Source organism: Stenella coeruleoalba, assembly GCF_951394435.1.
Source record: "Stenella coeruleoalba genome assembly, chromosome: 15".
Lineage (NCBI taxonomy): Eukaryota > Metazoa > Chordata > Mammalia > Artiodactyla > Delphinidae > Stenella > Stenella coeruleoalba.
In genome coordinates this window covers 24,597,363-24,741,541 of record NC_137161.1, presented here as the reverse complement: position 1 = coordinate 24,741,541, position 144,179 = coordinate 24,597,363, and the positions used below count along the sequence as shown (strand labels likewise).

Below are 144,179 nucleotides of genomic sequence, written 5' to 3'. Positions count from 1 at the left end.
CCACATGCCGCGGGACAACTAAGCTAGCGTGCTGCAACTACTGAGCTCACGCGCCTCAACTAGAGAGCCTGCATGCCACAAACTACAGAGCCCACACCCTCTGGAGCCTGCACACCACAACTAGAGAGAGAAAACCCGCCACAACTAGAGAGAAGCCCGTGCACCACAATGGAAGATCCCATGTACCACAACAAAGACCTGCAGCCAAAAATAATAAATAAATTAATTAATTTTAAAAAGGACATCTTTAAAAGAACAGAATTTTCTCCCTCTGGTGACAGAAGGAATCAGTGAGATTTGAAATGTGAGGGGGATTCTGCAGCTGGACTTGAAGGATTCTGTTGCTTACTACAGTGTGAGAGGTCCACAAGAGACGTAATACATGTGATCTCCAGGAGGTGAGAGGTGCCACCAGCTAAGAGCCAGCAAGGAAGTGGGAAACTCACTCCTATATTTGTAAGAAACTAAATTCTGCTAATAACCTGAATGAGCTTGGAAGCATACTTCCTTCAACAAGCCTCCAGATGAGAATGCAAGCAGCCAAAACCTTAATTTCAACCCTGTGAAACCTTTACAGTGAATCCAGTTATGCTGTGCCAGACTTCTAATGTAAGAACTGTGAGCTGCTAAATTTGTGGTAATTTATTATATAACAGTAGAAAACTAATACAAATGGACTAAACATTCCAATGTCAGATTGGATGAAAAAGCAAAACCAAACTATATGTTGTTTACAAGAGATACACATATATAGGAACACAGAGTAAAAAAGAGGCACAATACTAACAGGGAAGCCCAGTACTAATACATTTTAAAAGTTCAAAATAATAACAGAATAGGCTGTCTTATCTATTATATAGTCACAACAGAATTACATTAAAAATCAATAATGAGGGCTTCCCTGGTGGCGCAGTGGTTGAGAGTCCGCCTGCCGATGCAGGGGACACGGGTTCGTGCCCCAGTCCGGGAAGATCCCACATGCCAGTGGAGCGGCTGGGCCCGTGAGCCATGGCCGCTGAGCTGTGCATCCGGAGCCTGTGCTCCGCAACGGGAGAGGCCACAACAGTGAGAGGCCTGCATACCACAAAAAAAAAATAAAAATGAAAAGTTATCTGGGAAAATCTCCAAATATTTTGATATTAAGCAAACATGCCACTTCCTAATCTATGAGGCAAAGAGAAAATCTAATGAAATCAAAATATTTTGAAGGGAACGATAGTTAAAAGCACATATCAAAAGTTACGGGATACAGTTATGCAGTCTTCAGAGAGAAATTTATACCTCTAAGTGCTTATATTAAAAACGAAGAAAGATTTAAAATCAAATGATCTAAACTTCCACATTTAGAAGCTAGGAAAAAGGAGAGAAAATTAAACCCAGAATAAGCAAAAGGAAGGACATTATGAATGTAAGAATGGAAATCAGTGCAATAGAATATAGACAAAAATTTGAGAAACTTAGTGATATGACATTGGTTCTTTGAAAAGATTAACAAAATTGACAACCTCTAGCAAAACTGATTAAGAAACAAAGAAGAAACTCAAATTACTAATATTATGAATGAAAGAGAGGATATTCAGACCCGACTGAAAAATATAATAACCAAAATAAAAAATTCATTTTTGGGCTCAATAGTAGAATAAAGATAACAGAGGAGGGAGCCTGCTGAGCTCCCAGGCCGACCCACTGCCCTTCAAATCCCCCTCCAGGCCATGTGGGTCCTTGAGGGCATAGGAGGGAGGCCGGGGAGATCAGGAGAGGCAGATGGGAGGGGCCCACTCAGACCCCAGACTGGAGGAATAGCAGAGGAGAGGAGGGTGTTTGCCCCACCCACTCGAGCCCAGGAAGCCTGCTGGGCTCCCAGGTGAGGTACCCTGCCCTCTGAGACCAGAGGTTGGAGGCAACCTGGGCCCCTTCTGTTCCTTGAGCCTAAGCCCCACCCCCCACAGCCCCCAGGGCCTTTTCCGGCCCTGTGGGTCCTGAGCATTGGCCCTGCCCACTGTCCAAACCTCACCCTTGCTTAGGCACCACTCTCCACAGCCAAGGTCTGCCCCCCTTTTTTTCCCCCCTCCTCCTCTTTTTTACTATTGTGGTACTGAAGTACCTTCCAGTTGTTGATTCATCTATATTTTTATTTTTACATTCTTTCTAACATATCTGTTTCCTAGTCTAATTTTATTTTTTCCTTTGTTATTGTTCTCTCTCTCTCTTTTTTTTTTTTTTTTTTTTTTTGCCACCCACGTGGCTTGCACGATCTTGGTTTGCAAGCCCGGGGTCAGGCGGCAGCTCCTGCGGTGGGAGCTCTGAGTCTGCACCACTGAACTAACAGAGAACCTTAGACCCCAGGGAATAGTCATCAGAGTGAGGTCTCACAGAGGTCCTCATCTCAGCACCAAGACCCAGCCCTACCCAATAGCCTACAAACTCCAGTGTTGGAAGCCTCAGGCCAAACAACCAGTAAAATAGAAACACAATCCCACTCATAAGAAAAAAAATGAGACGGCAAAAAAATATGTCACAGATGAAGGAGCAAGGTAAAAACCTACAAGACCAAATAAATGAAGAGGAAATAGGCCATCTACCTGAGAAAGAATTCAGAGTAATGATAGTAAAGATGATCCAAAATCTCAGAAATAGGATGGAATCACAGATTGAGAAAATATAAGAAATATTTAACAAAGATCTAGAAGAACTAAAGAACAAACAAACAGAGATGATCAACACAATAACTGAAATGAAAAACACACTAGGAGGAATCAATAAAAGAAAAACTGAGGCAGAAGAACTAATAATTGAGTTAGAAGACAAAATGGTGGAAATAACTGCCAAGGAGCAGAATAAAGAAAAAAGAATGAAAAGAATTGAAGACAATTTCAGAGACCTCTGGGACAACACTAAGCTCACCAACATTCGAATTATAGGGGTCCCAGAAAAAGAAGAGAAAAAGAAAAGGTCTGAGAAAATATTTGAAGAGATTATAGTTGAAAACTTCCCTAACATGGGAAAGGAAATAGTCACCCAAGTCCACGAAGCACAGAGAGTCCCATACAGGATAAACCCTAGGAAAAACACACCAAGACACATATTGATCAAACTAACAAAAATTAAATTCAAAGAAAAAATATTAAAAGCAGCAAGGGAAAAACAAAAAATAACATACAAAGGAATCCCCATAAGTTTATCAACTGAATTTTCAGTGGAAACTCTGCAGGCCAGAGGGAGTGGCAGAGTATACTTAAAGTGATGAAAGAGAAAAACTTTCAAGCAAGATTACTGTACCCAGCAAGGATCTCATTCAGATTCGATGGAGAAGTCAAAAGCTTTTCAGACAAGCAAAAGTTAAGAGAATTCAGCACCACCAAACCAGCTTTACAACAAATGTTAAAGAAACTTCTCTAAGCAGGAAACACAAGAGAAGAAAAAGACCCACAAAAACAAACCCAAAACAATTAAGAAAATAGTAATAGGAACATACGTATTGATAATAACCTTGAAGGTAAATGGATTAAATGCCCCAACCAAAAGACACAGACTGGCTGAATGGATGCAAAAACAAGACCCATATATATGCTGTCTACAAGAGACCCATTTCAGACCTAGGGACACATACAGACTGAAAGTGAAGGGATGGAAAAAGATATTCCATGCAAATGGAAACCAAAAGAAAGCTGGAGTAGCAATACTTGTATAAGATAAAATAGACTTTAAAATAAAGACAGTTACAAGAGTTAAGGAGGAACACTACATAATAATCAAAGGATCAATCCAAGAAGAAGATATAACAATTATAAATGTTTATGCACCCAACATAGGAGCACCTCAGTACATAGAGCAAATGCTAACAACCATGAAAGGAGAAATCGAGAGTAACACAATAATTGTAGGGGATTTTAACACCCCACTTACACCAATGGACAGATCATCCAACAGAAAATAAATAAGGAAACACAAGCTTTAAATGACACAATAGACCAGATAGATTTAATTGATATTTATAGAACATTCCACCCAAAAGTGGCAGAATACACTTTCTTCTCAAGGGGACATGGAACATTCTCCAGGTTAGATCACATCTTGGGTCACAAATCAAGCCTCGGAAAATTTAAGAAAATTGAAATCATATCAAGCATCTTTTCTGACCACAATGCTATGATATTGGAAATCAATTACAGGAAAAAAAAACTGTAAAAAACACAAATACTAGGAGGCTAAACAGTGTGCTACTAAATAACAAAGAGATCACTGAAGAAATTAAAAAATACATGGAAACAAATGACAATGAAAACACGACGACCCAAAACCTATGGGATACAGCAAAAGCAGTTCTAAGAGGAAAGTTTATAGCAATTCAATCTCACCTCAAGAAACAAGAAAAATCTCAAATAAACAATCTAACCCTACACTTGAAACAACTAGAGAAAGAAGAACAAAGAAAAGCCAAAGTCAGTAGAAGGAAAGAAATCATAAAGATCAGAGCAGAAATAAATGAAATAGAAACAAACAAAACAATAACAAAGATCAATAAAGCTAAAAGCTGGTTCTTTGAGAAGATAAACAAAATTGATAAACCCTTAACCAGACTCATCAAGAAAAAAGGGGAGAGGATGCAAATCAATAAAATTAGAAATGCAAAAGGATAAATCACAAATGACACTGCAGAAATACAAAGGATTATAAGAGACTACTACAAACATCTATATGCCAACAATATGTCCACGAAGAAATGAAAAATTCTTGGAAAGGTACAATTTTCCAAGACTGAACCAGGAAGAATTAGAAAATATAAACAGACCTATCACAAGAAATGAAATTGAAACTGTAATTAAAAATCTTCCAACAAGCAAAAGTCCAGGACCAGGTGGTTTCATAGGCAAATTCTATCAAACATTTAGAGAAGAACTAACACCGATCCTTCTAAAACTCTTCCAAAAATTGCAGAGGAAGAAACACTCCCAAATTCGTTCTATGAAGCCACCATCACCCTGATACCAAAACCAGAAAAATATATCACAAAAAAAGAAAATTTAGACCAATATCACTGATGAACGTAGATGCAAAAACCCTGAACAAAATACTAGTAAACAGAATCCAACAGCACATTAAAAGGATCATACACCACGATCAAGTGCGATTTACCCCAGGGATGCAAGGATTCTTCAATATACGTACATCAATCAATGCGATACACCACATTAACAAATTAAGGAATAAAAACCATATGATCAAATCAATAGATGCAGAAAAAGCTTTTGACAAAATTCAACACACACACACAAAAAAAGCTTTTGACAAAATTAATCTATTTATGATAAAATCTCTCCAGAAAATGGGCATAGAGGGAACCTACCTCAACATAATAAAGGCCATATATGACAAACCCACAGCAAACATCATTCTCAATAGTGAAAAACTGACACCATTTCCTCTAAGATCAGGAACAAGACAAGGTTGCCCACTCTCACCACTGTTATTCAACATAGTTTTGGAAGTTTTAGCCCTGGCAATCAGAGAAGAAAAAGAAATAAAGGAATCCAAATCAGAAAAGAAGAAGTAAAGCTGTCACTCTTTGCAGATGACTTGATACTATACATAGAGAATCCTAAAGATACTACCAGAAAACTACTAGAGCTAATCAACGAATTTAGTAAAGTAGGAGGATATAAAATTAATGCACAGAACTCTCTTGCATTCCTATACACTAATGATGAACAATCTGAAAGAGAAATTAAGGAAACACTCCCATTTACCATTGCAACAAAAAGAATAAAATACCTAGGAATAAACCTACTCAGGAAGTAAAAAACCTGTACTGAGAAAACTATATGACACTGATGAAAGAAATCAAAGATGACACAAACAGATGGAGAGATATACCATGTTCGTGGATTGGAAGAATCAATATTTGAAAATGACTATACTACCCAAAGCAATCTACAGATTCAGTGAAATCCCTATCAAATTACCAGTGGCATTTTTTACAGATCTAGAACAAAATATCTTAAAATTTGTATCGAGACACAAAAGACCCCGAATAGCCAAAGCAATCTTGAGGGAAAAAAATAGAGCTGGAGGAATGAGACTCCCTGACTTCAGACTATACTACAAAGCTGCAGTAATCAAGACAATATGGTACTGGCACAAAAACAGAAATACAGATCAATGGAACAGGATAGAAAGACCAGAGATAATCGTACACACCTATGGTCAACTAATCTATGACAAAGGAGGCAAGGATATATGATGGAGAAAAGACAGTCTCTTGAATAAGTGGTGCTGGGAAAACTGGACAGCTACATGTAAAAGAATGAAATTAGAACACTCCCTAACACCATACACAAAAATAAACTCAAAATGGATTAACAACTTAAATGTAAGACCAGACACTATAAAACTCTTAGAGGAAAACATAGGCAGAACACTCTTTGACATAAACCACAGCAAAATGTTTTTTGACCCACCTCCTAGAGTAATGGAAATAAAAATAAACAAATGGGACTTACTTAAACTTGAAAGCTTTTGCACAGCAAAGGAAACTATAAACAAGACAAAAAGACAACCCTCAGAATGGGAGGAGATATTTGCAAATGAAACAACAGACAAAGGATTGGTCTCCAAAATATACAAACAGCTCATGGAGCTCAATATCAAACCAAAAAACAATCCAGTTAAAAAAAGGGTGGAAGACCTAAATAGACATTTCACCAAGGAAGACATAAGATGGCCAAGTGGCACAAGAAAAGATGCTCAACATCCCTATTAGAGAAATGCAAATCAAAACTACAATGAGGTATCACCTCACGCTGGTCAGAATGGCCTTTATCAAAAAAGCTACAAACAACAAATGCTGGAAAGGGTGTGCTGAAAAGAGAACTCTCCTACACTGTTGGTGGGAATATAAATTGATACAACCACTATGGAAAACAGTATGGAGTTTCCTTAAAAAACTAAAAATAGAACTACCATATGACCCAGCAATCCCACTACTGGGCATATAACCTGAGAAAACCGTAATTCAAAAAGAGACATGTTGGGACTTCCCTGGTGGCACAGTGGTTGAGGGTCTGCCTGCCAATGCAGGGGACGTAGGTTCGTGCCCCAGTCTGGGAGGATCCCACATGCCGCGGAGCAGCTGGGCCCGTGAGCCATGGCCACTGAGCCTGCACGTCCGGAGCCTGTGCTCTGCAATGGGAGAGGCCACAACAGTGAGAGGCCCATGTACCACAAAAAAAAAAAAGAGACGTGCACCGTAATGTTCATTGCAGCACTAATTACAATAGCCAGGACATGGAACCAACCTAAATGTCCACTGACAGATGAATGGATAAAGAAGATGTGGCACATATTTACAATGGAATATTACTCAGCCATAAAAAGAAACAAAATTGAGTTATTTGTAGTGAGGTGGATGGACCTAGACTCTGTCATACAGAGTGAAGTAAGTCAGAAAGAGAAAACAAATACTGTATGCTAACACATATATATGGAATCTAAAAAGAAAAAAAAGGTACTGATGAACCTAGTTGCAGAGCAGGAATAAAGAGGTAGACATAGAGAATGGACTTGATGACATGGGGTGGGAAGGCAAAGCTGGGGCAAAGTGAGAGTAGCATCGACATATATACACTACCAAATGTAAAATAGTTGGCTGGTGGGAAGCAGCAGCATAGCACAGGGAGATCGGCTTGGTGCTTGCGATGACCTAGAGGGGTGGGATAGGGAGGATGGGAGGGAGGCTCAAGAGGAAGGGTATATGGAGACGTGTATGCATAGGACTGATTTGTTTTGTCGTGGAACAGAAATTAACATGGTATTGTGAAGCAATTGTACTCCAATAAAGATCTGTTAAAAAAAAAAAAAGATAACAAAGAAGGGACTTCCCTCATGGCACAGTGGATAAGACTCTGCGCTCCCCATGCAGGGGGCCTGGGTTCAATCCCTGGTCAGGGAAATAGATCCCATATGCACACTGCAACTAAGAGTTTGCATGCCACAACTAAGGAGCCCACGTGCTGCAACTAAGGAGCTGGTGAGCCACAACATAGGAGCCCACAAGCCATAACTAAGAAGCCGGTGAGCCACAACTAAAGAGCCCTGGATCCACAACAAAGAAACCTGCCTGCCGCAACTAAGGAGCCCACGTGCTGCAACTAAGACCCAGCACAACCAAATAAATAAATAAATATTTTTAAAAAATAACAATCTACAAACAATAAATGATGGAGAGGGTGTGGAGAAAAGGGAACCCTCTTGCACTATTGGTGGGAATGTAAATTGATACAGCCACTATGGAGAACAGTATGGAGGTTCCTTAAAAATCGAAAAATAGAACTACCATATGACCCAGCAATCCCACTACTGGCCATATACTCTGAGAAAACCATAATTCAAAAAGAGTCATGTACCACAACATTCATTGCAGCACTATTTACAATAGCCAGGACATGGAAGCAACCTAAGTGTCCATCAACAGAAGAATGGATAAAGAAGATGTGGCACATATATACAATGGAATATTACTCAGCCATAAAAAGAAACAAAATTGAGTTATTTGTAGTGAGGTGGATGGACCTAGAGTCATACAGAGTGAAGTAAGTCAGAAAGAGAAAAACAAATACCGTATGCTAACACATATATACGGAATCTTAAAAAAAAAATGGCTCTGAAGAACCTAGGGGCTGGACAATAATAAAGATGGAGACATACAAAATGGACTTGAGGACACAGGGAGGGGGAAGGGTAATCTGGGATGAAGTGAGAGAGTGGCACTGACATATATACGCTATCAAATGTAAAATAGATAGCTAGTGGGAAGCAGCCTCATAGAACAGGGAGATCAGCTGGGTGCTTTGTGACCACCTAGAGGGGTGGGATAGGGAGGGTGGGAGAGAGATGCAAGAGGGAGGAGATATGGGGATGTCAGTATATGTATATCTCATTCATTTTGTTGTAAAGCAGAAATTAACACACCATTGTAAAGCAATTATACTCCAATAAAGATGTTAAAAAATAAAATACATCTGGAATAAAAAAACAACAACCAACATAAGCAAACTCTTAGAAAAAGAGATTAGATTTGTGGTTGGTTATCAGAGGTGGGGGGAAGAAATGAGAATTGGATGAAGACAGTCAAAATGTACAACTTCCAGTTGTAAGATACATAAGTACTAGGGATGTAATATACAATGTGATTAAATATAATCAACACTGCTGTATATTATATATGAAAGTTTGTTAAGAGAGTAAATCCTAAGAGTTTTCATCACAAGAAAAAAAATTAAACAGACAGCAAGTAAGAATAAAAATAAATGAAATGACTAAGTGTTGACTTAAATAAGGTTTTTGGCATAAACTCATCTTTGATATATTTTTAAAATTGACTAGGGTAATAGTTTGTTCAAACACTACCATTGTTTTCATGGGCCAGGGACAGATAGTTTGTAATGTCTATTATTGATAATTTTTGGATTCTTGGCATGATGTAAATAAAATGCACTTGGATAAAAGATTTTTGATGTTGGTAAACAGTGCTAGAATATGACATCCTAATGTGTACACACCTAGATAAATCTGTAATGGTTTCTCCTCAAATTGAGTTCAACATAATGTAATATAAAACCAGTTGTGATAAATTCTCCAGTAGCAATGAAGTAAGGAATAAAGCTTAACCATGTGCCCCAAACCTTGAAAAGCAACACCAAAGTAAAGAAAGAAATGATATGTGGAATTTTCGTGTAGCACAGCTTCCGACCCCCACCCCACCCCAAAGAGAGAATACTGAGAAAAAAAAATAAATTATTTGCTTTTAAATCCTGAGTATTCCTACTAATAGCCTTCAATGCTGAGCTATGCTAGCTGATACATAAGTTGAGCAGGCCTGGAAACTACAAATGTAAAACCACTGTGAGTAGAAGTTCTTGGGGTTCAACTTGAGACCGCAGCTTAGATAGAAAGATCATACACAGCTCTTCATCTTTCAGGGCATGAAGCTGAGTGGATGATGAAATTTTGCTATCATAAGAATAGAAAATATCTCTAACTGTGATAGCTCAGACTGGTAAAATTTGGGGATGGTATGTATTTCGTTATTTATACTTTTCTTTCAATGTTTATATTTTTGAATAATGAGTTTGTATTATTTTTATTATAGCAATACTTACTTTTTTTTTTACTTTTTTTTTTTTTTTTTTTTTTTGCGGTACGCGGGCCTCTCACTGCTGTGGCCTCTCCCATTGCGGAGCACAGGCTCCGGATGCGCAGGCTCAGCGGCCATGGCTCACGAGCCTAGCCACTCCGCGGCATGTGGGATCTTCCCGGACCGGGGCACGAACCCGTGTCCCCTGCATCGGCAGGCGGACTCTCAACCACTGTGCCACCAGGGAAGCCCCTGTTTCTCCTTTTTAAATACAATTTAAATATCTAGTAGCATTGCCTTCATGTTTAAAATAGTATTTTTGACATTTCTTATGGTTTTCATTTTCAAGTAATAACTCTTTGTCTTCTGAGAAAATGTAATATATGGGCATAGGAATTGTCTTTGTGATGGTAATTTTCAAAATCATGTTGATTTAATGTTGTAATTATGAGATATCCTCACAAGTAGGCTTCAAACTTGGTTTTTACTTTCAATTACCTTTTCAATTAACTAAGAAGTGCTTCACAGCTAAAAATTAGTCCAAATAAGACCTTTGAGAATGAAGGGGTCATTTTGAGAGAATGACCAGCCAAGCACTTTCAAAGGATTATTTTCATAAGCAGAAACATTAAAGAGATGAGGTGCTTTATGATTTTGACAGCCTGTAAGAACATGCCAAGAACTATATTTTAAAATAGATAACCAACAAGGACCTACAGTATAGCACAGGGAACTTGGCTCAATATTCTGTAATAACCTAAATGGGAAAAGAATTTGAAAATGAATGGATTCTTGTATGGGTATAACTGAATCACTTTGCTGTATACCTGTAACTAACACATCATGGTTAATCAACCACACTCCAATATAAAATAAAAATTAAAAAAAAAGAACATGCCAAGATAGTAATGACCACATGAGTCGATAACTGCTAATATTATGATAAACCTTCTTGTGTATGTATTTTGTGAATATCTTTGATTATCCCATTATACTTCTTATATTTCTGCCATGGCCTCTGAGCCTGTGCATCTGGAGCCTGTGCTCCGCAACGGGAGAGACCGCAACAGTGAGAGGCCCGCCTACCGCAAAAAAAAAAAGGAGAAACAGGTATTCCTTCTTCTAAATTGATAGCAAATAAGTTTATGACTTGAAATAAAATGTGATACTTGAAGTATATTTAAAAATATTTGAAATATAAAGACATTTACCAACTCTACAGGGAAATCCAACATAGCACCATAAGATATTTTACATCAATATTACCCAAGTCAGAAAAAATTTATAAATAATTTTATATGCAAATACTATCATTGAGCCTGAATCATTAGCATTTAGTAACACAATAGGGAATAAAGCTCAACTTTTGGGCAGTTAAAAAAAAAAAGATGCCGACATAGAGAATGGACTTGAGGACACAGGGAGGGGGAAGGGTAAAGTGGGATGAAGTGAAAGAGTGGCACTGACATATATACACTACCAAATGTAAAATAGATAGCTAGTGGGAAGCAGCCGCATAGCACAGGGATATCAGCTTGGTGCTTTGTGACCACCTAGAGAGGTGGGATAGCGTGGGTGGGAGGGAGACGCAAGAAGGAGGGGATATGGGGATATATGTATATGTATAGCTGATTCACTTTTTTATACAGTAGAAACTAACACAACAATGTAAAGCAATTACACTCCAATAAAGATGTTTAAAAAAATGTTTGATGGTTGAAAGCAAAAATTATGATATTGTCTGATAGGTTTTTTTCTGTATGTATATGTAATATAGAAGACAAACACATCATAAAGGGGGGAGAGTAAAGGGACTAATATAGTGGTGAGGTTTCTATGCTGAACTGGTAAAACTCCAGTTGTAAATGCACTGTGAAAGTTAAATACTTATACTGTAATCCCTATAACAACCATGCACATACACAAAAACTATAGAGTTAAAGAAAAAATAAGCCCACAATAGATAAAATGGATACTAGAAAAAAATTACCCAAAAGAAGGCAGGGAAGGGGAAAGAGAGGGACAAAAAGAGAGGAAACAAGCAGTAAACAAATATTAAATGGTAGATCTAAGTCCGAACATATTCATTATTACATTAAATGTATAAAGTTCAAATGTATCGATTAAAACGGAGCTTCTCAGAATGTATTTTTTAAATGGCCCAGCTATATGCTGTCTACAAAAAAAGCTCATTTCAAATATAATGATTAAAAGTAAAAGGATAGAAAAAAGATATAACAAACACTACTCAAAAGAAAGCCCAGTGGCTTATATAAATATCAGACAAATTATTTTTTTGAATTTTATTTAATTTATTTTTTTATACAGCAGGTTCTTATTAGTTATCCATTTTATACACATCAGTGTATACATATCAATCCCAATATTCCAGTTTATCCCACCCCCCCCCACTGACTTACCCCCTTGGTGTCCATACATTTGTTTTCTACATCTGTGTCTCTATTTCTGCCTTGCAAACTGGTTCTTCTGTACCATTTTTCTAGATTCCACATATATGTGTTAATATACGATATTTGTTTTTCTCTTTCTGACTTACTTCACTCTGTATGACAGTCTCTAGGTCCATCCATATCTCAACAAATGACCCAATTTCATTCCTTTTTATGGCTGAGTAATATTCCATTGTATATATGTACCACATCTTCTTTATCCACTCCTCTGTTGATGGGCATTTAGGTTGTTTCCATGTCCTGGCTTTTGTAAATAGTGCTGCAATGAACATTGGGGTGCAGGTGTCTTTTTGAATTATGGTTTTCTCTGGGTATGTGCACAGTAGTGGGATTGCTGGGTCATATGGTAATTCTATTTTTAGTTTTTTAAGGGAACATCCATACTGTTTTCCATAGTGGCTGTATCAATTTACAATCCCACCAACAGTGCAAGAGTGTTCCCATTTCTCCACACCCTCTCCAGCATTTGTTGTTTGTAGATTTTCTGATGATGCCCATTCTAACCAGTGTGAGAAAATACCTCATTGTAGTTTTGATTTGCATTTCTCTAATAAGTAGTGATGTTGAAAAGTTTTCATGTGCCTCTTGGCCATCTGTATGTCTTCTTTGGAGAAATGTCTATTCAGGGCTTCTGCCCATTTCTTGATTGGGTTGTTTGGTTTTTTGATATTGAGCTGCATGAGCTGTTTATATATTTTGGAGATTAATCCTTTGTCCGTTGCTTCATTTGCAAATACTTTCTCCCATTCTGAGGATTGTCTTTTTATCTTGTTTATAGTTTCCTTTGCTGTGCAAAAGCATTTAAGTTTCATTAGGTCCCATTTGTTTATTTTTGTTTTTATTTCCATTACTCTAGGAGGTGGGTCAAAAGGATCTTGCTGTGATTTATGTCAAAGAGTGTTCTCCCTATGTTTTCCTCTAAGAGTTTTATAGTGTCTGGTCTTACATTTAGGTCTTTAATCCATTTTGAGTTTATTTTGTGTGTGATGTTAGGGAGTGTTCCAATTTCATTCTTTTACATGTAGCTGTCCAGTTTTCCCAGCACCACTTATTCAAGAGACTGTCTTTTCTCCATCGTATATCCTTGCCTCCTGTGTCATAGATTAGTTGAACATAGATGTGTACGTTTATCTCTGGTCTTTCTATCCTGTTCCATTGATCTGTATTTCTGTTTTTGTGCCAGTACCATATTGTCTTGATTACTGTAGCTTTGTAGTATAGTCTGAAGTCAGGGAGTCTCATTCCTCCAGCTTTGTTTTTTTCCCTCAAGATTGCTTTGGCTAGTCGGGGTCTTTTGTGTCTCCATACAAATTTTAAGATTTTTTTGTTCTAGATCTGTAAAAAAATGCCACTGGTAATTTGATAGGGATTTCACTGAATCTGTAGATTGCTTTGGGTAGTATAGTCACTTTCAAATATTGATTCTTCCAATCCAAGACATGGTATATCTCTCCATCTGTTTGTATCATCTTTGATTTCTTTCATCAGTGTCATATAGTTTTCTCAGTACAGGTTTTTTACTTCCTGAGGTAGGTTTATTCCCAGGTCTTTTATTCTTTTTGTTGCAGTGGTGAATGGGATTGTTTCCTTAATTTTTCTCTCAGATTTTTCATCATTAGTGTATAGGAATGCAAGGGATTTCTGTGCATTAATTTTGTATCCTGCAACTTTACCAGATTCATTGATTAGCTCTAGTAGTTTTCTGGTAGCATCTTTAGGATTGTCTATGTATAGTATCATGTCATCTGCAAACAGTGACGTGTTACTTCTTCTTTTCAAATTTGTATTCCTTTTATTTCTTTTTCTCCTCTGACTGCCATGGCGAGGACTTCCAAAACTATGTTGAATAATAGTGGTGAGAGTGGACATCCTTGTCTTGTTCCTGATCTTAGTGGAAATGCTTTCAGTTTTTCACCGTTGAGAATGATGTTTGCTGTGGGTTTGTCATATATGGCCTTTATTATGTTGAGGTAGGTTCCCTCTATGCCCACTTCTGGAGAGTTTTTATCATAAATGGATGCCGAATTTTGTCATAAACTTTTTCTGCATCTATTGAGATGATCATATGGTTTTTATTCTTCAATTTGTTAATATGGTGTATCACATTGATTGATTTGCATATATTGAAGAATCTTGCATCCCTGGGATAAATCCCACTTGATCATAGTGTATGATCCTTTTAATGTATTGTTGGATTCTGTTTGCTAGTATTTTGTTGAGACTTTTTGCAACTATATTTATCAGTGATATTGGCCTATAATTTTCTTTTTTTGTAGTATCTTTGTCTGGTTTTGGTATCAGGCTGATGGTGGCCTCATAGAATGAGTTTGGGAGTGTTCGTTCCTCTGCAATTTTTTGGAAGAGTTGAGAAGGATGGTGTTCACTCGTCTCTAAATGTTTGGTAGACTACAACTGTGAAGCCATCTGGTCCTGGACTTCTGTTTGTTGGAAGATTTTTTATTACAGTTTCAATTTCATTACTTGTGATTGTTCTGTTCATATTTTCTATTTCTTCCTGGTTCAGTCTTGGAACGTTACACCTTCCTATGAATTTTTCCATTTCTTCCAGGTTGTCCCTTTTATTGGCATAGAGTTGCTTGTAGTAGTCTCTTATGATGCTTTGTATTTCTGCAGTGTCCATTGGCACTTCTCATTTTTCATTTCTAATTTTATTGATTTGAGTCTTCTCCCTCATTTTCTTGATAAGTCTGGCTAATGGTTTATCAATTTTGTTTATCTTCTCAAAGAATCAGCTTTTAGTTTTATTGATCTTTTTTATTGTTTTCTTTGTTTTTATTTCAATTATTACTGCTCTGATCTTTATGATTTCTTTTCTTCTACTAACTTTGGGTTTTGTTTGTTCTTCTTTCTCTAGTTCCTTTTGGTGTAAGGTTAGACTGTTTATTTGAGATTTGTCTTGTTTCTTGAGGTGAGATTGAATTGCTATAAACTTCCCTCTTAGAACTGCTTTTGCTGCATCCCATAGGTTTTGGATTGTCATGTTTTCATTGTCATTTGTCTCTAAGTATGTTTTGATTTCCTCTTTTATTTCTTCAGTGATCTCCTGGTTATTTAGTAATGTATTGTTTAGCCTCCATGTATTTGTGTTTTTCATGTTTTTTTCCCCTGTAATTGACTTCTAATTTCATAGCATTGTGGTCTGAAAAGGTGCTTGATATGATTTCAATTTTCTTAAATTTTCTGAGGCTTTATTTCTGACCCAAGATGTGACCTATCCTGGAGAATGTTCCGTGTGCACTTCAGAAGAAAGTGTAATCTACTGTTTTCGGATGGAATGTCCTATAAATAACAATTAAATCTATCTGGTCTATTGTATCATTTAAAGCTTGTGTTTCCTTATTAATTTTCTGTTTGGATGATCTGTCCATCAGTGTAAGTGAGGTGTTAAAATCCCCCACTATTATTGAGTTACTGTCAATTTCCTCTTTTATAGTTGTTAGCAGTTGCCTTATGTATTGAGGTGCTCCTATGTTGGGTGCATATATATTTATAATTGTTATATCTTCTTCTTGGATTGATCCCTTGATCATTATGTAGTGTCCTTCCTTGTCTCTTGTAACATTCTTTATTTTAAAGTCTATTTTATCTGAGTATTGCTACTCCAGCTTTCTTTTGGTTTCCATTTGCATGGAATATCTTTTTCCATCCCCTCACTTTCAGTCTGTATGTGTCCTTAGGTCTGAAGTGGGTCTCTTGTAGACAGCATATATATGGATCTTGTTTTTGTATCCATTCAGCGAGCCTGTGTCTTTTGGTTGGACCATTTAATCCATTCACGTTTAAAGTAATTATCAATATGTATGTTCCTATTCCCATTTTCTTAATTGTTATGGGTTTGTTTTTGTAGGTCCTTTTCTTTTGTTGTGTTTCCCACTTAGAGAAGTTCCTTTAGCATTTATTGTAGAGCTGGTTTGGTGGTGCTGAATTCTCTTAGCTTTTGCTTGTCTGTAAAGCTTTTTATTTCTCTATCGAATCTGAATGAGATCCTTGCCGGGTATAATAATCTTGGTTGTATGTTCTTCCCTTTCATCACTTTCAGTATATGGTGCCACTCCCTTCTGGCTTATAGAGTTTCTACTGAGAAATCAGCTGTTAACCTTATGGGAGTTCCCTTGTATGTTATTTGTCATTTTTCCCTTGTTGCTTTTAATAATTTTTGTCAATTTGATTACTGTGTGTCTCGCCTTGTTTCTCCTTGGGTTTATCCTGCATGGGACTTTCTGAGCTCTCTGGACTTGGGTGGGTATTTCCTTTCCCATGTTAGGGAAGTTTTTGCCTATAGTCTCTTCAAATATTCTCTTGGGTCCTTTCTCTCTCTCTTCTCCTTCTGAGAGACCTATAATGCAAATGTTGGTGTGTTTAATGTTGTCTCAGAGGTCTCGTTGGTTGTCTTTATTTCTTTTCATTCTTTTTTCTTTTCCACAGCAGTGAACTCCACCCTTCTGTCTTCCAGGTCACGTATCCGTTCTTCTGCCTCAAGTGTTCTGCTATTGATTCCTTCTAGTGCATTTTTCATTTCAGTTTTTGTATTGTTCATCTCTGTTTGTTCTTTAATTCTTCTAGGTCTTTTTTAAACATTTCTTGCATCTTATTGATCTTTGCCTCCATTCTTTTTCCAATGGCCTGGATCATCTTCACTATCATTATTCTGAACTCTTTTTCTGGAAGGTTGCCTATCTCTAATTCATTTCATTGTTTTTCTGGGGTTTTATCTTGTTCCTTCATCTGGTACATAGTCCTCTGCCTTTTCATTTTGTCTATCTTTCTGTGAATGTGGTTTTTGTTCAACAGACTGCATAATTATATTTCTTCTTGCTTCTGCTGTCTGCCTTCTGGTGGATGAGGCTATCTAAGAGGCTTGTGCAAGCTTCCTGATGGGGGGTACTGGTGGTGGGTAGAGCTGGGTGTTGCTCTGGTGGGCAGAGCTCAGTAAAACTTTAATCTGCTTGTCTGCTGATGGGTGGGGCTGGGTTCCCTCCCTATTGGTTGTTTGACCTGAGGTGACCCAGCACAGGAGCCTACCTGGCTCTTTGGTGGGGCTAATGGCGGACTCTGGGAGGATTAACGCCAAAGAGTACTTCTCAGAACTTCTGCTGCCTGTGTCCTTGTCCCCACAGTGGACCACAGCCACCCCCTGCCTCTACAGGAGACCCTGCAACCCTATCAGGTAGGTCTGGTTCAGTCTTGTATGGGGTCACTGCTCCTTCCCCTGGGTCCTGATGCACATGCTACTTTGTGTGTTCCCTCCAAGAGTGGAGTCCATGTTTCCCCGAGTCCTGTTGAAGTCCTGCAATCAAATCCCGCTAGCCTTCAGAGTCAACTCTGGGAATTCTTCCTCCCATTGTCGGACCCCCAGGTTGGGAAGCCTGATGTGGGGCTCAGAACCTTCACTCCAGTGGGTGGACTTCTGTGGTATAATTGTTCTCCAGTTTGTGAGTCATCCATCCAGTGGTTATGGAATTTGATTTTATTGTGATTGTGCCCCTCCTACCATCTCATTGCATCTTCTCCTTTGTCTTTGGATGTGGGATATCTTTTTCGGTGAGTTCCAGTGCATTCCTGTCGATGATTGTTCAGCAGTTAGTTGTGATTCAGTGCTCTTGCAAGAGGGAGTGAGACAAATTATTATTTGAAGAAATAATAACTAAGAACTACAAAGTCTCAGGACAAAGAAAATTACCAGGGATTAAGAGGGTCAGTACATAATGATAAAGGGTAAATTCACCAAGAATATATAATAATCCTAAATGTGTATATATCTAACAGAAGAGTTTCAAAATACATGAAGCAAAACTGATAGAATTGAAAGGAAAAATGGGGGACTCCACAATTATAGTTGAAGTATCAGCACTCCTTTCTCAGTAATTGATAGAACTACTAGACAAAAATTAGTAAGCATATAGAAGAACTCAACCAAATGGATCTAACTGACATTTATAGACTACTCCATCTAACAACAGCAAAATAAATATTTTTTTCAAGTGTACATGGAAAAATTAATCAGGTATACATGGAAAGTATAATCAAGATAGGCCATATGCTGGGCTATAAAATTAACCTTAACAAATTTAAAAGAGTTTATATCATGCAAAGTATGTTTTTGGACCATAATGGAATTAGACTAGAAATCAAAACCAGAAAGATAACAGGAAAATCTCCGAATATTTGGATAGTAAACAACATGTTTCTAAATAATCAAAAAGTCAAAGTATAAAAATTAATAAAAACAACAGCAAAAAAAATCAAAGAGTCTCAGGTGAAATTATAAAAAATTTTTACTGAACAAAAATAATACAACAAATCAAAAATTTTAGAATGCAATGCTTAGAGGGAAATTTAGCACCAAATGCTTATATTAGAAAAGGAGAAAAATCTCAAATGAATAAACTAAGCTTTCACTTTAAGAAATCAGAGATGAACAAACTAAATCCAAGGCAAGTAGAGGAAGGAAATAATAAAGGTAAGAGAGGAATCAATGAAACTGAAAACAGAAAAAAAAAAAAAAGAAGGAAAAGAAAGCACTTCTTTGAAAAGATGAGTAAAATTGATATACTTCTAGCAAGACCGACAAAGACAAAAGATACAAATTACCATTAGCAGTAATGAAAGTGATTATACACTCTTAATAAGAGAGAGAGGGGCTTCCCTGGTGGCGCAGTGGTTGAGAGTCTGCCTGCCGATGCAGGGGACACGGGTTCGTGCCCCGGTCTGGGAAGATCCCACATACCACGGAGCGGCTGGGCCCGTGAGCCATGGCCGCTGAGCCCGCGCATCCGGAGCCTGTGCTCCGCAACGGGAGAGGCCACAACAGTGAGAGGCCCGTGAACCACAAAAAAAAAAAAAAAAAAAGGATAATAAGAGGGACTTCCCTGGTGGCACAGTGGTTAAGAATCTGCCTGCCAATGCAGGGGACACAGGTTCGTTCCCTGGTCCAGGAAGATCCCACATACCGCAGAGCAACTAGGCCCATGCACCACAAGTACTGAGCCTGTCCTCTAGAGCCTGTGAGCCACAACTAGTGAAGCCCATGCGTCTAGAGCCCATGCTCTGCAACAAGAGAAACCACCACAATGAGAAGCCCATACACAGCAATGAAGAGTAGCCCCCACTTGCCACATCTAGAGAAAGCCTGTGAGTAGCAATGAAGACCCAACACAGCCAAAATAAAAATAAAAATTAAAAAAAAGATAATAAGGGAAGACTGTGAACAACTATGCACATACATTCAAAAACTTAGATGAAACGGACTAATTCCTTGAAAATCACAAAAGTCACTCAAGATGAAATAGATAACCTCAATATTTCTATAACTATTAAAGACATTGCATTCATAGTCAAAAGCCAGAAAGGAATCTCCTGTCCCAGATGTTGCAGCTTACATACTGTACTATTCCATTTTTATCACATTTTCAAAAAGACAAAAAACTATAGTGATAGAGAGAAAAAGAGTGGTTGCCAGGGGTTAGTTAGTGATGAGGGCAGGGTGGGGAGTAGGACTACAAAGGAACAGCACGAGGGAACTTTCTGGGGTTATGGAACTGTTCTGTATTCTGTTCGTGAATCTATACATGTGTTAAAATGAACTGTACACACAAAAAAAGTCAATTTTACTGTATGTTCACTTAAAAAATTTTTTTTTGTATAACCAGGACTCCTTGGGCAAATGGTTGATTCCAGACCTGGGGCACAGGAGGTACAAGACGAGCCTGGAACATCTTGTTATGCTATAAAGTAAGGAATTACTCAAAATAAGAATGGGCACGTGTCTTGAGGGCAAAAGAGCCAGCTTGAAGGAGTTCATAATGACAATATCTTGAAATTTTAGCACCAAAATAATTAAAGACAGTAATAAATTATACACAATTAAAAATAGAAATCTATGAATCCCAACTTATAGCAAATAGATACATACATACATTTATACATACATACATACTGTTGCTTACAATAGAACGTCTAGTGCTTACTGCTAAATACAGAGGCAATACTGAGGTTGTGAAGTCATATTTTGCAGCCATCATAACAAAGATCAGCTCAGGCAAGAATATCAATGAATATTAAATCTAGGAGCAAATTTTTATGAGGTGCAGGATATTTGCATGATCTTAAAGTGTGTCCCCATAGATAGTTTATTGGTTATCAGGGAAAAATTAGTAACTCTACAGTAGAGAAATCAAACAACTTGACCAGGTGATCACAACATCACAAATAATGGGTAGATGGATATTGTATGCCTTAATGGATATTAAACTCTGAGGAGAACAGAGCTTTTATGTAGTATTCTGATCAGAAATGCATAACCTGAATCTAATTATAAGGAAACATCAGACAAACGAAAACTGTTTCTGTGTTTTTGGAATGTTCTATTTTTTAAAATGTCAATGTCATAAAAGACAAAGAAAGGCTGTGAAAATGTTCAAGATTAAAGAAGACTAAAGAGACTTGACAACAAAATGCAGTGCCTGACTTTAGACTGGATCTTGTGTGAGAGGTGGGGGAAATTCCGTAATTGACGTTATTGGGTCAATTAACAAAATTAGAGTATGGGGACTTCCCTGGTGGCACAGTGGTTAAGAATCCACCTGCCAATGCAGGGGACACGGGTTCGATCCCTGGTCCTGGAAGATCCCACATGCTACAGAGCAACTAAGCCCGTGTGCCACAACTACTGAGCCTGCACTCTAGAGCCTGCAAGCCAGAACTACTGAGCCTGCATGCCGTAACTACTGAAGTCTGCGTGCCTAGAGCCCCTGCTCCGCCACCAGAGATGCCCCTGCAACGAGAAGCCTGTGCACTGCAGCGAAGAGTAGCCCCCGCTCGCGGCAACTTGAGAAAGCCCATGCGCAGCAACAAAGACCCAACGCAGCCAAAAATAAATCAAAAAAAAAATTGGAGTATGGACAATTGACTAAAGTTTCATATCAATGCTAAATTTGCTGAAGTTGATCAACATCGGGTGGTTAAGTCATAGGATATCCTTATTCTTAGGAAATATACTCTGAAGTATTTGGAGGTAAAGGACCATGATGCTTCCAACTTATTCTCAGACTCTTCAGAAAAAAACTGTGTTTATGTGTGTGTGTGTGGCAAGATGTGTTGTGTGACTGTGTAGAGAGACACAGACAGTGAAAATGATAAAGCAAATGGATAAAAATGTTAACAGGTAAACATAGGTAAAGGAAATATAGGCAATTTCTGAACTATTTTTATTTTTCCCAATTTTTTCATAAATTTAAAATTATTCCTACCTCAAATTTAAAAAATTTTTTTCTTCAAAAGACACTGATAAGAAAATGAATAGGCAAACCTTAGGCTAGGAAATATTCACAATACACATACAGGACAAAGGATTTGTATATAAATAACTCCTACTCAATAATAAAAAGACAAACAAGCCCAATTGAAAAAGGGATAAAAACTGAGACAGGCACTTCATAAAGGAAAATGCACAGGTGGACAATTAACATATGAAAAAATCCTTAACAGCATTATGCATCAAGAAAACACAAATTAGGGACTTCCCTGGTGTCACAGTGGTTAAGACTCCATGCTCCCAATTCAGGGGGCCCGGGTTCAATCCCTGGTCAGGGAACTAGATCCCACATTCATGCCACAACAAAAGAGATCTCGAGCATAACTAAGGAGCCCACCTTCTGCAACCAAGACCAGGTGCAAGCAAAATAAATAAATTGAAAAAAAAAAAAGAATCCACTCTAATGGGAAACATTTCATTAAAAAAAGCACACACAGGATATACAGACTGCCAACAAACATATGAAAGAATGCTCAACATCATTAATCATTAGAGAAATGCAAATCAAAACTACAGTGAGATTGATATCTCACACCAGTCAGAATGGCCATCATCAAAAAATCTAGAAACAATAAATGCTGGAGAGGGTGTGGAGAAAAGGGAACACTCTTGCACTGCTGGTGGGGATGTGAATTGGTACAGCCACTATGGAGAACAGTATGGAGGTTCCTTAAAAAACTACAAATAGAACTACCATATGACCCAGCAATCCCACTACTGGGCATATACCCTGAGAAAACCATAATTCAAAAAGAGTCTTGTACCAAAATGTTCATTGCAGCTCTATTTACAATAGCCCGGAGATGGAAACAACCTAAGTGTCCATCATCGGATGAATGGATAAAGAAGATGTGGCACATATATACAATGGAATATTACTCAGCCATAAAAAGAAACGAAATTGAGCTATTTGTAATGAGGTGGATAGACCTAGAGTCTGTCATACAGAGTGAAGTAAGTCAGAAAGAGAAAGACAAATACCGTATGCTAACACATATATATGGAATTTAAGAAAAAAAAATGTCATGAAGAACCTAGGGGTAAGACAGGAATAAAGGCACAGACCTACTAGAGAATGGACTTGAGGATATGGGGATGGGGAAGGGTGAGCTGTGACAAAGCAAGAGAGAGGCATGGACATATATACACTACCAAACGTAAGGTAGATAGCTAGTGGGAAGTAGCCACATAGCACAGGGAGATCACCTCGGTGCTTTGTGACTGCCTGGAGGGGTGGGATAGGGAGGGTGGGAGGGAGGGAGATGCAAGAGATATGGGAACATATGTATATGTATAACTGATTCACTTTGTTATAAAGCAGAAACTAACACACCATTGTAAAGCAATTATACCCCAATAAAGATGTTAAACACACACACACACACACACACACACACACACACAGATTAAACCACAATGAGATACCACTTTACACCCACTAGAATAACAACAACAACAACAAAAGAAAAACTGTCACTGCCAAATGTTGGTGAGGATGGATGTGCAGCAAACAGAAATCTCACACATTGTTGATGGGAGTGTAAAAATGATTTAACCACTTTGGTAACGTCTGTCAGTTTCTCATTAAATTAAACACACACCTAACCCTACACACCTGCAATTCTACTTCTAGTTATTTACCCAAGAGAAATGAAGCCATATGTATATAAAAAGACTTGTACAAGGATATTCATAGCAGCTTTATTTATAGTGGACAACTCAAATGTTCATCAACAGGTGAATGGAGAAACAAACTGTGGTATATCCATTAAATGGAATCCTACTCAGAATTAAAAAGGAAGAAGTTTCTGATACAAACTGTGGATGAACCTCAAAAACATTATGCTAAATGACAGAAGCCAGACACAGAAGAGTACATATTGTATGATTCCAATTATATAAAGTTCTAGAATAGGTGAAGCTAATCTGTGTGAAAGAAATCTAACAGTTATTATGAAGGAGGGTGGGGAATGATTGGGGAGGGGCTTGAGGAATCATTCTAGGCTGATTGAAATGTTCTGTATCTGATAAGGTGTGAGTTATACTGGCATATGCAGTTTTCAAAACCACACTTTACACATGCAGATTGCATGTGTATATTGTGTATTGTATGATTATTGTATATTTCATTGTATGTTAATCATATCTCCACTTTTTTAAAAAGGAAAAAAATAGATTATGTCACTACCCTGTTTAAAACGTTTTGCTTCCTGTTGCTAAGATCCAAACTCTTTACTGTGGCTGACAAGGCCCTGAATGATCTAGTCTCTACCTGTCTTTGCAGCCTCATCTCCCATTCTCTCCTTCTTGTTCACTATGCTCTAGCCAGGTTGGTCTCCCTCCTGCTCTTCAAACATGTCAAGCCCTTCCTGCCTCAGGATCTTAGTACTTGCAGTTTCCTCTGTTTAGAACACTCTTTTCCCAGCTCTTTGCATAACTGGTTCATTCTCATTCTTCAAGTCTTATCTCAACATCACCCCCTTAGAGAACCCTTTCCTGACCACCCTGTCTAATGTAAGCCCCTTCCAGTTACTCTTTGGTATTATCCTAATCATTTTCTTTTTAGCACTCTCATTTTTTGCTATGATTCTGTTTTTCATTTTTCAGTTGTTTGTTCTTCATCTCCCTCCACTTCCATTGTTTTCATTGTTCAATACTGTATTCCCATTGCCTAGCAAGGAGTCTGGCACATAGCAGGTACTTAATAAATATTTGTTGAATGAATGAGTAAATTGTCCTCTAAGGGTAGAAAAAATGAGAAGATAATTCTTCAGTAAATACAGAAAACAAAATTGAGGAACATGTGTTTCCATCCAATTTGCCTAAAGAGGTATTCAAGAATTTCTTGGAATAATCTGGTACATCCACTGGGAAAAATTATTAAGGGAAAAAAACATGGTTTAAAACTGTTAAAGGTTTTTGTTGTTGTTGGTTTTTTGGGGGTTTTTTTGCGGTATGCGGGCCTCTCACTGTTGTGGCCTCTCCGGTTGCGGAGCACAGGCTCCGACGCGCAGGCTCAGCAGCCATGGTTCACGGGCCTAGCCACTCTGCGGCATGTGGAATCTTCACGGGATGGGGCACAAACCCGTGTCCCCTGCATCAGCAGGCGGACTCTCAACCACTGCGCCACCAGGGAAGCCCTAAACTGTTAAAGTTTAATTAATTTTATAATACACTGATAAATTAAATTCAGATAAAATTTTTTTTTCTTTTTTTTTTTTTACATCTTTATTGGAGTATAATTGCTTTACAATGGTGTGTTAGTTTCTGCTTTACAACAAAGTGAATCAGTTATACATATACATATTTTCCCATATCTCTTCCCTCTTGCGTCTCCCTCCCTCCCACCCTCCCTATCCCACCCCTCTAGGTGGTCACAAAGCACCAAGCTGATATCCCTGTGCTACACACCTGTGGCTGCTTCCCACTAGCTATCTATTTTACGTTTGGTAGTGTATATATGTCCATGCCTCTCTCTCGCTTTGTCACAGCTTACCCTTCCCCCTCCCCATATCCTCAAGTCCATTCTCTAGTGGGTCTGTGTCTTTATTCCTGTCTTACCCCTAGGTTCTTCATGACATTTTTTTTTCTTAAATTCCATATATATGTGTTAGCATATGGTATTTGTCTTTCTCTTTCTGACTTACTTCACTCTGTATGACAAACTCTAGGTCTATCCACCTCATTACCAATAGCTCAACTTCATTTCTTTTTATGGCTGAGTAGTATTCCATTGTATATATGTGCCACATCTTCTTTATCCATTCATCCGATGATGGACACTTAGGTTGTTTCCATCTCCGGGCTATTGTAAATAGAGCTGCAACGAACATTTTGGTACAAGACTCTTTTTGAATTATGGTTTTCTCAGGGTATATGCCCAGTAGTGGGATTGCTGGGTCATATGGTAGTTCTATTTGTAGTTTTTTAAGGAACCTCCATACTGTTCTCCACAGTGGCTGTACCAATTCACATCCCCACCAGCAGTGCAAGAGTGTTCCCTTTTCTCCACACCCTCTCCAGCATTTATTGTTTCTAGATTTTTTGAGGATGGCTATTCTGACTGGTGTGACATGATATCTCATTGTAGTTTTGATTTGCATTTCTCTAATGATTAATGATGTTGAGCATTCTATCATGTGTTTGTTGGCAGTCTGTATATATTCTTTGGAGAAATGTCTATTTAGGTCTTCTGCCCATTTTTGGATTGGGTTGTTTGTTTTTTTGTTATTGAGCTGCATGAGCTGCTTATAAATTTTGGAGATCAATCCTTTGTCAGTTGCTTCATTTGCAAATATTTTCTCCCATTCTGAGGGTTGTATTTTGGTCTTGTTTATGGTTTCCTTTGCTGTGCAAAAGCTTTGAAGTTTCATTAGGTCCCATTTGTTTATTTTTGTTTTTATTTCCATTTCTCTAGGAGGTGGGTCAAAAAGGATCTTGCTGTGATTTATGTCACAGAGTGTTCTGCCTATGTTTTCCTCTAAGAGTTTGATTGTTTCTGGCCTTACATTTAGGTCTTTAATCCACTTTGAGCTTATTTTTGTGTAAGGTGTTAAGGAGCGATCTAATCTCATACTTTTACATGTAGCTGTCCAGTTTTCCCAGCACCACTTATTGAAGAGGCTGTTCTTTCTCCACTGTACATTCCTGCCTCCTTTATCAAAGATAAGGTGACCATATGTGCGTGGGTTTATCTCTGGTCTTTCTATCCTGTTCCATTGATCTATCTTTCTGTTTTTGTGCCAGTACCATACTGTCTTGATTACTGTAGCTTTGTATTATAGTCTGAAGTCCGGGAGCCTGATTCCTCCAGCTCCATTTTTCATTCTCAAGATTGCTTTGGCTATTGGGGATCTTTTGTATTTCCATACAAATTGTGAAATTTTTTGTTCTAGTTCTGTGAAAAATGCCAGTGGTAGTTTGATAGGGATTGCATTGAATCTGTAGATTGCTTTGGGTAGTAGAGTCATTTTCACAATGTTCATTCTTCCAATCCAAGAACATGGTATATCTCTCCATCTATTTGTATCATCTTTAATTTCTTTCATCAGTGTCTTATAGTTTTCTGCATACAGGTCTTTTGTCTCCTTAGGTAGGTTTATTCCTAGATATTTTATTCTTTTTGTTGCAGTGGTAAATAGGAGTGTTTTCTTGATTTCACTTTCAGATTTTTCATCATTAGTGTATAGGAATGCCAGAGATTTCTGTGCATTAATTTTGTATCCTGCTACTTTACCGAATTCATTGATTAGCTCTAGTAGTTTTCTGGTAACATCTTTAGGATTCTCTATGTAGAGTATCATGTCATCTGCAAACAGTGACAGCTTTACTTCTTCTTTTCTGATTTGGATTCCTTTTATTTCCTTTTCTTCTCTGCTTGCTGTGGCTAAAACTTGCAAAACTATGTTGAATAAGAGTGGTGAGAGTGGGCAGCCTTGTCTTGTTCTTGATCTTAGTGAAAATGCTTTCAGTTTTTCACCATTGAGGACGATGTTGGCTGTGGGTTTGTCATATATGGCCTTTATTACGTTGAGAAAAGTTCCCTCTATGCCTACTTTCTGCAGGGTTTTTTATCATGAATGGGTGTTGAATTTTGTCAAAAGCTTTCTCTGCATCTATTGAGATTATTATATTGTTTTTCTCCTTCAATTTGTTAATATGGTGTATCACGTTGATTGATTTGCATATATTGAAGAATCGTTGCATTCCTGGAATAAACCCCACTTGTTTGTGGTGTATGATCCTTTTAATGTGCTGTTGGATTCTGTTTGCTAGTATTTTGCTGGGGATTTTTGCATCTATGTTCATCAGTGATATTGGCCTGTAGTTTTCTTTCTTTGTGACATACTTGTCTGGTTTTGGTATCAAGGTGATGGTGGCCTCATAGAATGAGTTTGGGAGTGTTCCTCCCTCTGCTATATTCTGGAAGAGTTTGAGAAGGATAGGTGTTAGCTCTTCTCTAAATGTTTGATAGAATTCGCCTGTGAAGCCATCTGGTCCTGGGCTTTTGTTTGTTGGAAGATTTTTAATCACAGTTTCAATTTCAGTGCTTGTGATTGGTCTGTTCATATTTTCTATTTCTTCCAGATTCAGTCTTGGCAGGTTGTGTAGTTCTAAGAATTTGTCCATTTCTTCCAGGTTGTCCATTTTATTGGCATAGAGTTGCTTGTAGTAATTTCTCATGATCTTTTGTATTTCTGCAGTGTCAGTTTTTACTTCTTCATTTTCATTTCTAATTCTATTGATTTGAGTCTTCTCCATTTTTTTCTTGATGAGTCTGGCTAATGGTTTATAAATTTTGTTTATCTTCTCAAAGAACCAGCTTTTAGTTTTATTGATCTTTGCTATTGTTTCCTTCATTTCTTTTTCATTTATTTCTGATCTGATTTTTATTATTTCTTTCCTTCTGCTAACTTTGGGTTTTTTTTGTTCTTCTTTCTCTAATCGCTTTAGGTGCAAGTTTACGTTGTTTATTCGAGATGTTTCCTGTTTCTTAAGGTAGGATTGTATTGCTATAAACTTCCCTCTTAGAACTGCTTTTGCTGCATCCCATAGGTTTTGGGTCATCGTGTCTCCATTGTCATTTGTTTCTAGGTAGTTTTTGATTTCCTCTTTGATTTCTTCAGTGATCACTTCGTTATTAAGTAGTGTATTGTTTAGCCTCCATGTGTTTGTATTTTTTACAGATCTTTTCCTGTAATTGATATCTAGTCTCATAGCATTGTGGTCGGAAAAGATACTTGATACAATTTCAGTTTTCTTAAATTTACCAAGACTTGATTTGTGACCCAAGATATGATCTATCCTGGAGAATGTTCCTTTAGCACTTGAGAAAAATGTGTATTCTGTTGTTTTTGGGTGGAATGTCCTATAAATATCAATTAAGTCCATCTTGTTTAATGTATCATTTAAAGCTTGTGTTTCCTTATTTATTTTCATTTTGGATGATCTGTCCTTTGGTGAAATTGGGGTGTTAAAGTCCCCTACTATGAATGTGTTACTGTTGATTTCCCCTTTTATGGCTGTTAGTGTTTGCCTTATGTATTGAGGTGCTCCTATGTTGGGTGCATAAATATTCACAATTGTTATATCTTCTTCTTGGATCGATCCCTTGATCATTATATAGTGTCCTTCTTTGTCTCTTCTAATAGTCTTTATTTTAAAGTCTATTTTGTCTGATATGAGAATTGCTACTCCAGCTTTCTTTTGGTTTCCATTTGCATGGAATATCTTTTTCCATCCCCTTACTTTCAGTCTGTATGTGTCTCTAGGTCTGAAGTGGGTCTCTTGTAGACAGCATATATATGGGTCTTGTTTTTGTATCCATTCAGCCAATGTGTGTCTTTTGGTGGGAGAATTTAGTCCATTTACATTTAAGGTAGTTATCGATATGGATGTTCCTATTCCCATTTTTTAAATTGTTTTGGGTTTGCTATTATAGGTCTTTTCCTTCTCTTGTGTTTCCTGCCTAGAGAAGTTTCTTTAGCATTTGTTGTAAAGCTGGTTTGGTGGTGCTGAACTCTCTCAGCTTTTGCTTGTCTGTAAAGGTTTTAATTTCTCCATCAAATCTGAATGAGATCCTTGCTGGGTAGAGTAATCTTGGTTGCAGGTTTTCCTCCTTCATCACTTTAAATATGTCCTGCCAGTCCCTTCTGGCTTGCAGAGTTTCTGCTGAAAGATCAGCTGTTAACCTTACGGGGATTCCCTTGTGTGTTATTTGTTGTTTTTCCCTTGCTGCTTTTAATATGTTTTCTTTGTATTTAATTTTTGACAGTTTGATTAATATGTGTCTTGGCGTATTTCTCCTTGGATTTATCCTGTATGGGACTCTCTGTGCTTCCTGGAGTTGATTAACTACTTCCTTTCTCATATTAGGGAAGTTTTCAACTATAATCTCTTCAAATATTTTCTCAGTCCCTTTCTTTTTCTCTTCTTCTTCTGGAACCCCTATAATTCAAATGTTGGTGCATTTAATATTGTCCCAGAGGTCTCTGAGAGTGTCCTCAGTTCTTTTCATTCTTTTTTCTTTATTCTGCTCTGCAGCAGTTATTTCCACTATTTTATCTTCCAGGTCACTTATCCGTTCTTCTGCCTCAGTTATTCTGCTATTGATCCCATCTAGAGTATTTTTAATTTCATTTATTGTGTTGTTCATCATTGCTTGTTTCATCTTTAGTTCTTCTAGGTCCTTGTTAAATGTTTCTTGCATTTTGTCTATTCTATTTCCAAGATTTTGTATCATCTTTACTATCGTTACTCTGATTTCTTTCTCAGGTAGACTGCCTATTTCCTCTTCATTTGTTAGGTCTGGTGGGTTTTTATCTTGCTTCTTCATCTGCTGTGTGTTTTTCTGTCTTCTCATTTTACTTATCTTACTGTGTTTGGGCTCTCCTTTTTGCAGGCTGCAGGTTCGTAGTTCCTGTTGTTTTTGGTGTCTGTCCCCAGTGGCTAAGGTTGGTTCAGTGGGTTGTGTAGGCTTCCTGGTGGAGGGGACCAGTGCCTGTGTTCTGGTGGATGAGGCTGGATCTTGTCTTTCTGGTGGGCAGGTCCACGTCTGGTGGTGTGTTTTGGGGTGTCTGTGGACTTATTATGATTTTAGGCAGCCTCTCTGCTAATGGGTGGGGCTGTGTTCCTGTCTTGCTAGTTGTTTGGCATAGGGTGTCCAGCACTGTAGCTTGCTGGTCGTTGAGTGAAGCTGGGTGCTGGTGTTGATATGGAGATCTCTGGGAGATTTTCGCCAATTGATATTATGTGGAACTGGGAGGTCTCTTGTGGACCAGTGTCCTGAAGTTGGCTCTCCCACCTCAGAGGCACAGCACTGACTCCTGGCTGCAGCACCAAGAGCCTTTCATCCACATGGCTCAGAATAAAAGGGAGAAAAAGTAGAAAGAAAGAAAGAAAGGAAGAAAGGAAGAAAGGAAGGAAGGAAGGAAGGAAGGAAGGAAGGAAGGAAGGAAGGAAAGAAGAAAGAAAGAAAGGAAGAAGATAAAATAAGATAAAATAAAGTTATTAAAATAAAAAATAATTATTAAGAAAAAAAAAAAACAGACAGATAGAACCCTAGGGCAAATGGTGGAAGCAAAGCTATACAGACAAAATCTCACACAGAAGCATACACAATACACGCTCACAAAAAGAGGAAAAGGGGAAAAAATAATAAATCTTGCTCTCAAAGTCCACCTCCTCAATTTGGGATGATTCGTTGTCTATTCATGTATTCCACAGATGCAGGGTACATCAAGTTGATTGTGGAGCTTTAATCCGCTGCTTCTGAGGCTGCTGGGAGGGATTTCCCTTTCTCTTCTTTGTTCTCACAGCTCCCGGGGCTCAGCTTTGGATGTGGCCCCGCCTCTGCGTGTAGGTCGCCAGAGGGCGTCAGTACAGATATTTTTCACTCCACATATCTGAGATTCACTTGGTACATTAATTCATTAATGACTCCTCCTGCTGGTGTTGGGGGGGTCTCCTGCAGAGGAGGGGGGTGGCTGTGGCTCACGGTGGGGACAAGGACACTGACAGCAGAAGTTCTGGGAAGTACTCCTTGGCGTGAGCCCTCCCAGAGTCTCCAGATAAAATTTAATCGAAATTTGGAATATAAAATTAGAAGATGTTAACAATGTGTTCAAACTTGAAAAAAGTGAATATCTTGGGAAATAACAAAATGTCGTCTTGCAGGACCAAGAAGTCATCTAGAATAACCAATATTACAAAAGTCAGGAGTCATGAATTTATCAGGAATATCTTATATTTGTATTAATCACTTGATCCTCCTAGTCATTTGATAGACAAGCCAGAGCTCACATATAGGACGTCTCTGAATCCCCTCGCCCCAAAAAAACCGAGTTGCCAGCGTTGATGAAAATGTGAAATAGCCTGATATGTTGTAAAGAGCACTGGGTAAGAAATCAAAAGCCCCCAAGTATAGTTCACAATTCTTCCACTAACTAGCTGAGTAAATCACTTAATTGCTCTGGGCTGAGGGGTTTTTAATATGTAAAATAAAAGAGATGTACTAAATTGTCTCCAAGAGCTCTTCCCATAATAAAGTTCTTCAAGGTGGAAATGGAAATAAAATTGGAGATGCATTGCCTAGTAAAGGTGTCCCATGTCCAACATGGTCATATGTGCTCAAGGTTTGAAAATAGAAAGTATTTAGCATGCTTATTTATCTCATTTTTTCTTAGAGAAGGAACAAAGCCTCTCTGAAGTATCTTCCACCAGGGGAATATCTCCACTGATGTCTAGAAAGCTCTTTGGTTGGTGAAGGAAATGACACCATGGACTCCAGAATACTGTCAGGACAGCTTTCAGATCCAATGGGATGACTATACAGGCTAGTAAAAGAAAGGTAACTTACAAAGGGAAGAAAATTCTTTTGTGTGCATCACACTCTGTACTAATTACTTTATATAGCTATCTCATTTACTCTTTACTTATGATATGTTTACTATTCCCATTTTTTAAATATAAATGTTTAGATAGAGGAGAAATTGAGGTTCACAGAATATAAGTGATTTGGAAGCCCATACCCTTTCCGCATTCTATCCCATCTCTGTCCAGAGAGTTAAATTCTTCCGTGGAACTTTCTTATTCCTTCCACAGAAGTTTCCTTGACCATCCTGACCCAAGGTGATTTCTTCTTCTTCAGAGATTCTCTGGTGCATATTACCTATACTACCAACTTTACACCTATAACTTTATGCAACGTTGGTTATATTTGACACATTTATTAATCAGTAAGTATTTATTAAACAGCCACCATGGAACTCCACTAGGCAGGGGGATACACAAACGAATAAGACACAGTCTATGCCCTCAGGAGTTAAAGTTTAGTGGAGGAGACAACCTCATCAGCAGTCTATTAACACCCCGATCCATTCTAAGATTAAATCACTTTCTCTACTCCTCTCTCCTCCAGTTCAGAACACTTCCATTTCAGCTCTCAGTCAAAAACAAAACAAAACAAACAAACAAACATACTAATGATGAGCTGGAAAGTAACAAAACTATGCCTTAAGGGAAAGGGGAATTTTAATTAATGAATTAACAGTAGCAAATACTCTATAAACATCGAGGACAAAACAAAGAGGAGGTAATAATTGACTGAGAAAGTTAAATTCTAAGCAATAGCACTCTTCCCAGGCAGCACAGAATGACTGGTAACACACTGCTGTCTTCCTAACACATCCCGGGGGTCGGGGGGTGGTGGTGGGGTTGGTGGTGGTCGGGGGTGGGGGTGGTGGTGGTTATCTTGCTGGTAACTAGGCATGGCTTCAGGAACAAGACTATCTATTCCAGCCACTGTTCTAGCCAGTTACACTACTAACAACATATTTCTAAGATAGTCTTCTTGAGTGAAATGACTGTTTTCTAACAGATGGCGAAAGTCCACAGATAAAAGTTATGTGGTACATAGAGCAAAGTCTGGTACATAGAAAAGATTCTGCTCAGCTTTGGTTTCTTCCTGGTTATTTTAGTCAGTCTAGATCTTGTGCTCTAGCAGTGTTAAGTTACTTTCTTTTTCTTCAGTGTCATACTCTGGGATACTGAGTTAATTTAATCCAATTTAATGAGCACTTTCAATATGCAATATGGTTGGCACTTAAGGGAAATAAACATGAATAAGAGGATTCCTGCTGCAAAGAGCTGGGAGTTGTGCAAATAATTATCTGGACTATGGACCTGGTAATGTCATGTTCTGTGACAAGTACTTCTGCTCTTGAGAGCCATATACAAAATCCAGATATATGGCCTAGCACATTCTACCCCATAGTGTAAGATTAAATTACTGTCATCTCCAAGGTTCTGGGCTGCAGTATGTTAATGAGGAGTCCTGGTCTTGCTTACTAACAGGCTTTTCCCAGAAATGAACTTGCAAGCATTCTCTGAAGTGGAGCTGAATTCAGACAGAGGATCTATTGGTCTTACCAGTGTAACCTAGGATCTGAGAAAGAGAGACCAATCCCTGTGACTTCCTATTACCCAACATCTTTCCTAGAGGTACCCTAGAGGTACCAACCCAAGCCTCACCCCGCCTACTAAGCAAGAGGTGAGGCAGGTGAATAGATTCCCTTTAAAATGTAAAGGGTAGGGTTAAGGGACTGAAATTCATTGAGCATCTACCATGTGTTACACAAAAATCTCATTTATAAGTTTATATTAACACTCTGGAGTATCATTGCTCCCATTTTACATCTGAGGAAACTGAGGCCCAAAGAGGTTAAATAACTTGCCCAAGGTCACATCGCTTGTAAGTGGTGTTGATTCAACTTCGAGAATGGCACTGGATGGAGACCTAGTTCAGAAATCTGCTGGATCCTGGCTGTACCAGGGACCTATCATGGCTAAGTGATATTTCAAATTATCAAACTGCTCCAAAGCCATGGACAGGAGGCCCCCACACAGCACGATCAACTCCAAGAAGACCTAGACAATACCTGAAATTCAATTTCACTAAATCCCTTTGGTCTCCAAAATTCAGTTTTTTGCACCTTAATTTCAGGGTGACTCCAGATTAGAAACGTGAGAGCTCAGTTGCCATAAAGCAAAAGAACTCACACCAGGGAAACTCCTGCTGAGTTGGCAACACTCTGGGAGGTGGAGATCCTTGAGGCAGAGGAAGCCAGGGAGCAGGAGAATATAGAAGCCCCGTAGCCCTGAAAGAACTGAAGATCCGGGAGGCCAGGCAAAAACGGATCAGAGGGGTGGCCCCACAGCTGATGGTCATTAACAGCTCAGGGCTGCATAAAAAGCAGTGGGAAGGCAGGGGATGGTTTCTGTCAGGCTGCCAAAGTTGAACCAAATCCTGGAGCCCCAGTTCACTGACCCTTCCCACTCAGCAATTTCCACAGGTAAGTCCAAAGGCGAAGTGCTTCAGGAATCTGACAATTTAATTCTGCTTTCCTGATATAAGGATATCATCACCAAAACTAGAAAGAAAATGGGCCAGTGATTATGACATGATTTTTTAATGAGGTCAACTTTCATTTTTCTGTAGGGAGCTTGCCAGGAATTCTCTAAAACAATAGACAACCCCCAAATCATTTATATTTAACTTTGGGATTTGGAGTGGCACTTGGCATCAGGTTCCTGAGTATGTTTAACCTGGGTTGAAAATAAAAATTGGTAGTCTTTGGGAATGTACAGATTGGTGAATGAGGCACAAAGGGGAACCAACTGTTCATTTAGACGTTGTCATTGATAATCCACAAATGGGGAGGGGAGTTATAAATGAATAATTCTAGCCACCATCAGAAGCTGGTTCTTTGTTAGAATTTGGGCACAGAGCCTCAGCATGAAACTAGGCTGGGGAGAATGATTCATTAGCCTGAAGACTTCTGAAATCTTTTCCACAGCAAGTTTATACCCTTTCGGAGAGGAATTTATTTTCAATCTTTGTTTTCCTTTGGCCTCTAAAGTTCCTTCTCAGAGAAAAAGTCAATTCCCTGCTCTGGACTAGGGCAAAGTACTTGAGGTTTGCCCGTTTCATCCCTGTCCACAGGCCTAGTAACTTTAAGATGGACTTCCTCAGGGTTGCAGGTCTACTGATGGTGTTTTCATTTATCTCTTAGGAGGGCCCTGAATTTTCCAAACTGCCTTTGAGAGACTCATATTTTATTTTATAAATAGTAGTTAGTACAGACTTTATGTATCCATCACTCATATCATCTGTGCAAAATCAAGAAAATATACTCTAGTGGATACAAACTTAGAGTACCAGGCTCTTAGATAGGAGAGGTAACGGAAGTCCCTCGATGGTTTGTTTTCAGTGCAAGATGTACCTGGAGCACATCACTTACTGTAAATGACCTTTACAAGGGGAAGTTACTTTGGAGTGGTTTCACCACATGAAAATGAGACAGGACCATCACAAGTATAAATAAAATCGCTTATCAAAAGCCATATCCTCAAGTCTAAAAGAGGAGGAAGAACTATTCTTTGCAAGGTTCAAACCTCAGAACAGATTCTACTCTGCTGGCGTGTGGCATTTCCGCATCCTGCTTAGACTATCCATCTGCCTCTGCGATACAGACCTTCTTACAGGCCCAGGCCAGCCTTAATGCCTCCTGCTGACCACAGGCATTCAGGGAGAAGAAAATTCTGTTGCTGCCTTATTTCTGTCTCTGGAAAGGATGCCTCTCCTCCTAGCCTGCGGCCCTTGGTCAGGCGGGACTAATGGACTGCTGTCTTCGGGACCCACAGAGGCAGGCAGGCAGGCTCCTGTCAGCTCTGCCACTGCTCCTCCACAGCCCTTCCAATGCAGGCCACAGGCCGGCCAAGGTCTTCACCAGAAGTCTAGGCAAGGATTTCAAGTCCTTTTAAGAATTCATACTGGGTCACGCTAACCTAGGGTTCTCAGTCAACAGCTGGGAATATCCTCTGTGAAGGATATAAGGGGGGGACTGCTGGCTCCCACCTCCTGCTCATTCAGTGGGTTGGATCTATTGCAGTCTTGGCATCAGCACAATCACACCTGCCTTTACCAGTTAGTTTACAGAACACCTCAGATGAGAGTTGAGTAAGATAAGAGATATAAAAGCAATTGGTAAACTCCAAAGTCCCAGAAAAATGTACAAGACAATATGACCAAAGCTTTCCTAACTCATTCCAGAGTTTAGTCCTTGGATTTCTGTCCTTTTCTCTATTCCCATTCTCCCTGGGTGACCTCATCTGTTCCCCTGGTTTTAATTATAACCTATATGCCAGTAACACCCAAGTCTGCATGTCTAGCTTAAATCTCTCCCCAGAACTTTAGTTTTTATTTCTAATAGATTCCTAGATAACTATTTCAGTGTATCCCACAGATATGGTAGAGTAAACGGAACTCACCCGCTTCTTCACTCAGCCCTTCTCTTCCTTCGGAATTTAGCATTTAATTGGTGATACCATCAGCCACATAGTCACCTGAGCTAGACGCTAGAGAGCCTTCCTTGATTTTTGCTTTGCCCTCATCCCTTTGCATCCAAGGCCCTTAGGTCTGTTGCTTCTCTCCCAAACTTACTAATTCAGGTGCTCATTTGTCTTTCCCCTGTATTATTCTGCTTTAACCTTGATTATTTTCTCTGGTCTTCTTGTTTCCCGATATGTCACATCAATCCACCCTCCATACCTCTGCTAGCACAATATTTGTAAATTAAGTCTGACCATATGTCTCTCCTATTTAAAATGTTTCAGCAGCATCACAGGATATGGTCCAGGCTCCTTAATCTGATATATGTAAGGCTCTCCCTGTCTGTTTCTCCTGACCTTTGGGCCCTTCCTGCCCCCATCCTTATTTCCCTCCACATATTTGCTATCACTGACTGGCCTTTCTGTCTGAAATGTGGTCCCTTTCTGTTGTCAACACCCCAACCCCACATAGCTAAATCCTATTCATCATTTAAGGTTCAGCTCAGATATCACTTCTTCTGAGAAGCCTTCCCTGACTAGCCCCATCCCCTGGTCCATAAGGTGCTGGCATATCTTATATATACCTCTATCAATGCACAAGGCTCATTTATTATTTATTTTTATAATTATATTATATTATCTCTTCTTCTGGACTGTAAGCTCTTTGTAGGCAGAGACAATGTCTTTATATCCACCATTTCTAGTAGAGTGCATGGCATAAACTAAGCCCCCAATAATTGTTTGACTGACTGAATGTCAGAAAATTAATCTTAGCTTTTAAAAAAAGTCTCCAATGGTAAAAACTGAAAAATTATTTTAGCTAACCTCAGTTACCTAGCATCTTCTTGCCCTAAGTCCCTGAACATTTTAGGTAGTGAACTGAATTGATTTCTCTGAATATATTTTAAGTTTATACGAAAAATTACATAGTGATATTGAAGAAAGGCATTCCTTAAACGTTCCAGTACCCAATTTGATGATCGAGTGTCTTGGCTTCTCCCCTTGTCTCCCCACTACTGGGTCTCCAAAGAGTTCCACTGAGACACACACAGCTCAGATATTCTTCTCCCCAAACCAGAGCTCTGATGTGGCCACCTGGGGGCAGTGCAGACTTGTGGATGGACTTCACAGTAAGGCTTAGGGAGTCCCAGCTCTGAGCAGTCCCAGTCTGTGTGCCACTCGGCCTAGTTCCCTTTCCTCCCACTTTGACTCAGGCTCCTACTGAGTTGACATGAGGCTGACCAGAATAGGTGCTCAGGTGTGAGGCACACTCACAGAGCAGCATGCATGCCCATACCCGTATCCTGGAACACTTCTAGCCTCCAACTCCTGAGAGGCAGGGTTAAACAAATCAAGCTGGGGGGTTCTTTGAGCCAGGAAACCTAAATACTTTAAAGGAAAATGTGAAGGCTGGCATTAAACACTGTTCCATGACACACAGGTTGTGAATATGTCATATTTCTGTAGTTATCTAAATTAAATATCCTTGGCTCCCATCCACCAATGGGTGGAAAATCCAATCTTGGTCCTCTTTTCAGGAGCTCGCAGGTATTTCAGAAATGTCTCTCAGTTAGTGCCTGCCGCCTTTGGAGCTCTTTGCCCGTGACAACTGTCTGTTCTAGGACCCTTTCTCTAGGCCTAACTGGGGCATAGAGACCTCTGCTGAGGCTCCATAATAGCAGTGCCTTTGGTCACCTCTTTGAGCACAAAGTCATCCCCATTCAAGGTCCTACTGTGCCAGGGGTCTGTAGGAGAGTGGGAGCAGGACCTGGCTGCTCAAGGAGACTGCAGTGCCCCTTACCACCATCCCTTTCAGAGCCAGGCTCAGGACATTCTCTCTCCTCTGCCCTCCTCTAATCCTAAGAGCCCTTCTTTGTCTCAGACAAAACAGCTGTATCCCCTCTGAGACCTGGGCTGATTTCAAAAACAAAAGCCTGTTGATTTCTTTTATTTTTCTTTTCTGAGGCGAATGAAGCCCTGATCTCCAGAACAAAAGGCCCTCAGTTACTCTTTTGGGATGGCGAGTGTAGAAGATAGGAATAGTTCATTCTTTCACAAAGAACAGAAATGGCTGACACCACAGAAAATAAGGCAAGTTAATTCCTCAAGCAGGTTAGCCTGTCAAACACTAAAGCACTGCTTATCTCATACTTTGTTCCCAGAGTAGGGAGCCTCTCCAGGAAGAGGCAGTAGGCCATACTGCAGGTAGAGATCCACACTGATAATGTTCCAGCTTCAGACTGGGGAGTGCTTCAGGTTGAAAGTAAGCAGCAAACTTAGGCTCCCCCATCTTCTGTGTAGGTCCCAGATTGACTAGGGAGGATGGAGCTGGTACTCCCACGTTCCAATTCGCTGGGGCTGGCCTCATTTAGGCCTGATCTCTGGAAGGAGTTTGAAGAACCTATGAGAGAATTACCCCAAGACCACATCTAACCATTGAATAATGAACTGGATAATGGAATAACAGAAGAGAGCAATCTTGATTACTGATTTTTTTGTATACATTTTTATTTTTTAATATTTAATTAAAATATCCTTATTTTGATGACTGAGATTTTTGACACCCCCTTAAATTTTGCACCTTAGATGCATACCTTGCTTGTTTCACCCTAGCTTGTCCATTGGCATCTGCCCCTTGCAGAGCTACCTAGAGCCCTCGTAGTTCATTCACAGGATATAGCCTGAGCCTAGCTAGATGAGACCCTTGGTGGGACACCAGCGTCTCAGCCTGACCTTGGGTGAGAGTGGGGGAGCCCAGCATCCTGGGCTAGCATTTCTCCCAGACCCTCAGCTGGACTGTATTGAGGTCACACCTGTAAGGTATTGTACAATGAGACATCTGAGCATCAAGCCAAGAGTCCTTTGATTGATTTTTTTTATAGATGGAGAGAATTTGCTAACATACCACTATTAATCAGGGGTCATATGAGGATCCAAGAATTTCACAAAATCTAGGTTGTTCTGATTTGATTAAGATCACATTCTTTAGTGTGGCCCATAATAAGGCCAGCCCTTCACCACTTCATTTCATCTGTTTCTAGCCTCCCGTCTAGTCATTCCCCATGTACACTATACTCTTGTCACAGGGAACAATTTGGTCTGCTTGCTGTTTTCGAAGCATAAGTACTTTCATGCCTCCGTGCCTTTGCTCATGTTGTTTCCTTGCCTGGAGTACTTTTTTCTTCCTCTCTGCCTGATGAACTCTTTACTTATCTTCAGGCCCAAATAAAATATCATCTGCTCTGTAGTTTCCACTAATATGTTCCCCTTATTGAAGTGCACTGACACTCCTGATAGTCTCTGTCCCATTTTCATGTAGCTGTTTTTACGTGTCTCTTTATCGGTGAACTCAGTGAATGGCTTGAAAGAGCAACTCCTGAGGTTACTTCCTCTCCCCCTCCTCTTCATTCATTCTCCCCATCCTATGACTTCATTCATCTTTGTATTCACAGCTCTTAGCGTAATGCTTGCCACCTAGGAGTAGGAGTACTTAACAAACATTTGTTGCATTTGATGAAAGTTGCAACACATCAGGCAAAATGTGGTTCTTTTATTTTCATTTTCTATTTCCACTTCTCAGGAAATTTTGATTACTGGTCTCAATTTCCTCTCCTGATCATTTCTGTTCTTTCTGACCATATGCATCTCATCCCAGTTTTACCTAGATTTTCTTGGCTAGCTCTCCCAACCCACTCCACTCATTCAGCACATATTTATTGAATACCTGCTGTTCTGCATGCACTATTCTAGGCGTTGAGGATACAGCAGTGAACAAGATAGATGGGATACTTTCATGGAGCTTACATTATGGTTGAATAACTGGACCAAAACAAGTAAACGAACAAAATAATTTCAAATAATGATGAGTTATAGAAAGGAAATAAAGTGATGTGATAGGGAGTGAAGAGACATTAGTCGGGTGAGCCCTCTCTGACAAGGAAACACTGAAATCTGGAGGATACGAAGGAGAAAGCCATATGGAGATCTGCAGAAAAAAATTTCAAGTGGAAAGGTCATCAAGAGCACAGGCCTAGAGACAAGATGAAATGACTGAAAATTATAAAGCATTATATAAATAAACAAAATGATTGCTTCAAGACTTTCATTAGCCTGTCGTATACCGTCATCCCTTTCGCAATAGAGTAGCTTCAATCCCTTCTGAGAAGTGATTGACTTCCCTTAACCTCCACTGTCCCTACCACTCAAATCACAGAATTTTCTTCCAGTGAATCCCATTGAAACTCACCAGAAGTTCATTTGACTGAAGCACCAATCCATGGGATTAGATGCTTTGTGTGGTCCCTTTTAAGGGACTTCCCTCCCCTATCACTTCCAGAAGGACTAGGTGCTGCTCTTCCTTCTCCAGGAATACTCAAATGGAAACCCAGGGGCAGCATTAAGGGGAAAAAGTCAGTTCTTTGGACAGATACACACAAGTGGGAGAGCCTGGAGTCCACTTCTGTGAATCCCAGGAGTGTCTCCTCACCCCTACAGCCATTCTTGTTATCCTTTCTCCACACTGTGTGTTGCCCTCCACTGAGCTGCCATGCCCAGCTGGTGAGGGAGTCCAAAAGAGCTGGCCTCCTCTCTTAGATACCAGAGCAGCTGCTTAAAGAGGCTGGAGGGCTTCCTGTCGCTGGAGACATGAAACACTCTCAGTAAGCCAGGAGCCAGAATCAAAACCACATGGTTTGCTTTGCAGTAAAGATCACAGGGCCTGAAAAACTAGAGGAAGGAGGGCCAGCCAGGAAACAAGTTTTGGGAAGAAGAGGGTTGTGCCTATCCCAATCCTGGCAGCCCTGTACTCACAAGTATGGCCCCCCTACCTAAGGGCCCTCCTGTCCTTGAACTCATAGCCCATTTCCACTCTCTTCAGACCCAGATTGGTAGAATTTCAAACAATAAAGGCCAGAGAATGAGATTATCCACTCCCTGGAACATCCTGGTCCCCTAAAGGCCTCCTGACCAGATGCCCCCCAAACGAAAACTGTCCCAACTTACTCTTATCTCTAATGAACTGACATACCCCACACCTTAAAAATATTAAACTAGCAGCCCTTTATCTAGTTGTTTACTGTGAATCTAACTAGATACAGGTTCTCTAAGATTTTTCTTAGATTTTTAGATTTATCTTAGATTTTTCCAAGGTGCTCCTGAGGTAGATAGAATCCATAAGCATTAAAACGAAATTCATGCTAATGACTCCTTCTAAAAGGATAAACTGCATGGTTCTAATGTGGACGCCTGGATTTGGATCTGCTGTAGGACTTTAAATGCCAGGGCTTCTGTTAGTTCCAGTGCGTTCCTGTTCTTACTGCTACGTGAGTGGGGATTGTTTAAGGACACTAAACAAGTTTTGGGGAGGAGGTGCTGCATGCCTGGAACTGGGATACCTCACAGTGTCTTCTGCTTTGCAGACCAAGGCCAAGGCACCCAAGGAAAAATTGAATCCTAATTCTCACTGTCCACCTGCTGCCTCCCTGCTCCCCAACCCCAGCCCATCACTTCAGTGGCTTCCTGTAAAAGGCAGCATTTGTGGGAAAAGCTCTATGTCCACAAGTCTCCATGTCCATGCAGAAGAGTTTGGGGCAGCTGGCTTTGTTTTAGGGCCCAGGCTGACCCATAAATGGGATGAACATTCCAGGTAACCTTTTACTATAAGAAAGGAATAGAGCCTCAGTGCCTCAGGGTTGAGAGCCTGCTCCATAAACCTCTCCCATAATCTGTTCACCCAGGGCAGATCTGCAGTCTGCTGGGTCGTGGAAGAAAAAGCAAAAGCAAACAATAAAACAAAAACAAATAAACATGAGTTTTCCTAACTTTCTTCTGCAGGTATTTTCTTGGATGGGAAGGGAAATGAAAAATCTCATAGAGAGAATGGTTCTCCTTCTTGGCTACTGTTGAAAGTAAGTGTTTACAAGGTTGCGTGATCAGGGATTTAAGGGTGGGATTTTGTCTTAAGCTTCAAAAAGTTGCAAAGATGATACTGTCCCTGCCTCCCAGACCTCCTGACCTGCTCCACTATATGCTTAAATCAAAACAGGGAGCAATCTCCTGAAGCCCTTTGGCTTCAAAGAGGACCCTCAATTCTAGCCACAAAAGACATAGCCCTCATTCTAGAAGCTCCAACCATGCATTTGCAGGAAATTTAGAAAAGCTGGAGTTCAGCCTTTGCTCCTTTCCTGATGTTATTTCTCATTGCCCCTCAAGGGCTATACACAGAACGCAAGGGACTGGCTATTTGGGTGAATTCAGTGAGGACATTGCCAGTTATAACTCATTCTTATCAGCCACAGAAATAGGATTAAGTATCAGACGCATGTGCCAGAATGTGTTAGGCATTGATAGGTTGATAGGATTGTTTTGAAGCTTTTGACCAAAATTAATTATATTTTAATATGTTCTATATATTTTTGTATAGACCCTATCTTATTTAAGCATCACAATAATGCTAAACTTTGGAAAGGGAAAGTATGACTCTCACTATTATACATACAAACACAAAGAGATTAAATGACTTGCCCAAACTCATCTAGCTTTGTTGTTACTAGAGTCAAGACTAGAACACTGATTGCCTAACTTCCAGTTCAGTGCGTGTTCTGCCATTTCAACTTAAGAACAAATATCCTCCAAAAAGTTGCAGTAAATCAGGGTATTAGCAGTCACTGAAGCCCTTCCCTGGGCTCCCATTATAATTATGGGGTCTTCCTCTTCCAAGGCTGAGTCGTCGTTTGCCAAAATGTGCTCCCCCAGATTCACACACAGCTCACGTGTGTGGAACACCACCAGGCACTTTGCATATCATTATCTCAATTCATTCCCCAGTACCTCCATTGAGGATATTATTTACCCATGGTACTGATAAACCGAAGCTCAGAGAAAGCAGATACATTAGTTTAAAATCCTAGAGCTTGTAAGCGGCAGTCGGAGCTGAAACCAGGTCTTCTGATACTCTGATCCTCTTTCTTGATACCCAAGGAATCCAGAAACATTAGCCATAATAGGAACCAAACATAGATCTCCTCAAGACATGAGTAAGTTTGTGGACTTTACCTGCATGAGGCAGATTCTAGTGCTGGCATATCATGTAATACAGTAGAGAACCTTCAGTTTCTCCAAAAGTGGCAACTATCCTTCCCACTGGGTGTCCACACAGAAACACGGGAGCATGCTTACGTGGCACGTTCTGCCCCGCCTCCCCCTGCCAGGGGTTTGATCACAGCTACAGCATCTTGACAGCATATTTAAACCAACTTGCAGTAACTGGCAACAAAGTATCATTCTCTGACAGGCTGCGGGTCCTTGAGCTTCTGCAGACTTTGGAAGAGGGAATCCTTAGCTGAAACATTCAAGAACCAGGGGTCCCAGAGAGGTATGTAATAAATTCCATTCAGATGTTGGGACTGGTTTTTTCCTCTTTCTTTCTTTCTTTTTTTTTTTCAATCACATTCGAAGAGCGAACAAGTTCTTTTCACCTTATCAAGCAAGGTGAGAACATTGCTTCCTTTATTCTTGAGTGGGTCTGCACCAAAGGATTGAGAGGGCTAACAGCATCTGAGTAATTAAGGGTGACATCTGAGTTATCTGAGAGCACTTTGTACATGTGACAGAATTATCTGAATAGGTAAATGGTGTTGCAAATACTTCAGCAAAATCCAATTACAGGCCTCTGAGTCCATTCTAATTTACGGCTCCCACACTGTTTACCTGCAGTATAGGCAGCGCATCCGTTTTGAAATTCTTCTAAGAAACCATGACTGTGCAAATTGGTCCAAAAAATAGCTGAATGTACACATTGCTCTGTTAGAGACAGAAAGGCAGACGTAGACATAAGTACTAAATTTTATCTCATGGCATCTGAGCAGCCTAGATGGCCTGACAGTTTTGTTGTGCTACAATATATGGGTAACGATTGGGTCATTAGATAGCTCACAAAACTCCCCTCCAGCAGCCCAGGCTCTCCTGGGGTTAACTCTTGCTGTGGGACTGGGATGAGGAAATACAGACCTTCCCAAGCTGCAGCTGCAATTGACACCTCCTTTACCCCACACCTGAGCTCCCGCTCCCTGGAAGAGAAACCTGAGCAAAGATAGCCATGGCAGCAGAGAAGGGCTCTCCTTGGCAATGGCTGCTTCTGACTTCAGAACTGTGGGCACTGAGCTAGAAAGCAGTACAGAGAGAGAGGACCAGGAACTAAATGACACTGGGAAATGGGAAACTCAGAGGAGAAAGGACCTGACTTTCTTCCCCTCGAAGACGGGTGCTTTGCAAGGTTCATCTTTTCATCTGGACTGTTGAGTCTCAAAATTTTTAGTCCTTAGACTATTTGAGCAAAACAAGAGTGTCTCACCTATTTACTAAACAAGCCAGCAAACAAACAAACAAAAAACCACTTTTGAGCTGTTTTTGCTGAATCCCTGTGATTATTTGTAGCTCCCTTTAAACATGTTTGTTTTGATGCTTTTAAGTTTTGATTGAAATCCACAGCGGAAAATATTGTTTCAGAGGGAAAAAAAACAAACCACCCAACATACTTCTGTGCCTTGCATACTGACCCAACCCACAGAACAATTGGAAGAATCTTTGCCAATCCACCAGAGATCCCTGGATTCCACTTGGAGAGCCCATCGATCTAAAAAACGACATCTTGATTTCAGAACCCTTCTTTTGATCTGGAATTATCTATTATTGACCACAGAAAGCTGCTACTGACGATTGCCGGAACAGTATCCTGTAGAGCGCGAGGTGAGCCCAGTGTGGGAAGAAGAAATCTCTTTCTCTTTCTCAGCGGGTGTTTTGGTACAGTGCGATATCTATGCTTAGTATGATATCTGTGAGCTCAATTTCTTCTTCTCTTTTTCTTCCTCTTCTTTTTCCTTTCTCTCCCCTCCTTCCTCTTCCTCATTTTCTTCTACTTTGTTTGTTTCTTCTATAGTAAAAATTTCCCCAAGCCCTCGGTGCCTAAATTATTTTTGCCTGGTACATTCCACTAATAGAAGTTTCGTAATCACAGTTTCTTATTCGGGTGTGAATTTTCCTATATCTGAGCACCCAAATTATTGTAAACGCAGCCGGCCCTTGCCCATGCCTTGTGTACAGTTACCTGATATAGTACCAGAGAAGAGAAGCCTGCAGGTTTGTGCCTTTCACTGTACCAAAATGCAGAGCTCTATTGACATACGTGTAGGAAAGGAGAAGAACCTTCGTGGAGGGAGCAGCCATGTTGCAATGAACCGACAACACAGATAATATGAAGAACAAATCCAGGGAGAAATGAAACCATACGCTGGAAGCATGAAGTTACAATAGTTCCTTTGGTCAAACTGCTCTGAAAATGCAGGAAAAGACTGTCACTCATGTTGAAGGTAGGGCATGTGTCTGCATCTGCTCTGCTTAAACCACAGGGATCTCATTAAGGATCGGGGCACTGACACTGATGGCTTCATTCTGGGCATGACCCTCAGCAGGATGACCCCATGCAAAGGTAATTAGCAGGAATGGAGGGATCATTATAGCCTTTTGATTTGGTCACCCAAACATCCTGTCAGACAGATGTAGAAAGGAGACCAATCTTTACCTCAAAAGAAGTAAATTGTGGTTGAAGTGTCTGGTTTCAGTCTCTCTTAGCTTGAGGCTTTGAAAAATAGACTTGTGGGTCTAGGAAACCACATACCAGATTCAATTGCTTTGGAGCCCTGAGAATATTCAAGGATATAAGGAAATATATAACGCAATTCAAGACAATTATTTTAATTGGGGGTTTTACTGTCTAGTGCAGTAAGCCTCATTTTGTGTAAGTGGCTCGGGGTTGGAATGCAATCTGGGAAAGGGCTGTTTCTGGTTCTTCAAGACAGTCTGAAGGATTATCAAAAGTTAAAATAACATAAACTTGCCATCTTTCGGTTACACCATGAATCTTTCTCTCTTCCAAGCACTTCTACATATGGGTAAGCATTCTAGCAAAGATGCAGTTACAGTCCAGCATGAGGAAGCAAAGGAGCCCAAGTGTTCAAAGTTGGACAAAAGAGCCAGGACACTAGTCAAAAAGAGAGAAGAGCTATTACAGAAGAGAAATAGAAAATAGAAACCAAAAAGATCAGATGTCGGTGTATGTGTTGGGGTTGGGGGATGGTGGAGGGTAGCAGAGCGTCATCTTTGATTGACATAAGAAAGAATATAGTTCAGGGAGAATGTGCACAAAGACATAGATCATGGCTTGAGAGAAAACTGACTTCAGTTGGGTAGGGAACATTTATTCAGATTTTGGGGAGAAAATTGGAAAGAACTGTAAAGCTAAAGTCTGTATCCAATTTGAATAACTATGCAGCTGGGTCTTGGGGCCAAAGTAGTCCTTAGATCTCCTAGAGGTCTGCATTTGCTCAAAAGGCAGCTCTCTTGAGGAAAAAGAAGACAAATGGGGTCATTGCAGTGGGGGAGAGGTCCATAAGCCCTTCTCATGGCCTGCGCACAGGTAGGACACAGCCACAAATTGCCTGCTAGACAGACACCAGTTCTGTCTACATCTGTTCCCGAAACCCATGCTTACAGATTCTTTCTTTATATTCAGGTGTTTTTAAGAAGAATCAGCTTGGAGCAAAAGTACTAAATTCAAAACATTCTAAAACCACAATTTAAATCTTATTTAAAAGATGAGAAGTGTGACTCTTTCATTTGTTTAGAAATAGTCACTGCAGACAGTATCCCATGTGTTTCACTCTTTCCTTGGTTTGTTCTGCTCTCAAGTGCCATCAGGCCTCATTCAATACAGTCAGTAATTGGACTTTTAGAAGAGGGAAAAGTGGTTATTTAAAATTGCCTCCTTGTGTCCTGTAGTTGCACCCTTTGACATTTGCTTCCAGAGAAGCGTATACAGTGATGACTGACTAGGTATCTGCTTTAAGTTAGTTCAACTGTGAAATAAATTAGGAGGCCATCCCCATCCTTAGCATCACTGTAAGTTAGGGACGCAGAGAAAAATTCACTGGACCCTAGTGAAGGCATTCACGGATTAGAGCTTCGGTGTGGTCAGGTGACCTGATTCACAGGAGCAGCAGGCCCTGGTGCACAAAGCTCAGGAATAGGAATTAGGAGACCAGTTTCTAGTCCTGCATCTACTTCTAACAGCCTGTGAGGCCTTAATCTAGTCATTGACCTGCTCAGGGCAGCCATCTTTCCGTGCATAAAATGGGAAGACAAAGACTAGCTTCCCCTACTTGTGGATAAGATGAAAGCTGAAAGTATCTGCCTTAGCTAGGGGAGAGGGAGTGGGGTCAGAGGGAGACAGTTGTGACAGCTGACTTTGTCACTTGATTACTTAATTTTTAAAATCTTGATCTCCCTCTTCACTGGGATCCTGAATGGTCTGGACACACTTTTATTTTCTTTTAAGTAAAGTTGTTATTGAAAGTTTTTCTGTTTCTATTAGACAAAAAAACCTTCAACTTGACGAATTTTCACCACATAAACACACCCAGGAAACCTAAACCTAGATCTAGAAATAGGACATTACCAGTACCCAGAACCCCCTCATGCCCTCTTTAAGTCCCTTTCTTCCCAAGGGCAACCACTAACCTGACTTCTAACACCATAATCAAGTTTTGCCTGTTTGAGGGTTTATGTATGTGTGTATATACTTTGATGTGTGACTTCCTTTGCTTAATATTATGTTTGTAAGATTCAGTTATGTTATTGCATGTAGTAATATTTTGGGGTTTTTTGGGTTTTTTTTGTTTGTTTGGTTGGTTTTTTTGTTGTTGTTTTTTGGCTGCACCACGCGGCTTGTGGGATCTTAGTTCCCCGACCAGGGATTGAACTCTTTGCCCCCTGCAGTGAAAGGGTAGAGTGCTAACCACTGGACCGCTAGGGAATTCCTACATGTAGTAATATTTTATTTTCATTGCTCTATAATATTTCATGAATTCATATACCGCAATTTATTTATCCATTGCCTTATTGATGGACATTTAGGTTGTTTCCAGTTGGGGACTATTATGAACAGTTCTATTAGGAACATTTATGAACAGTTTTTTTTTTTTTTTTTTTTAACATCTTTATTGGAGTATAATTGCTTTACAATGGTATGTTAGTTTCAGCTTCACAACAAAATGAATCAGTTATATATATACATATATTCCCATATCTCTTCCCGCTTGCGTCTCCCTCCCTCCCACCCTCCCTATCCCACCCCTCCAGGCGGTCACAAAACACCGAGCTGATCTCCCTGTGCTATGCGGCTGCTTCCCACTAGGTATCTACCTTACGTTTGGTAGTGTATATATGTCCATGCCTCTTTATCGCTTTGTCACCGTTTACACTTCCCCCTCCCCATAGCCTCAAGTCCATTCTCTAGTAAGTCTGTGTCTTTATTCCTGTTTCACCCCTAGGTTTTTCATGACATTTTTTTTTTTTTTAAATTCCATATATATGTGTTAGCATACGGTATTTGTCTCTCTCTTTCTGACTTACTTCACTCTGTATGACAGACTCTAGGTCTATCCACCTCATTACAAATAGCTCAATTTCGTCTCTTTTTATGGCTGAGTAATATTCCATTGTATATATGTGCCACATCTTCTTTATCCATTCATCTGATGATGGACACTTAGGTTGTTTCCATCTCTGGGCTATTGTAAATAGAGCTGCAATGAACATTTTGGTACATGACTCTTTTTGAAATATGGTTTTCTCAGGGTATATGCCCAGTAGTGGGATTGCTGGGTCATATGGTAGTTCTATTTGTAGCTTTTTAAGGAACCTCCATACTGTTCTCCACAGTGGCTGTATCAATTTACATTCCCACCAACAGTGTAAGAGGGTTCCCTTTTCTCCACACCCTCTCCAGCATTTATTGTTTCTAGATTTTTTGATGATAGCCATTCTGACTGGTGTGAGATGATATCTCATTGTAGTTTTGATTTGCATTTCTCTCATGATTAGTGATGTTGAGCATTCTTTCATGTGTTTGTTGGCACTCTGTATATCTTCTTTGGAGAAATGTCTATTTAGGTCTTCTGCCCATTTTTGGATTGGGTTGTTTGTTTTTTTGTTATTAAGCTGCATGAGCTGCTTATAAATTTTGGAGATCAATCCTTTGTCAGTTGCTTCATTTGCAAATATTTTCTCCCATTCTGAGGGTTGTCTTTTGGTCTTCTTTATGGTTTCCTTTGCTGTGCAAAAGCTTTTAAGTTTCATTAGGTCCCATTTGTTTACTCTTGTTTTTATTTCCATTACTCTAGGAGGTGGGTCAGAAAGAATCTTGCTGTGATTTATGTCATAGAGTGTTCTGCCTATGTTTTCCTCTAAGAGTTTGATAGTTTCTGGCCTTACATTTAGGTCTTTAATCCATTTTGAGCTTATTTTTGTGTATGGTGTTAGGGAGTGATCTAACTTCATACTTTTATATGTAGCTGTCCAGTTTTCCCAGCACCACTTATTGAATAGGCTGTCCTTTCTCCACGGTACATTTCTGCCTCCTTTGTCAAAGATAAGGTGACCATATGTGCGTGGGTTTATCTCTGGGCTTTCTATCCTGTTCCATTGATCTATCTTTCTGTTTTTGTGCCAGTACCATACCGTTTTGATAACTGTAGCTTTGTAGTATAGTCTGAAGTCTGGGAGCCTGATTCCTCCAGTTCCTTCTTTCGTTCTCAAGATTGCTTTGGCTATTCGGGGTCTTTTGTGTTTCCATACAAATTGCAAAATTTTTTGTTCTAGTTCTGTGAAAAATGCCAGTGGTAGTTTGATAGGGATTGCATTGAATCTATAGATTGCTTTCGGTAGTAGAGTCATTTTCACAATGTTGATTCTTCCAATCCAAGAACATGGTATATCTCTCCATCTATTTGTATCATCTTTAATTTCTTTCATCAGTGTCTTATAATTTTCTGCATACAGATCTTTTGTCTCCTTAGGTAGGTTTATTCCTAGATATTTTATTCTTTTTGTTGCAATGGTAAATGGGAGTGTTTTCTTGATTTCACTTTCAGATTTTTCATCATTAGTATATAGGAATGCCAGAGATTTCTGTGCATTAATTTTGTATCCTGCCACTTTACCAAATTCATTGATTAGCTCTAGTAGTTTTCTGGTAGCATCTTTAGGGTTCTCTATGTATAGGATCATGTCATCTGCAAACAGTGACAGCTTTACTTCTTCTTTTCTGATTTGGATTCCTTTTATTTCCTTTTCTTCTCTGATTGCTGTGGCTAAAACTTCCAAAACTATGTTGAATAATAGTGGTGAGAGTGGGCAACCTTGTCTTGTTCCTGATCTTAGTGGAAATGCTTTCAGTTTTTCACCATTGAGGATGATGTTTGCTGTGGGCTTGTCATATATGGCCTTTATTATGTTGAGGAAAGTTCCCTCTATGCCTACTTTCTGCAGGGTTTTTATCATAAATGGGTGTTGAATTTTGTCAAAAGCTTTCTCTGCATCTATTGAGATGATCATATGGTTTTTCTCCTTCAGTTTGTTAATATGGTTTATCACATTGATAGATTTGCATATATTGAAGAATCCTTGCATTCCTGGAATAAACCCCACTTGATCATGGTGTATGATCCTTTTAATGTGCTGTTGGATTCTATTTGCTAGTATTTTGTTGAGGATTTTTGCATCTATGTTCATCAGTGATATTGGCCTGTAGTTTTCTTTCTTTGTGACATCCTTGTCTGGTTTTGGTATCAAGGTGATGGTGGCCTCGTAGAAGGAGTTTGGGAGTGTTCCTCCCTCTTCTATATTTTGGAAGAGTTTGAGAAGGATAGGTGTTAGCTCTTCTCTAAATGTTTGATAGAATTCGCCTGTGAAGCCATCTGGTCCTGGGCTTTTCTTTGTTGGAAGATTTTTAATCACAGTTTCAATTTCAGTGCTTGTGATTGGTCTGTTCATATTTTCTATTACTTCCTGATTCAGTCTTGGCAGGTTGTGCATTTCTAAGAATTTGTCCATTTCTTCCAGATTGTCCATTTTATTGGCATAGAGTTGCTTGTAGTAATCTCTCATGATCTCTTTTATTTCTGCAGTGTCAGTTGTTACCTCTCCTTTTTCATTTCTAATTCTATTGATTTGAGTCTTCTCCCTTTTTTTCTTAATGAGTCTGGCTAGTGGTTTATCTATTTTGTTTATCTTCTCAAAGAACCAGCTTTTAGTTTTATTGATCTTTGCTATTGTTTCCTTCATTTCTTTTTCATTTATTTCTGATCTGATTTTTATGATTTCTTTCCTTCTGCTAGCTTTGGGGTTTTTTTGTTCTTCTTTCTCTAATTGCTTGAGGTGCAAGGTTAGGTTGTTTATTCGAGATGTTTCCTGCTTCTTAAGGTGGGCTTGTATTGCTATAAACTTCCCCCTTAGAACTGCTTTTGCTGCATCCCACAGGTTTTGGGTCGTTGTGTCTCCATTGTCATTTGTTTCTAGGTATTTTTTGATTTCCTCTTTGATTTCTTCAGTGATCACTTCATTATTAAGTAGTGTATTGTTTAGCCTCCATGTGTTTGTATTTTTTACAGATCTTTTCCTGTAATTGATATCTAGTCTCATGGCGTTGTGGTCAGAAAAGATACTTGATACAATTTCAATTTTCTTAAATTTACCAAGGCTTGATTTGTGACCCAAGATATGATCTATCCTGGAGAATGTTCCATGAGCACTTGAGAAAAATGTGTATTCTGTTGTTTTTGGATGGAATGTCCTATAAATATCAATTAACTCCATCTCGTTTAATGTATCATTTAAAGCTTGTGTTTCCTTATTTATTTTCATTTTGGATGATCTGTCCATTGGTGAAAGTGGGGTGTTAAAGTCCCCTACTATGAATGTGTTACTGTCGATTTCCCCTTTTATGGTTGTCAGTATTTGCCTTATGTATTGAGGTGCACCTATGTTGGGTGCATAAATATTTACAATTGTTATATCTTCCTCTTGGATCGATCCCTTGATCATTATGTAGTGTCCTTCTTTGTCTCTTCTAATAGTCTTTGTTTTAAAGTCTATTTTGTCTGATATGAGAATTGCTACTCCAGCTTTCTTTTGGTTTCCATTTGCATGAAATACCTTTTTCCATCCCCTTACTTTCAGTCTGTATGTGTCTCTAGGTCTGAAGTGGGTCTCTTGTAGACAGCAAATATATGGGTCTTGTTTTTGTATCCATTCAGCCAATCTGTGTCTTTTGGTGGGAGAATTTAGTCCATTTACATTTAAGGTAATTATCGATATGTGTGTTCCTATTCCCATTTTCTTAATTGTTTTGGGTTCGTTATTGTAGGTCCTTTCCTTCTTTTGTGTTTCTTGCCTAGAGAAGTTCCTTTAGCAGTTGTTGTAGAGCTGGTTTGGTGGTGCTGAACTCTCTCAGCTTTTGCTTGTCTGTAAAGGTTTTAATTTCTCCATCAAATCTGAATGAGATCCTTGCTGGGTAGAGTAATCTTGGTTGCAGGTTTTTCTCCTTCAACACTTTCAATATGTCCTGCCACTCCCTTCTGGCTTGCAGAGTTTCTGCTGAAAGATCAGCTGTTAACCTTATGGGGATTCCCTTGTGTGTTATTTGTTGTTTTTCCCTTGCTGCTTTTAATATGTTTTCTTTGTATTTAATTTTTGACAATTTGATTAATATGTGTCTTGGCGTATTTCTCCTTGGATTTATCCTGTATGGGACTCTCTGTGCTTCCTGGACTTGATTAACGATTTCTTTTCCCATATTAGGGAAGTTTTCAACTATAATCTCTTCAAATATTTTCTCAGTCCCTTTCTTTTTCTCTTCTTCTTCTGGAACCCCTATAATTCGAATGTTGGTGCGTTTAATGTTGTCCCAGAGGTCTCTGAGACTGTCCTCAGTTCTTTTCATTCTTTTTTCTTTATTCTGCTCTGCAGTAGTTATTTCCACTATTTTATCTTCCAGGTCACTTATCCGTTCTTCTGCCTCAGTTATTCTGCTATTGATCCCATCTAGAGTACTTTTAATTTCATTTATTGTGTTGTTCATCGTTGCTCGCTTCATCTTTAGTTCTTCTAGGTCCTTGTTAACTGATTCTTGCAATTTGTCCATTCTATTGTCCATTCTATCTCCAAGATTTCGGATCAACCTTACTATCATTATTCTGAATTCTTTTTCAGGTAGACTGCCTATTTCCTCTTCATTTGTTAGGTCTGGTGGGTTTTCATCTTGCTCCTTCATCTGCTGTGTGTTTTTCTGTCTTTTCATTTTGCTTATCTTACTGTGTTTGGGGTCTCCTTTTTTGCAGGTTGAAGGTTCGTAGTTCCTGTTGTTTTTTGTGTCTGTCCCCAGTGGCTAAGGTTGGTTCAGTGGGTTGTGTAGGCTTCCTGGTGGAGGGGACTAGTGCCTGTGTTCTGGTGGATGAGGCTGGATCTTGTCTTTCTGGTGGGCAGGTCCACGTCTGGTGGTGTGTTTTGGGGTGTCTGTAGACTTACTATGATTTTGGGCAGCCTCTCTGCTAATGGGTGGGGTTGTGTTCCTGTCTTGCTAGTTGTTTGGCATAGGATGTCCAGCACTGTAGCTTGCTGGTCGTTGAGTGAAGCTGGGTGCTGGCGTTGAGATGGAGATCTCTCGGAGATTTTTGCTGTTTGATATTATGTGCAGCTGGGAGGCCTCTTGTGGACCAGTGTCCTGAAGTTGGCTCTCCCACCTCAGAGGCACAGCACTGTGTCCTGGCTGCAGCACCAAGAGCCTTTCATCCACAGGGCTCCTTAATTTGGGATGATTCGTTGTCTATTCAGGTATTCCACAGATGCAGGGTATATCAAGTTGATTGTGGAGCTTTAATCCGCTGCTTCTGAGGCTGCTGGGAGAGATTTCCCTTTCTCTTCTTTGTTCTGACAGTTCCCAGGGGCTCAGCTTTGGATTTGGCCCCGCCTGTGCGTGTAGGTCGCCGGAGGGCGTCTGTTCTTTGCTCAGACAGGACGAGGTTAAAGGAGCCGCTGATTCGGAGGCTCTGGCTCACCCAGGCCGGGGGGTAGGGAGGGTCACGGAGTGCGGGGCGGGCCTGCAGCGGCAGAGGCCGGCGTGACGCTGCAGCCTGAGGCGCGCCGTGCGCTCTCCCGGGGAGCCGTCCCTGGATCCCGGGACCCTGGCCGTGGCGGGCTGCACAGGCTCCCCGGAAGGGCGTGTGGCTAGTGACCTGTGTTCGCACACAGGCCTCCTGGCGGCGGCAGCAGCGGCCTTAGCGTCCCATGTCCGTCTCTGGGCTCCGCACTCTTAGCCGCGGCTCGCGCCCGTCCCCGGAGCTCTCTCAAGCAGCGTTCTTAATCCCCTCTCCTCGTGCACCAGGAAACAAAGAGGGACGTAAAAGTCTCTTGCCTCTTCGGCAGGTCCAGACCCCTCCCCGGACTCTCTCCCGGCCAGCCGTGGCGCACCAACGCCCTGCAGGCTGTGTTCACGCCGCCAACCTCAGTCCTCTCCCGACAAAAGCCGGAGCCTCAGCTCCCAGTCCCGCCCGCCCCGGCGGGCGAGCAGACAAGCCTCTCGGCTGGTGAGTGCCGGTCGGCCCGATCCTCTGCGCTGGAATCTGTCCACTTTGCCCTCCGCACCCCTGTTGCTGTGCTCTCCTGCGGCTCCCAAGCTCCCCCACTCCGCCTCCCGAAGTCTCCACCCGCGAAGGGGCTTCCTAGTGTGTGGACACTTTTCCTCCTTCACAGCTCTCTCCCGCTGGTGCAGGACCCGTCCCTATCCTTTTGTCTCTGTTTAGTTTTTTCTTTTGCCCTAACCAGGTACGTGGGGGGTTCCTTGCCTTTTGGGAGGTCTGAGGTCTTCTGCCAGCGTTCAGTAGGTGTTCTGTAGGAGTTGTTCCACGCGTAGATGTATTTCTGGTGTATCTGTGGAGAGGAAGGTGATCTCCGCGTCTTACTCTTCTGCCATCTTCCCGGAACCACATCTATGAACAGTTTTTTGCTGAACATATGAATGCATTTCTATTGGGTATATCTAGAAATGGAATTGCTGAATTATGGGACGTGTGAGTTCTGCTTTAAGAGATACTGCCATTTTTCCAAATTAGTTGCATCATTTTACACTCCCACCAGCCATGTCTGAGATTTCTCCTCAACACTTGGTATTGTCTGTCTTTTACATTTAGCCATTTTGGTGGGAGAGTAGTGGAATGCTTTTTTATTTTAATCTATATTTCCTTGATGACTAATGAAGTTGAGCACGTTTTAATATATTTATCGGACATTTGGATATACTGTTTTGTGAAATAACTTTCAGGTCTCGAACCTATTCTTCTGTCGGGTTGTCTGACACTTTTATTGATCTATAAGTGTTCTTTAAATATTATGGACATTGTTGTGTACATGTTGCAAATATCATTTCCCACAATGCTGTCAAATCATATTGGAGCCTGAGGCAAAGGAAAACTCAGAAATACTGATACCTATCTTTATTTAAAATTATGACATTTTGCTCATCATGGATTTTTAAAAATTAACTCTGCTTTTTAAAAATATTGCATAATGTCTTATTTGTTTTGATTACTGAGGGGTTTTTTTGGTGCCCCTTTAAAAATTGTGTCCAAGTTTAGCACCTCACTTGCCTCACCCTAAACCTGGCTCTTATTCTATTCTGTGGCTTGCATTATAGTCTTTCTAGTGTTATTTGTTGAAAAGGAGTTCCTAATTTAAATTAAAATTAATTGAATTGGATTTTTCAAGCTTTTCTTTTATGGTTAGCATCTTTTTTAAAACTTCTGTTTAAGAAATTTTTTCCTACTTAAGTCATAAAGATATTCTCCTATAATTTCTTTTAGAATAGTGCTCTCCAATAGAACTTTCTGCAATGATGGAACTATTCTCTATCTGTGCTGTCCAATATGACAGCCAATATGATGCAGCTATTGAGTACTTGAAATGTGGCCAGTATGTCTGTTGCACTGAATTTTAAATTTTATTTCCTTTAATTAATTTAATTAAATATAGCTAGTGGCAATGTAGTCTGACAACGTTGTCCACCTGGAATTGATTTTAAGATATGCTATAAGGTCATGTCTCCTTTTTTTCTTCCATATGGATATCCAGTTGACCCAGGATCGTGTACTGAAAAGACTGTCAATTCCTTTTATAATTTACCAATATATGTGAATCTGGTTCTGGGATGTCCATTCTTTTTCTATCTATCTATTAGTTCGTCTTTGTGCCAATTCCATGCTGTGTCAAATACTGTAGCTACTATAATGAGACTTAATACATAATAGAATAAGTTTTTCATGTTTCTGGTCTTCCCCAAGAGGTCTTGGCTATTCTTGAACTTCTGCATTTCCACATAAATTTTATTTATTTATTTATTGAAGTATAGTTGACATACAATATTATGTTAGTTTCAGGTGTACAACATAGTGATTTGACATTTAAATACATTATGAAATGATCATCATGATAGGTCTAATAACCATCTGTCACCGTACAAAGATATTACAGTATTATTGACTATATTTCTTATACTGTATATTACATCTTGTGACTTATTTATTTTATAACTGGAATTTTGTCCCTCTTAATCTCCTTCACCTATTTCACCCAACACCCTATACCTGTCCCCTCTGGCAATCAGTTTGTTCTCTGTTTTCTGATACAGTTTGTTCTCTGTATCTATGTCTATTTCTGTTTTGTTTTGTTTGTTTTGTTTTTTAAGATTCCACACGTAAGTGAAAACATATGGTATTTGTCTTTTTCATTCCGACTTATTTCACTTAGCGTAAGTTGTGGCATGTTGTGGCAAATGGCAAGATTTCATTCTTGTTTATAGTTCATGATATTCCATTGTGTATATATACCACATATTCTTTATCCATTCATATATCAGTGGATATTTAGAATGCTTCCACAGCTTGGCTGTCGTAAGTATTGCTGCAATGAACATTATTTTACTGAACATATATTATTCACACGTGTTTCAATTTAGTGGGTTCGTTTCCTTTTGTTTTCCACCCAGAAGTGGAATTGCTAGATCATATGGTAGTTCTATTTTTAATTTTTCGAGGGACCTCCATACTATTTCCCATAGTGGCTGTACCGATTGATATTTGCACTAACAGTCCACAAAGGTTCACTTTTCTCAACATCCTCACCAATTATTGTTATCTGTTGTCTTTTTTTGCTTTATTTTTTTTAACATCTTTATTGGAATATAATTGCTTTACAATGTTGTGTTAGTTTCTTCTGTATAACAAAGTGAATCAGCTAAATGTCTACATATATCCCCATATCTCCTTCCTCTTGCATCTGCCTCCCACCCTCCCTATCCCACCCCTCTAGGTGGTCACAGAGCACCGAGCTGATCTCCCTGTGCTATGCAGCTTCTTACCACTAGCTATTTTACATTTTGTAGTGTATATATCAATGCTACTCTCTCACTTTGTCCCAGTTTACCCTTCCCCCTCCCCATGTCCTCAAGTCCATTCTCTACATCTGCATCTTTATTCCTGTCCTGCCACTAGGTTCATCAGAAACATTTTTTTTTTTAGATTCCATATATATGTGTTAGCATATGGTATTTGTTTTTCTCTTTCTGCCTTACTTCACTCTGCATGACAGACTCTAGGTCCATCCACCTCATTACAAATAGTTCAATTTCGTTTCTTTTTATGGCTGAGTAATATTCCATTGTATATGTGTGGTACACCTTCTTTATCCATTCATCTGTCAAAGGACACTTAGGTTGCTTCCATGTCCTGACTATTGTAAACAGTGCTGCACTGACCATTGTGGTACATGTCTCTTTTTGAATTATGATTTTCTCAGCGTGTATGCCCAGTAGTGGGATTGCTGGATCATATAGTAGTTCTATTTTTAGTTTTTTAAGGAACCTCCATACTGTTCTCCATAGTGGCTGTATCAATTTACATTCCCACCAACAGTGCAAGAGTGTTCCCTTTTCTCCACACCCTCTCCAGCATTTATTGTTTGTAGATTTTTTTTGATGATGGCCATTCTGACTAGTGTGAGGTGATACCTCATTGTAGTTTTCATTTGCATTTCTCTAATGCTTAGTGATGTTAAGCATCCTTTCAGGTCTTTGTTGGCAATCGGTATATCTTCTTTGGAGAAATGTCTATTTAGATCTTCTGCCCATTTTTGGATTGGGTTGTTTGTTTTTTTGATATTGAGCTGCATGAGCTGCTTGTATATTTTGGAGATTAATCCTTTGTCAGTTGCTTTGTTTGCAAATATTTTCTCCCAATCTGAGTGTTGTCTTTTCCTCTTGTTTATGGTTTCCTTTGATCTGCAAAAGGCTTTAAGTTTCATTAGATCCCATTTGTTTATTTTTGTTTTTATTTCCATTTCTCTAGGAGGTGGGTCAAAAAGGATCTTGCTATGATTTATGTGATAGAGTGCTCTGCCTATGTTTTCCTCTAAGAGTTTGATAGTGTCTGGCCTTAGGTTTAGGTCTTTAATCCATTTTGAGTTTACTTTTGTATACAGTGTTAGGAAGTGTTCTAATTTCATTCTTTTACATGTAGCTGTCCAGTTTTCCCAGCACCACTTATTGAAGAGACTGTCTTTTCTCCACTGTATATTCTTGTCTCCTTTATCAAAGAGAAGCTGACCATATGTGCATGGGTTTATCTCTGGGCTTTCTATCCTGTTCCATTGATCTATATTTCTGTTTTACTGCCAGTACCATACTGTCTTGATTACTGTAGCTTTGTAGTATAGTCTAAAGTCAGGGAGGCTGATTCTTCCAGCTCTGTTTTTCTTTCTTAAGGTTGCTTTGCCTTTTTGGGGTCTTTTGTGTTTCCATACAAATTGTGAAATTTTTTGTTCTGGTTCTGTGGAAAATGCCATTGGTAGTTTGATGGGGATCGCATTGAATCTGTAGATTGACTTTGGTGTATAGTCATTTTCACAATGTTGATTCTTCCAATCCAAGAACATGGTATATCTCTCCACCTTTTTGTAACATCTTTAATTTCTTTCATCAGTGTCTTATAGTTTTCTTTATACAGGTCTTTGTTTCCTCAGGTAGGTTTATTCCTAGGTATTTCATTCTTTGTGTTGCAGTGGTAAATGAGAGTGTTTCCTTAATTTCTCTCAGATTTTTCATCATTAGTGTATAGGAATGTAAGAGATTTCTGTGCATTAATTTTGTATCCTGCTACTTTACCAGATTCATTGATTAGCTCTAGTAGTTTTCTGGTAGCATCTTTAGGATTCTCTATGTATAGTATCATGTCATCTGTAAAGAGTGACAGCTTTACTTCTTCTTTTCCTTCTCTGATTGCCATGGCTACAACTTCCAAAACTATGTTGAATAACAGTGGTGAGAGTGGGCAACCTTGTCTTCTTCTTGATCTTAGAGGAAATGGTTTCAGTTTTTCACCATTGAGAATGATGTTTGCAGTGGGTTTGTCATATATGGCCTTTATTGTGTTGAGGTAGGTTCCCTCTATGCCTACTTTCTGGAGAGTTTTTGTCATGAATGGGTATTGAATTTTGTCGAAAGCTTTTTCTGCATCTATTGAGATTGTCATATGGTTTTTATCCTTCAGTTTGTTAATATGGTGTATCACATTGATTGATTTGTGTATATTGAAGAATTCTTTCATTCCTGGGATAAACCCCACCTGATCATGGTGTATGATCCTTTTAATGTGCTGTTGGATTCTGTTTGCTAGTATTTTATTCAGGATTTTTGCATCCATGTCCATCAGTGATATTGGCATGTAATTTTCTTTTTTTGTGACAACTTTATCTGGTTTTGGTATCAGGGTGATGGTGGCCTCGTAGAATGAGTTTGGGAGTGTTCCTCCTGCTATAGTTTGCAAGAGTTTGAGAAGGTCGGTGTTAGCGCTTCTCTAAATGTTTGATAGAATTCACCTGTGAAGCCATCTGGTCCTGGGCTTTTGTTTGTTAGAAGATTTTAATCACAGTTTCAATTTCAGTGCTTGTGATTGGTCTATTTATATTTTCTATTTCTTCCTTGTTCAGTCTTGGCAGGTTGTGCTTTTCTAAGAATTTGTCTATTTCATCCAGGTTGTCCATTTTATTGTCATATAGTTGCTTGCAGTAATCTCTCATGATCCTTTTATTTCTGCAGTGTTAGTTGTTACTTCTTTTTCGTTTCTAATTCTGTTGATTTGAATCTTCTTCCTTTTTTTCTTGTTGAGTCTGGCTAATGGTTTATCAATTTTGTTTATCTTCTCAAAGCACCACCTTTTAGTTTTATTGATCTTCGCTATTGTTTCCTTCATTTCTTTTTCACTTCTTTCTGATCTGATCGTTATGATTTCTTTCCTCCTGCTAACTTTGGGGTTTGTTGGTTCTTCTTTCTCTAATTGTTTTAGGTGTAAGGTTAGGTTGTTTATTTGAGATATTTCCTATTTCTTGAGGTTGGCTTGTATAGCTATAAACTTCCCTTCTTAGAACTGCTTTTGCTGCATCCCGTAGGTTTTGGGTCATCATGTTTTCATTGTCATTTGTTTCTAGGTATTTGTTGATTTCCTCTTTGATTTCTTCAATGATATCTTGGTTATTTAGTAGTGTATTGTTTAGCCTCCATGTGTTTGTATTTTTTACAGTTTTTTTCCTGTAATTGATATCTATTCTCATAGCGTTGGGGTTGGAAAAGATACTTAATATGATTTCAGTGTTCTTAAATTTACCAAGGCTTGATTTGTGGCCCAAGATATGATCTATCCTGGAGTTCCATGAGCACTTGAGAAGACAGTGTATTCTGTTGTTTTTGGATGGAATGTCCTATAAATATCAATGAAGTCCATCTTGTCTAATGTGTCATTTAAAGTTTGTGTTTCCTTATTTATTTTCATTTTGGGTGATCTGTCCATTGGTGAAAGTGGGATGTTAAAGTCCCCTACTATTATTGTGTTACTGTCAATTTCCCCTTTTATGGCTGTTAACATTTACCTTATGTATTGAGGTGCTCCTATGTTGGGTGCATAAATATTTACAATTGTTATATCTTCTTCTTGGATTGATCCCTTGCTCATTATGTAGTGTCCTTCTTTGTCTCTTGTAATAGTCTGTATTTTAAAGTCTATTTTGTCTGATATGAGAATTGCTACTCCAGCATTCTTTTGATTTCCATTTACATAGAATATCTTTTTTTTTTTTTTTTTTTTTTTTTTTTGCGTTACGTAGGCCTCTCACTGCTGTGGCCTCTCCCATTGTGGAGCACAGGCTCCAGACGCACAGGCTCAGCAGCCATGGCTCACGGGCCTAGCCGCTCCGTGGCATGTGGGATCTTCCCGGACTGGGACACAAACCCATGTCCCCTGCATCGGCAGGCGGACTCTCAACCACTGTGCCACCAGGGAAGCCCTGCATAGAATATCTTTTTCCACCTCTTCACTTTCAGTCTCTATGTGTCCCTAGGTCTGAAGTGGGTCTCTTGTAGACAACACATATACAGGTCTTACTTTTGTATCCATTCAGCCAGTCTTTTGGTTGGAGCATTTAATCCATTTACATTTAGGTAATTATTGATATGTATGTTCCTATTACCATTTTCTTAATTGTTTTGGGTTTGTTTTTGTAGGTCTTTTCCTTCTCTTGTGTTTCCTGCCTAGAGAAGTTCCTTTAGTATTTATTGTAAAGCTGGTTTGGTAGTGCTGAATTCTCTTAACTTTTGCTTGTCTGTAAAGGTTTTAATTTCTCTGTCGAATCTGAATGAGATCCTTGCTGGGTAGAGTACTCTTGGTTGTAGGTTCTTCCCTTTCATAATTTTAAATATGTCCTGCCACTCCCTTCTGGCTTGCAGAGTTTCTGCTGAAAGATCAACTGTTAACCTTATGGGGATTCTCTTGTATATTATTTATTGCTTTTCCCTTGCTGCTTTTAATACTTTTTCTTTGTATTTAATTTTTGATAGTTTGATTAATGTGTGTCTTGGCATGCTTCTCCTTGGATTTATCCTGTATGGGACTCTCTGCGCTTCCTGGACTTGATTGACTATTTCCTTTCCCACGTTAGGGAAGTTTTCAACTATAATCTCCTCAAATATTTTCTCAGACCCTTTCTTTTTCTCTTCTTCTTCTAGGACCCCTATAATTCAGATGTTGGTGCATTTAATATTGTCCCAGAGGTCTCTGAGACTGTCCTCAATTCTTTTCATTCTTTTTTCTTTATTCTGCTCCACAGCAGTTATTTCCGCTATTTTATCTTCAGGTCACTTTTCCATTCTTCTGCCTCAGTTATTCTGCTATTGATTCCTTCTAGAGAATTTTTAATTTCATTTATTGTTTTGTTCATCATTGTTTGTTTGCTCTTTAGTTCTTCTAGGTCCTTGTTAAATGTTTCTTGTGTTTTCTCCATTCTATTTCCAAGATTTTGGATCATCTTTACTATTATTACTCTGAATTATTTTTCAGGTAGGCTGCCTATTTCCTCTTCATTTGTTTGGTCTGGTGGGTTTTTACCTTGCTCCTTCGTCTGCTGCATATTTCTCTATTGTCTCATTTTGTTTAACTTACTGTGTTTGGGGTCTCCTTTTTGCAGACTGCAGGTTTGCCGTTCCCATTGTTTTTGGTGTCTGCCCCCAGTGGGTGAGGTTGGTCCAGTGTGTTGTGTAGGTTTCTTGGTGGAGGGGACTGGTGCCTGTGTTCTAGTGGGTGGGGCTGGATCTTGTCTTTTTGGTGGGCAGGGCCATGTCTGGTGATGTGTTTTGGGGTGTCTGTGAACTTAGTATGATTTTAGCCAGCTCTCTGCTAATGGTTGGGGTTGTGCTCTTGTCTTGCTAGTTGATTGGCACTGGGCGACCAGCACCAGGGCTTGCTGGCCGTTGGGTGGAGCTGGGTCTTAGTGTTGAGATAGAGGTCTCTGGGAGAGCTCTCACAGATTGATATTATGTGGGGCTGGGAAGTCTCTGGTGGTCCAATGTCCTGAACTCAGCTCTCCCTCCTCAGAGGCTCAGGCCTGACACCAGGCTGGAGCACCAATACCCTGTTAGCCACACGGCTCAGAAGGAAAGGGAAGAAAAAAAGAAAGAAAAAATTATTAAAATAAAAAATAATAATAAAAGAAGAGAGCAACCAAACCAATAAACAAATCCACCAATGATAACAAGTGCTAAAAACTATACTAAGATAAACATAAAAGTCAGAAACAAATCAGTCATAGACAGCAGACCCCAAGACTTCAATTGCTCCCAAAGTCCACCACCTCAATTTTGTGGTGATTCGTTGTCTATTCAGTTATTCCACAAATGCAGGGTACATCAAGTTGATTGTGGGGATTTAACCTGCTGCTCCTGAGGCTGCTGGGAGAGATTTCCTTTTCTCTTCTTTGTTCACACAGCTCTTGGGGTTCAGCTTTGGTTTTGGCTCCACCTCTGTGTGTAGGTCACCCTCAGGCATCTGTTCCCACCCAGACAGGACAGGGTTAAAGGAGCAGCTGACTAGGGGGCTCTGGTTCACTCAGGCCAGGGAGAGGGAGGGGTACAGTAGTTATAATTGGAATGCGGGGCAAGCCTGCAGTGGCAGAGGCCAGCGTGATGTTGCAACAACCTAAGGTGCACCGTGTGTTCTCCCAGAGAACTTGTCCCTGGATCACGGAACCCTGGCAGTGGCGAGCTGCACAGGCTCCTGGGGGGCTGTGGAGAGTGACCTGTGCTTGCACACAGGATTCTTGGTGGCTGCAGCAGCAGCATTAGCCTTTCATGCCCGTCTCTGGGGTCCAAGCTGATAGGCATGGCTTGCACCCATCTCTGGAGCTCATTTAGGTGGTGCTCTGCCTTCTGTGGGCAGACAGGGAAGGAATCCCCTCCCCTCGTGCACCCCGAAACAATGGTCATTTGCCTCTTAGGCAGGTCCAGACATTTTCCCGGACTCCCTCCCAGCTAGCAGTGGCCCACTAGCCCCCTTCAGGCTGTGTTCACACAGCCAATCCCAGTCCTCTCCCTGGGATATGACCTCTGAAGCCCGAGCCTCAGCTCCCAGCCACCAGCCGCCCCGGTGGGTGAGCAGACAAGCCTCTCAGGCTGGTGAGTGCTGGTCGGCACCAATCCTCTGTGGGGGAATCTCTTCGCTTTGCCCTCTGCACCCCTGTTGCTGTGCTCTCCTCTGTGGCTCCGAAGCTTCCCCTCCCGCCCACCCTCTGTCTCCACCAGTGAAGGGTCTTCCTAGTGTGTGAAAACTTTTCCTTCTTCACAGCTCCCTCCCAGAGGTGCAGGTCCCATCCCTATTTTGTCTGTTTTTTCTTTTTTCTTTTGCCCTACCCAAGTACATGGGGATTTTCTTGCCTTTTGTGAAATCTGATGTCTTCTGCCAGCGTTCAGTAGGTGTTCTGTAGGAGTTGTTCCACATACAGATGTATTTTTGATGTATTTGTGGGGAGGAAAGTGATCTTCATGTCTTACTCCTCCGTCATCTTGAAGGTCCCCCCGTTGTCTTTTTGATGATAGTGATTCTGACAGGTGAGAGGTATTTCATCAGTTTTGATTTCCATTTCCTTGATGATTAGTGATGTTGAGCATCTTTTCATGTATCTGTTGGTCATCTGTATGTCTTCTTTGGAAAAATGTCTATTCAGGTCCTCTGACCATATTTTAATTGTTTTTTTTTTTTTTTGAGTGGTATGAGTCTTTTGTATATTTTGAATATTAACCCCTTATCAGATATACTGTTTGCAAATATCTTCTCCCATTCAGTAGGCTGCCTTTTTGCTTTGTTGAAAGTTTCCTTTGCAGTGCAAAAGCTTATTAGTTTGTTGTAGTCTCATTTGTTTATTTTTGCTTTTGTTCTCCTTGCCTGAGGAAACAGATCCAAGAAAAGTATTACTAAGACCAGTGTCAAAGAGTTCACTACCTGTGTTTTCTTCTAGGAGGTTTATGATTTCAGGTAAGTCTTTAATCCATTTTGAATTTATTTTTGTATATGGTGTAAGAAAATGGTCCAGTTTGATTCTTTTGCATGTAGCTGTCCAGTTTTCCAACACCATTTATTGAAGAAGCTGTCTTTTCCCCATTGTATATTCTTGCCTCCTTTGTCATAGATTAATTGACCATATAAGTATGGATTTATTTCTGGGCTCTCTATTCTCTACCATTGATATATGTGTCTGTTTTTGTGCCAGTACCATAGTGTTTTGATTGCTATAGCTTTGTAGTATAGTCTGAAATCAGGGACCTTGATACCTCCAGCTTCGTTCTTCTTTCTCAGATTGCTTTGGCTATTCAGGATCTTTCATGATTCATACAAATTTTAGAATTATTTGTTCTAGTTCTATGAAAAATGCCATTGGTATTTTGATAAGGATTGCATTGAATCTGTAGATCACTTTGGGTAGTATGGATATTTTAACAATTAATTATTCAAATTCATGAGCATGGTGTATCTTTCCATTTATTTGTGTTGTCTTCAATTTCCTCCCTCAGTGTCTTATAGATTTCAGAATACAGGTCTTTCACCTGCTTGGTTAAATTTATTCCTGAGTATTTTATTCTTTTTAATGAAACCATAAATGGGATTGTTTTCTTAATTTCTCTTTCTGATAGATAGTTATTAGTGTGTAGAAACTCAACAGATCTCTGTGTATTAATTTTGTATCCTGCAACTTTACTGAATTTATTTATTAGTGCTAGCAATTTTTGGTGGAGTCTTTAGGGTTTCCTATATATAGTATCATGTCATATGAAAACAGTGACAGTTTTACTTCTTCCTTTCCAATTTGGATGTCCTTTATTCCTTATTCTTATCTGATTGCTGTGGCTAGAAACTCCAATAGTGTGGTTGAATAAAAGTGACAAGAGTGGGCATCTTTGTCTTGTTCCTGATCTTAGAGGAAATGATTTCTGCTTTTCACCATTGAGTATGATGTTAGCTATGGGTTTGTCATATATGGCCTTTATTATGTTGAGGTATGTTCCCTCTATATCCACTTTGTTGAGAATTTTTATAATATATGGATGTTGAATTTTGTCAGAAGGTTTTCTCCATTTTTAAGAGGATCATATGATTTTTATCTTTTGTTTTGTTAATGTGGTGTAGCACATTGATTGATTTGCAGATATCAAACCATCCTTGCTCTTCTGGGATAAATTCCACTAGATAATGGTGTATGATCCTTTTAATGTATGGTTGAATTCAGTTTTCCTGCATTTTGTTGAGTGTTTTTGCACCTATATTCATCAGGGATATGACCTGTAATTTCCCTTTTTTGTGATGTTTTGTCTGGTTTTGGTATCAGTGTAATGCTGACCTTATAGGATGAGTTTAGCAGCATTCCTTCCTCATCAATTTTGGAATAGTTTGAGAAAGATAGGTATTAACTCTTCTTTAAATGCTTGGTAGAATTCACCTGTGAAGCTGTGTGTTATTTTGTTTGTTGGAAGTTTTTTTATTACTGAATCAATTTAATTGCTAGTAATGTCTGTTCAGATTTTCTGTTTCTTCTGATTCAGTCTTGGGAAGATATGTTTCTAGGAATTTATCCATTACTTCTAGGTTGTCCAATTTGTTGTCATATAATTGTTCATAGTAATCTCTTATGATCCTTTGTACTTCTGTGATGTCAGTTGTAAATTATCCTCTTTCATTTCTGATTTATTTACTTATTTGAGCCCATTCTCTTTTTTTTTCTTGATGATTCTGGCTAAAGATTTATCAATTTTGTTTAACTTTTCAAAGAACTAGCTCTTAGTTTCATTAATCTTTTCTAGTTTTTGCCTCTATTTCATTTATTTCCACTATGATCTTTATTATTTCCTTCCTTCTACTAACTTTGGTGGTGGTGGGGTTGTTCTTTTTATTGTTCTTTTAGGTGTAAGGTTAGATTGTTTATTTGAGATTTTTCTTGTTTCCTGACATGGGCATGTATCACTATAAACTTCCCACTTTGAACTGCCTTTGCTGTGTTCCATAGATTTTGCAGTATTGCGTTTCCATTATTATTTGTCTCCAGCGTTTTTGTTCTCTTTGATTTCTTCAGTGATCCATTGGCTGTTTAGTACCATGTTGTTTAGACTCCATGTGTTTGTGTTTCTTCTAGTTTTTTTTCTTGTAATCGATTTCTAGTCACATACTGTTGTGGTCAGGAATGATGGTTGAGGACTTCCCTGGTGGCGCAGTTGTTGAGAGTCTGCCTGCCGATGCAGGGGACATGGGTTCGTGCCCCGGTCTGGGAAGATCCCACGTGCTACGGAGCGGCTAGGCCCGTGAGCCATGGTCACTGAGCCTGCGCGTCCGGAGCCTGTGCTCCTCAACGGGAGAGGCCACAACAGTGAGAGGCCCGCATACCGCCAAAAAAAAAAAAGAAAAGAAAAGAAATGATGGTTGATAGGATTTCAGTCTTCCTTAATTTATTGAGACTTGTTTTGTGGCCTAACATGTGATCTATCCTGGAGTATGTTTCATGTGCATTTGAAAAGAATGTGTGTTCTGCAGTTTTTGGATGGAATATTCTTTATATATCTACTAGGTTCATTGGTATAAAGTGTAGTTTAAGGCCAAAGTTTCCTTACTGTTTTTCTTTCTGGATGATCTATCCTCTGATGTAAGTGGGGTGTTAAACTCCCCTACCATTATTGAATTCCTGTCAATTCCTTCCTTTATGTCTGCTAATATTTGCTTTATGTATTTAGGTGCTCCTATGTTGGTGCATATATATTTACAAGTGTTATATCTTCTTTTTGGAGTGATTCCTTTATCATTATGTAATGCCCTTCTTTATCTCTTGTTACAGTCTTTGTTTTAAAGTCTATTTTGCCTGTTATAAATATTGCTACCCAAGCTTTCTTTTTTGTTTCCATTTGCATGGAATATATTTTTCTGTCCCCTCACTTTTAGTGTGTGTGTCTTTAGATCTGAAGTGAGTCTCTTCTAGGCAGCATATATGTGGCGGTTTTTTTTTTTTTTTTTTGTGGCGGTTGTTTTTTTATCCATTCAGCCACCCTGTGTCTTTTGAGTGGAACGTATAGTCCATTTACATTTAAATTAATTATTGATAGGTATATACTTATTGCCATTTTTTAAATTGTTCTCTGGTAATTTTTATTGATCTCTATTCCTTTCTTTTTCTCTTGCTCTCTCCCCTTATGATTTGATTCCTTTCTTTAGTGTTACATTTATATTTCTTTCTCTTTATATTTTGTGTGTTCTTCATTGGTTTTTGGCTCATGGTTACCATGAGGTTCTTATATAACAACCTATGTATTTAGCAGTCTATTTTAGGTTGATGGTCACTTAAGTATGAGTGCACTCTAAAAACACTACATTTTAACATCTCCCCCTGACACTTTATGTTTTTAACTTCATATTTTACATCTTTTTGTGTGTATACCTTTACTAATTATTGTAGATATATATGATTTTACTAGTTTTGTCTTTTAGCCTTCATACTAGCTATGCAGGTTGTTGATCCATGACATTTACTATATGTTTGCCTTTATTGGTGAGATTTTTTTCTTTCATAATTTTCGTATTTCTAGTTATGACCTTTCTTTTCTGTTTAAAGAAGTCCCTTTAATATTTCTTATAAGTTCAGTTTAGTGGTGATAAACTCCTTTACTTTTGCTTGTCTGGGAAGCTCTTTGTCTCTCCATCAATTCTGAATGATAACCTTGCCAAGTAGAGTATTGCTGGTTGTAAGTTTTTTCCTTTCAGCACTTTGAATATGTTTGCTACTCCCTCTGGCCTGTAAAGTTTCTGCTGAAAAGTCACCTGGTAGGCTTATGGGGACTCCCTTGTATTTAACTAGTTGTTTTTCTCTTGCTGCTTTTAATTCTCTCTTTATCTTTTACTTTTGACATTTTAGTTATAATGTGTCTTGGTGTGTTTCTCTTTGGGGTCATTGTTTGGGACTCTTTGTGATTCCTGGAGTTGGGTGTTTGTTTTCTTTGCAATGTCAGGAAGTTTTCAGCCATTATCTCTTCAAATAGGTTTCCTGTCCCTTTCTCTCTTGCTTCTCCTTCTGCGACCCCTATAATGTGAATGTTAGTATGCTTGATGTTGTCCTAGAGGTCCCTTAAACTATCCTCATTTTTTGTTGTTGTTGTTTCTTTTTTCTTTCTGCTGGTCTGTTGGGTGATTTCCACTACCCTGTCATCCAGATCACTGATCCATTCTTCTGCATAATCTAATCTGCTGTTGGTTCCCTCTAGTATGATTTTCGTTTCAGTTATTGCATTCTTCAGCTCTGATTGGTTCTTCTTTATATTTTCTCTTCCTGTTGAAGTTCTCATTGTGTTCCTCCATTCTTTTCCTAAGTTCAATGAGCATCTTTATATCGTTACTTTGAATTCTTTATCTGGAAGGTCGCTTTATCTCCATTTTACTCCATTTTCTTTTCTGAGGTTTGTCTTGTTCTTTTGTTTGGAAAATATTCTTTTGTTTTCTCATTTTGCCCAATTCTCTGTGTTTGTTTCTATGTATTAGGTAAATCAGCTACATCTCGTGTTCTTAATGGAGTGTCTTTATGTAGGAAGTGTCCTGTGGGGCCCAGTAGTATGGACCACCACCCCACCCTAGCAGGTTTTTATTCTTTTTTTAAATGAGTACCCTACAGTACCCTATGAGTATCATGAATCAAATAGGAACTTTTCTATCTCCCAGACAATGTAAGGATCTAAAAACACTTTAAGTTCAATTATCCAACACACACACACACACACACATACATCCCTTGTGTTCTCAGGGCCATATATTTTAAAATTTATACTTCAAATATAGTTTTATATAAATTTTATTTGTATTTTTGTTATTGTCATTGCCATTGTTTTATACAATCAGTATTAAATTTACCCATTGTCTTTAACTTTATGTTGCTCTGTATTTTTCTTTTCAGTTTTGTGCTTTTCCTTTTTCCTTCCACCTGAAAAATACCTTTTTAGCGTTTTTTTTTTTTTTTTTTTTTTTTGCAGTACGCGGGCCTCTCACTGTTGTGGCCTCTCCCGTTGCGGAGCACAGGCTCCGGATGCGCAGGCTCAGCGGCCATGGCTCACGGGCCCAGCCGCTCCGCGGCATGTGGGATCTTCCAGGACTGGGGCACAAACCCATGTCCCCTGCATCGGCAGGTGCACTCTCAACCACTGCACCACCAGGGAAGCCCTTTAGCGTTTGTTTTAGTGTGAGTCTACTGGTGACAAATTTTGCAGTTTTTCTTTTTCTGAAACTGTATTTCCATCTTCATTTCTCAAAAATCATTTTGCTGAGTGTAGAATTCTAACTTGACAGTCATTTTATTTCATTTTGAAGATATTTTCGCATTGTTTTCTGGCTTCTGTTTCCTTGAGAAGTCAGCTGTCAGTCTTAGTTTTGGTCTTTTGCAAGTAAATTGAGTTTTTTCTCATTCTAATTTTAAGATTTTTCTCTTGGTCTTTGGTTTTTAACAGATTTACTATAATTAGCCTTGGTGTAAATTTATTCTGCTTAGGCCTTGGGATATTTCTTGAATCTGTGTCTGGATAAAGATATCAAAAATATAAAGATAAAAACTTTAGAAAATACTCAATATTCTCAAATAGTGCTTTTGCCCCATTATCTCACTTCTAACCTACTAGGATTACAACCTTTTAGTATGTCCCATATGTCTCTTACACTCTTTTCTATATATCTCATCATCTTGTATCTCCACGTAATTCTTTTTTTAAATTGAGATATAATTTACATACTATGGAATTCACCAATTATAAGTGATTCAATGATTTTCACCAAATTTAAATAATTGTGCAACCATTAGAACTTTTCTATCACCAAAAAGTTTCCTCATATCCATTTGCAGTTATTCCTACTTCTGCTACTTCCAGCCCTAGGCAACCACTAATTTCCTTTTATCCCCCTAATTTTTTTTTTTTTTTTTTTTTTTGGCTGCATTGGGTCTTCGTTGCTGTACACGGGCTTTCTCTAGTTGTGGCAAGTGGGGGCTACTCTTTGTTACCGTGCATGGGCTTCTCCCTGCAGTGGCTTCTCTTGTTGCAGAGCACGGGCTCTAGGTGAGCAGGCTTCAGTAGTTGTGGCATGCAGGCTCAGTAGTTGTGGTGCATGGGCTTAGTTGCTCCACAGCATGTGGGATCTTCCAGGAACAGGGATTGAACCCATGTCCCCTGCATTGGCAGGAGGATTCTTAACCACTGAGCCACCAGGGAAGTCCCTCCCCCTAATTTTTTTGTGGTAAAATACACATAACATAAGATTTACCAGCTTGGGACTTCCCCAGTGTTCCAGTGGTAAAGAATCTGCCTTCCAATGCATGGGGTGCAGGTTTGATCCTTGGTCAGGGAACTAAGATCCCATGTGCTGCGGGGCAACTAAGCCTGCATGCCACAACTAATGAACTCGCATATCTTGAGACAGCCTACATGCTACAAACTACAGAGCCTATGCACCCTGGAGCCCGCATGCCACAACTACAGAACCCACGTGCCCTGGAGTCTGCGTGCCACAACTAAAGAGAGAAAAACCTGCATGCCACAACTAGAGAGAAGCCCGTGTGCCGCAACAAAGAGCCCACATGCCACACCGAAAGGATCCCACATGCCTCAACAAAGATTCCACGTGCTGCAACTAAGACCCAACACAGCCAAAAAAATAAAGAAAATAAATAAATAAAATTAATAAATATTTTTTTAAAAAGATTTACCAGCTTATCCATTTTTAAGTATATAGTTCAATGATGTTAAATACATTCATAATGCTGTGAAACCATTTCCAATATCCATCTCCATAAATCTTTTCATCTTGTAAACAGTGAAACTCTATACCCATTAAATGATAACTCCACATTGCACCTCATCCAAACCCCTGGCAACCATCATTCTACTTCTGTCTCTGTGGTTTTGACTACTCTCAGTACCTCATATACGTGGAATTATACAATATTTGTCTTTTTGTGACTGGCTTATTTCACTGAACATAATGTCCTCAAGGTTCATCCATGTTGTAGCTTAGGTCAGAATTTCCTTCCTTTTAAATGTCAAATAATTCATTTTTATGTATATATCACCTTTAACTTATCCATTAATCTGTTGATGAACACTTGGGTTGCCTCCATAATTTAGCTGTTGTGAACAATGCTGCTATGGAGTACAAATACCTCTTTGAGACTCTACCTTCAGTTCTTTTGGGTACATGTTCATAAGTGAAATTGTTGAATCCTATGGAAATTCTATTTTTAATTTTTTGAGGAACCACCACACTGTTTTACACAGTGGCTGTACCATTTTACATTCCCACCAATAGTGCACAAGTGTTCCAATTTACCCACATTCTTTCCAGCACTTGTTATTTTCTGTTTTTAATAGTAGCCATCCTAATGGGTGTGAACTATCTCACTATAGTTTTGATTTTTATTTCCCTAATGATTAGTGGTGAGCACATTTTCATGTGCTTATTGCCCATTTATATATCTTCTTTGAGGAAATGACTATTCAAATCTGTTGCCCATTTTTTAATTTGTTGTTGTTGAGTTTTAGGAGTTCTCCCTATATTCTAGATATTAATCTTTTAATAGACATATGATTTGCAAATATTTTCTCCCATTCTGCAGGTTGCCTTATTACTCTGTTGATATTGGCTTTGATACACAAAATCTTTTAATTTTATGAAGTCCATTTTGTCTGTTTTTTCTCTTGTTGCCTATATTTTTCGTGTCATATCCAAGAAATCATTACCAAATCCAATACCATGAAGCTTTTTTCCCTGCTTTCTTCTAAGAGTTTTATAGTTTTAGGTCTTCACAGTTAGTCTTTGATTCAGTTTTAGTTAATTTTTGTATATGGTGTTCGGAAAGGTCCAACTTCATTCTTTTGCATCATGGATATCCAGTTTTCCCAGCACCATTTGTTGAAAAGACTATTTCCCCATGGAATGGTCTTGACACCATTGTCAAAAATCAAATATCATATATGTGAAGGTATATTTCTGAGCTCTCTATTCCATCATTGTTTTATATGTCCATCTTTGTGCCAGTACCACACTGTTTTGATTACTGTATCTTTGTAGTAAGTTTTGAAGTTAGCAAGTATGGGTCCTCCAGCTTTTTTCTTCTTTTTCAAGATTGTTTTGGCTATTTGAGTCTCTTGATAATCCATATGAGTTTTAGGATGCTTTTTTTATTTCTGCAAAAAATGTTTTTGGGATTTTGATAGGAACTGCATTGAATCAGTAGAGTGCTTTGGGTAGTATTGACATCTTAGCAATATAAAGTCTTCCAATCCATGAACATGGGATGTGTTGCCATTTATTTAATTTCTTTCAGCAATGTTTTGTAGTTTTCTTTGCACAAGTGAGTATTCTTTTTGATGCTATTTATTCTTCTTGATGCTATTGTAAATGGAATTGTTTTTGTAATTTCTTTTTCAGATTATTCATTTTTAGTGTCTAGAAATGCAACTTAGTTTTGTGTGTTGATTTTTTATCTTTCTACTTTGCTGAATCATGTATTAGTTCTAACAGTTCTTTTTTTAAATATTTATTTATTTTCCTTTTTTTTTTTTGGCTGCATCAGGTCTTTAGTTGTGGCACACGGGATCTTCGTTGAGGTATGTTGGATCTTTTCTCGTTACAGTGTGCAGTCTCTTCGTTGTGGCACTCAGGCTTCTCTCTAGTTGCAGCACACGGACTTCTCTTGAGTTGTGGCATGCGGGTTTTCTCTCTCTAGTTGTGGCGTGAAGGCTCCAGAGCATGTGGGTTCTGTAGTTTGCAGCACCTGGGTTCTCTCATTGAGGCGTGTGAGCTCAATAGTTGTGGCACATGGGCTTAGTTGCCCCGTGGCATGTGGGATCTTAGTTCCCCGACCAAGGATCAAACCTGCATTCCCTGCATTGGAAGGTGGATTCTTTACCACTGGACCACCAGGGAAGTCCCCCTAACAGTTCTTTTGTGTAGAATCCTTAGGGTGTTCTACATATAAGATTATGTCTTCTGCAGGTAGAGATAATTTAACTTCTTCCTTTCCACTTTGGATAACTATTTCTTTTTCTTGCCTATGGTTCTAGCTAGAATTTCCAGTACTACATTCAATAGAAGTGGTGAAAGTGGGCATCCTTATCTTGTTTCTGATCTTAGAGGAATAGCTTTCATTGTTTCACCATTGAGTATGATGTTTGCTGTGGGTTTTTCATACATGGCTGTTATTGTGTTGAGGCAGTCTCCTTCTAGTCCTAGCTTTTTGAGTATTTTTATCATAAAACGGTGTTGAGTTTTATCAAATGCTTTTTCTGTATCAATTGAGGTGATCATGAGTTTTGGGTTTTTTCCCCTTCATTCTGTTAATATGGTATAAAACATTGATTTTTGTATATTGAACAATCCTTGCATTCCAGAAATAACTCCCACTTTGTCATGGCATATAATCCTTTTAATATACTACTGAATTCAGTTGCTAGTATTTTGGTGAGGATTTTTGCATGAGTGTTCATAAGATATATTGGTCTGTAGTTTTCTTTTCTTGTAGGGTCTTTGTCTGGCACTATGAGTTAGGACGTATTTCCTCCTCTTCGATGTTTTGGAAAGGTTTGAGAAGGATTGGTATTCTTAAATGTTTAGTAGATTTCACCAGTGAAGCTGTCAGGTCCAGGGCTTTTGTTTCTGGGAGACTTCTTATTACTGATTCAATCTACTTACTAGTTATAAGTCTATTCAGATTTACTATTTCTTTGTGATTTACTCTTTGTAGATTTTGTGTTTCTAGGAGTTTGTCCATTTCATCTAGGTTATTCAATTTGTTGGTGTAAAATTGTTCATAGTACTCTCTTAAAATCTTTTTATTTCTGTAGGATTGATAGTAATAGCCCCACTTTCATTTCTGATTTTAATAAGTTGAGTCTTTCCTTCTTTTTTCTTAGTCTCTCTAGCTAAAAGTTTGTCAGTTTTGTTGATATTTTGGAAGAACTAACTTTTGTTTTCACTGATTATCTCTATCTTGTCTGTTTTCTATTTCATTTATCTCTGCTATACTCTTTACTATCTATTTCCTCCTGCTAGCTTTGAGTTTAGTTTGTTCTTCTTTTTCTAGTTTTTTAACATGTAAAGTTAAATTGTGATTTGAGATCTTTTTTGATTTTTGATGTAAGTGTTTATAGCTATACATTTCCCCATCATCCCTGCTTTCATTGCATCCCATAAGTTTTTGTATGTTGCATTTTTGTTTTCATTCTCTAAATATTTTATAATTTCCCTGGTGATTTCTTCTTTGATCCATTGATTGTTTAAGTGTGTTGTTTAATTTCCAAAAATTTGTTAATTTTCCAGTTTTACTTGTGTTATTATTTCTAACTTTATCCTGTTGTGGTTGGAGAATATACTTTGTAAGATATCTATCTTTTTAAATCTCTTGAGACTTAATTTGTGACCTAACATATGGACTCTGCTGGAAAATGTCCCATGTGCACTTGAGAAGAATATCTATGCTTTTGTTTTTGGATAGAGTATTCTGTATATGTCTGTTAGATCTAATTGGCTTAGCATTAAGTCTTCTATTTCCTTATTTATCTCCTGTCTGGTTGTTTTATCCATTATTGAGTGTGGTATATTAAAGTCTTCAGCTATTATTTTTATGTCCATTTCTCCCTTCAATTCTGTCAGGTTTTGCTTCATATATTTTGATGATCTGTTATTAGGTGAGTAAATGCTTATAACTGTTGTATCTTCTTGCTGTACTAAAGCTTTTATTAATATATAATGTCATCCTTGTCTCTTGTAACCGTTTTTGTTTTAAAGTCTATTTTGTCTGATATTAGTATAGCCACTCCTGCTCTTTTTTGGTTACTGTTTGCATGGAGTACCTTTTTTTTTTTTGGCCACACTGTGTGGCATGTGGGATCTTAGTTCCCTGACCAGAGATCAAACCCACTTCCCCTGCAGTGGAAGCACAGAGTCTTAACCACTGGACCACCAGGGAAGTCCCTGTGCATGGAATACCTTTTCTCATCTTTTCACCTTCAATCTTTTCGTCTATTTGGATCTAGCATGAGTCTCTTGTACATGGCATATAGTTGGATCATATGATTTTATCCATTCTACCAGTCTCTGTACTTTTATTGGAGAGTTTAATTCATTTACATTTCAAGTACTTACTGATAAGGAAAGACTTAATGCTGTCATTTTGCTATTTGTTTTCTGTATGGCTTGTTGCTTTTTTGTCCCTCATTTCCTGTCTCCATTACTGTCTCCTTTTGTATTTAGTTGATATTTTTATAGTGAAATATTTACATTCCTTTCTCATTATTTTTGGGTATATTCTATAGCTGGTTTTTTGTAGCTATCATGGAGATTACATTTAACATCCTAAAGTTATAACTCTCTAATTTAAATTTGTACCAGCTTAATTTCAATAACATACAAACACTCTGCCCCTTTACACCTCCATCCCACTCCTCTTGGTTGTTGACATCACAAAATTATGTCTTTATACATTGTGTACCCAAAAGCATAAACTAGTAATTCTTTTAAATTAATCAGTATCTGAAATTATGTAGAAAACAAAAAATGAAGTTTCAGTGCAAATTTACAATAATACTATCTTTTAGACTAACAATTATTTTTTAAATGTCTCAAATAATCTAGAAAACAAAAACAAGAATTACAAACTTTTTTCCATTATTGTACTTTTCAGCTCCAGAATTTCTTTTTGATTTCATCTTAGGTTTTCTGTCTCTGTATGGACATTTCTATTTTGCTCATACATCATTTTTTTCACTTTACCCACATTTTCCCTTAGTTCTTCAAGCATCTTTAAGATGGTTCTTTTAAAGTCTTTGCCTAGTATATCTGCCATCAGGTCGTTTTTAGGAACAGTTTCTGTTGATTTTTTTTTCTTTTGAATAGTCATATTTTCGTATTTCTTTGTGTGCCTTGTGATTTTTCTTAAACCAGACATTTGCATTTAATAACGTGGTATCTCTGGAAATCTGATTCTTCCTCTACCCCAGGGTTTGCTGTTTTTGTCATTGTTACTATTTTGTTTTGTTTTTAATTGTTGTAGGCTGTCTCTTTGCCCAGGATCAGCCTGAGGTGTAAACTTAAGGTCTTCTCAGTCCTTTTCTAAGCCTTTCTGTGGGCATGCATGGTCAATTTCTAATTTTTCCTTATGCAGTTGTTTTTGAATGTCCTACTCTTTAATGTCCGGCTCCCAAAAAGGGAAAAAGAAAAATTAGGGGGAAAAGGATGCTAACTCCTTAAATTGCATGGAAGTTACTTTAACTGGAGAGAGAGGGGCTTCCAACAATGTGGGGAAGTGCAACAATATTGGCCACCTGCCTCTTTGTCTACACCTCTGTGACCAGAAGCAACAATCAGCAATCAGAGCACGCATCCCAATATTTGGAGGATGGGATACTTTTTGCCCAGCCTCATTCCTGAAAGCTGTGTGCAAGCTCCCTCCACAAACACGCACACAGCTGCCTGCCACAGGTAGCTGATACTATGCTAAAAGCCAAATTAACCACAATTTACTGTCTAAGCCTTCCTCTAGAAGTTGGAAGCCTTCAATAGACTCTAAAGTTCCTAAATAGTTGCATTAGACAGATTCTGTCAGCACAATTGTTGTCTAGGTGGGGAGGTAGATTCCTTATGCTCCTTTACCATCTTCCCAGAATTCTTCTGTAGGAGTTCTTCATATGTTATAGACACAAGTCTTTGCCACATATGTATATTGGAATATTTTTTCTCAGTCTGTTGCTTGCTTATTAATTTTCAAAATGCTTCCTTTTGATGGGAAAATATTTTAATTTTCTTGAAGTCCAGTATTTCAATTTTTACTTTTATGTTTAGTACATTTTATGTTATGCCTAAAAAAGCTTTGCCTATTCCATGGTTACAAAGATTTTCTTCTAGAGCTTTATGATTCTAACTTTTACATTTAGGTCTGTGATCCATCTTGAATTAATTTTTGTGTATGGAGTGCAGTAAGGATCAGAATTACCATTCCACGAGATATCCAGTTTCAGCATAATTTGTTAAATAGACTTTCATTTCCCCATTGATCTTATTTGGTGTCTTAGTTGATAATCAATTGACTGTATAATTCTGGGTCTATTTCTGGACTCGATTCTTGTTATCAATCTACTTCTGTGTACATCTATTGTAAGTTTGATGTAGCTTTATGGTAAATCTAGAACTCAGGAATGTAAGTACTCTAACTTTGTTAATCTTTTTTCAAAATTATTTTGGTTATTCTAGGTCCTGGATCCTTTGAATTTAGAACCACCTTGTCAATTTCTTCAAAAAAGCCTGCCGAACTCTAAAGATAATTTGAGGTTCCATATATTTTCTCCCTCCAGAGAGAGGGAGAAAACTTTTTGTTTTTGTCAAGCAGATGGCCTATAGGATGAATACCTTTATCTAATAAATGTCTGAGAAATTCAAAGCTGGGCTTCAGTCCTTCTGAGGACTGGTCTATTTCCAGTTCATCCTTACTCCAAGGGTGAAGTGCTTCTTGGTCCCAGTCCGAAGCCTGGGTGTTTACCAGGGCCCTTGCTCCTTTTCAGGCTCTTTACTACAATTTTTTTTCTTGACATTCCTGACTGGGAAATTGCTGAAAGCTCTTTTCAGCTTTTCCGTGCTGTTTTTGTTTTCAGAGTCAGCAATTATCTTCAGGGTAAAGTTTCCCCAAACACCAGGCTCACCTTTTTTGGCTTCTCTTTTCTTTCAAATCTTGGATCAGCAAATTCTCACTGCTTTGGTAACTCTTCTATGCCTTCAAATTGGTGTTTTAAAAATAATAATTTGTCCAACTTTTCTAATTGTTCTCAGCAAGAGGTGTGTCTGTAAAGCTTAATTAGTCAGCCTTTGCCAGAACAGGAACTCTGATGTATTTTTTTAAAATACAAGTTAATTAAAGTTAACTTGGTTTTGGAAAATATTTTCAGACTTTCCTAACGATTATGGAGATAATTGGCAATTACCTAGAGTGGTGGAAATTGTTAGCATGGGCGTTTGCTTCAGCATTTTAGGCAGGAAAATACCACAGGCCCTCAGACCAGAATGAGAGAGGCCACAAACAGAATGTGATGTTTGGAGCTGCTCACCAAGGATACTTGGTGTGTCATATAAATTTTCCACTCCCCTATTTCCACCCATAGTTGGGAAGTTAGAGGTAATATACCTTTGCTTATCACCTTCATCCAGCCCCACTGAAGCAAAGTGGTATTACCCATTCAACATTTTTTCATTACTGAGCTATAGCAACATGTGAGTTTTATAGCTGGATAATACTAGTGAGCATTCCTCCTATCTGCTTTTAGATGCTGATAGTGGAATCTGCTCACTCTAGCTTAATCCCAGGTACTTCTCACTATGCTGTCACTTAACAGGGGAAATCAGGTTGGTGGAGGTGAAAGCAGCAAAAGGAAAGGAGAATGTGCCCTATTCAAAAATTTTAATTTAAGCCTCTGAAGTTTCTCAAATCAAATGTGAGGATAGCTAGAAGCCTATGGCTCTTGTACACAGATGTACACACATCAGCAGCTGTATAGATTTCCATACACATGCTCCCAAGTACATGCATTTTACACACTCAAAGGTATATAGACATAGACTGATAGCTTCTGTAGAACAGGTATGGTGAGAACAGGAAGCTTAACCTCAGGCTAAACTAGATAATACCATATAATCCACTGGATACTATGTGGAAAGAGGTGACTCAGATGACCCTCTTACCCTCTTTTTTTTATAGTTATTAGAAAATATTGCCTATATTCCGTATGTTGTACAATATATCCTTGTAGCTTATTTATTTTATACACAGTAGTTTGTACCTCTTAGCCCCCTACCCCTGTAGTGCCCCACCCCCCTTCCTTCCACTGGTAATCACTAATTTGTTCTCTATCAACAAGTCTGTTTCTTTTTTGTTATATTCACTAGTTTATTTTTTAGATTCCACGTATAAGTGGTATCATACAGTATTTATTTGTCTCTCTTTGTCTGACTTATTTCACTTAGCATAATACACTCCAAATCCATCCATGTTGTTGCAAATGACAAAATTTAATTCTTTTTTATGGCTGAGTAGTATTCCATTATATACATATACCACATCTTACTTATCCATTCATCTGCTGATGGACTCTTAGGTTGCTTCCATATCTTGGCAATCATAAATAATGCTGTTATGAACACTGGGGGGGCAAATTAGTGTTTTGGGTTTTTTTTTCAGATATATACCCAGAAGTAGAATTGCTAAGTCATATGGTAGTTCTATTTTCAGTTTTTTGAGAAATCTCCATACTGTTTTCCACAGTGGCTGCACCAAGTTACATTCCCACCAACAGTTTACAAGGGTTCCCTTTGCTCCACATCCTCTCCAACATTTGTTATTTGTGGGGTTTTTTTCTTTTACATTATGGCTTATTACAAGATATTGAATATAGTTCCCTGTGCTATACAATACCTCTTGCCCTCTTGAGGAAGGACAGGATCAAGAAGCAAGAGCTGACTTTAGCTGATGCCTATTATGTGCCAAGTATGGTGCTAGGACATCTTACATATATTATCACATTCAATCCTCATATGATCCTACAGAATACGTATGTTATCCCCATTTTTAATTTAAGGCCCCAAAAGGCCCTAACAAATGTCAACTAGTCAGTGTACTTGCAGAGCCAAGATTCAAATCTAATTTTGCCTGGCTCCAAAGCCTATTCTCTGAAAGTATGAAAAAGAGGCAGAATTTCTTATTTAAACAATTAGAGTCTGCAATAGAGTTTCTAAATAGAAGCATAATTTATGACTTTGTTTATTATTTCTCTCCCACGGTGACCATCAGCATCAGTTTCAGTGAATAAGAGTCTATTGAGCACTTACTAAATGCTCAGTTACTAGGATTTTATGGGCAAGGGTAACATCATATGTGAACAGTGAGAGGAACAGAGCACAGAACTATTAGCATTAACAAGCTTTTTCTGAACACCTAAGCACTGAACTGGTTATTCAGAACATAAAGGCAAGAAGTAGAACACATGGTCCTCACTCTCCAAAGCTTACAGCCTAGTTACTTCAGATGTCATTTATGCTGCATCTACATGTACAGAATGTACACATACCTATAAAAGGCACAGAGAATACAAAGACAAGTAAGCCTGGACCTTCTCTCATGTAACTCACAGTCTAAGGGTGAGTCAGACTCACAAACAGGCACTTTCAATATAAGATATTGAGTTAAAAGTAAGCACAGGATGTCACAGGAGCATGGAAAGGGGACATTTAGCTCAATATAGGGGTTCAGGGAAGACGGAAGAAATGACTCTTGAACTAACATGGGGGAGGCAGAATTAATGCATCTGAAACACTTAGCAAGCAGCACTGACAGTATATGTGTTCTGAACAGAATGATACAGATGATATGGCACTACAGAAAGTCAATGTATATTCCATGACTGAGCTGTTCCCTCAATAACTTCAGAGTGGGAGCTATCAGACTACAAACTTTTCCTTCTCTTACCTTTGCTTTTGTAACTCCTAAAGCCCACTCTTGTTATGGGGAGTTTTTCTTCCTCCCTCCCTTCCTCCCTCTTTCCTTTCTTTCCTTCCTACCTTCCTTCCCATCTTTTCTTTGATTCTTTTTCCCAAAAAATAAGGAGGTCATAAGAGCTGGAGAAACTGGGGAAGTCTTCAAGCAGAGTGTAAGACTTGAAGGATTTATGGGATTTAAATATAAAAAGGGAGGACACTGAAAGGGAAACAAATGCCAACTATTGAGTCTATCGACTCACATTTTGTGAATCCCTACCCTGCCTTCTATACCACATTCTGGGAACACTGAGATGAATGTGGCCCATGAGTTGAAATGAGCAGTACATGTTCGTGGGCAGTAAGTGGAAATCATATCTAGAATAGTGGGAAATAAAGTCTAATAAGCAAAATGGGATAGGTTGTAAAGGGCCTAGAAAACAAACAGAGGAGTTTAGACTTGATATGTTTTAATATCAAGAGTCCTTTTAGGCTTTTGAGCAGGTGAGGGGGAAAAAATTGGGTGGGAGAGATTTGAGAGAGGGAAGACTGGTATTATACAGACTAACAAGAGGCTGTGTGTGAGCCTAATTCTGGTAATAAGGGTCTCTAGGGTATGGCAGAAAGAATGGGAGGAAAGGAGCAGGGCACATTTTAAAGAAAGAATGGACAGAGCTTGAGGATATAGAGAATCCATACCTCCAGGATATCAGTTTTTAAACCTTAGGAAATGCCTAGTTACAGGCTACAAATCCTAAAAGAAGTTGGGTTAGGAATGGTAGGCTACAGAGAAGAAAGGAAATGAAAAAAAAGGCTGCAGACTGATGATGAGGTTATAACTGCTATGATCTGTGGCTAGTAAGTAGCCCAGGCCTTAGGTGTCTTCCAGTGAGGTTTAGGGCTCAGGGTTTGTGAAGTACCTCTTTTTGGGGGAGGGGGTACCACACCTCTTGGCTTGTGGGATCTTAGTTCCCCACCCAGGGACTGAACCCGAACCCACGCGCTCGGCAGTGAAAGCCCACTGGACCGCCAGGGAATTCCCTGAAGTACCTTTTTGAAAAACGGGTAAAGTCTCTGAGAACCATGGTTTCGAGGGCACTATTTATCAGATTGAGCAACTCCAAAGCTAAAGACAGAGCAGGGGTCATTTTAGAAGGCTTTGCACGCAGAGAAGCTTGTGAAAAACAAGTTTTAAGGAACTAGATTCTGAGGTCCTGACTTGTGGGTCTGAAGTGGGGCCCAGGAATCTTTACCAAGCTTCTTAAGGTGATGCTAATGAAAAAGATGCTCAGGAGACCCTTTGAGAAACATTTAGAGAAAGATAAGCTACCTGCTCAGGGAGGACTGGGCTGGTATCTGCAGGTATGCCTTCTCCAGATCCATGTGACTTCACCACACGGAGCCTCAGGAGTGCTAGACCATTCTATCCCATCAAAGTTATTCTGCTCCACTGGCTGTGAAGGAGAAGGAGATACTCAGGTTCCAGGACACTGGCTCAGACAGGCCTTATTGAGTGAGTCTAAAGACTTGTAGACGTCAAAAGGTTTTTAAGAATAATCATCATAGCATAGTAATGAATCAAAAACATGCAGACATTTGCTTAAATGACCCTGTAGAGACTGGAGTTTAAAAAAAGGAAGGGGATGCCCAGATTCAGGGGTCTAGCAAAATGGACTTGCTTGAGAAAATCAAGCAAGACAACCAAAGAGGACTCTTGGGATTGCCCCACCAGGACTTCTGAGGCCACTCTAATGAAATGACTTACCAGTGTGGTAGAGTAGCCTCTATGGCACCCACATTTGCCTAACTCTGGTTGAAATTGCACAACCAGGGTGGGCTGACAATCTTTGGGACACAAAACAAGGTCCAACATTCAAGGCTTGGCAGACCTGACCAAGACTTTTCTCCTGCCTTTGAATTTATATAGTTCCTTAATTATATGCCCCTTAACACTTTTTCTTTTGTATTAAAAGTTGTGCTCATCTCAACCTTCCTTTTAGATTGGAAACTGCATCTTTTCCATCTTTATACCTCCCACAGCACTTCCACTAGGCTTCATGAAATACAGTCATCTTTGTTACATAGAAAATTCTTATATGAGTTTATTTTCTCAGACTTAATTTGGTCCTACTGACCTTTCTGGTTCTAGTACCCCACAATTAAAATTAATATAGCTTTATAATACTTTTTAATATCTCATAGGATGTGTTCCCCTTATTATCCTTCTTTTTCAACATTTTCTTATTTTTTGGCCATGCCACGTGGCTTGCGGGATCTTAGTTCCCCGACCAGGGTTCGGACCCAGACGCCTGGCAGTGAGAGGGCCGAGTCCTAACCACTGGACCTCCAGAGAATTCCCTTTCAATATTTTCTTGGTTATTCTCACTGTTTTTCTCAAATGAACTTCAGAGGCAATTTACAAAAAACTAAAATAAAATTGCATTGGGATTCAGATGGTGATTATGTTCAATTTATACATTAATCTGGGGGAAATTTTTTAACCATAATAATTCTTACCTCAAGGAAAATAGGTTGTCTTTCCACTTTTTCAAGTTTTTTCTCATATCTCTCAGTAGAGCTTATAGCTTTTTTCGTATACATCCTTATAATTGCTTAAATGCATAATTGCATAATTGCCTAATTATTTTTGTAATTCTTTCTGCCATGAATTAGATATTTTTATTTTGCCATTTTCATAGTTTTTAAGTCATTATTGTTGGTATATACAAACACCACTGGTTTTTAAATCTTTATTTAGTAACTAGATCTACAACTATTTTAGAACATGTGTCTCATATGTCAACTGATCATATTGGCAAAAACACTTTACCTGTCTGTTATGTACGTAATTTACATTAATTAGCTAGTGCATTTTCTTGGACCATTATTAATGTAAATTAGGTTTAATCAGGAAGTGCTATTAAAAACTTAATCGTACATTGTCTGCAAGACAGTGCCATCCAAGAAAGCCACAAAATTTAATTAAAAAAAATTTTTATTGGAGTATAGTTGATTTATAATGTTGTATTAATTTCTTCTGTGCAGTAAAGTGAATCAGTTGTACATATACATATATCCACTCTTTTTTTAGATTCTTTTCCCATATAGGTAATTGCAGAGTATTGAGTAGAGTTCCCTGTGCTATACAGTAGCACAAAATTTAATTTTAAAACAAGTGACAGCTTTGCAATAAAAGAGCAGTGTCCTCACTTGGCTTATAGTTTACTAAATTTGAATACCCATGCAGAAACTAATGGTACTAGTAGGTAAGTTTGGTAATAACAGCTACCATTTATTGAGATTTTACTATGTACCAGCCATTAGGATAGACATTTTGTATTAGTTATTTCAATTAATGCTCACAACAACTCTAGTATATAGATATTAATATTCTCATTTTACAGATAAGAAAACTGAAGCCCACAGGGCTAAAATTGCCTATCTATGGTTACATAGCTAGTTAATGATAAAGATAGAATTTAGACCCAAGTTGTCTGACTTTAACTCCAAAAGCATGCTTTTGACACTTAATTACTTACCCTAAGAGGTATAATACTGTAAATTTACAACAGTAAATACTGTAAGTTTACTATAGTATATACTTGACTCTCACAGATGGTTAAGACCACAGCATAATTCTGTTCAGTGCCTTAATTTTGTTACCTCAAATAGAATGAACACGACCAACCAAGATGGGATAACTGGGACTGAATTTACACCTAAAACAACTTAAAAAAGGAATAAAATACTTGAAAAAAATGGTTTCAACGGATACCAGGTTATGAAAGGCAGTGATCCCTGAAAGATGGAAAACAAATGATACTTACAATTTTCTTGCTAAACTACTGAAAATTTTCCAGGCCATGCTGCAATGAGGGGGAAACCAGGCAAACTGGCAATCTCCTTGAGTTGAGGAGAGACAATGCTGGGAATCTTTAGAGGTCAAGGCATATACAGCTTTTGGGGCAGAGTTTCAGAGAGGAAATTGCTGCACAGAGAAAGAACTCCAGAAAGCTTCAGAAGATCCCTCCTAGAGTATACAGCAGAATATGAAGAAACTACCCAAGGCTGGGGAGAGAACCACTGAAAAAGATTAGTGGGGAAAAAAACCAATATCACACAGGGCTGGAATGAGTACCTCTTCTACCATTCACCGTGGAAAAATCTCATAATTCACATGGCATCAGGACGAGTACTCAGAAGGGTTTTGCCTTAATACTGGGAAAAAATTAGTCCCAGACTAAAGATTGCTGTGGTCCAGCCTAACAAAGCTTAATATCAAGACCAGAAAGAATAAAAATGTTTCCAAGTACCCAAAACAAAGCTCAAGAATATTTACAGGAATACAAAAATATACATCACCCAACAAGGTAAAATTTGCAATGTCTGGCCATCCAAACAAAATTTACCACACATTCAAAGAAGCAGGAAAATATGAACCTATAATTTGGACAAAAATCAATCAATAGAAACCAACCCAGAAAAGATACATATGATAGAATTAGTAGCAAGGACATTAAAATAGTTGTTGTTACCTTATGCCTTATGTACAAGAAGCTAAAGAAAGGATTGACCATGATAAATGGAGACATGGAAGATATAAAAAAAGACCCAACTCAAATTTATAGAGATGAAAAAGATACTGGATGAGATTAATGGCATATTAGTTGTTGCAGAAGAGATCAGTTAACTTGAAGACACAGAAATAAAAAATGAAACAGAGAAAAATGACTGAAAAAATATACATACAGGCATACCTCATTTTACTGCACTTGCTGTTTTTTACAAATTGCATTTTTTACAAATTGAAGGTTTGTAGCAACCCTGCATTGAGCAAGTCAATTGGCGCCATTTTTCCAACAGCATTATTTTTAAATTAAGGTGTGTACATTTTTTTAGACATAATACTATTGGATACTTTATAGACTACAGCATAGTGTAAACATATATGCACTGAGAAACCAAAAAATTTGTGTGAATCACTTTATAGCGATATTCACTTTATTTCAGTGGTCTGGAACTGAACCTTCAGTATCTCCAAGTTATGCCTGTATACAGATTATCAGTGAACTCTGGGACAATTTTAAGCAATCTTATATATGTGTAATTGGAATTCCTGAAAATTGAAGGAAGGGAGAATCAGAAAAAAATATTTGAAAAAATAATGGATGAATCTTTTCTAATAGTGATGAAAACTATAAACCCATAGAGCCAAGAAATTCAACAAACCTAAACAATATCAGATTTCTTGTTGGGTATAATGAAAATCAGAAGACAGTGGAGAAGACATGTTTAAAGTGCTGAAAGAAAAAAAGGCCCCTGACAACCTAGAATTCTATACCCAACAAAAATATCTTTCAAAAATGAAGGTGAAAGAAAGATTTTTTTCAGATTAAAAAGTTGAAAGAATCACCAACAGAACTATACCACAAGAAATCTTAAAGAAATTCTTCAGGCAGAAGAAAAATAACACCAAATGGAAACTTTGTACATTCTATACACAAAGAAAGGAGAGTATCAGAAATGGCAACTACATGGGTAGATAGAAAAAAATTATTTTTTATTATTTAAATCCTTTTAAAGATAGTTCAACTTTTTTCCCATTTTTTTATTGTAGTAAAATACACATAACAGTTCAACATTTTAAAGCAAATATAATAACAATGTTTTGTGTGCTTTAGAACATGTGTAGAAGTAAAATGTATGACTCAATGGCACAAAGTCCAGAAAGGAGAAATGGAAGTATACAGATATAAGGTCCTTTTTTTTTTTAAAATAAATTTATTATTTTTTTAAATCTTTTTTTAAAATTTAAATTTATTTTTTTGGGGGCTGTGTTGGGTCTTTGCTGCTGCGCATGGGCTTTCTCTAGTTGCAGAGAGTGAGGGCTACTCTTCATTGCAGTGCACGGACTTCTCATTGCGGTGGCTTCTCTTGTGGCAGAGCATGGGATTTAGGCACACAGGCTTCAGTAGTTGTGGCACATGGGCTCAGTAGTTGTGGCTCATGGACTCTAGAGCGCAGGCTCAGTAGTTGTAGTGCACAGGCTTAGTTGCTCCACAGCATGTGGGATCTTCCTGGACCAGGGCTAGAACCCATGTCCCTGCATTGGCAGGTGGATTCTTAACCACTGTGCCACCAGGGAAGTCCTTAAGTTTCTTATACTACATGTGAAGTGGTATAATATCACTTCAAGGTAGACTGTGATAATTAAAGATGTATATACTCTTAACTCTAAAGCAACTACTAAAATAACATAATAAAGTTATAACTAATAAGCCAATAAAGGATATAAAATAAAAAATACTCAATCCAAAAGTAAACAGAAAAGGGAAACAAAGAACACATGAGATAAATAGAAAACAAAGAACAAGATGGTAGATTTAAACTCAGTCATATAAGTAATCACATTAATGATTATTAAATGGTCTAAATATCAGTATTAAGGTAGACATTGTCAGACTGGATAGAAAGGCAAGACCCAACTGCAAACTGCCTCCAGGAAGCTCACTATAAATACAAAACCACAAATAAGTTAAAAGTAAAGGAATGGGAAAATGTTATGCTAGCACTAATCAAAAGAAAGCTGAAATGGCTCTATTAATGTCAAATAAAGTAGATTACAAGGCAAAGAATATTACTAGGGATAATGATAAAGAGATCAATTCACCAAGAGGATTTAACAATCCTAAACGTTTATACACCTATCAACAGAGTTCCCAAATACATGAAATAAAAAACTGATAGGCTTGCAAGGAGAAAGAGGCAAATCCACAATTATAGTAAGAGATTTCAACATCCCTATATTAATAATCCATAGAACAAACAGAAAAACGTCAGTAAGGATATAGAAGACTTGAATAATACTATCAACTGGTATTTGACCTAACTGGTAATTATAGACGAATCCATCCAACAATAGCAGAATACACATTCTTTTTAAGAAGAGAATGTTTGTCATGATTGACAATATTCCAGAACATAAAATAAGTCTCAATAAATTTTAAGTTACACAAGATATGCCCTTTGACCACAGTGTAATTAAATCAGAAATAAATAACAGAAAGGTCTCTGAAAAATGCTCAAGTATTTGGAAACTAAATAACACACTTATAGATAATCCATAAGTCAAAGAAGAAATCAAAAGAAATGTTGTAAAATATTTGAACTGAATAAAATTTATGAGATGCCAATAAAGCAGTACTTGGAAACTTATACTGCTAAATTCTTATATTAGAAAAGGAAAGATTTCTTAAATCACCTTAAAGAACTAGAAAAAAAAAAAAAGCAAATGAAACCCAAAGAAAGGAAATAATAAAATTGAGGAAAAGAGGAAATAATAAAGATTAAAACATAAACTAATGGAACAGAAAAGAGAAAAAACAATAGAGAAAATAAAGGAAAATAAAAGTTGGTTATTTGAAAAGTTCAATAAAATTGATAAACCTGTAGCCAGACTGATTAGGAAAAAAAGAAGGAAGACCTAAATTACCAAGTTAGAAATTAGAGAGAGATATCACTAGAGTCTACAGATATTGAAAGGATGAGGGAATACCAATAAATCAACAATTTATTTTTTTAATAAATCAGCAATTTAGATGAAATAGACAAATTCCTTGGAAGACAAAAACTGAAAGTTCACTCAAGAACAAAATCATATAACAATATTACCAAATCTATTAAAGACATTGAATTTATAGTTAAAATCCTTCCCACAAAGAAAATTTCAGGCCCAAATGACTTCACTGGTAAATTCTACTAAAGATATAAGGAAGAAATAATACCAATTCCACACTAACTCTTCCAGAAAATTGAAAAAGAAGAGAATGTATGCCAACTCATTCTATGAAGCTAGAATTACTCTCAAACCAAAATCAAAGGCATTACAAAAAAAGAAAACTAAAGACCAATATACCTAATGAATATAGCTGTAAAATTCTTTACAAAATTTTAGCAATTCAAATCCAACAATGCAATAAAAAGGATAATACATTATGACCCAAGTGAGATTTATCTCAGGAATGCAAGGTTTGCTTAAACATTCAAAACAATGTAATTTACCATTTTTACAGACTAAAAAAAAACCCTATATGATTGTTTCAATAAATGCATTAAAAAGCATATGAAAAAATCCAACATCCATTTCTGATTTTTTAAAAATCTTAGCAATCTAGAATAGAAAAGAACTTCATCAATCTGATAAAGGGCATATACAAAAACCTACAGCTCATGTTATATTTAATGATTAAAGACTGAATATCTCTTTCTATGATAAGGAACAAGACAAGGGAATCTGTTCTTACATCTTTTATTCAACACCGTACTGGTGGTTTTAGCCAATGCAGTAAGGCAAGGAAAAGAAATAAAATTCACCCAGTTTGGAAATGAAATATTAAAACTGTATTTATTTGAAGAAGACATGATTGTTTATGTAGAAAATCCAATGAAATCCTCAAAAAGTCTGCTAGAACTGCTAGTTTTAGCAAGGTTGAAACATTCAAGATCAATATACAAAAATCAATTGAATTTTTATATAATAGCAGAGGCAATAGAAATTGAAATGTAAAAAAAATCATTTATAATAGCATCAAAAATATTAAATTATTTGTGATAAATCTATACAAGATCTATATACTGAAACTATAAGACATTACTGAGAGAAATTAAAGAAACTCTAAATAAGTAGAGATATACCATGTTCATGGATTGGAAGACTCAGTACTGTTAAATATCAATTATCTTCATATTGATCCAACACAACCTCAATCAGAATCCCAGGAGTTTATTTTAGAAATTGACAAGCTTATTTTAAAATTCATGTGGAAATACAAAGAACATAGAATAGAATAGCCAACACACTTTGAAAAGAGGAACAAAGTTTGAGGACTTACTCTCCCTGACTTTAAGACTTGGAAAGTAATCAACAAAGTGTAGCATTAGAATAAGACAAATAAGTCAATAGTTCAAAATAGAGAGTCCAGGAATAGATTCACACATATATGGTCAATTGATTTCCAACAGTTACAAAGTATAGGCTTTTCAGTAAAAGGTGCTAGTGCTGGAACAATTAGATAACCATAAGCAAATGGTTATGAACCATTTGGAGTTCATTTTATGAACTCCAACCAATAACCTCACACCATATACAAAAATTAATTTGAAATGAATTGTAGACATAAGTGTAAAATCTTGCTGTATGGTGAGATAAACAATAGAACGTTTAAAATAAAACATAGGAGAAAGTTTTGTGACCTGAAGTTAAGAAAAGATTTCTTAAATATAACATGAAAAGCACAACGTACAAAAGAAAAAATAAGTAAATTAGACTTTATCAAAATTAAGAACTTCTACTCTTCAAAATACACTGGTAGAGACAATGAAAATCCAAGCCTCTGACTGGGAGAAATTATTTACAAATAACTTACCTGTCAAAGGACTTGTTTCCAGAATATAATGGGATATATAAGAAAACAAACAGCTCAATTTTTAAATAGGCAAAATAGTTTAACAGACACTTTATCAAAGGAAATATATAGATGGAAATAAGCTAATTAGAGAAACACAAATTAAAACCAAAGTGAGATACCACTATACACACCTATTAGAATTTCTAAAATTAAAAAGACTGATCATATCAAGTGTTGGTGAGGACATGGAGCAAATTGAACTCTCATGCACGTCAGATCTAGGATTTGATTTTAACCTACTTATAAGTTGATAAGTTAGCTTATTGTTGTTTTGTGGGTGCTGATAGAGACATGAGACTCTTGGGTCAAAGTAATTTATTACTCACCAAACAGCAAGCAGCATAAGCATCAGCCTTTTGCATCAGTTCCCCTTGCCCTCAGATTCAACAGGGGCAACACAGAGGACCCAGATGCTTGTCTGCAAACATGGTGAAATGTTTTACATGAGAGGAATGCTGAGCTTGGGGAACCCACTGTTTTTTGTTTGTGTTGTGCTGTTTTATTGTAACACCTACCTATAGTTCATTTTATTTACATATCATGTAATTTTCTTTTTTAAGATGTTGGGGGTAGGAGTTTATTAATTTATTTTTGCTGTGTTGGGTCTTCGTTTCTGTGCAAGGGCTTTCTCTAGTTGTGGCAAGCGGGGGCCACTCTTCATCGCAGTGCGCAGGCCTCTCACTATCACGGCCTATCTTGTTACGGAGCACAGGCTCCAGACACGCAGGCTCAGTAGTGTGGCTCACCGGCCTAGTTGCTCCATGGCATGTGGGATCCTCCCAGACCAGGGCTCGAACCCGTGTCCCCTGCATTAGCAGGCAGATTCTCAACCACTGTGCCACCAGAGAAGCCCCCCGCTCAGTTCTTAATTCTGTGATTCTCAGATCACGAATTCATTCACTTCTCACTGGATATTAATTGAGCATCTCTGGGGCCAGGCCCTGCACGAGGACCTAGGGATACAGTGACAAACAATGTATTTAAATGCCTTCCCTCGTGGAGCTTACATTATAGAAGAGAAATACAGGCACTGAACACATCACACAAATAATTATAATTTTATTCACTCTAAGAAAGAAAAGTACAGGTTGCTGTGAGAATATATACTGGGGAGTCCTAACCCAGTTTACGGGGTCAGAAGGTTTGTTAAATAGGTAACAAAAAAGGCAACAACCAGGCAAAACTACTTGAGGCTAATTCCATCTCATTGTGCAACTACTATAGGAATTCAAATAGTAAACAGTAGGGTTAAACCACAGTGCCTTTTGGCATCTCCAATAAGTTCATAATACCCATGAAACCCAGTGGTAGTATTTGTTCCTATTATTCGTTATACAGCATTGAATCTTTCAACAATTCATGAGCCAGTTAATTCTGTAAAAACAAGGAAATGTCTGTGGTGGAAGTCTGTCAAATGGGCTGTGCCTCAGATAGATGGCCCCTCATTCCAGTTGTCCCTGAGATGTCATAAAACCTTTCCCTAAAGATTTTTTCATAACTGGAAATGGAATTTTTCTCTTGCTCCCACTTTCAACCCAAACTCTCCTAAACCCAAGATTACAGAGGCTCTAAGGCAAGTTCCACAAACTCTGTCCCATTGTTTGCTGGAGAAAATCAGACTGGGGTCTCTGTGATGCCTCTGGAGTTCATAGAATGGCTATGGGGGCATTGGGTAGAAATGAAGAAATGGGAAATTGGGGCAGAATTGGGGTCCTCTGAGAGGGAGAGAAGAGTGACTGCCACTTCAGTACTGGGGGGCTTGAATCTCAGCCCTGACTTGCAGTCTGACCTCAGGGTGACACTGAACCCCTCTATTCCTATTTCTTCGTTGAAATATTTCCTTGACTCATCTTAGGAGGATGGGAGATGTGCTCCCTGAAATCAGGAAAAAATCTTCTAAAATCTGTAATGTTCTATATTCTTTTATCTTCTATAACTTATTTTGCCTATTTTTCCCTGGGCTGCACACCTATAATGCATTTAACAACTATCTTTTCCCCTGTGTGGTGTAAGGGAAATTTGAGAGGCAGTATATTCAAATAGTTCAAAACAAGTCATTTAACTGCTCTGTGCCTCTGTCTTCTCAACTATTAAATGAGAATAATTCCTAGTTTATAAGGTCATTGTGAGAGTTAATTGAGATAAGATATATAAAGTACTTAGCACAGGGGCTGGCACATGGTAAGAAATCACTATTTGGTAGCTGTTATTATTATTACTGCTGGCTAGGCCATATCCAGATCTTTCTAGAGGGTAAGAAAGCTAATAAGTAAGGATTATAAGATGGTAACCTGAGTCTTGGACTGCTATTTATATCACTTACACTGCTATTAACTCATTTTCCCTTCACTTTGAGCAATGTAAGAAAAGAGGGGTTTACAGAGTAGTAAAGGATTAAGCAGAAATTGCCAAAAGGATTGAACAATCACCTCAGTGGTCAATTGTCTGAATTGTTTACTATAGTATCTTGAGTGCCCGTGATGCTTGACACAAAATAGAAGCTCAAAAAATATTTTAATTTGTTGAAATTGAATGAATTAATATACTGAAACTCATTGAGAACCTAGATGTTTGCTTTGTGTGATTTTAGACCTTCAGGAAAGTCAACCCAGTCCAAAAATTGCTTAGTTCATTACCTGCCCTAGTGTCAGACATGCTGTCACTCAAGATCCATTCTTTTGAGTTAAGACTTATTATCATAAAAAGGCTGTTAAAGATGCCTGAAGATGCCTCTTTACAGAGAACCTAGAAACTCCTTCATACTGCAAGCAAAAAGGAAGGAAAGAAGGAAGAGAGGGAGGGACTTAAATAGTGCTGGGGATTTCTCCATTGTTCCACTCAATACTGTTATTATGAGTGTTAAATGGGAAGGAGGAATTTGCTATCTCCTCATTTTGCTGTAATATTGGCTCCCCTGTGCACCGATGCCGAACAGAAGTACGGAGACAGAGATTTTGGAGGAAGAGAGATGGCTTTATTTTTCTGCCAGACAGAAGGGAAGACGCAGCAGGCTAGCGCCTCAATAACTGTGTCCCCCCCTCCTTTGGGAATCGGAGAAGATTTTATATGCGGGGCTCACAGTCCCGGGTATATGATAAGGATCAAAGTAGTGAAGGTCTTGCATTCTTCTTCTTCCTTCATTATTTCAAAACCGTCACAGCTGGCGTCAGGCAGCCGGGTGATTGGGTCTGTTTGTCTCTGGTTATTGACCTGCGACCTTTTTTCTGAAATGCAAATGCTACAAGGGGTGATTTGCTGCAAAGGAATGCAGGATGTAATTCACATAGTGTTAAAGAGTAATAGGTTATTCCTGTCCTGCCTCTAGACGCAGACTCAGAGAATGGACTTGAGGACACGGGAAGTGAGAGAGCAGCATTGACATATATACACTACCAAATGTAAAATAGCTAGTGGGAAGCAACTGCATAGCACAGGGAGATCAGCTCGGTGCTTTGTGACCATCTAGAGGGGTGGGATAGGGAGGGTGGGAGTGAGGTGCAAGAGGGAGGGGATAGGGGGATATATGCATACATATAGCTGATTCACTTTGTTATGCAGCAGAAACAAACACAACATTGTAAAGCAATTATACTCCAATAAAGATGTGAAAAAAATAAAGAGTAATAGGTCAGCTTTGTGAAGTACAAATCTAGTTACAGACACTATAGATTAGTAATAGTTAAAAAAACACAAAAACTAGGAGTGATTAACTCTTTCAGGCCAGGTTATGTTTCTTCTCTAGCCTGTTTACTGTTCCCTTTATTTTCCTTGTTCTCAGGAGAGGGAAAACTTCATTTCTATTTTTGCTGCAACAAATTCCCCACTGCTAGTTCATCCCCTCCATATCAACAGAGGAAAGGAAACAGGCGTCATTCATGTCTGGCTGAGGACAGAACTTCAGTTTTGCTCCACTTGACAAACACCAGCTGTCCGGCCCAGGGGCCCATCTATCTCATATTTCAAATCCCCCCTGAGAGACATGACCCCCAAGAAATCTTTATTGGGAGGATGAGGGACGACAGTCTGTCTTCTGTAGCTTCTTTAGGCTGGCAACGGGCTCGTAGACCCTACCTAGTTGGGGTCACAGAGCTCTCACCCTGTCTGATTAAGGGCCCCAGGGTACCTTCTGTTGTTGTTTTGGCAGGATCTGTTCTGAGAAATGGCTGGAATCTTTGCATCATCATTATCTTGATGTGAACCTATTGTAATCTGGAAGAGACAGAACTTAACAAGTAGTTTAAAAAAACAGAAGCCAAAGATTAGTAAAAGAATTATTATAGCCAGGGTCCCAAGCAGGATTAAAAGCCATGTTCCCTTTGGTAGTAATTTTGATCCTGATCTAGATAGAGTCAGTGCTTGGGTTACCCTGTCTAAAGGAATGGAGCCATTTGGTGTGTTCATATATATAATTTTATGTCCTCTTCTATTAGCCCAGTGTGATTGATGTAGGTGTAACAGACCCTGTTAGAAGTATTTGGAGGAGCGACAACCTAAATGTTAATAGACAAAATAGATCTCATTTCTTTTTAGGAGAATAAGCCTGAAACCCAGTCTAGGCCTGGCACTTTGGGGAGAATTGTAGCCAGGTAGCTGGTTATCTAGTTTCATCAAAGTAGGTTTTAACCTTTGATGTGATATTAACATATAAGTAATGGGAGCTATTGGTCACTACATATGTGTTTTCTCTTTTTGTTAATATATGATCTAAAGCAATTTTATCATCTAAAAGTGTAATAGTTACAAGAGGAGACCTTTAAGATGTAAGGTTGCAGTTACCAGCTGCCAACAGACATTGTTTTGAGAATGGCTGGTGGCATCCCAAATCTAACACAGCTCAGAAAACTCAAGTTCTTAGCAATAAAAGAACTTGCCTAAAATCACACCATAGTGTCACCATTAATGATGTCAGTGTTTCTCTAGGTATGAGAAGATGCAAGAATTGGGGCTCGTAAAATCTTCTCCTGAATGTATTTAACTATCTGAAGGCCTGTCCTGTCAATTTTTCCCAGAGCATAGAGTGCCTCATTTCAGATCTCCACCCTGAACTCCTTGTGGCGGGTGTTGAAGGTCACCAGCTACAGCAGCTCATGATTTAATCCTTGTAGAAGTAGACGGCAAGTGTCAGTTTTCAGTCAGCAGGACCCCTTTTTGGTCATAATTTCAACCATGGTTTGGGGCATTTCATGACCATTTTGTCCCATGGTGCTAGGAATGCTCATTCCCAGGTCTGGCAAAGATTTTGCTGATAGGCCACTCCATGTGCTGTTACTGGACTAGGCCTTTACTTGTATCCAAAAGTCTCTGGACATCTGTCTTCCTAGTCTCTTATGGTCCAGGACAATATTCCCTCTTGTTGCTTCTTCTCATATCTAGAGTTAGACTATTGCAATCATTGATCTCATATGGAACTATATATCATCATTTTATCAGAGGCTCAGTTACACTTTTGGTAATGTAAGAAACAATCTTTTTTTTTTTGAAATAGGCAAAATACAAATAGCATAGCTGGCAGTATTAATAAAGTCATAAGTAAGAATTAAGCCAAGAAGTTCCATTAGGTGCAGCCTGGTATATCCCAGGTCGTGTTAGTCTGTTCTGTACCAATCCCTATTCTTCAGGGAAATTATATTTTGGCATTGTCTGTAAGGTACTCAGCCCAGTTTCCTAGTGTTACTAGACTGATTATCCTTAGTATGATTTAATTGTTCCCAGCACAGAGGAGCCTTTAACCTTAAGTTACCATAGCGTGGTGTTAATTATATAAATCCATCCCATAATTGTGGGAGGTTTTATTCCTTGGCTGAAATGTTGCTTGTTGCTCTGATTGAACTTTGAGTAATAGAGGAAAATTCATATTTATGGTAAGGGTCAGAGCAGGTGTTATTAATTGGTCAGGTGAGGGGATCTCATCCAGTAATATCAATAGTGGCCTGAACATGAGTATAATTTTCCTTTTAAGATAGATTTCCTAAGAGTCAACCAATTAGAGCCATGGAGTGGATAAATCCACTCAGGTAACCCAGAAGTACTAGACATAGGTAACTGGCCACAAACCCAACAATTGGATTGATTTTTAAAACTAGCATAGGATCATGCCTATGATAGAAAAACATTTGATACATACGCAAAGGTCCAAGAAGTCAAGAAAACATTATAAATGAGCAGATGAGTCAGGTCCAGGATCTTTGGTAGGCTGTTTACTTCTGATGTTGTCTTTTTCTCATCCTGGTGTGAGTGTAGTTTCTTCTCTGTTTGAGCGTTGTTTTAAGGTGATTTTGAGGTCAGCAATCCTCCCTATAGGCCAGTCCAGTGCAGGGGCCCTTTGTGAGTGGAAATTAATCCAAGAGATAATCCCCTTTAGTTTTACTGTGTATGAGCTAGTTAAGAGTACCTGATAAGGGGGCTTCCCTGGTGGCGCAGTGGTTGAGAGTCCACCTGCTGATGCAGGGGACACAGGTTCATGCCCCGTCTGGGAAGATCCCACGTGCCACGGAGCGGCTAGGCCCGTAAGCCATGGCCGCTGAGCCTGCGCATCCGGAGCCCGTGCTCCGCAACGGGAGAGGCCACAACAGTGAGAGGCCCGCGTACCGCAAAAACGAAAAAACAAAAAAAGAGTACCTGATAAGGATCCTTCCATACAGTTTGGAGATAGTCCTTTAAATTATGTCTTTTCCAGTATGTATAATCCCCTGGTTGTAGGTCAGTGGGCATCTGATCTTCATCCAAAAATAGATTACTGAGATAAGCTTTAGAAACAAACTTAGAATGTGTCCTTTAATAATTCAATTAAACTTTTTAGCAATATAACATAACAGCAAGGAACTATCTGGGAAGTGAGTCTTAGTAAACACCTTAATTAACAAAACTAGAATTTAATATTCAGTAAAACATAATTTTTTTTCTTCATTGTGAGGGCATTAACCCTGAAAAACCCGGAAGGCTTTATCCCATCAAATAAAAAACGAGGTTTGTCAGGGAGCACAAAAAGCCAAGCAGCTGTCTTGGATTTTCCACAGCCCTGACTGTTTGATTTACAGCTATTGTTTACCCATTTTAAATTCCCTGATTTAGGAGTAGACTGTCATGTTTTAAGGACATCAAGATGGGAAAAGTCTGACAATGAGGGGTTAATTTTTGTAGAAGCATAATGAACTTTATCTACATGTGCCATAATCTTCATAGATCACTGTGAAATAATACTTATTTACTTTACCAAAGTAACAAAAGATTTTAAAAGTAAGTGTAAATCACTTAAAGGCAAATAAATTTATATAGTCTGTTATTAAAGCAGCATTCCAAGAAAACTTTGTTCTCTTAAGAGAGAGAAACCAAATTTCAGTCTAGTCTCAATAAACTTGGCCTGATGATTTATATAACTGTAATTAATCATATAGGCTTTTTGCTTGCTGAAACTGTAAGGAGTTTCAGACTGAACTTTTAAAAGACCTCTCAGGGCTTCCCTCGTGGCGCAGTGGTTGGGAGTCCACCTGCCGGCCGATGCAGGGGACACAGGTTTGTGCCCCGGTCCGGGAAGATCCCACACGCCGCAGAGCGGCTGGGCCCGTGAGCCATGGCCGCTGAGCCTGTGCGTCCGGAGCCTGTGCTCCACAACGGGAGAGGCCACAATGGTGAGAGGCCCACGTACCGCAAAAAAAAAAGTTAAATTAAATTAAAAGACCTCTCAGGAAAGTCACACCAAGGGCTTGTCACAGATTTCGCTTACCAAATCTAGGTGAATTCCTCCTTTTTCAGGGTCCCGAAAATACCTTGAGATTTCTGTACCTGTTAGTGAGGTAGCGTTCCTAATTTATCTGATAAAGGTGCTGGGGACCTAGGAGTTTCCAGTCTCTGGAGGGAGCAGATAGAGAGAAAAGATAAATGTTTTAATTTTACCCATAGGTGTAAATTACCAAATTGTTGTAAACCATAAGTAGCTTGAGGAGGAGAGCTTCTTTTTATCCGGTTTAGCATTATGGTCTGAAAGTCAGAAACTTGTATTTATCCAAAAGTCCTTTTTATAAATCTTCTTGAAGAGGAAGAATTTTTGCAAAGGCATCAGAGTGAAACCGTTAAGCGTCTATAATGGCAAAAGACTTAAGGCAAGTTTAAATTCTGATTATAATGTAATTAACAAGGTAACTTGGTTACTGTTGTGACATGACACAAGATAATAACTAGAATTATAACTGATAACATTTTACCAGGACATATCAGAATTTTTTTGAAACTCCATATAAGTTCTAGACTACCTATATTAGTAATAATTACCATAAAATATAACCTAAGAAGATTTATTACACATTTGACAATACTTCCCATGTACTTTTTTTTTTTTTTTTTTTTTGCAGGACGCAGGCCTCTCACCGTTGTGGCCTCTCCCGTTGCGGAGCACAGGCTCCGGATGCGCAGGCTCAGCGGCCATAGCTCAGGGGCCCAGCCGCTCCGCGGTATGTGGGATCTTCCCGGACCGGGGCACGAGCCTGTGTCCCCTGCATCGGCAGGCGGACTCTCAACCACTGCGCCACCAGGGAAGCCCCCCATGTACTTTTAACATACCACATGAACCTAATTATTGTAATATCTCTCTTTGGGATGTTTCAGGGGCCCTCTGAAGCACCCCAAAGTTAGCTAGAGGTCAAAGAAACTTCATTACAATTTGATTTGGGATGTTTTATCAAAAAAATCAAAAGAGTTTAGAACACTCAGTCAGATAAGATCATACATCACTGTGAAACAATAGTTATTCACTTAGCCAAAGTAACAATAAAAGATTTTAAAGGCGAATATCGAACTGATCACTTAAAAGGTAAAGAATATTAAAATCTGTCATCCATGGCAGTTCAACATCTTAAGAAAACTTGTACCATGCATAAAACTCTTTTCTCAGTGTCCACTTTCCACAAACCTTTTCTATCACTTTCTGTATCCATCACTTTATTTTTCCATTCAGAAACAGCCACCTGTAAGTCAGATCTACTTCCTTTTTCCTTAATAAAATGCAATTCCATTCCTCATACCTCTTTACTAAAAACACACATCCTACTTTCCTTAAGCAACCATGAATTGTCCTTTATATCAGCACTCTGTAGACTGGTAAACATACACCCAAATAATAATTTTTGAAGAATGTGCTTTCTTATAGAAAGTATCTCAGTGTGGCACCAAACACATTTTTAATAGTTCTAAACCTTTTGTTTCTCTGTAAAAGGAAGCCAATGTTCAATAATTAATGTTTTAATATCTTATTTTATTTGGAAATGGCCTGGTTATTTAATAAACTTCCATCCTTTAACTTAATTTAGCACAACTCTAAATTTTCAAGTCGTCAAACATCTGGAAAGATCATTCTTAAGAAAATATTCCTAAAACATAATTATTCCTAAAAATTTCACCCAAAACTCTTATCTCATTTGCAATTTTTTTTCTTAAATTTTCTTCACATCGAGTTATTTTCATTGCTGACAAATTTGTAACAGATATAAGATCTTATTTAGTTTATATTAAACCTAGGCACAATAAAAGTAATATACTTAAGGTTGATGGCTCTAAAGACATGTCTATATTAATTAGATCAACAAACAAACATTAATACCAGGTCCTAATTTAATATTGAATATTTCCCAGTTCACGTGAACCTGAAATTTATTTAATTTTTCTTGTATTTAGAATTGTTTGATTTGTAAGCGCTGACTTTTAAGCCAGTTAAATAGAGCTCATTTACAGGGCTTCCCTGGTGGCGCAGTGGTTGGGAGTCCACCTGCCGATGCAGGGGACACGGGTTTGTGCCCCGGCCAGGAGGATTCCACATGCCCTGGAGCGGCTGAGCCCATGACCCGCTGAACTTACCGTCCGGAGCCTGTGCTCCGCAACGGGAGAGGCCACGACAGTGAGAGTCCCGCGTACCGCAAAAAAAAAAAAAAAAAAATAGAGCTCATTTACAAATTAACCTCAGCAATACTATCCAAAGACAAAAGCACATACTGAGACATACACATATATCCAGACAGAGAGAGATCTGAGAGTTTCCACTTGAGATTTAAAATATCTCTTTGCCTCTTTTTTTTTTTTTTTTTTCTCTTGGCTTGAAGTTCTACTAATGAACGCAAGGCTGAAGTCTCAGGCAGAGTGGGCTACGTTTGTAGCTCAAGGACATGATAAGAGTTAACTTCAAGGTTTGTCCTAGGCATATTTTTGTTCTCTCAGGGTCAGAATTTTGAAGAAAAGTATTTTAACCAGCTAGCTTTTTCTAACTGCACATGCAAAAAGAACTGGTTTTGCAATTTTAAGAAAAGTTTTATTTTAACCAGTTTTCTCCAGTCTAAAGAATATTGTGGCCATACTGTCAAAAATCATCTTTCTCTTTCTGTGGTCATGATTTCATAGCTAAAATTTAAACCAGATAGTGCTCAAATTGGCTCTGATAACAGGGGTAGACTGGCTGATAAAATGTTGTCCCATCAGGGATTGTCCCTCTGGGGAGGTGGGGTCTTAGTTTGATCAGAAGAATCTGAAGGAGTGAGGGAACTTGCAGGAGTGGCGGAAGCTTGGTTTTCCCCCTCCCAGAGAGTTGGGAGAAGTTAGAAGAGGATCATTTAGAATGTCAGGAGAGGTAGTTTTTCTGTTTGTTTTTGTTTTGTTTTTTTTCTGACTCCTCAGGCTTTTGATTATGGAGCCACCTAGAACAGGATTATAAGAGAAGGGGCATAAATTCCTGAACATAAGGGAACCTCAGTCCATTTTTCCCATCCTGTGGCAATAAAGATCTAATTGTAGGAGACCCATTTTCAGACCATTTTTCTTTGTCATTGGATCATAGCTATAGGTCGACCTGTCATTTAAAATTTTCCCTAAGGGTTCCCGGGTGGGAGTGGAACCTTAGAGGAAGCGCTTCCCATTTAGACTCGAGCAGTTGGTAACAGACGTTAGAGGTTAGCGCGCTCAAATCAAAACATAAACGTTCACCTTGTCAGCTGGAAGTCGCACATAAAACATAAACCGTAAAAGAAAACAGCAAAGGGATGTTCAAAAAGAAAAAGGAGAAACATATGGCGGAGACCCGCCCAAACGTGACTTCCAAATCCCACTCGACCTGGACCGTTGCCCCAAAGCAGCGCCTTACAGCAGAATCTCCCTTTGCAGGGAGAATTCCACATCAGGATTTTCCCTTTGCTGGGAAATCCCAAAATTGGAACCGAAGTTCCCGTAAGGGGACGGTCAAAAGTCACGGAGTGCACTCGGGGAGACTCATGTAGGTGCTGACGGGTGTGTCGCGACTTCCCTACGCCCTCTTTCTGATCCTCCAATATTTAGTGTTTTCTCAGAGTGGAAGTCCAGGCCGGCGCGGGCAAGAGAAGAGTTGTCCTCAAGGCAAAAGAAGCCTGGCAGCTCTTAGGTCAGCCTCTCCCCGGTTCTCCGCCGCAGCCTCCGAGTTCCACAGCCCAATCGGTGGGCCGGGTGGGATCAGGGCACAGCTCTGCAGCAAGGAGTCTCTGGCGATCTGGCCTCAGAGATATCCTCCAACCCTCCGCTCTCTCAAAGGAGGCTGGCGTGGAGAGAGATCCCCGAGTTTCCGATCAAGCCGAGGGGTCCTGCGGGCCGCCTGCCCCACAGCAGATCCCTGACGAGCCCCCATTTTTTTTGCGGAAATATTGGCTTCCCTGTGCACCGATGCCAAACAGATATACGGAGACAAAGATTTTGGAGGAAGAGAGAGATGGCTTTAATTTTCTGCCAGACAGAAGGGAAGACACAGCAGGCTAGCGCCTCAATAACAATGTCCCCCCCCCTCCTTTGGGAATCGGAGAAGATTTTATATGCGGGGCTCGCAGTCCGGGGCATGTGATAAGGATCAAAGTAGTGAAGGTCTTGCATTCTTCTTCCTGCATTATTTCAAAACAGTCACAGCTGGCGTCAGGCAGCCGGGTAAAATTGGGTCCGTTTGTCTCTGATTATTGACCTGCGACCTTTTTTCTGAAATGCAGATGCTACAAAGGGTGATTTGCTACAAGGGAGTGCAGGATGTAATTCACATAGTGTTGAAGAGTAATAGGTTAGCTTTGTGAAGTACAAATCTAGTTACAGATACTGCAGATTAATAACAGTTGGAAAAAAAAAAAAAACTAGGAGTGATTAACTGTTTCAGGCCAGGTTATGTTTCTTCTCTAGCCTGTTCACTGTTCCCTTTATTTTCCTGGCTCTCAGGAGAGAGAAAACTTCATTTCTATTTTTGCTGCACTCAGGCTGTCTCAGTTCTTTCTGATGAGCTTCTTACCAAGCTAACTGTGAGTCTAATGGTTAAAGGATCATGGCCCCTAAATACAAACCAACTCTTCAATCTGGTGCTTAACTGAAGTAACAGCAATCTGTTCGAACATTGGAGGAAAAACTGGCTGTGTAAAATATGTGAAGACAACATGGCATCCTCTTAAGGGGTTTCAAGGGCAATTTTGACTATATGCAATTTTCATTATATATACTGACTTTATTTATTTATTTATTTAAAAATATTTATTTATTTAGCTGTGCCGGGTCTTAGTTGCAGCACGCAGGATCTTTGTTGTGGCGTGCGGGATCTTTTAGTTGCAGTGTGCAGGATCTAGTTCCCTGACCAGGGATCAAACCTGGGCCCCCTGCATTGGGAGCACGGAGTCTTAACCACTGGACTACCAGGGAAGTCCCTATACTGACTTTAGAATCTAACCCCACGTCACGATATGCCTTCACTATATTCATTTTAATCTGCCGTCACTCATTAATCCTGTGTCTGTGTGTCACACATGTGTGCATTCTATGACTAAAGATGGAATGATAGCTAGTTGATATTCTCAGTGGAAAAAGAATAATTAAGCAATTTGTAAATTATGTTCTAAATTTGTATTAATTTATATTCTAATTATTAAGCATTTAAATGAGATCTTCTGCCTTGATTACAATTTTCAGTAAACGAGCTTCAGTTTTGCCATTGTATTGTATTTTTAGTTTTTCCATTCAACAAATATTATTGTGCACCTACTAATACTAGGCATAGTGCTGGTTATCACATGTTTCCTTGAAAAACAATAACCACAAAAGTTTTTGTGAAAATCTGCTTCCTCCAAAGCCACTGAGGAGTGATGAAAGAACTAGACCTTGAGTGAGGCAGGGTAGAGTCTGAAATCTGCAAACATAGAAAGGAAAACAGTGTAAATACGTGCTAAGGCAGAAAATGTGAGGTCTGAATGAGACTTTATTGACTCTGTAACATGTCTGGCAAAAGGGTGCTTGGTGCCATCTTTGGGAAATATTCTTTCTAGAGTTAAGTGCCAAAGAGTGCCTGGCATCAGGAAAAACAGCCTCTCCGTTGTTGTGATTTAAATGATCTCTAAGCTGTTGGAGATCAAGGGGACACTCTTTGGGACTGAAAAAAAAAGAACATTGCACCTAGCGACTACAGAAAACATTTTTAAAGTACCCTTGGAATATTTATGAAAACTGAACAAATGCTAGGCCATAATGTGAGCCTAAACACATTTTTAAAGGATTAGTATCAAACAGACCACATTCTGGAGCCACAGTGCAATTAGGTTAGAAACCAATAATAGGAGTTCCCTGGCGGCACAGTGGTTAAGAATCCACCTGCCAATTCAGGGGACATGGGTTCAAGCCCTGGTCCAGGGAGATCCCACATGCCACAGAGCAACTAAGCCCCTGCACCACAACTACTGAGCCTTCAGTCTAGATCCCGTGAGCCACAACTACTGAGCCCCCACACCACAACTGCTGAAGCCCACGTGCCCTAGAGCCTCCGTGCCCCAACTACTGAGCCCATGTCCTGCAACTACTGAAGCCTGTGTGCCACAAGTACTGAGCCCGCATGCTGCAACTACTGAAGCCCACACACCTAGAGCCCGTGCTCCGCAACAAGAGAAGCCACCAAAATGAGAAGCCCACACACCGCAACAAAGAGTAGCCCCCACTCCCCGCAACTAGAGAAAGCCTGCACACAGCAACAAAGACCCAAAGCAATGCAATCCCTATCAAACTACCAATGGCATTTCTCATAGAACCAGAACAAAAAATGTCACAATTTGTATGGAAACACAAAAGACCCCGAAAAGTCAAAGCAATCTTGAGAAAGAAAAATGGAGCTGGAGAAATCAGGCTCCCTGACTTCAGACTATACTACAAAGCTACAGTAATCAAGACAGTATGGTACTGGCACAAAAACAGATATATAGATCAATGGAACAGGATAGAAATCCCAGCGTTAAACCCACGCACATATGGTCAGTTTATCTTTGATAAAGGAGGCAAGAATATACAATGGAGAAAACACAGCCTCTTCAAAAAATGGTGCTGGGAAAACTGGACAGCTACATGTAGAAGAATGAAATTAGAACACTTCCTAACACCGCACACAAAAATAAACTCAAAATGGATTAAAGATCTAAATGTAAGGCCAGACACTATAAAACTCTTAGAGGAAAACATAGGCAGAACACTCTATGACATATACCACAGCAAGATCCTTTTTGACCCACCTCCTAGAGAAATGGAAAGAAAAACAAAAATAAACAAATGGTACCTAATGAAACTTCAAAGCTTTTGCACAGCAAAGGAAACCATAGACAAGACCAAAAGACAACCCTCAGAATGGGAGAAAATATTTGCAAATGAAGCAACTGACAAAGGATTAACCTCCAAACTATACAAGCAGCTCATGCAGCTCAATATCAAAAAACCAATGACCCAATCCAAAAATGGGGAAAAGACCTAATAGACATTTCTCCAAAGAAGATAAACAGATTGCCAACAAACATATGAAAGGATGCTCAACATCACTAATCATTAGAGAAATGCAAATCAAAACCACAATGAGGTATCACCTCACACCTGTCAGAATGGCCATCATCAAAAATATCTACGAACAGAGGTTTCCCTGGTGGCGCAGTGGTTAAGAGTCCGCCTGCCGATGCAGGGGACATGGGTTCGTGCCCCAGTCTGGGAAGATCCCACATGCCGCGGAGCAGCTGGGCCCGTGAGCCATGGCTGCTGAGCCTGCACGTCCGGAGTCTTTGCTCCACAATGGGAGAGGCCACAACAGTGAGAGGCCCGCATACGGCAAAAAAAAAAAAAAAAAAAAAATCTACAAACAATAAATGCTGGAGAGGGTGTGGAGAAAAGGGAATCCTCCTGCACTGTTGGTGGAAATGTAAATTGATACAGCCACTATGGAGAACAGTATGGAGGGTCCTTAAAAATCTAAAAATAGAACTACCATATGATCCAGCCATCCCACTACTGGGCATATACCCTGAGAAAACCATAATTCAAAAAGAGACATGGGGTTTCCCTGGTGGCGCAGTGGTTGAGGGTCCGCCTGCCATTGCAGGGGACATGGGTTCGTGCCCTGGTCCAGGAAGATCCCACATGCCGCGGAGCGGCTGGGCCCATGAGCCATGGCCACTGATCCTGCGTGTCAGGAGCCTGTGCTCCACAATGGGAGAGGCCACAACAGTGAGAGGTCCGTGTACTGCAAAACACACACACACAAAAAAAAGAGACATGTACCACAATGGTCAGTGCAGCACTGTTTACAATAGTCAGGACATGGAAGCAACCTAAGTGTCCATCGACAAGACGAATGGATAAAGAAGATGTGGCACATATATACGATGGAATATTACTCAGCCTTAAAAAGAAACGAAATTGAGTTATTTGTGGTGAGGTGGATGGACCTAGACTGTGTCATTCAGAGTGAAGTAAGTCAGAAAGAAAAAAACAAATACCATATGCTAACACATACATATGGAATCTAAAAAAAAAAAAAAGGTTCTGATGAACCTAGTGGCAAGATAGGAATAAAGACACAGACATAGAGAATGGACTTGAGGACACGGGGAGGGGGAAAGATAAGCTGGGACAAAGTGAGAGAGTAGCATTGACATATATACACTACCAAATGTAAAATAGCTAGCTAGTGGGAAGCAGCTGCATAGCACAGGGAGATCTGCTCAGTGCTTTGTGACCACCTAAAGGAGTGGGATAGGGAGAGTGGGAGGGAGACACAAGAGGGAGGGGATAGGGGGATATATGTATACATATAGTTGATTCACTTTGTTATGCAGCAGAAACTATCACAACATTGTAAAATAATTATACTCCAATAAAGATGTTTAAAAGAAAAAGAAGACCCAATGCAGCAAATAAATAAATAAATAAATTTTTAAAAAGAAACCAATAATAAAAAGAAAAACTGAAAAACCTCACATATTTATAAACTTTAAAACTTAATTTCTTAACTCACAGTCTAAAAGAAAAATTATAATGGAAACAAGAAAATACTTATAACTGAACAGTAGTAAAGCTACTATGTATCTAAATGGTTGAGATGCAACCAAGCACTGTTTAGAGGGAAATTCATAGCCTTAAAGGAAAAAAAGGGAAGAAAGTGTTAAAATTAAAGAATTAAGCATCCAGTATATGATGTTAAAGGAAAAATAGAAGAATAAACTCAAAGAAGGCAAAAGAAAATAAAAATCAGAAATTAATGAAAAAGAAAGCAAACATCCAATGAAGAAGATCAACAAAGCCAAAATTTGGTGGTTTGGAAATACCACTGGTAAAATTAATTAAGTAAACAAGAGAAAATGTAAAAATAAACAATATTACAAATGATAAAAGATGATGTGATAGGTGGTGAAGAGATTAAATAGATACAAACAATAGTATAAACAATTTAGGCAGCAAATTTGAAAGCATATGAAATAGATAAATTCCAACTGATTGGTGAAGAAATAGAAAATCTGAATTATCCCATGACCATTAAAGAAATTGGACCATAATTTTAAAATCTTACCATAATCTGTATGATGCACGCTGATAAGCCTGGAAAGTAAGGTCTACCAAAATTTCAAAGAATAGACAATCTTACACAAAGTTTCCAGAAATTTTTTTTTTTTAATTTTTAAGGAAGGACACTTCCCATTTCATCTTATGAAGGTAGAATAACTTTGATACCAAAACCAAACAAACATAGTGAAAGAAAACAAGACAGGAAAAAACAGTACTGTGTGACCAAGTTGGGTTTATACTAGGAATGCAAAGTTGATTTAATAATGAAAAATAAATTAATTTAATTCACCACATTAACAGATTAAAGGAGAAAAACAATACGATTGTACCAATTGATGAGGAAAATCCAAGATCTGTTCATGATTCAAAAATAAAAAAGGCATGGGAATTCCTTGGTGGTCCAGTGGTAAAGAATCCGTCTTACAATGCAGAGGACACGGGTTTGATCCCTGGACAGGGAACTAAGATCCCACATGCCACAGGGCAACTAAGCCCGCGTGCCACAACTGCTAAGCTTGCGCGCCTCAAGAGAGCCCGCATGCCCAAACTACAGAGCCCACGTGCTCTGGAACCTGCGCACCACAACTACAGAGCCCACACGCCCTGGAGCCCACGTGCCACAACTACAGAAGAGAAAACCCCCACGCCACAGCTAGAGAGAAGCCTGCGTGCCACAACAAAAGATCCCGCATGCCTCAGTGAAGATCCCCCATGCCGCAACTAAGATCTGACATAGCCATAAATAAATAAATATAAATAAATAATAAATCATTTAAAATAAAATAAAATAAAGGGGCTTCCCTGGTGGCGCAGTGGTTGAGAATCTGCCTGCCAATGCAGGGGACACGGGTTCGAGCCCTGGTCTGGGAAGATCCCACATGCCGTGGAGCAACTAAGCCCGTGAGCCACAACTACTGAGCCGGCGCATCTGGAGCCTGTGCTCCACAACAAGAGAGGCCGCGATAGTGAGAGGCCTGCACACCGTGATGAAGAGTGGCCCCCACTTGCTGCAGCTAGAGAAAGCCCTTGCACAGAAACGAAGACCCAACACGGCCAAAAATAAATAAATAAAATTTAAAATATAAATAAAATAAAATAAAATAAAAAAGGCATGGGTCTTCCCTGGCTATCCAGTGGTTAAGACTGCATGGGGTGTGGGTTTTATCCCTGGTCCCAGAACTAAGATCCCGCATGCCGCACTGCACAGCCAAAAAAATAAAATAAAAGGCAACAGAAAGGAACCTCCTTAATCTAATGAAGGGCATCTCTATTACCACAAGTAATTGTGAAATGTTAAAGTATCTCCTTTGTTGAAAGATTAGCAAGAATGCTTCATCTTATTCAACATTATACTGAAGACCCTAGCCAATACAATAATGTAAGAATAAGAAATAAAAAGTATACAGATTGGAAAGACGCAGATGTAGAGAATGGACTGGAGGACACGGGGAGGGGGAAGGGTAAGCTGAGACGAAGTGAGAGAGTGGCATTGACATATATACACTACCAAATGTAAAATTGATAGCTAGTGGGAAACACCTGCATAGCACAGGGAGATCAGCTCGTGCTTTGTGACTACCTAGAGGGGTGGGTAGGGAGGGTGGGAGGGAGATGCAAGAGGGAGGAGATATGGGGATATATGTATACGTATAGCTGATTCACTTTGTTATACAGCAGCAACTAACACAACAACGTAAAGCAATTATACTCCAATAAAGATGTTAAAAAAAAAAAGTATAAGGATTGGAGAGGGAGGGAGCAAATGGTGTTTATTTGTGGGTATATGTTCAACTCTGCAGAAAATCCAAAAGAATCTCTAGGTGAATTATTAGAATTAAAAGAATTTAGCAAGAGTTATGGGTAAAAATCATGTTATAAAAGTCAGTTGCAACAATTAGTAAATAAAATTTATATAGAGACCATTTACAATCATAACAAAAATTAAAAATACCTAGGAATAAGTCTAACAAAAGTTGTGGAAGCCCTATGGAGAAAATTTTAAAATTGTATTGAAATACAGTGAAGAATACCTAAATAAATGGAGAGATAGGTTCACATAAAAAGATACTGTAAAGGTGACATCTCCTCATATTGACATACATTTAATGCAATTTTGATAAAAATCCTAACAGTTTTTCTGTGTGTAAAATTTGACAAGATGTTTCTATAATTTCTATATGGAAGAGCAAAGGACCAGGAATAGCCAAGACATTCCTGATAAAGAAAAAGTCAAAGGACTTCCCCTACCAAATATCAAGATTTATAATGCTATAATAATTAAGACAGTATCTTAAAACAAATATACCAATGAAACAGAAAAGAAATCCCAGAAACAAACTCAAGCATATGTGGAAACTTTATTTATGACAGAGGTAGCATTACAGAAAGGAAGGAAAAAGATAAGCTTTTAAATAAATTGTGCTGGGACAGTTGTTATGTATAGGAAAAAATTATACTGAATTTCTACTTTATGCCATGTACAAAAATGAATTCTAAGTTTACTAAAGATTTAAATATGAGGAACTCAATAGATATTTGATGATATTAAGAAATTTTTAATATTTTAGGTATGATATTAGTATCATAGTTAACGTTTTAAAGTAATTCTTATAGTTTAGAAATATATTCTACAATATTAATGGGTGAAATATGATGTTCTAGTGGATGTAGTATGGGAGTATAGATAAAACAAGATTGGCCCTGATATGAACTTTTTAATTTAATATTTATTTATTTGGCTGCACCGGGTCTTAGTTGCGACATGCGGGATCTTTTTTTTTAGTTGCAGTATGCGGGATCTTTAGTTGCGGCATGTGGAATCTTTTGTTGCAGCATGTGGTATGTTTTGTTATGGCATGCAGGAATTTTAGTTACAGCATGCAGGCTCTTAGATGCAGTATGCAGGATGTAATTCCTTGACTAGGGATCGAGCCTGGTCCCCCTGCATTGGGAGCATGGAGTCTTAGCCACTGGACCACCAGGGAACTCCCTGATTTGAACATTTTTGATGCTGGGTAAAGGGAATAAAGGGGTTTAATATGCTATTTTCTCTATTTTATATATGTTTGAAATTATACACTATCAAAAGTTAAAGAGATTTTAATGTGAAAGGTAAACCTATAAAACTTTTAGAAAACAATATAGAAAAATATCTTTATGACCATGGGATAGGAAAATATTTCTTAAACATACAGAAAGAAAAATAAATTTGACTACATTAAAATTAAGAATTTTGATTCATCCAAAATACCATAAAAAGAGTACAAGGGCAAGCCACAAACTGGGAGAAAATATTTGCAATACATATAACCAACAAAGGATTAGTACACAAGATATTTATGAATCAATAAGAAAAAGACAATCAATGGGAAAATGGGGAGAAGACATGAACTGGAATTTCACGAAAAAGAAAATTCAAATGCCCATAAAAATATGAAGGGAATGCTCAATCTCTTGGTAATCAAGAAAATGCAAGTTAACACCGTAATGAAATACTGTTTTATATAAGATGGGCAAAATTTTTTAAGGTCAAAAAGTAAACAAATATTGGTGACATAATGGGGCAAGAACAATTCATATCTACTCCTGACAGAAATGTTAAATTGGTAAAATGAAGGTGGAAAACAGTTTGGCACTACCTAATTAAGTTGAACATGCATATAACTTTAAAACCATCAATTCCATTCCTAAGTAAGTATATGGAGTAACCAATGTATGTATGCCCAGGAGAATATTCAGAACAAAAAAGAAAAAAAAAAAAGAATATACAGAGCAGCACTGTTATTAATGGCCCACACTGGGAGCAACTCACATGATCATCCTAGTAAAATATGGATAAATAAATTGTGGGATATTCACACAATTGAATACCATACAGCAGTAAAAGTAACTAAACCACAAATTCACACATCAACAGGTAAAACAAAAGAAACAAGTCCCATAAGATAAAGTTATGGGACTCCATTTAGATAAAGTTCAAAAACAGGCTAAGTTAAACTGTTCATTGTTTAGAGATTCATACTGATGATGAAAGCAGGCATGAAAGCAAGCAAGGGCATTATTCAGCTGAAATTCAAGGTAATAATTTTACAGTGTCTGGAAGACCCTTAAAGAGTGGTGCTAATTCCAGATAGAAGTAAAATTTCATTAAGGAAGATATTTTTGGATAGAAGTGTTAGGGGCCTCTTAAATAGCACCAGAGGGAGCTAGGCTCTTGTCTCTGAAAAGATGGTTCAGGCCTCACCTCTCAAAGCCACTTCCTTCCAATCAGCAGAGATGAGTACGGCCCTCAGAGGCAGTTCTGCCCCAGAAAAACTATTCCAATAAGTTCCAGATATGGTGCAGAAAGGGCGACATCACCACCCCAGGCAGGCCACATGGTCCATGCCTAGCTCACCCCACACAGGGAACTGCAACCTGAATGAGGCAGCCCAGTGACCTAGTCAGAATCTTTCCTGGAAATACCATGTACTAGGTCAGCATTTCAGAGTTTTTAGAGAGAGTTCACAAGCATCTTCTCATCAGATCATGTCAACCCTGTGACATGCCCCTTGACCTTGGAGAACTTCCCAAATCGCACACTTATTAGAAGTCATCTGGTCACCTATATTATAGCCCTTTTGTGAAAACCAGCCAATGGACTCTTGAGAGATGCCCAACTCAACTCTACCCAATGTGGGAAAACCATGAGGGTCTTCAAAACTAACAGAAATGTCAATTATCTTGGAAAGAGAGCTTAATTATCTACACTTGGAATGCATTAGAAGATATTAATAAGACCTCGCCAAACTTTGAGAAAGAAGGAAACTAGTGTTTATTAAGCAGCTAGTATGTGTCTGGCACTGTGCTTGGAGCTGTTTATGGGTACTTAATAAGTACTTGTTAAATGAATGAATTTCTCACAATACCACTATAAGATATCCCATTTTCAGATGAGGGATGCAGAGAGATTTAATAACTAGTCCAAAATTACACAACTAGGTAATAAATGGCAGTGCTTGAGTTCAAACCCAGGTTTTCTGGCATATGATCTTTTCTTTCAACATACCCCACTGGCTTTGAAGAGTTGGAATGGTGCAGAGAGAAAATAGAATGTTCAACATTCCTCTTGAAAAGAATGTTTATAGCCTGAAGTCAGAATCAAGAGTCATAATACAGTATTTCCAAATGAACTTAAATGTTTATTCATTTTGAATAACTAGAAAAATGTGAGGTTCTCTTTATAATTTATTGTGAGGAGTCATCATTATGCTTTGATTACAAAGGTTAGTTCAAGGAAATACTGATTAAGTCTCTGACAAGCAAATCAAATGCTCCATGGGAATATGAGCAGACTTTTACTTACCCATGAGCATTCATGGACTTGATGAAGACAAGATATCATAAAATATAATTAAAGCAAATAATTAACCTTGACAATTCAAACATAAACAGAACAGTACTAAGGAAATTAGCTATTTATTCTTCTCTTGGTTTTCAGCTAAAATAAGTAAATGATGGATAATTAGTTGATAAAAGACCATATCTAGAAGGTCTAAAAAGACAGAAATGAGTCTGATCCTATTAGATCATAACAGGGTCTCTTTTGAGCTGGATCAGACCTAAATGAGATCATCTAGGTCCCCTTGAGAAACGCTCACACATGTGCACAAGGAGATTATAATCCAGGATGGCCCCTGACCTACCTACCCCCTCTATAGGAAATACTATTTTAGAGTTAAAACTGTAGTATAGTAGTTAATTATCTATCCTTCTAAAGATATAATTATCTACATAGATAAATCTCAAACTAAATCTTTAAGTATCCACATAGATAAATCTCAAATAATAGTAGCAAACACATAGTGGTTACTACGTGCAGGCATTATTCTATGGGCTTTACATGTTTTAACTTATTTAATTCTCACAGAAGCTCTATGTTACTATCCCTACTTTACATATGGGGAAACTGAGGTTCAGAGACGTTAAGCAATTTACCCAAGATCGTGCAGCTAGTAATGGTAGAGATAGGGTATGAGCCCAGGCTATCTGCCCTGGAATCTTAGAGCTTGACCACCAGGCTATACTACTTCTCAATAGTATGATATTGCTGAAAATCAAGATGTAGCAGGAAACATATGGTATGTAACAATTTATGTAAATGTTTAAAACCCTCAAAACATTTCTATGTTTTTTTTTTACAAAATCATATACCTAGAAGTATAAAAATATTCATGGGAGTGGTACTCACCAACTCAGGATAGTGTTTACCTCTGGGAGAAGGAGGAGAAATGAATGGAGAGCTATATTTATAGCATTCTATTTCTTTGTTTAAAACTTTGAAGCAAATATGGGGACAACATTAACATCTGTGGTGAGCACATGGGTGAATATCACATTTTATGTGACTTGTCCAAAGTCACATAAAAGTAACAAAGATGGAATTTTTTTAATAGATCACTTAGTCTAATTCTCTCATTTAGGATTTGAGGTCAGTCTGTATAGATTAGGGAACCAACCAGATAGTAATTTGTTCAAGGGCCTACTGCGAGTCAGTGGCAGGAACCAAGTCCCCGGACTTCAGAGCACTTTTCACCCTCACCACCATCCTTTCCCACATCCTGCCATTCTCATACAATCTGTTTTACCTCCTGATTTATCCCCAAAGGCTCATAATTTTGCCTGCTGGACAACCTGTGTTTGTCCTTTTGGCTAATTACTTTTAAGGAAATAATAATGTTCATTACTCATTTATATTCCATTGCTCCATACTTGAATAGGATTATATTTTAGAGTCATAAGGCCCAATCAGCGTCGGAGCCAAGTCTTTCTCAGGAATTTTATGTCTTTTCTACTTTCTTTCCCTCCTTTTTCTTCTTTTTTTCCCCCACTTAGTTCTATCTTTCATAGCCTTCTATTCCCGTCACCTAAAATCCATCAGATGCAGGATGTTGCCTCCTCCCCATTCCATATTCAAACTCTTGATTTATCTGAAGAGCTTACTTGGTGGGCCATACAATGAATTAAAATTTAGAAAGCATTCACATTTGTGGAGTGCTTCACGGTTTTCAAGGTGTCTACATGATTTCATTTGATCTTCTTTTCAGCCCAGGATGGTAGGCAGGTGAGATAGTAGGTTCAGACAGTTCATGTAACTTGCCAGGATCACAGAAAGAAAGTAAAAAAACCTGAACAGGAATCCAGATCTTCTGACTTCTTATTCACTTCTCTTTCCAATTGCCCCTGTCTCCATAAACCACCAGAAATAAGTTGGTCCCTAAAAATAAGGATAAATCAATGTAGGACCATGCCACTACCTATCACATTCTTCTACCACCATCCCCACTAAAACAAACAATGCTTGCTGCCTAGCCCTGTATTAAGCTGCTCCCCTCTAAAGAGTCTCAAAGCTTCACATCACCCAGGGGTCATAAATTGTGACCTTGTAAATTCTACTTTATTCAAATAAAACCCAAGTGAGTGAGAAGAGGAGCACCACAGCCTAATAACTTACCGTGTCAGCAGAAGGGCAGCCCTTCAACTGTTGAAAATTTACGTAGAAATTTGAAAATCATGAGACCAATATTGAAAGTTCCCAGAGAGATTTTACTAATAAGGCAGGCTGGGCCTCAGCAATCTACCCACCTAGAGTTTAGCTTCTCCACCGAGTACTCCTTAGTCCACCCAGAATTTCTGAAAGAAGCTGAATTAAGCCCTTCTTTGGCAGGATTTGTTTTTCCAGATTAACTCATTAGGGCAAAGTTTCATTCTCTCTCCTGGGATCCATTCTGAACTAAAGTCTCATTAAATCCTGTGCATGAGTATCCTCAGTGCAACCACTTCCTTTCCAAGCCCTTGCGACCTCAGTGTCAACACCAATTCTAATTCCAAAGACTGGGGAGAAAAATAGGGAGACTAGACCACAAGGCTTGTGGCCACCAGAATGAGTATGAAGACAGTCTTTGCTTGGCTGAAAGCAAAGAGATGAGATGGGGAAGCCAGCTACTGGGACTTCCTGGGGTCTTTTAAAAATCTCACAGCAACACATCTTGCCTCTGCTGTGTAAGGACAGGGAAGATGCTCAGCTCTGGCTTCCCTTAGAGAGGCTGATAAAGGGCACTGTAAGTAGGAGAAAATTTTTTTCTTTTCTTCTGCTGCCTACAGAAATCCTGGCTCCTCCTCTGGGTTCTTCAAATAACCTGGGTTGCTAGAGATCCCCTATGTAAAATAAATGCTACCCTTTACTTTCGCTTCTTTTGTAAAACCTGCTCTGTTTACTACTACTTTTCTGATGATGAAACATTTCTTCTTTTCATTGTGGGTCAGTGAGAATCTTCCTGCCAATGAGATGGAGTGAAGTTTAAAATAATTTTTGTAGCATGGTTGTTTGTTTTCTTATTCTTGTCCTTGAAATTACAGACAAGCAAGTCCCAAGCCTCCTCTGTTGCAAGGTGAGAAATTTCCTTTGGCCTCCATTTTTTGAGGGGAAGCATGTGAGTCTAGCTGGCAGCTTAAATTTGCTTTCAGAGTGAGTGAAGCTACTGCGACTTTGGAAAGTTTAAAGAACTTGTTGATCATCCCTCATTTCTTCATTTTCAGGAAAGCTAAACAGATTTATTTGTTTCACTTTTGTGGGTCAGAGTAGTTAGGAGTTTAGCATAAAGAAAGCAATCTACCTTTCGCTAATTAGTAGCTTCTTATTTCTCTTTACCCTGCTTTTTCCATTTTCTAGCAGTAAAAGAAAAAAATTCCATAGAAAGAGGTACTTTAAAAATCTCAGCCCTGACTCCAGAATCATATTTTAGCACTTCTTTAAATGTCTTCAGAAAGTCACTTGTAGGGACTTCCCTGGTGGCGCAGTGGTTAAGAATCACCAGCCAATGCAGGGGACACGGATCCAAGCCCTGGTCTGGGAAGATCCCACATGCCGTGGACCAACTAAACCCACGCGCCACGACTACTGAAGCCTCCGCTTCTAGAGCCCGTGCTCCGCAGCATAAGAAGCCACCGCAATGCGAAGCCCGCGCACCGCAATGAAGAGTAGCCCCCGCGCACCGCAACTAGAGAAAGCCCTCGCGCAGCAACGAAGACCCAATGCATGAATAAATAAATAAATAAATAAAAGTCACTTGTAGTATCAGATTTCTAATGACTCTCACAGAGTAGAATTTGGGATTTAGGATCAGTCTGCATGTGAAGAATTGGTTCATTTCGTATTTATTAGGGCAAAAAACAGACAACCAAACTTCCATTTATTGCAAATCTTCCTTTTCCTTTCTAAGTGTTTGGTTTTTCAGAGTGGATGCCCATTTCAGCACATTTTAATGCCCCTTAGAGGAAAGCTCGGGTTAATATTTTCAATTGTGGATTCGTTTGTTTTGCTTCAGCAACACTGGACATTTGTTCTGCCATTTCCATTGGAGAGGCTCTAGGAGGCTTAAGAGATGCAACATTGGATTCACTTTGGGTTTTCTTTGGCTATTTTGGGGACCTTTGTGCGATCAAGAGATCTTGACCCCTGAACTTCCCTTGTGGTCCAGTGGTTAAGAATCTGCCTTCAAAAAAAAAAAAAAAGAATCCGCCTTCCAATGCAGAGGATGCAGGTTCGATTCCTGGTCGGGGAACTAAGATCCCACATGCCACCGGGCAACTAAGCCCACGCGCGCTGCAGCTAGAGAGCCTGCACACCTCAACTACTGAGCCCGCGCACTCTGGAACCCGCATGCCACAACTAGAGAAGCCTACGTGCCTCAACGAAGACCCAGCGCAGCCAAAAATAAAAGAGATCTTGACCCATTCCAAAAAACACTTTCACATGTGTCTGTCTCAGAACCTGTTCTACTTTGTCTAAACACAAAGTTTGTCTAATTCATACATCGTTTTAAGATTTGCTCAGCTGTATTTCCTTTGGTTTGCCTTGATCCTTTTCTGCAGAAAATTTCTCTGACATCAAAGCCTCTTCCCTTCCTTCTGCTGGAAAGTTGTTGAGAGCTGTAGCAGACCATCCACCCAGCTTCAGGCCACTTGTAGGTAAAGTAAAAGGAATTAAGTAAAAGGAATTAAGTAAAGGAAGTAAAAGGAATTAAGAAAACCATAAGACAGCATGATGACTGGGGAAAAGAAAAGAGAGAGAAGTAATTTCTGGAGAGTAAAACCAAAATCAATAAAGTCCCCACTAAGGTCTTTGTTGAGTGATAAGCACTAAATCAGTCCGAAGGGAATGATGTCAGGAGGTTAATCATTTTAGCAGCTCCTACCAGCATTGTATTCCTTATATACTTTGGAAAGGCATATCTGGGAAGCCAGGACTCTTGACACCTGTTTCAGTAGAACAGGGCGACAGATTTCACACTGACATGCAGCTGCCTGAATGATTTGTGTCCTTTTGCTTCTTGAGGAAGAACACAGCATCAGGCCTTCTCTCGAATACTAGCTCAGAACCCCTTAGGCAGAGCCTGGGCCTACCACATGGTTCTTGGTCTCAGAAGAAGAGTCCTGAAGCAGGCTGTCCACATAAGACCCAAACCACCCATTAGAATATTATTCAATTTGTCATCTGTTAGGCATAAGAATTAGACTAGTCAATTCAGTCACAACAGTCAAATCAGTCTCTGTGTATAGATATAGCCCAAGAGATCAAATTGTTTTGGTATCGTATGAAAAAGTTATTCTGATGTTTGTTAAGATGGTAAGGAAGACTTTATTCAAGACTGTTGCAATAGGAAAGGAAGATCAGGCTCAATTCAGAATACAACAAAGACAGTTGGGAATTTTTAGCCAATGATTAGAGTAAGAGGGTCAGGGGATGGAAAATTACTAAGAGGAGACATCAAGGGTAAGGCGATCCTTGCTAAACTGACCTAACAGGATTCTCCCTAAAGTCAGGTTTTCAGAGGTGGGGGATGAGAAACTTAATTAGATATCGAGTGATCAGATATCAAGGGTGGGAGGATTCTCACTAAATTGACAGCATTCTTGCTAAACCTGAGCTATGCAAGCCAAAGACAGAATGGAGGGCCAAAGTCAAGGCCTAGTTAAGAAGAGGGCTCAGAGGAGCCTAACTAAAGTTTGGTCAGGGAGAGAGTCTTTGTCAGTATCCACAAGCTTTCTTCTCTTCCTGCCATCCATTCCCATCCTACTTTCCCCAACCCCACCAGCAACAAAAGAGAGGTCTCCACTTTCCTCAGCCAGCCATCCCTTATACTTCCCAGATTTCCTCATTATCAAAAAACGGAGTGTGCCAGACTTCCCTGGTGGCACAGTGATTAAGAATCAGCCTGCCAATGCAGGGGACACAGGTTCGATCCCTGGTCCGGGAAGATCCCACATGCTGTGGAGCAACTAAGCCTGTGTGCCACAACTACTGAGCCTGTGCTCTAGAGTCCGCGAGCCACAACTATTGAGCCCACGTGCCTAGAGCCTGTGCTGCGCAAAAAGAGAAGCCACCACAATGAGAAGGCCGCGCACCACAATGAAGAGTAACCCCCGCTCGCCACAACTAGAGAAAGCCCGTGCGCAGCAACGGAGACCCAATGCAGCCAAAAATAAATAAATAATTAATTAATTTTAAAAGAAAAACAGGGCGTGCCAGACTCTCAGGACTCCAGATTCAGCATCTCAACTAGCAGATGTATCTCTGACTCATTCCAGTCTCTGGTTGCTAGGGTCGGTTTACTCTGATGAAAGAGTCAAGGCCCTCTCCACTTTGGGAAACTTGCTTTCCAGATGTGGACAACATCCCTGACAGACCCACTGGCAGCATTTGCAATCCCCACCCCGAGGGACAGTAAAGGAGGAAGAGCTAGTGGTTAAGCAAACACATCACCCTTCCTTTAGCTGGCACATTTTTAGTCAATCTGACAGTCAGCAACTCTCACTGATAGACACTGAGTGTATAGAACTGAAGGAATTCTAAAACCAGGGTTTGAGAAATGGGGTAAATACTGTTTTGTTTTTATTTCTACTGTAGCAAGCTGGACTGGGCCAGGATGGCAGACCACCAAACCAAGAAGTTTGTAATTTTCCTCCTTTTTCTACTTCACGCAAAGGTACCAACCTTCTTGTGTGGCTCTGGAGTCTGGAAGACTTGGGATTCGCTGCTCTCTCTGTCACTTACTACCTCTGTCCCTCGGGCTGCTCTGGGTTTCAGTTTCCTCAGCTGTGATATATAGATTGTTAAAAGGATTAAATGTACATAACGTGCCTAGAGCAGAGCCTGGCATATAGCAGGTACTCAATAAATAGAAGCTATTATGATTCATGTCTCTGCCCTTGTCAGTAATTAGCAGTTTGAGTTGTCTTACAATGAAAAGAGTAGCACAGTGGAAGAGATTCTAGTCTTGACTCACTGATTCAAGTGTCTCCTTGGGAAACCCCTTTCCTCCTTGGAGCCTCAGTTTCCTTCTCTGTAGAACCAGAGTGAATGGACAAAATCAGTGTTCCTCACACATGGCTGTATATCACAATTGCCTGGAAGCTTATTGAAAGTATGTCTCCCAGGCTCCATCCCTGGAAATTCAGATTAAGTGGGCTTAGGGCAGGCTTTGGGGTTTATGTTTGGTAAAATTCCGCAAGAAAAGGGATGAACAAATGTGGTATGTTTACCGTGTAATACTAATCAGCTATTTAAAAAAGAACAAACTACTTATGCATGCAATAAAGTGGGTGAAACCTCAAAAACATGTTGAGCAGAAGAAGTCAGATGCAAATGATTTCATTCAGTATGAGTCCATTTATATGAGTACAGAAACCAGCAAAATTGATCTACGGTGGTAGGAGTCAGAATAGACGTCACCTCTGACAGATAAAAATGGGTATTGCCTGGAAAGAGGCACAAGGGAACTTTCAGGAGTGGAAGAAATGTTCTATACCTTGAGCTGAGTGGTGGTTACACAGGTTTGTAAAGTTAAAATTCATCAAGCTGGATACTTAAAATTGGTGCATTTTACTGTATGTAAATGATATCTTAACAAAGTACTGTTAGCATAAGGGCAAAATATTCCCCTGACGACTCTAATGCATGGCCATGTTTAAGTTTCCTGGACAAGATGATCCGTAAGTTCTCTTCCAGTTCTAAAGCCCTATGGTTCTTATATCCCCATCTCAGGCCCCCTTACCAGTCCCTTTTACCCACAAATTAGGTTATATCTTTTACCTTCCTCGATCAAATACAAGATAAAAGATATTAAGAAAAGCCAGAGTCCTGAGCATATCCTAGCACTCAGATAAGGGATGCTAATGAAATTTAAGGGTTGTCCAAGCCCCAGTATGACAGAACAAAGGCCAAGGAAAAGACATTAAGTCACCATCAAATCTGACTTGTCACCTGTCCTGTTGTCCCAAGGGGACCAACAAATCTGAGGATTTTCTGTTGCTGGTTTTCTTTTCTATTCATTCATTCATTCACCAAATATTTACTGAGTGCCTTGCTTTGTGCCAGGTACCTCTGGGTAGTGGGAGTAGCAAAATGAATATGATAGCAAGGTCCCGGCCCTCAGGAAGTTTGAATTCTACAAGAGAAGGAAAGCCAATACGAAGGTAAACACAGATAATTGTTAATTGTGATAAGAGCTATGAAAGAAATAGGATGATGGGGTAGATAAATACTGGGGAAGGACGTTTTTATGGAGGAGGTAATATTTGTACAAATATCCAGAGGTTGCCAATGATCCAGCCATGGGAAGAACTAAAAGAATCAAGTTCAAGGCCAGGGAATGAACATTAGGGGCAAGGTAGAAAAGAGCATATTTTAGGAACAGAAAGGAGTACAATATGTCTAGAATCTAGTGATTGAGAGGGAGAGTCTATCAGATGAGGTCAGGGAGAGTAACAACAGGGCCTTACAAGAAATCGTGATCTTATTTCAAGAACGATGGGAAACTATTAAAGTTTTTAAGCAGGGGGTGATATGTGATTTTAATTCCCCCTCCCCCCGCAAAAAAAATCACTCTACTCTTTTGGAACAGGACAAGAGTGGAGACAGGATATCAATTAAGAGACATTTACAGTTGAGCAAGCAACAGTCCCAGAGGTTCAGAATCCGGGCTGAACTGCTGTGCAAAGCTACCCTAGTTTGGTAACTCGGTTAACCAAAGACAGAGAGCAAGAAAAAACAACTTCAGAAGTTAGTGAATTCCTCATGCTCAGTTGGCCTTGTCTTTCTAATGTTTTCCCCACATGTCATAGATGAGACTGAATAAAGGATCCCTCAGAATGTTGAGCTCAGTCCCTGAAGTGCCTTTCTTCAGACCCAATCTTGAGAAGTGAGCCACATTTATGACGGGGGCTTCTCCAGGTCCTTTTCATCAGTTTCTTTCTCTCTTTTGGGGTCTCATGCCCACCCTCAGCAGAATCTGCCCTCCTAACACAGTGCCCCAAAACTCTCTGGACCTTTCTTTCTTTACTTCTCCTTCTTTTCCTCTCCTCAGAGGTCTGCCCTTAGATAGGAAAATAGAAAACTAATCCAGTAACACTAATTGCTACCAACTTAACCATGACTGAGAGCATTTGCACTTGATCCTTATAGCCCATAAGACATGCTATGGAATCTGGATAGTTAAGGGAAGATTTTCTTTTGTTTTGTTTAGTTTTGTTTAGTTTTGTTTTGCGGTACGCGGGCCTCTCACTGTTGTGGCCTCTCCCATTGCGGAGCACAGGCTCCGGACGCGCAGGCTCAGCGGCCATGGCTCACAGGCCCAGCCTCTCCGCGGCATGTGGGATCTTCCCGGACTGGGGCATGAACCCGTGTCCCCCACATCGGCAGGCGGGCTCTCAACCACTACGCCACCAGGGAAGCCCAGGGAAGATATTCTGAGGCAGAATGTGGCTTAAATTCTATTTTGTGAGTTATCCCACTCTGTCTTCCTAAAGAACTCAGACTAGCCAACAGAGGTTGTCTGAAGAAAAACATTAACTGGAGACACTGTTGATCTTGGACCCTGTGGCCTGGAACAACAGGTAGAGGGATCTGGAGCAACAAAGGGTGGGACTGGCTTTCCATAGAAATCTTAAGAGATGACAGTCCAGGCAGTCCCCAAGTAGAGGGCCCCCTCTTGTCTGGCAGAAGACAAGAGTCCAGAAATAGGCCAGAACAATGGGCCTGGAGGAGGCAAGACTTAAACAGGCTTTTGAAGGGAAGTATAGGATTTGGAGGAGATGATGAATGGCCATGGCATTCTAAACAAGGTGAATGGGGAATTCCCTGGTGATCCAGTGGTTAGAACTCTGCGCTCTGACTGCCAAGGGTCTGGGTTCAATCCCTGGTCGGGGAACTAAAAGTCCCACAAGCCATGTGGCATGGCCAAAAGTAAAAAAAAATAAAAGGTAAACAAGGTGACTGAAGCTCTCACTTGCAAACTAGAAAGTACAAGTCCACAACTCTGCCCCTAACTTGCTCCCTATTTCCCACCCATGATTGTAGAGAGAAAGGCTGAAGGTCAAGCATAAACCCATGTCTGACAACGGCTGATTCTGATTGATGCTGATGGTGCTACCTTTTCCTTCCTTCTCTCCTCTCCTGACCTAGGCAAGCTGGAGTCCACTTAGGGATGAGCAACACTAAGTCACAACCCTGGTCTTGTGAGTTGGATGAACCATATGTTTTATTCTGGTTAAAGGGAAACATCCCATTCAGAGAGAAACGGAACCAACATCTTGGCTTGGCTATAAATAATTGCCTCACTCTTAGAAAGTCTAAAGACCTAAGAGCTCTGAACACTAATCAACATCTCAAAGGGCCATGATCTACCAGGTACAGAGACCAGACCACAGTATAATTTACCTTTTCTTTTTTTCCCCATTATTATATTGTGAGAATGTTTTTAAATATGGAAAATTTCATGTAACCTCCACCCAGAATCATCCATATTTATTACCATATTTGCTTCAAGTCTTTTTTATTTAAAAAAAATTACAGAGAGAATTCCCTGGCAGTCCAGTGGTTAGGATTCTGCGCTTCCACTGCAGGGGGCATGGGTTCCATCCCTGGTCAGAGAACTGAGATCCTGTAAGCCACCTCGGGTGTGGCAAAAAAAAGCCCACAGAAACAAACAATTACAGATAAAGTTAGAGTTTCCCTTACCCCCCAGCTCCAATCCTCATAATTCTTCTATTTCTTTGTCTTTTCCTCCCTACTTATCTTTCTCCTCTCTACTTTCCTTTTCTGCCTGTTTTATTCTCTTGTCATTAATTCTTTTAGTTTTTTCTTTTTTGGCCATGGCTCGCAGTTTGCGGGATCTTTTTTTTTTTTTTTTTAGTTTGCGAGATCTTAATTCCCCCAGCAGGGATAGAACCTGCACCCTCAGCAGTGACAGCACAGAGTCCTAACCACTGGACCACCAGGGAATTCCCTCTTCTCATTAATTCTAAAATCTAGTGAGTTTAATATTTTACATTCTCCTCTCTAAATATGTTTTTTTAAAAAGAAGACTAATTTAAAAGGAGGCTTCTTTAAGGCTCTTGATTACTTTTTGGGTGCATATCTGGTTGCATATCTCAGTTGAAACAGGTTTCCATCCCAAGATAAAAGTTGTGATTATTAAGTTATATGGTGCTTTTTCTTGTATGACTTTTATTTTTTTTAATGTATTTCTTTTTTTAAAAATTTATTTAATTTATTTATTTTTGGTTGAGTTGGGTCTTTGTTGCTGCATGTGGGCTTTCTCTAGTTGCAGCGAGTGGGGAGCTACTCTTTGGTGCAGTGTGCGGGCTTCTCATTGCAGTGGCTTCTCTTGTTGCGGAGCACGGGCTCTAGGCGTGCGGGCTTCGGTAGTTGTGGCATGTGGGCTCAGTAGTTGTGGCACACGGGCTTACTTGCTCCACAGCATGTGAGATCTTCCCGGACCAGGGCTCGAACCCGTGTCCCCTGCATTGGCAGGCGGATTCTTAACCACTGCACCACCAGGGAAATCCTTGTATAACTTTTACTGTTTTGGTTTTTTGTGTGTGTTTTTTTGTGGTATGCAGGCCTCTCACTGTTGTGGCCTCTCCCGTTGCAGAGCACAGGCTCCGGACGTGCAGGCCCAACGGCCATGGCTCACGGGCCCACTCGCTCCATGGCACGTGGGATCCCCCCAGACTGGGGCACGAACCCGTGCCCCCTGCATCGGCAGGCGGACTCCCAACCACTGCGCCACCAGGGAAGCCCCCTTGTATGACTTTTAAATTGCCTTTAGAATGTCTAGAATTCTAAAGATATTTAAAGCAACTTGCAGCATTAGAATGAATTTTTGGCCTCTCAATGTTACAGCTTTGAGGAAAAACACTCAACAGGCTATCTCAGTTCTGGTTGTGTCAGCTTAAAGTTAAAATCATTTTTAAATTATAAAATCTCATGACTTAGGCCATATATTACTATCCTTACCAGACTTGGCTGTAAATCACTGTCTATTTCCAGAAATCAGATTTATTCTCAGAGGGCAAATTCTTACCATCAAAAGGAACATTCAACAGAATGTGTTACGTCCTCTCTGAAGGGGATGCTGCTCATTTAGAATCACCCCAAGTCGTGTTACTGAACTCAAGTCCAGCTGCTTGCTGCTCTAAAATTAATAGTCGAGAGGCAAGTGTTAGTAGAAACAGAAAATGTTGCTTTTAATCAGAAAGCCAGCATTCTGGGGAGAAGGTGGAATCAACTCCGAAGATTCTGCTCATCCATGAAAGTTTTGTTTTGTTTTGTTTTGTTTGCGGTACGCGGGCCTCTCACTGTTGTGGCCTCTCCCGTTGCGGAGCACAGGCTCCGGACACGCAGGCTCAGTGGCCATGGCTCACGGGCCCAGCCGCTCCGCGGCATGTGGGATCTTCCCGGACTGGGGCACGAACCCATGTCCCCTGCATCGGCAGGCGGACTCTCAACCACTGCGCCACCAGGGAAGCCCCATGAAAGTTTTTAAAGGGAAAAGGGGAAGTAATCTCAGTTAATCATTGAGATAGGGAATCAGACTCATCGCCATCTCCCCCAGTGTGCAGGCTTGTCAGCTACTTGTGATCTTTCTTTAGATGATATATTTTTCACACAATTTGTGAGATTACTGAAGGGGAAGCTAAGGAAGAGATTTGGTCATCTGTTAATTACTTATTCTTCATTTCTACTTCTTTGATCTACAGAAAAAACCAACAGATTAGGCAAGGTATTGTGTGATCAAAAGATTTGAAAGGTGTGCTTGGGCTGGAGATGAGTAGAGCATGGGGGTGTCTGGCTTAAGGTCAGTTACATTATAGCTTTGCTAAATTGACAAGACCAAAGAGGCCTCCTCCAGAGAGCTCTTTCCTGCCAAAAGCTGCTTATACTCAGAGTTAGAAGAGACCTTAAACATCTAATCCAAATCCTTTTTTGTACAAGTGAAGAAAAAGATGCCCACAGAGAGAAAGTAACTTGCCAGAAGTCCCACAGTGAATTCCTGGCAGGGCTGGGTCTAGAACCCCTGTCCATTCTTTGGTGTCTGCTCCACTGAGATGTCTGATGCCTGGAGCACTAGTAAGACAGCTGCAGAGGATGTCTAGAAGCAGTCTCATCATTATATAACTTACTGCTGCAACTGCTGAGTGTAATTTAATGTTTCCCCCAATCCGCAAACTTCTTTGTTTTCTCACAAACTTCTTTACAGCCACCATGTCATACCATCAGTGTCAGCTTTCTCAATCTTGTAACCAGAAATGACTTCATGGGTGTGCACTTGAGCAGTTGCATAGGGCCTCACACTTAGAGGGCCTCATGCTTGCTTAGTTTAATGCTCTCCTTGAAATTCTTAATTTTTTAGCACGTGGTCCCACATTTTCATTTTGCACAGAGCCCCACAAATTCGGTAGCCTACCTGTAACTTACATCCTAGGAGATAGGAATGAGAAGGAAAATGGTCTCCCTGTTTTATTAGGAGATTGTAATGAAATACCTAGAACTATCCCCTGGGAGAGGATCAGGAACTTGGCACCTGTACTCCTGACTCCGGCCACTGACTATTTCCCAGCCCAGGCCACCAGCCTGGTTTGGATATACAGGACCTAATGATCTCCCCAGTATGAGATTTGGCTTCTTAAGAAAAACTCTAGCCAAATAATTGATTAAAATAGGATAGAAATCTCAGTAATTGGCTTTGGCTATGCACATCTGGCTACCAGTGGCCTGATGGCTGTAAAAGGAAGCCACTCTCTAGGGCAGGAAATTCAAGGAGACTGCCAAAGGGGAAAGGCAGAGGCTGTATGCTGCATAGAGCCATGTGAAAGAGGGAGGAACTGGCAAGAGCAGCACAGAATGTTTGAGCACTCCAGGAGCTGCAGCCCAAAATTGGGAGGAGGCTGAGGAAATTAGAGAGGTTCTTGTTCAACAATAACTCACAAAATCATCCAAGACCCTGTGCAGTTTAACCATCCTCTTTTTTCTGCCTACCCAAGGCATTTATTTCACTTGTACCTCAACTCTAGCACTTCTCTCCTCATTTTTTTTGTTAGTTATTTGTTTGTCTTCCCTGCAGGATTGAAAGCCATCTAAAGGCAGGGACTCTTTATTCATCTTTTTTTTTTTTTTCTTTTTTTGGCCGCACCATGGTGGCTTGTGGGATCCTAGTTCCCCAACCAGGGATGGAACCCACACCTGCTGCAATGCAAGCGTGGAGTCCTAACCACTGGACTGCCAAGGAATACCCATATTCATTTATATTGAGCATTTAGTAAATTAATTCAATTGAGAGAAACATTTACTGAGGGCTTATTTTGTGCTGAGCTTAGGCACTGGGGCTAGGGGTAGTAGGGAGGGGATGAGCATGGAGATGAATAAGGCACAGGCTCTGCCCTTAATGAGTCTTCAATCTAGAAGAGACAAGGCAAATGAACAAATCATTACAATACAGTGTGTCTAGGGAGGAGAGAATAATTAACTCTCCTGGAGGGGACAGTCAGGCAAGGCTTCCCACAGCATTCAAAAAATTTTTGTTGCTTAATTGGCTGTTCTAGGACAAAACTAAGTAGATAAAACATATTGCCACTCTCCTGCTGCCCCAGAAGTTATCAGCACTAATAAGCCTGGGTGAACATTAAGGAATGGGCCGGTAGCCCCATTGGAGCCTCCTAAGCTAAGTCTGGCCAGGCGTTTGTAGTGGATGCGAATCACCAGCTGCCCAGGTGGATGAAAGATGTGTAAGACAGTGGTATCCTTATGCAGCTGCTGAACATCTGGTGTGGGGAATCTAGGTAACTATGAATGAGAGATATTTCTTCTCTGGCCCTGACCCTCAGTATTTGGTACAGCTAGTTTGGCTGGAAACTAAACCACAACAAACATTGTGTGTTACTTCTCCCAGGTTTTGGCATATCAGAAACTGTGGCTGATGAGCCAGAAGAGTTATAGGCTTTGAGAGTGTTCCAGGGCAGAGAAAAATATTGACAATATCCTCTGCTCTCATGTGCCTGTGATTCAGGATGAGGCCGTCAAGTTGCAGGAACATAATATACCAAGAAGGGGTTTTCATTTTAGCTCCTAGAAGCTGAGTGGTTCTGAGTTTTTTAGGGGCCAGAGACACACTTATAGATCCAGAGAAAGCTATGGACCTTCTCCCCAGAAAAATGCACATATGCACAAAATTTTGCAGACAATTTTAGGTTAAGATTCTCTCCTGCTATAATTTCCCTTTCCTCCCAAGTATATGTTTTGTTCCAAAAGACTGGTCAGAGGAAAATCTGCCTCTGTCACCACAAGCCTATATGAGTTGCTCCTCCATGTTGGATGCATACCCAACACTGCTTTGATTCTAGCAGCTTCCTTCTTCACAGGGTTGAGTTTCACCAGACCCCTAGCCATTGGTGCTTGGCAGGACTGATGGAAGCCACTATTACAATCAACTGAGCCCCGTCTCCTCCCCTGCAGTGCCAGCTTGCTGGCTGCCCAGACACCCTGGTTTCCCTCACAGGTGCCACCAGCACAGCCCAGGGCAGGCTGTCAGGACTGCACCTCATTACACCTAGTTTGGTCAGCAGCTAATATTGTTCACTGTCTTCAAGAAGACTGCTGCCTTCACCTCTTCTTCTGTTCTCATCTCTTACTATACCTCTGTCCCAGTAGGTGGTTAGCCATCCCCCATCACTGGAACATTATAACCCTTTCCTTTGCTTTTAGGATCAAGGCCTTTACCCTAAAGGATTAAGATATCAGGCTATCCCAGTGCCATAGCTAAGGGGTTGTATACAGTGTACACTCGGTGTACGCTGCATACTGATACACCGTCTCCTCACCTTACCATACTCAGAGATGCTCTGGACACTGCTGTCTCCCGTATTCCCTCAGTCAGAGCCCTTACACATTAGTACTCATGTGCGCGCACATGTGCGTGCACACACACACATCAACAGCACTCCTGAGGTATATAAACCACTTACATTTAGCCATGACTTTCCATGCCCTCTTTTCCAGAGTTTAATCAGATTCAGTCACACTCATGCATTTATAAATCCCTCAACTCTTAAGGATACACAACAAGTGGCCTTTACAAAATCCCTTGTGCAACTGCTTAATCTCCCCAAAGTCCAGGAAGCAGGAATCAGAAATTATGGATTCATAGAATTTAAAAATAGAAAGGTCTTTAATTCTTTAATTAATTAAACAAATCTTTATTAAATTTCTACTCTGCGCCTCGTAATCTGTACTGAGTCATATAGTCCTATCCTCTCATTTTGCAGATGAGAAAGCACAGGCCCAAATGGGCCAAGGGTCACACAGCCACTTAACTGGCAGGTATGTCCGTGTAACCTGATTCCCCTTTCTGGATTCTTTATATCCGCATACTGAAGAGAAACTCATCTTAAGTCCTAAGAAGTAACTTAAAGCAGATGATGAGTTTAAGAGGAAGAATTGTCATCAGTGCTACCACAGATCAAAGAACAGTCTATACCACCACAGAGTGGAAAGACAAATTACTCTTGAGAAAAGCAATTGCACAGGTAGTCATTGTTGTCAGCATTATGATCCTGTATTAATAGGTGGAGTGTGTGTCCCATGTTGAGGGTTTGTATAGGTCCATAATCCATTACCTGAAATTGCAAAATCCCAAAACTCTGCTGTAAGTTTTTTTTTCCTTTGGTAACTCATTTGGCAAAAAACCTGTCCTGAACTGATGCGAATCAATTCACAGTCTTTGTTTATCCTTTGTTTGTTTATCCATACCTTTTTGCTACAGAAGCATCAGTACATTTTTAATGGGTGCTTCTAGAGCCCTTATATGTGGTTTAATATAGAAGATATTGTTTTTCTAAAATTCTGAATCCTAAAAACAAAATCTGACCCCAAGCATCATAATACACCTAGGTATTATGGACATATATTACATTTAGAATATACATATCTCCCCAGGATTTGTGTAAGGAATATTGGTTCTTACCTTCTCCCAATACACAAATAAGATTAATTCCACTGAGACTTTACCTTTCCCAGACTCAGTCTAGCTTTATAATTCCACTAAGTTACTTAGGTTCTAAGAAATTGTATTTTAAGTTTATTTCTTAAGAGTTACTTGCACAGCAAAGGAAACTATTTTTTAAAATTAAGTCCTGTAGGAGCTCCCATAAGGTTAACAGCTGCTTTCTCAGCAGAAACTCTACAAGCCAGAAGGGAGTGGCATGTTATATTTAAAGTGATGAAAGGGAAGAACCTACAACCAAGATTACTCTACCCAGCAAGGATCTCATTCAGATTCGAAGGAGAAATCAAAAGCTTTACAGACAGCAAAAGCTAAGAGAATTCAGCACCACCAAACCAGCTCTACAACAAATACTAAAGGAACTTCTCTAAGAGGGAAACACAAGAGAAGAAAAGGACCTACAAAACAAACCCATAACAATTAAGAAAATGGTAATAGGAATATACATATCGATAATTACCTTAAATGGGAATGGATTAAATGCTCCAACCAAAAGACACAGGGTCACTGAATGGATACAAAAACAAGACCCATATATATGCTGTCTACAAGAGACCCACTTCAGACCTAAGGACACATACAGACTGAAAGTGAGGGGATGGAAAAAGATATTCCATGCAAATGGAAATCAAAAGAAAGCTGGAGTAGCAATACTCATATAAAATAGACTTTAAAATAAAGAATGTTACAAGAGACAAGGAAGGACACTACATAATGATCAAGGGATAAATCCAAGAAGAAGATATAACAATTATAAATATATATGCACCCAACATAGGAGCACCTCAATACATAAGGCAACTGCTAACAACTATAAAAGAGGAAATCGACAGTAATGCAATAATAGTGGGGAATTTTAACACCTCACTTACACCGATGGACAGATCATCCAAACAGAAAATTATTAAGGAAACACAAGCTTTAAATGACACAATAGACCAGATAGATTTAATTGATATTTATGGGACATTCCATCCAAAACCAGCAGATTACACTTTCTTCTCAAGTGCACAGGGAACATTCTCCAAGATAGATCATATCTTGGGTCACAAATCAAGCCTCAGTAAATTTAAGAAAATTGAAATCATACCAAGCATTTTTCTGACCACAACGCTATGAGACTAGAAATCAATTACAGGGGAAAAAATGTAAAAAACACAAACACATGGAAGCTAAACAATACGTTACTAAATGACCAAGAGATCACTGAAGAAATCAAAGAGGAAATCAAAAATACCTAGAGACAAATTACAATGAAAACACGACGATCCAAAACCCATGGGATGCAGCAAAAGCAGTTACAAGAGGGAAGTTTATAGCAATACAAGCCTACCTCAAGAAACAAGAAAAATCTCAAATCAACAATCTAACCTTACACCTAAAGGAGCTAGAGAAAGAAGAACAAACAAAACCCAAAGTTAGTAGAAGGAAAGAAACCATAAAGATCAGAGCAGAAACAAATGAAATAAAAGCAAAGAAAACAATAGCAAAGATCAATAAAACTGAAAGCTGGTTCTTTGAGAAGATAAACGAAATTGATAAACCATTAGCCAGACTCATCAAGAAAAAGACGGAGAAGACTCAAATCAATTAAATTAGAAATGAAAAAGTTACAACAGACACCACGGAAATACAAAGCATCCTAAGAGACTACTACAAGCAACTCTATGCCAATAAAATGGACAACCTGGAAGAAATGGACAAATTCTTAGAAAGGTATAACCTTCCAAGACTGAACCAGGAAGAAATAGAAAATATGAACAGAACAATCACAAGTAATGAAATTGAAACTGTGATTAAAAATCTTCCAACAAACAAAAGTCCAGGACCAGATGGCTTCACAGGTGAATTCTATCAAACATTTAGAGAAGAGCTAACACCCATCCATCTCAAACTCTTCCAAAAAATTGCAGACAAAGGAACACTCCCAAACTCATTCTATGAGGCCACCATCACCCTGATACCAAAACCAGACAAAGATACTACAAAAAAAGAAAATTACAGACCAATATCACTGATGAATATAGACGCAAAAATCCTCAACAAAATACTAGCAAATAGAATCCAACAACACTTTAAAAGGATCATACACCATGATCAAGTGGGGTTTATCCCAGGGATGCAAGGATTCTTCAATATATGCAAATCAATCAATGTGATACATCATATCAACAAATTGAAGAAGAAAAACCATATGATCATCTCAATAGATGCAGAAAAAGCTTTTGACAAAATTCAACACCCATTTATGATAAAAACTCTCCAGAAAGTGGTCATAGAGGGAAGCTACCTCAACATAATAAAGGCCATATACGACAAACCCACAGCAAGCATCATTCTCAATGGTAAAACACTGAAAGCATTTCCTGTAAGATCAGGAATAAGACTAGGATGTCCACTCTCACCACTATTATTCAACATAGTTTTGGAAGTCCTAGCCACGGCAATCAGAGAAGAAAAAGAAATAAAAGAATACAAAATGGAAGAGAAGAAGTAAAACTGTCACTGTTTGCAGATGACATGATACTATACATAGAGAATCCTAAAAATGCCACCAGAAAACTACTAGAGCTAATCAATGAATTTGGTACAAAATTAATGCACAGACATCTCTTGAATTCCTATACACTAATGATAAAAAATCTGAAAGAGAAATTAAGGAAACACTCCCATTTACCATTGCAACAAAAAGAATAAAAGACCTAGGAATAAGCCTACCTAGGGAGACAAAAGACCTGTACTCAGAAAACTATAAGACACTGATGAAAGAAATCAAAGATGACACAAACAGATGGAGAGATATACCATGTTCTTGGATTGGAACAATCAATATTGTGAAAATGACTATACTACCCAAAGCAATCTACAGATTCAGTGCAATCCCTATCAAATTACCAGTGGCATTTTTTACAGATCTAGAACAAAAAATCTTAAAATTTGTATGGAGACACAAAAGACCCCGAATAGCCAAAGCAGTCTTGAGGGAAAAAAACAGAGCTGGAGAAATCAGACTCCCTGACTTCAGACTATACTACAAAGCTACAGTAATCAAGACAATATGGTATTGGCACAAAAACAGAAATACAGATCAGTGGAACAGGATAGAAAGCCCAGAGATATACCCACGCACCTATGGTCAACTGATCTATGACAAAGAAGGCAAGGATATACAATGGAGAAAAGATAGTCTCTTCAATAAGTGGTGACGGGAGAACTGGAGAGCTACATGTAAAAGAATGAAATTAGAACACTCCCTAACACCATACGCAAAAATAAACTCAAAATGGATTAGAGACCTAAATGTAAGACTGGACACTATAAAACTCTTAGAGGAAAACATAGGAAGAACACTCTCTGACATAAATCACAGCAAGATCTTTTTTGATCCACCTCCTAGAGTAATGGAGATAAAAACAAAAATAAACAAATGGGACCTAATGAAGCTTAAAAGCTTTTGCAAAGCAAAGGAAACTACAAACAAGATGAAAAGACAACCCTCAGAATGGGAGAAAATATTTCCAAATGAATCAATGGACAAAGGATTAATCACCAAAATATATAAACAGCTCATGCAGCTCAATATTTAAAGAAAAACAACCCAATCAAAAAATGGGCAGAACTAAATAGACATTTCTCCAAAGAAGACATACAGGTGGCCAAGAAGTACATGAAAAGCTGCTCAACATCACTAATTATTAGGGAAATGCAAATCAAAACTACAATGAGGTATCACCTCACACCAGTTAGAATGGGCATCATCAGAAAATCTACAAACAACAAATGCTGGAGAGGGTGTGCAGAAAAGGGAACCTTCTTGCACTGTTGGTGGGAATGTAAATTGATACAGCCACTATGGAAAACAGTATAGAGTTTCCTTAAAAAACTAAAAATAGAATTACCATATGACCCAGCAATCCCACTACTGGGCACATACCCAGAGAAAACCATAATTCAAAAAGACACATGCACCCCAATGTTCATTACAGCACTATTTACAATAGCCAGGTCATGGAAGCAAACTAAATGCCCATCGACAGACAAATGGATAAAGAAGATGTGGTACATATATACAATGGAATGTTACTCAGCCATAAAAAGGAACGAAATTGGTCATTTGTAGAGACGTGGATAGATCTAGAGACTGTCATACAGAGTGAAGTAAGTCAGAAAGAGAAAAACAAATATCGTATATTAATGCATATATGTGGAACCCAGAAAAATGGTACAGATGAACCGGTTTGCAGGGCAGAAATAGAGACACAGATGTAAAGAACAAATGTATGGACACCAAGGGGGGAAAGTGGTGGTGGGGGTGTATTTATACACTAATATGTATAAAATGGATAACTAATAAGAGCATGCTGTATAAAAAATTAATTTAATTTAAAAATTAAAAAATAATAATTAAGCCCTGTAATTCACTATATCCTTAATTACTCTAGAGATGTTACCTAGTGACATCTCCTCACTGCCCATTGTGCAGTGGCTACTATTTATATTAAGCCTGCTGGTTGCTGTGATGGTGATAATTCCTGCATTATCAGGTGTTCAGAGGAAGTGATGAATGTGATCTTTGGGTCTCAGTTCATTCCCCCCAAACTCCAGCCACTCCTTTTCTAACTCACATTTCCCAATTACTCTTTCACTTCTTTGCAGGAATTCCCAGCATATTTTTTGGTTAGTTTTATGTCAGTCGTGATAAGGAAAACCCAAAAAAAATAGAATAACTGCATATAATGCCTCTCAATCGATGACATGACTTTTGTGACTTGCCTTAATCGGAGCTTTTCCTTAATCAGAGCTTCTCCCCAACCCATTCCACCATATCTCCATTCTTTCCTTGCTTTTTTTTTTTTTCTCATTTCAAGTTGAATTTATTTCTGATTTGTCCTTCTAATTAATACCCACTGATACCAGAGCTCTGCCGCTTGAAAAAAAAAATGGTCTCTTGGGACTTCCCTGGTGGTCCAGTGGTAAAGAATCCGCCTTCCAATGCAGGGGACACGAGTTCGATCCCTGGTCAGGGAAATAAGATCCCACATGCCACAGGGCGACTAAGCCCATGAGCCTCGAGGAGAGAGCCTGAGTGTCCCAAACTACGAAGTCCACGCACTCTTGAACCCCCGCACCACAACGAGAGAGAAAACCTGCACTCCACAACTAGAGAGAAGCCCACATCCCTCAACGAAAATCCCGCGTGCCACAACCAAGACCCGACGCAGCCAAAAAATAAATCAATTAATTAAAAACAAGAAAAATTTTTTTTAAAAAAATTGCTTTTGGAAGAGATTGGGGATACAAAATAAAATCTTATACAAGATTGATCTTATACAAAAATACACATTTAATTTTATGCAACTAATCAAAATATTATCTTGCGATTTCCAATGATTATATTTCTTATTTGTATTCCAGGGGTTATTGCACTGCATCTTTATGAATTCTAGGCAGCATGGTGTAATAGAAAGTTTCAAAACATTATGATAACTACTCAGAATGGATATTTTCCCTCTGTCTCTAATAATCAAAACTTACCAATCCTAACTCTTGTCTCATTAGGACCCAGCCCTGTCCTAAAACGAATCTGAAATCTGATAAATTAATGACAAGTATTATTGGTTGGTAATGGCACAAGTTAACTTTCCCAAGTCACATTGGTCTTTTAATAAGGATCATCAATACCTTTACCCAAAGAAGCAGTTAATTACTTCAATCAGTTAGTAGATATTGAGAGAGTAGACGTGACGTGCTTGCTTGCCTAACAGCCCCTCGCAATTCTCACAATCTAGACAGGGTCAGCAGACTTTTTCTGTGAAAGGCCAGAGAGTAAATATTTTATGCTTTGTGGACCACATAGGGTCTCTGTTGGGTTTTTTTAATAGAACACTTTACAAACATGAAAACCATTTTTAGCTTGAAGACTGTACAAATGCTACACGAAATATGGAAAGGGCAAACGAATACTGCAGTCATTAACAGCTACAGATTCCGCCTCAGTGGTTAGTAAATAAATGCTTGTATAACAAGCTAAGTACTGTGCTTAGGTCAGAAGTTGTCAGGCTTAAGAAGTGGTAAAGGACGAGCTTTGTATGGGGACCAGGTAGTAGCCAAGCTTGGCTAGGATATATACTTCCTATAGGAAAAGATAAAGCTGGAAAGGAATGTGGAAGGCAGGTTGAGAGGGCTCTGGTGCCTTTTTGAGGCTATGGATTATGTATTTCATTTGGTAGTCAGGGTAACCCCTGCAGAGGAATAGAATGCTTGGAACCAGCAGCAGCCTCTTAATTGGTTTTCCTTCCTTTCAGTCTTGTCCCCTCCATCTCCTCACCCCAGTCAGAGGGATCTTTCTACAATGCAAATCTGAACAAGTCCCTCCCCCTATTCAAAACTTTTCATTCATTTTCCATCGACCTTAAGATATTGTTCAGGGCTTCCCTGGTGGCGCAGTCGTTGAGAGTCCGCCTGCCGATGCAGGGCACACGGGTTCGTGTCCCGGTCCGGGAAGATCCCACATGCCGCGGAGCGGCTGGGCCCGTGAGCCATGGCCGCTGAGCCTGCGCGTCTGGAGTCTGTGCTCCGCAGCGGGAGAGGCCACAACAGTGAGAGGCCCACGTACCGCTAAAAAAAAAAAAAAAAAAAAGATATTGTTCAAACTCCTTACCATGGTTTACAAGTCCCATCATGATCTGGCCCCTGCTTCCATCTCCTGTTATGTTTATTTGCCAACCTTACTGATCTTTTCTAGTTCCTCAAATGCACCATCCTCTCTTGCCTTTGGATCTTCATGTATATGGTTCTCAGTGTCTGCAACACTGCCATCACCACCTCCACTCTCCTCTTCAACATGGATAAGTCCAAATCAGCCCTCTGTTTTCAGCTTCAATACAACATGCTTCAAGAGACCTTCCCTAGTCCATGCACTAGTTGAGGTCTCCCATAGCACAAGCTTTATTAGAATAACTTATTTAACTTGTCAGTCATCCCTGATAGAATGTAAGCTCTGTAAGGACAGGCATCATTGTGTATCTTTTTTTTTTTTTTTTTTTTTTGCGGTACGCGGGCCTCTCACTGTTGTGGCCTCTCCCGTTGCAGACCACAGGCTCCGGACGTGCAGGCTCAGCGGCCATGGCTCACGGGCCCAGCCGCTCCGCGGCATGTGGGATCCTCCCGGACAGGGGCACGAACTCGTGTCCCCTGCATCGGCAGGCAGACTCTCAACCACTGCGCCACCAGGGAAGCCCCTTGATCACTATTTTTACCCAAGAATCTAGCATAGCACTGGTTCATAGTTGGTACTTAACAAATATTTTTTAACTAGATGAATGAATGTAGGTATGAATGAATGAATGAATGAAAGGAAATGGGGCTTTATTTAAAAGGAAGCTTAGTCTGGTTATATGTTCTAGAGTTGAGGAGGCCAGTGAGGAGGCTCTTATGGAAGACCAAGTGGGAGGAACTAGGCTGCACGGACAGGAGGAATGGAAAGGGAGGGAGGGTTGTGAGAATTGGGGGGAGTGAAAATCACTAGAACTTAATGACTGATTGACTGGGTGTGGGCAACAAGAGAGAAGGAGAAATTGCTCTCCAAGCTGAGAGCCCAGCAGCATCATTAGAGAGAGAGAGAGGGAGTCCTGCTAGGAAGAAGGGTCCAAGTTACTGCTTGGGGCTGGTCACTGTGCCAGGTTCATGGTCACAAAAACGAGTAAAACATGACCTTTTTTTTATCAAGTGGGAGAGACAAACACAAACAATGTGATAAAGTATTTGACAGAGAACAGTACAAAGTTCTGAGAAGCAGAGGATGGAGCAAATTACTATGCCTCAGTCCCCAGACTTTCCTGATAAATGTTTGTTTGGGTTAACTATTGCTGATAGGGACTAGAAACCTCTGAGATGGAACTGCATGGAGCTGGGAAACGTAGGGCCTCAAAAAATGTTTTGGGCTCTAGGGCCTGAGGAGAAGTATTGTCCCACCACACAAAAAAGATGTGAACTGCTTGAAAAACCTCTGTATTGCCTCTTTCTGTTTTATACATTGGGATTCTTCAAGTCATTGTTTATTTGAAGAAAGAGCTCCCCTGCTAAATGAATGCAAACCATTCACCTAGCCCACTCCCCTCATTTTACCAAAAAGAAAATTAGAGTCCATTAAAAAGAAAAAAAAGAATGGATTTGTCCAAAGTCACGCCTTTACTAATGCTTAAGCCAAGACAAGAACTCAGAGGTCCTGACTCCGAGCCCAGTGCTCATTCTGTTGACTCACTACCAGGCTTTGAGAAAGAAAATTGGTGGCCAGTTCATGATAGGCAAATAAATGCCCATTGATGAAAGGAGCTGAAGGAATCAGAAGAAATGGAGTGAGGGCTGAGAGAGGTAGAGGACGAACTTCAAAAGGAAGGGACTGTCCCCTCTACCTTTAAGAAGTTTAGAATGAGGTTGGGGGCTGGCTATTTGGGTCCTCCTTCTCCTGGAATGTAACAGAAATGGAGAAAATTTTACTCTAAGCAATCTGAGGGCTGGGAGGAATAGGCTAGAAATTGCCAGGCTGAGCCCAGGAATGGGCAGGACCAGCACGAGCAGATTGTTTTATTCTCTTCTCACCCACTATGCCTTATGGCAGGGCCAGAGAACCTTGGCAAAGCAGTCTCAGCTTTTTCCCAGAACGCACAGGGTGGGTGAGGAGTAGGGATTCCACACTCAGAGAAGATGAAGATGCTTTTGAAGCTGTGAGCCCTCACTAAGCCAAACCTAGACATTCATGGGAAGAAATCCGCTCTGGGATCTGTCTGGTTCATCAAAATCCAGCTAGCAATAAATCGATAAATATAGTTAGCCTATTTGAACAGGTCCATCCTATCCTCCTGACGCAAACCATATCTGCATTTATTTCCTCTGGATGTCGGAATATAGCATACACAATGACTTACACACTTGTCCAAAAAAGCCATTTATCCCTACACCGTCTCGTTTAGTCTTAACTCATGAGCCTTGTTCTCTGCACTTCAGTAAGACCTCTGCCACTGTGAGGCATTACTGGGGACCTTTCAACAACTCTGCCCAAGCCTAGGGTCTCCTGGGGCTACTGACTTAAAAAACCCCAGCGCCCCACCCTCTGGAAGGCAGAGACCAATTGCAATGCATTCCTTTTCTCCTTACATCGATCTCCCTCCCTTTTTAAAAAAATAATTTATTTATTTATTTATTTATTTATTTATTTATTTATTTATTTATGGCTGTGTTGGGTCTTCATTGCTGCGCGCGGGCTTTCTCTAGTTGGGGCAAGTGGGAGCTACTCTTCATTGCTGTGCACGGCCTTCTCGTTGTGGTGGCTTCTCTTGTTGCGGAGCACAGGCTCTAGGCGTGCGGGCTTCAGTAGTTGTGGCTCACGGGCTCAGTAGTTGTGGCTCACGGGCTTAGTTGCTCCATAGCATGTGGGATGTTCCCGGACCAGGGATCGAACCCATGTCCCCTGCATTGGCAGGCAGGTTCTTAACCACTGCACCCCCAGAGAAGTCCCTCCCTCCCTTTCTTGTCTTTCTTTCTTCCTCTCCCATCTCTCCTTTTCTCTCTTCTTCCTTCATCAGTTCCCCTTCCCTGTCCTAAGCCTTGCTGGTCCTCCAGCTCCCCTGGGACACTGGGGTGTGGAATGGGGTCAGAGCACCAGCCCAAAGAAAGCAGGAGGGCACATCCATTTGCCAGGACCCTGGCCCACCTGACTGCCTTCTCTGTCCCACTCAGGCCTCCCGGAATGGATGTCACACGCCTCCTCCTGGCTACCCTGCTGGTCTGCCTGTGCTTCCTCACTGCCTACAGCCACCTGGCACCTGAGGAAAAGCCCAGAGATGAAAGGAGCCTAAGGAGCAACTCTTCCATGAACCTGTTGGATTTCCCTTCTGTCTCTATTGTGGGTAGGTAGCCTAGCCTGGGGCCCAGCCTCCAGGCTCTGGCCCAAGAGAACTGCAGGATGTCAAACACACTCCCCAAGCTGATGCCAGGATCTACTGCCATAGGTCAGAGCTCCTTCGTGCTCATTCCTCAAAACAATCCTGGAGGAATAGAGTGCCCCTTAACTCATTTGGTTTAGGAAAGCCCTGCCTGCCACCAATCGCATACGCAGCTTAGCATGTTAGAGGCTCTGAGAAACCTTAAAGTCATGACAATTGGTGAATTTGGTTTAACTTACCATTTCTGAAACTTAATGAGTCACGGAACTCCTATCAATGGTAAAAATTTTAGAAAATGCTGCAGAATATAACCAAGTCTGGGATGAACTAGTCCTTTCATGCCAGGGTTGAGAATTGAAAATGACTGCTTGGGAGAAAATATCAGGGGCATTAGAGCCTGGCATGGAGATCTTCTGGCTCGACTTCATCTGACAATAATAATAATAACATATATACTTATTTTGTGCTAGGCACTGTGAAGTGAGTATTATTTTTATTCCTATTTTATTTCACAGCTAGGTAAATTAAGTCTTAGAAAAGTTAAGTAACTAACACACAGTTCTTAATCGGCAGAGCCAGAATTCAAACCCAGGTGTTTAACTCCAGAACCTAAGCTCAAAACTAATATTCCTTGCTGACTTGTCTCTCACTTCAAAAAGAGGATATTCTAGATATATCAGGGAAGGGACTGGGGCACATTAACATTGATTGATCACCTTCAGTGTGTCAGACTTTCTGCTTTATAAACATACCTCATTTATCCTCAAGACAACTCTTCAAGGTAGGTATTACAGTATCCTACTTGCAGATGAGAAAACCAAGTCTTAAGGAGATTAAGTAGGTTGCTCAAGACCACAAAGCTGTTATATCGCAGAGTCAGGATTCAAATCAGGTATGACTGGCTCCAAAGCTCTGAGAAATGGAAAATAGGGATACAGGAAAAACAAGTCCATCCATGTACAAGACACTGAGTCCATTTTCCAGGGCCACCTTTGCTTTCCCTCAGAGGACTCTGCTCCCAGTCTCTGGCTCCAGGTCTGCAGCCAGGCTAACAAGAACCTGCTGGCCTAAGTCCCAAGATGTGATCTATCCAGCCAACCCTTCATCTTCTCCCCTACCCTGGGGCTTCCTGGAGCCCCCTCTGCTCCTCCCACTTCATTGCAGCTCAGGGCCCTCAGAGACTGGTTTTGCTCCTTCTCTCTTTGAAGCACAGAACAAGAAATCCAAAAAGATCAGCAGAAAAGAAGCGGAAAAAAAAAGATCTTCCAAGGTAGGCCTGGGAGCTCACATTGTTGGGGTGGGACTGGACTTAAAGGGAGAGGATCCCCAAGCTCTGGCTAGGAACTAAATAAAAGATATCCCAGGCCTACATGCCCACAAGAAACTGAAAGCTACCCAAACTTCCTGGCCTCAAGCCCTGAACCAGACCCCCAGGAGCTGAGGCCCAGAAAGCTAAGGTTCACTGAGCAAAATAGCTTACCTGCTAAAAAGCATCTTCCTATATACTAGCTCACACCCTGCCTGAAATTTCACCATCACTCATTCTTTTGGATGAATGCAATGTTTCCCAAACCTCAGTCATTTCAGAACCATTTCCACAACTTTTACCATATCTGAGTTTCACCTATTTAATATATTTGTTTAAAATTAAAACTTTAATTTTAAAACTTTTCTATCATGGTTATATAGTTATTTAAAAACCTATATAACCAATATAGAAAACCAGTATCACTTGACATAAATAGAAAGTAACCCTAAAAATAAGTAAAATGAAAATAAAACCTTGTTTTTTGAAAACTCAGTTCCTCAATTGCACTAGACACATTTCAGGTACTCAGCAGCCACATATGGCTGACTGGTGGCTGCCTGTATTGGACAGCACAGCAAAGAATGTCCCCAGAAAAGGGAGTAGCAAACTCAAAGCTCCCGCAGTAGGAACTCATTTCTTGTGTTCGGTGCACAGAAGGCAGTGTGGTAAAGACCGGTGGGAGAGGTGGGAGGGCCAAACCACAGAGGGCCTCAAGGACCAAAGTAACGGGGAGGAGGGTGTGCTTTAAGCCCGAGTGTGATGCCATCATAGGTCTTCTGAGAGGTCCCTTTTGTGCACTGGAGGTCGGACTGTAAGGGGGCAAAAGCCGCAGACAGGGGCCTAGCCCAGGGTAGCAGCGGTAGTGAAGCAGTGGGTAGACTCCAGATCTATTGTGAAGGCAGAACTGACAGGGATTGTGGCTACACTGGAAGGGGAAGACAACAGAGACGGTAGTTAAAAACGGTGGAGCTGAGTGGGATGCCCTAGGGAGAGAAGAGGCCAGGCCGGAGCCAGTTAAGTTTTGATGAAGTGGGGCATTGTTGGGGGAGCAGGCGGGGACCCGCTGGGATGCCCTGTGGGCATCAGTCGAGCGGGCGGTGGGCAGAAGGTGGGGATGTCTGGTCGGGGGCCTCCATAGTCCAAGGAGTCTCCAGGCAGAGGTGAGGACGAATGGGGCGGACGTGGACTGCTCGGGCAGACCCGGCGTTTCCCCGCAGAAAAAGGCTTCGATGAAGAAGGTGGCACAGCCCCGGCCCCCGCCGCCCGGCCCCTGCGTGGCCAGCCGCGACAGCTGCAAGCCGCCGGCGCCCGCCTGCTGCGACCCGTGCGCCTTCTGCCAGTGCCGCTTCTTCCGCAGCGCCTGTTCCTGCCGCGTGCTCAACCCCACCTGCTGAGCGCGCCTCTGGGTGGTGGGCGGGGTGGGGCGGGGCTTCCACGGGCGGGGCTCCCCGGACGGGCCCTTCTGGGGCGGGCAATCTCTAGTAGGTGTGACTACCTAAAACAGGGAGTGGGCGTAGCTACTGACGTTGGGCGGAGCTTTTAGGAGGCGGGGCTTCAAGGAGACTTGGCTTGGGCTGGGCTAAAATCCAAATATATATAGGCTATTGAAAGGTGTGTGGCTGTTTCTTTAAAGAACCCGAAAGATCCTTTTCCCTTCGCCGAGTCCCCTTCACCGCAGAAGTTCCGCGGGCTGCGCACTTGCTCTCTCCTGGTCCTGGGGAAACGTGGTTACCTGGCCCTGAGGCTGCCCTCCTGGTAAGCCCATCTCTGGGTGTGGCCGCCAGAGACAATGCTGCCCCCTTCCTTTAAGCCTGGGAACACCCGAAGCTGCCTCCAAAACCAGGGAGGCAGAAAGGAACCATTAAGGAACTACCTTTCAGTGTTTCACCCTTTCCCCCTTCTAAGAAGCTCCCCTCAGCGCCCCCAAAACAAGAAAGGCTACAACTCCATACACAGTCTCACTGGGCTGTCTGTCCTAAGGAGTCTGCGGATACAAATTGGGGTGGCTGATTGTGACTGGGCATTGCTCTGGCCTGAGGACCCTAGAGCCTTACTTAGGAGGCTCCCCCAAAATGGCTAGCCTAAGAGA

General features: G+C 39.6%; 1 protein-coding gene and 2 long non-coding RNA genes across 10 annotated transcripts; 2 read left to right on the top strand and 1 right to left on the bottom strand.

The window, feature by feature from the left end:
- The first annotated feature begins 17,757 nt into the window (after window positions 1-17,757).
- Window positions 17,758-32,260, top strand: LOC307198738. The gene is made up of 3 exons (XR_013831685.1): window positions 17,758-17,791; window positions 20,274-20,355; window positions 32,122-32,260. It is a non-coding gene; the product is annotated as an uncharacterized lncRNA (long non-coding RNA).
- An 11,879-nt stretch (window positions 32,261-44,139) lies between these two features.
- ASIP (agouti signaling protein) lies at window positions 44,140-143,484 on the top strand (the record flags this gene model as incomplete). Its single annotated transcript, XM_079945903.1, has 5 exons — window positions 44,140-44,198; window positions 45,525-45,571; window positions 140,576-140,745; window positions 141,990-142,051; window positions 143,308-143,484. The coding sequence occupies exons 3-5, from the start codon at window positions 140,586-140,588 to the stop codon at window positions 143,482-143,484; spliced, it is 399 nt and encodes a 132-aa protein (XP_079802029.1). The 5' UTR covers window positions 44,140-44,198; window positions 45,525-45,571; window positions 140,576-140,585.
- LOC307198661 lies at window positions 94,587-101,923 on the bottom strand. 8 transcript variants are annotated; one of them, XR_013831659.1, is made up of 4 exons: window positions 101,607-101,923; window positions 99,349-99,473; window positions 98,244-98,341; window positions 94,587-97,945 (listed from the first exon to the last, which is right to left on the bottom strand). It is a non-coding gene; the product is annotated as an uncharacterized lncRNA (long non-coding RNA). The 8 variants fall into 8 exon arrangements; XR_013831662.1 differs by lacking the exon at window positions 101,607-101,923 and having other exon boundaries at window positions 94,587-94,863; window positions 95,749-95,834; window positions 97,750-97,945; window positions 98,244-100,074; XR_013831663.1 differs by lacking the exon at window positions 101,607-101,923 and having other exon boundaries at window positions 94,587-94,849; window positions 95,749-95,834; window positions 97,750-97,945; window positions 98,244-100,074.
- Window positions 143,485-144,179: the final 695 nt, after the last annotated feature.